This window comes from Crocodylus siamensis, chromosome 10 (assembly GCF_052110815.1).
Source record: "Crocodylus siamensis isolate JL-2025a chromosome 10, ASM5211081v1, whole genome shotgun sequence".
Taxonomy (NCBI): domain Eukaryota; kingdom Metazoa; phylum Chordata; order Crocodylia; family Crocodylidae; genus Crocodylus; species Crocodylus siamensis.
Window position 1 is genome coordinate 60,323,149 of NC_143404.1, and position 121,070 is coordinate 60,444,218.

Sequence of the window (121,070 nt, forward strand, 5' to 3'; positions counted from 1 at the left end):
AGTGCTAGCAGGAATGTTATTTACTGAGTGAGGAGGAGGTCTGACAGAAGAGAGTCTCTCACCCCGTCCTTCCCCATGTATGGATGTGAAGCCAGGGTTACTCAGCAGGATATGGCAGAGACAGAGGAACCATCCTGTCAGGTTCTGTCCATGATCTGTCTCCCCTCAGAGGAAACTGCACAGCTAAGCGCAAATGGCAGTGAATGCAAAGCACATCCCGCAGCCCCCTCCCTACCCCCAGACACCACACACATGAAAGAGCTGGCCAAGAGGACAGTGTGCGAGGGGGAGGCAGGCAGAGAGAAGGAAGTTTGCACTGGTGGGAATACAATGACCGTTCGTGCAGTGAGCTCTGCAAGGTGCAATTTCAATGAACTGAGATTCTGCATGGCAGTAAAACTCACTGGGCCCCCCTGTCTGCAGAGACATTTCCCTCTCCGGGCACCTAGCTGCTCTTGTTTCCTGTGCAATACCCAGAACAGCTTCATACCAGGGCTCTGACTGACTTGTGGGCCTCAGCCAACCTCAAATATATGTCTTAGCTGAAAACAAAGAGGCAGATTGGGGTCCAGACACCAGCCATCCACCCTGGTGTGGATACAGGAAGCTCATCCCTTCTCAGGACAAGTCACGCTGTGCAAAAGGGCTGATTTTTTTAATTTTTTTTTTTGGTTCACTGTCAGAATAAAAAGCTGACCATGGGTGGCCTTAGGTCGAGGACCACATTTTGTTGGATATTCAAAGGGTTTATTTTCTCTTATCTTTTCAAAACAATTTAATTGAGGCGAATTTCAGAAGACATTTCAAAACGGGTTGACCTTTTTAAAGCCTTTTTTTCCATAGATCTGGGAGAGGGGAGGGTGGAACACTTTGCCTGGCCCAGATGTGTGTTTTGGGGGGAAAAAGAGTTGCGCTGGGAAAATCTTGCCCAGCTGCAGTTTCAGGTCAAACCCCAACCATCCCTGCCGACCATTGTGTGTGGTGCTATTGTTATGCTGTGTACCAAGCCACACCTAGAGCTTTTCACTTAAGGTCATAATCTGGAAGAGGTCCTGAGTCACTGCTTTGCAGTAACATCCTGCTGTTCTCACCAAGGACTGAAAAGGGCTTTGCAAACACAACCCATTCAGCTATCACAGCCCTGGCACAGGGACAGAGAAACCATGGCAGAGAGGAGCTGCTGAAGTGTCTTGCTTTGTGGCGCACAGAAAGGTGAGCCAGGAACAGACCCAGGTTCAGTGGTTTATGGCAGGCAGGGGGAGGTGAGTCACCAGCCTGGGGGCAAAAGAGCCAGGCTTCGCTGCCCTGTTAAGTCAACCCCACTGTTTCCTCTCCCCTGCTTATGGGGTTAGACCAGGGGCTAGCAATTATTTTGGCCAGAGGGCCGCTTACTGAGTTTTGGCAAGCCATTGAGGGCCGCATGACAGGCAGCTCAGGGCAGATAAATGTTAATTTTCTAAATTTTTTAGGGTCCCAATGGGCCGGATAGAACGGCCTGGCAGGCCGCATCTGGCCCCCAGGCCACATTTTGCCCACCCCTGGGTTAGACGGTGAGGTGCTCAGGCCAGGGTCTGTTTCTCCACGGGCCTAACCACAATGGTACAAATGGAGTACAAATACCTGTTGTCCATAAGACCATCCCACCATTTAATTTCTTCTGAGCCACAGGAACGGTGGTGCTGGGCTGCACCAGCCCCCGCTGCAAGCATCACCCTGGACAGCTGCCTGCACAATGGAGAAGACCCAATGGATGGCAAAGGCATTGCCAACCAGAACTCGGCAGTGTAAGTTAATGGGTAACTCTGCATTGACATCAGTGGGACCAAGACCAGAATTGCCCCCAAGGAGGAATGCAGTAGAGCAGTTCATGTGGGATTGCTGCTGTCTTGCCAGTTATGTGCAATCAGATCCCTTTTCATGATCCACATAGTGGTAAAATCTGGGTGATCTGTCATCTGCCTCAACCAAACTGCACTGTTTCAGTGTCTCTCGAATGGCTTCATTGTTTCCTCCTCTGACGAGAGTGCACTGTGCATCCAGTGCTCTTGGTCACTCAAGTTTTATCCGAGAGCTTAAAGGCATCAATAAATAAGGTCGCTTGGCTCAGCACAGGGAAGCGCTGGGTGACCCTTTGAGCAGCCAGTGGTTCTTACAAGGGGCTTGAACTAGCCCTGCAGCCCAAATAGGCTATTGCCAGGTCCCACCACAGGAATGAAGGGAGAAGCAGGGAGGATTACTCCTGAGCACCAGGAATTTTCAAAGTGGCTTAGCACATGCAAGTGTATTTTACAGTTCTGACTTGGCTCGGCGGGGGAATTCACAGCATGACTCACGCTCCCTTCTGAAGTTCCTGAATCGACTCACGCTCCCTTCTGAAGTTCCTGAATCGAAGCATTGTGCTGAGAAATTATAACCATGCAGTCACCGTTCAGGGCACAACAACATCCCCTCTCAGTGTGTCATTAAACGTTCCCAGCATTGCAACATCCCCTCCGAGCCCCCCACGGGCTTGGAGCCGCTTCATGCTCTGGAGTGGCAATCTGGAAAAGGCTAGTGTCTGACACGCTGCACCTTCGTGATAGGTTAATGCCTTCCCTTTGAAGACCAGGTCCAATGCGGGGGTATTTATATGCTTGGGCAGATTAGGGGCCTGGAGCTCCTACACATCTCCGTTTAAATGCTTCCCTTTTCCCCTGTGTTTGGGTTAGGGAAGGGCAGAGGGTGGGTGCGCATGGGCGCAGGGGCATGGGTGCGGTTAGTGTAACGGGTGCGCGGGGTTATTGAGGTGGTTTGGAAAGGAAAAGGTGCAATGGAAGCCTATGCTAGAGGATGTATATAAATATATACACCTAAATATATAAATATCTATATGTATATAGATATATTTTAATCACAAAAAATAAATCCCCAGCATCCTGGAATCAAGCGAATTGTGGGCATGTGCATGCTTTTTCTATAGGCAAAAAAAAAAAAAAAATAATAAAAATAAAGAGGAGCTCTTTTCTTTCAGCCCCTCTGGCAACAGCACACCCCTCCCAAAGCGTCTAGTACACAATTTATTTTCCCTTCTATTAAAATCTCCCCACCAGCCTGGCTCTGGGAAGCTCGATTTATGTTCCTCTTGGTATATTATTCCTAACTGGAATAGAAAAGTGCAGTCAGCAAGGAGGCCGTTAGGCTGCAAAACAAGCCTGTCTTTGGTTTCTTGAAGTAAGTCCTAAGCAGGGACAGGAAGTCCCCTTGCAGACAGAAAGTCTGCTGCACCGCAGCGTTTGGCATGCTGCGCCGGCCGGCCCCTGCACAGTGCCACCAAGAAGGAATTCCACAACAAAGAGGGGGAGGGAAAGGAAAGCAGAGCGGGGAGAGGGGGCTGGAAACGGGGGAGCGAGAAGGGGAGCAAGAAAGATAAAGAGGGGAGGGCTTTTGGTGTGAAAGAGAGAGGGAAGAAGGGAGGCTGTGAAGGGGAGGGAGACATATAAAGAGACAGACAGGCGGACAGGGAAGGAAAAGAGAGAGTGGGCGAGCCCGCGAAGTTGGAAAAAAGAGGGAAAATAGCCAGAGCAGACCAGGCAGCCTGTCTCCTCCTGTGAATCTGTCAGTTCAGCACTCAGGGCTTGAGGAGACAAGCGCCTCTTCAGCAAGCTGCTGGGATTCATCTCCAAACGGGCGGTTTGGCCTGGGTAAACAGGAGCGGTGGTGGATGCAGTGGCCTGTGGGACTGGGGTTTGGGGCTCCCCACACCAGCTAGCTTGGCAGTGCTTGAAGCAAAAAAGCACCTGGGGAAAATGCTGTCTGTCATCCCCCTACCCCGCAACTGGCATTTAGACAATTAGCCAGGCTGGATTTATCCTGCTCTGAGTAACACTGATGTAAACCCACAGACGCTATGGGATTACCCCAGAGCTACACAAGCACAACTGAGATCAGAGCCTAGCCCTTAGCCACAGACACCACTACAAGAGGCTGGAGATCAGACAGGCACCTACTGATGCTTTATCTGACGCATGCAGGCCTGCAAAAAGGGGCTGGGCATCACATCAGACTACAGCTCCTTGGGAAACCATGTTGTACGCACAACCTAGGGGCCACCGTGATGAATATTGTACAAGATATGTAGCAGAGATATAAACTGAATGGTTATAGACATGGGTTTTGAAAGTACCAAGGAAGTTTCTATGCCATATCTCTGTCTTCATCAATCCAGGGAGTAACTAGAGGCCAGTTAATTTAGAGTGGCCTCGAAGTTGCGCTAAATTAAGTCAATAGAAATAACCTCCTAAATGCCAGGCTCCTTCTCAGCCTCAGCCAGCTCTTAACAACTCCTTTACAGTGGGACTATGGGGCAGTAGCAGGTGGCCTGAAACCAGGGAGACTGTTATCTCTGCTTGCAGCACCTTGGTGGCAGTGCACTGCAAGCTAGTGCTACTCGCTGGTCTCAGCATGAGGACAGGTTCTGTACTCCAGAATGGATTTTCAGCATTTCATCCCTTGGTCTCTTTGCAGGAGCCTTTCTCACAGTGAGAAAAAATCAGCCTCCTTTGAAAGCAGACTGAAAAGAGGAACAGCAGAGCACACTCACATAGGGAAACCCCAGCCATCCCGTGAGGTAGCTTTCCAGCTGCTATGAGCACAGATAGGTAGGTAGGTAGATCGATACAGTCTATTAGCTGACCCAATGCTGCCTCTAGCAATTATTTTTAATGCCCCACTCTCCTTGCTCCACTCCAGGCTGTCAGGTTCATAGTCTGGCTGCGAGCAAGAAAGCAGGGGGACTTCCATGTGCACAGCAGGCACAGCCTGAATGGTACCCAGCTGCCTTATCTCACTGCTTTAATGAGACTATCTAGGACATTCCCAAACTCCACAGTGTCTGGAGTAAGCAGAGGAAGTTTTGCCCATTCTTGTGACCTATGACTGCCTGGGCTTGGAGGATCTTATGTGGTTCCTTGTCTCCTCACATGCCCAGCTTCTCTCTCAATCCTGCTTCTGTGTCACATCCTGTGTGCCCACTTTGCAGTGACCTTATCTTTCCTTCAGAGCTCCTGATGAAGCCAAGTCCATGCTGCTAAGTCAAAACCTTTCCCCTCTGAGGACATCTTAGTGTGCAGTCTCCTGCAGGGAACAGAGAAGAACCTATTTTATTCAGCACTTGCCAGCCTGCCCCTTCCCTCTGGTACAAGTTAGTCTGGAGAATAAAAAGTGGATTCAGAGTCTGGCACCAGTCAAGCGAGCAACCCCTAATGCAGCAGTTCTCAACTTTTTTGCACCATGACCCACTTGTAAACATGAATGGCCAGTCCGGACCTGGTGCCCCTCACTCCTGACCTGCTGCCCCCTGCCCCCAGCACCCCAGTGTGTGGGTTGGAGGGGGGGCATGGAGGTCCCCAAACAGCCCCTCGCAGGGAGGAACTCTGCCAACCTGCAAGGAAAAAGTCACAGTTTCCCACGTTTTTCTCCTTTAAAAGAGAATCCATTTTTTAAAGTTTGTTGATCCAGTTTCAAAATTTGTTTGCAACCCTTTCCTATGTTCTTGTGACCCACTTTTGGGTCACGATCCATAGGTTGAGAAACGCTGCTCTAAGGGTCTGCAGTCCTGGCTAAAGGACCACCTGTGAAATCCACTGGCAGGTTTTCCTAGGAACTTTTAAGCCCTTTATTCTCCACTTAGCTTCAGTCATTCCCGTCTCCAATGAGGAGCCTTTCCAGCTACTGCCTTTCCGCTGAAGCATGTGGTGGCTCTGTGGGGTACATATATGGAGGGTCACTGACTCCCCAGGGTTGTGGCTGAGCTCAGACATCCCCTTCAGGTTCAAGGAGGGTCTTCTTATTTTATACACACTTTGGCTGGCACCAGGGAAGACTTTGTTCCTTCCCTTGAACTGCAGGAAGAAGCCTGTGAAGAAGTTTTCTCTCTTAGGGAAAGTTTTATGTTACCTTTGCATAGCTAAGATTCTGGGGAACCTGGAGTCAGCACAGCAGTAGGCACCTTATCTTTCCCTAGGGGCTACCACTGACATTGGGTACCACTTACCTTTGGGTACCCAGAACCCAGACTAGTCAAAGCACAAAGCATCTGACCACTCTCCCTCTAGTCCTAATACCCCCTCTTACCATTAACCCCCTCCCTGAGGCTCCTCTAACCTGACAGCTGCATGGCTTAGGTTAGGGCAAACTATGCTGGTCACACACTGCCCTGGTACTGCAGGGATTTCCCAGCTGGCTGGCAAAGCTTTAGCTGAGGGGCCAGAGCTGAGCCCAGAATCAGCTCCTTTTGGTTCTTAGGCACTTAGCACATGGGTGAGGGAGGGAGTGATTTCTGCATACATGAAACACAGGAGCAGTTAGTGAGGTTATGTAAGCCATTCAAGGCAATTATATAACCTGTTGAGAGCTGCCCAGGTACCAGATACCTCAGGCAGCACACACTGAAATGGGACCCAGAGTGTGTTTATCTCAAGGCGATCCTTCCCTCCAGCATCTGTGTTAAGAACAAAACCTATGTCCCGCATCCTTGCATCTGCAGGCATACCTCACCCTTTGCAGCCGGAGAGAGTCTCTGAAGATGTTCCTGGAAGGGGAAAGTGAAAGCCAGCTTTTGTTCATCACTCATACTGTACACTCAGCTATTCTCCCTGTATTATAGAGTTGAACTGAGTGCCAAGCAGTAAAAAGTGATTTAAATGTACTTCATGTTTATTTATTAGGAAACAGCTCTTTGTATGTGTGTGTATGTGTGTGTAAGAAAGAAAGAAAGAAAGACTTCGACTTTTAAGACTTTTTTAACTTTTAGGAGACGTTTATTCTGGGGAGGGTGACAAATGGGGGGCAGTAGAGATCATGTACAGGTTGGCCCGAAGATCTGGGCCTCAAGGACAAGGCCGGGGCTCATGGCCTGCAAGGCCTGCCTGCACACTATGGACAAAAACCAAAAAACACAAAGAACAAAGAGAAGTATGTACATATATACATATATACAGTTCTTGCCAGTGGGGACGCCCAGGGGGGCCTCAGGACATCAAGGGTCGGCCCGTACGGACAAAGCCCGAGGTCTCGGCTTGCTGGGTGCGCCTCTGCCCCCTGAGCAGCACTGCAGGGCAAGGAGCAGGCGTCCCCCCTCGACTTGGCACAGTGCCCCCTCGACATCCCAGCGTTCCTCGAAGTTGCACACCGTCCGCCGGAGGACCGCGTGCTCAAACTCAAGTGAGGGGGGCCCGCACCAGTGGGCGGAAGAGCTGCAGGGCATCATCCATCCCAGTCCCAGTGAGCCAGTTTCGCCAGCTCTTCAGGGTGGCCATCTTGGCCTAGCCCACCAGGAAGTTGGCCAGGCCGACTGCGGCCCGCTCGGCCACCCGGTACAGGAAAGAGTAGATGTAGGTGTCCTCTGAGAAGTCCTGGGACAGTGCCCGAAGCAGCGCCCCAGGGGCGGCAAAGAGTGGCTGCAGCCGGGGGCAGTCGAGGAAGGCATGGTAAACATCTTCCAGCACCCCTGGGCGGAAAGAAAAAGAGTGAGTCAGTCAATTCAACCAGATTTAAGCAGGCTGTTGTGACAAAGTTGCAGCACATACCTTCACCAGCACGCATCTCTGCTGGCTCTGAGCCCACGCAGAGAACACCCAGGCACTTTGCTATATTCAGCGATCCCAGACCTGCACCAGTCATAGCGAAGTGGTAGGAAAGGCTGAGGGCAGACAAACCTTCCTGTCCCAGTCCTAGCTCTGCTACTGATGTGGGTTTGTTCTTTAACCTGTGCCTCAACTAGCCCATTTCAGACAGCCCAACAGGTCTTAACAGCCTGGTGCTTTGAGACTTCAAGCCTAGAGGCCTGCAGCACACTGGGCTCCTCGAAGAAAAGTTGCCACAGAAGCACAAAGTGCTATTGCTGGAACTCAACAGGAGCCCCGTCCCACTGAGATAAGACACGCTAAAGTGAGGGACCCCATGGCAGCTTGGTACTCAAGCTAACTTGTTTCCTAGAGCAGGGGTCTGCTTGCCTGAAATTAGTTTTTTCTGAGTCCTGGATACAGTGGATGCATCTACATGTGCAATTAATGTGACTGAATATACTCCAGCTCAAACTGAGATGGAGTAAACTATTCCCAAAATTACCGTCTCGACATGTGTTTAAGTACAGTAATTTACTGACCTGCTGGATACGCCTTGTATCTGATGGGACTATCCAACAGCACAGTAAATTAGTATACTGCACCCTCATTGCCGTGCACACGTAGATGGTGATGTTTTACTGCACAACAAATTAGTCTGCTGCACAGTAAAGTGTCTTGTGTAGATGTGCCCAGCATGTTTAACATGCACCGAATCAAGACACTCTCAGAATAGGAGACTGCTTCAAGACGCTCCCTCTTGGGACACACTGTTCCAGGATTCATCAGCCAACGGGAACCAGATACCAGATGATGTATGATCTGGGTCTCTGTAATTTAACCAAAGCCTGATGTTCCCAGTGGTTTTAATATATTAAATTCCGCTCTTGAGAGCCACCTGTGCCTCAGGCCTGATCTGTGTGCAAAGTGGTACCATTAATGGAAAGTATGATTTTATACTACTCTATGAAACCGCTGCATATCCATGCTTGGAATCTGTTATACTGGCGCAAACTTGGCTTATGTCAGCTTTGTTTGTGTTTGTAAATGTACAGGTGCAAGTGAATTCGAGATCCCCACTTCTAAACCGAGACCACACACAGAGTTCCATCAGTCTGACTAATTTAAACCAAACTAGTCCAACTTTCCTCTGTAGAAGAGGCCTAAATTGCATGGGTGCCTTTTTCCCGTTGGCTAAACAGACATAATAATAATGTAACTAACTCAGATAGTATATTTATTTAATACTGACCTAAAGACTTTATACTGTCCTTATGCTGAGGCTGCAATACAACCATCGGAGCATGGAACAAGAAGCCAGAAGCTGCTAAATGAAAATCCTCATCTGCTACTGAAGTGTTTTGTTTTAGACAGGACATTAACTTGGTCAACAAAATTGAGCAAGAGGAGGAGCGGTGGGAAGGGTGGTTACCTTGACTTGGAGATGGGGAATGGAGGCGATTTGGAAAGACCCATCGTACTATAAAGTATTAGCTTTCTGGGAACCTCCAGGGCAGTCACTGATCTCTGTAAAGCACCAGGGAGATTTCTGCATGGCATTCTGAACTTGTGCCCATTAATCCAAGTATTTCATTTATTTTCTGGCCGAAGCTTTTCATTAGCATGGAAGGGGGGGTCTATCTTGTTTCCTCCCAGAGATGTCACAGGTCCTGCCTTGATGAATGGAACAAGAAGGAAATAGCCGAGCCCAGCCTCTCTGTTCCTTTTGCCCATAATTTCCTGCCTCTGTTTTGCCAGCAAAGGACATTTCTGGCATAGTGAAGCCGGGCTAAATCTAGGAGAGCTGGCTCTTGTGTCGTCTAATCCCCACCCGGAAGCACAGGACATATCAGGAAGGAAGAGGGCATGTCAGGTGCAGGCAGGGAGGTGAGAGGCTGTAATGGAGGTCTTTTATACCAACCTTTCACATGGCTGAAATTTTACAAGGGCCTTACCCCTACCTTGGGGCCATCCACTCATGGTGCGGACTCAGGGAGGTTCTGCTGGGCCTAGCCATCCTCGTTATCTTCTTCAGGGTTAATCAGAAACTTAAGACCAGCACAAGGCATTGAAGAACAGAATGAAATTCAAGCAATGAGGGTCAAGGCAGGGTCTCCAGACTACCAGGATAGCCAACCCCAAACCTGGACCTTTAAACCTGTCCTTAGGCATGTAAGCCAAGTATTAACCCCTCCAAGGGCAACAAGGGAACCCTCCAATTAAGCCTCCCCTATTTAAAGAATGTGAGGCTGCCTTGTGTTTTCCAGGGAGTGTCAGTGAGGTTAGTCAATGGTCCTTATTCAGATGCTGCTTCCTTGGTTGGCACTTGCTTATTCTGTAGACAAAACTTCAAGGGACGCTGAATGGGTGTAAGCCTTGGAACAGAGCAACACATGCCAGTGTGAGAGTCAGCATGAGCTAATGTCTGCTAGGAAAGACACAACCTAAAGAGTATTAAGTAGGTGTTGAAAATAAGGAGCTGCTTTCAAGAAGCCCTCTGTGTGAGAAGGCGTCACATGGCCCTGCTTTGATTGATAATCACAGCTTAGCCTTCTCTTTCCTTCTTGGCTTTTCCCCTACTGTGAAGTCCTTTGCCCCAGCATTTTCATAATGTGCAGGAGCCTAGAAGGGTGGAAGACTGTTATGTTGATACAACTTCTCTGATATACAGCAGATGCTGGATATTACAATATGCCAGCAGCATTCCTAGACAGGGCAGGTGAAATGGCATAAATGTTCCACTAGGCTCTTAACACCCACACAGACAACAAATGAGGAATTCAGTTTTCAGACTGTTGGTCATTTAGGCAAAAGGTGAATTCAGAAATGTCTATTTGTTCCTCAAGAATGAACCATAAATGCATTAAAGAAACAGTCCTTGGCTTGTCTGTGCACAAGACTCAGCAGTTCATATAAACACTACTCTCATACGTTACATTAAAAACACAGCCTAAAGATCCTAACATAGCCAAAGCATCTTATAATAATAGTTACTTCCCATTAACTTTAAAGCTGTTTCCTTAAAGCAATGCACTCTAACAAAAGGTATCTTTTCCCCTTTTCCTACTGCAGGTGTTAGACAGGGGCTTGATACTAAACTGACCTAGTGGCAATCAGAAATAAATCCACTGAAGTGAGTGGAGTTGATCTCTCACACTGGTGGAAATAACATTAGAATTAGGGCCAGAGTCTGACCTGTGCAAGTAACTCCATCAGTGTGAGGCAGTGCTATTGGTATGTATGTGCAGGATCAGGCTTCAGCAGTCTGCACAATCACACAGGATTGCTTGCCCTTGACATGTCCTGCTTGTGGGAAAACTGGTTACCATTCCCTAAATGCGGCTTGAATTGTCCACATTCCAAGCATTTACAAATGCTTTTATTAAAACTATATTCTGGATATTTTCATTATGATCTTAGCCAACACTAATAAAGAATGCTCTTTAGGTTTATGCTCTCCTAGAAAGAGCCCCAAATATTTTACATACAGCACAGGGATTAGGATTCTCACCAAAGAAAAGCGGCCACCTCTGGGGAGGTCACCCTATAGAGCATCAGCAGCACAACTACACAAATACACTTTTAAAGGAAGAAAGCAAAACAAACTGGATCCCGTTGCAACTGTGAGCAAGCACTCTCCAGATGAGCTTTGGCACTGCATTTTGAACAGGGCTGCAAGGCTAGATAGACTGGATGATACAAACTTATCTTAGAAAGGCAGAAGTATCTCACCACAATATTGAATACCCAGCACGGGAAAAGCTTTCAGTTTATCATGATAAAGTCAGTATCAAGATAACGTGAATGCCACAATGAGGCAAAACCTCCTTTTTCATCTCAATTGCTCTAGCCATCTTTATCTTCAACAGCAGATTAGATCATGTTAGAACAAGTCCTTGAGTAGGCGCATTGACTAACATGATTAAATGTGATTTTGCAGCGGAGAGCCAGCAGTGATCCCTTTGTTTCAGCTGGTTAGAACAATTTACCCCCAAACAGCATACCCAAGCCCCGTCTAGACTGACTGCAACATCATCCCAAGCATTGGGTTAATTAATAAGATATCTCAAGGTCATGTTCAAGCATGACCTCATTTACTCATAAAGGCAAGAGAGAGAATTTGTGGTTAACACTGGTCAGGGAACAGTGCCAGCAGATGGTGATGAAGCTCAGTTGCTCAGGCACTTGATTGTATGTCTCATCCAAGCAAGGCGGAAAGCAAAGGGCAGGAAATGCATGTTGAAATATCCTTAGGAAAGTATCAAACCTTCCCCTGGATATTTTATGTACTGTTATTTCCATGCCAGTGCTTGCTTAACAGAAGGCTGCAGTCTAGTCTTTGGGGAGAAATATTGCTCCTGCCATGTTAGAGGGGGAAAGAGAGTGTTTTCCATATCAGCCAGGAGCAATGCCTCCCCCCCCCGGCTTTGATGAAGGATAGTCCTGTATTCTACAAAGCAGACCCCATTCAGTTTCCTTGTCACTTAGGAATGCTCCCACTACAGCATCTATCTTTGAAGCCTGAGCTACAAGAGTCTTTGCTGACATCTGTGCCTTCATCAAGCTCATTTGCTTAGAAACCATAAATACCAGGAACAAACTTACAGAAAAAACTGCAAGAATTCAGGTTCAGGGTAAAACTGGAAGCTGAACCTGAAAAAAGACGAGTCATTCTATGTGGGCTTTACGGTCTTCAGGATTTTATGGCCTCACGATGCCATCTGAAAAAGCCAAGAGATCTGATTGAAACCCAGGCTGCCTAGTTCTCTGCACAGGCCTAGGACTCTGCTGTGCTTTCTGCAGCTGGAGGTATTTGAGGCCCAAAAGCATTCATCATAATTCCCCATTGAGCTACCACTAAGCTCCAAAATATGTCAATAACAGCCACTTGTGCAAGATGCTGCTTGCATTAGCCTGCTTTGTGATTAAGTAACCCTAACCCCTCCACCTCTCCTATCTCCCAGAGTATGTCAGGCAGGTGTTCAGGTACAGACCTCGCCCTGTAGGCAGGGCTTGGGCTCCACTCTGTGTCCAGAGAGTTCAATAGGCCCAAAGGTTACAGCCGTGAGTCCCTTTCCCCTAAACACAATCACAGGGCCCTACTCAGCTATTCCTAAACACTTACAAGTTTCCCCACAGGATGGGGGATTCACAAGGACAGGACAAGAGCCATTTCCTTTCCACACCCTTGAAAATATTGCCTCTCCTAAACAGTGGTCCGGCTAAAAGATTCGGCAGTGTTTGGATGGGTATTGTTTCTTTTCTAGTTGGATCCAGAACCTGAAGTTTGGAAATACCCCAGGGAAGACCGTAATCATGTGTAACAATTAAGTGTCATTCACTGTGAATTCACTGAGACTCATCCAGCCTCTTGCCATTTTTTCCACTTGGCTATGCGGTTTTTGTAACACGCCAGTCCCGAAAACAAAGGGTGTATTTGTCTCACAGTTTATGCCTCTGAACTGGGAGTGAGGCTGAGTGGATGTAAAGCTACCGGTTAGACATAGTTGAGAATAGGGCACGGTGACAAATTGTCCTGGCTGATGTTGAGTTAATTGCCCTGGACATAGCACCACGTACAGCAGAACAGCTTCCAAGAGCTTGCTTCTGTAGCTGCAAGGCTGTATGGATCCCTAAACTCTTTGGAGCATCTTTGCTGTATTGAAGCATTGGCTTAAGAAAAGCCAAGCAAGCTTTTGCAGTACATGACAAGGTGAGCAAATAGGCATGGCTCCAATTTCTAGCACTGTGTTCCACCTGAGGAGAAAGCTCCTAGTAATAAGGCGATGTAACAGGCCTTTTCACCAACTGTCAGCTCCAATCTGCTCCCATCTGCAATCCCCTCACTCTGCTCCAGGCTTCTTGACCCTGAGCTACTCACAGTCACACAATCTCCTGGTAAATTCACAGATGCGTCACCTTCTGAACCCACCCGGTGTCCTCTGTTACTCACCCTGTTTTGTCCCCACCTGGAGGGTTACGTTTCAAGACGGGATGTTTCACTGTTTTTTCCCAAACCTTCTTTACATATAACTTGAGATTCTTAAGTAGCGCAGGATACTTTTGAGCGAGAAAAATCCCCTTTAAAATGTAACCTTTGTGCTAGTGAAAGATGCCCCATCGTCTGGCCTGGCGACTAACAGTTTCTAGTTATCCCCAGGACAGACTTAGCAGCACAGGTCTCCTGCCAGCAACCTGCAGAACTACCAAAGGAGTTGTATCTCCAGAGCCACCGAAATCAGGCCAACAAAGGGACAGTACAACAGCAGGGGCAGGTTTTGTTCATTGGGCATCTGTGCAGAAGTAACTCGATTGAGACGGCTACAAACAAGGATCTTAGCTCAGAACCCAGGGGACTTGGGACATCTTCAGATCCAGATTTTAAAAAGTTGCAGCTGATCTCTAGTCTAAAGAAGGAGCAAGCTAATTCTGCAAGGGACTTCAGCATGCAGCTTGCTTAGGCATGTGAGTAATCCTAATGACTTCAGTGAAAATTACTCATGAGTTCTCTGGGACTACTCACCCACTTACAGGCAAGCACTTGCGAAACAAGGGCCCAGGAATGCAAAACACCAGTGCGTCCAGACTCAAAGACCCCAAGACACAGACGCAATTTTATGCACGGAAGTCATATAAGTGCACATGCAAACATTACTCCATTTCTTTCTCTTACAGCATCAGAATTATCAAACTGAATGAGCACAGATGACCTTACTACTCCAGAATCTAATCAAGTGGGAAACTTCTTCCAACCTCCAGTCACAGAATGATTAGCTTATGCTCCTAACTTCAAAGGTGACTACAGTTTGAAATCCTATCTAATGTCACCATGTTCATTCTTATTTAGAGAAATGTCTGGTCCTTTTCTTCCCCCCAAATGCTGCTAAATTCCTGGCCTCAGCAATAGCTTGTGGTAGGAAGTTCTTCAGGTTAAATGCATGTGGATGTAAAAGTTTTCCTTTCATCAGTTTCTAGTTAGTTGCCCTGTTCATATATGATGAGATACTGACTAGCTACAGTTTTCTTCTTCTTAGTCTTTTTTTGGGAAGAAATATTTATCCATTAAAACATTGGTTTGTTAGATCAAAAGTGTTATGGATAAGGGTCAATTCTGATGAATTTTGCAACTTGAAAACTTATTTCAGGTTTTCAGATTTCTCAAAACATCTCACTTCCACATTTCTAAAGGAAACAAAAATGCTTTTCCAATTTGAAATAACTTGTTCCACTATATTGCGCTAATCATAGCACAATTAAAACAAACATTTAAAATGGTCACAATCAAAATGAAAGTTTCAGCATGAACCAAATCATTTTTTTTCAGTTGTTTGGAACTGAATTGAGTTTTATTTTGTTTCCAGGTTTCCAATTAGCAAAAGTTATTGAAAGTTTTAGTCCCATTTAGGATGGAAAATATATCTGAGATTCTGGACATTTTTCTCAGGACTTCACCCCCCTCCCCCCCATTTCTTGCCCAGTTCTGTCTGTTCCCTTATCAATTATTAGGTTGTTATTTGGTATACATTTTTATAGACATATGTGTGTTATGTTACATGATAATTTTTACTACTGAGTAAAGATTAAAGAAAAAAGACTTGGTAACCAATGACCTGGTCACTGGAGCCGATGTTTACAATGGGAATGCAATCGGCAAACTATTTCTGCAATGTATTTGTTCACCGCCTGGGTTGCACAGAGAAAAGAAGGAGGGCCGGGATGTGGAATGCTCACCTGCCTATCAGTGACTGAAAGCTATTGCCCTGCAGTGTGTTTGGGATGACACTTAATTGCGCTCAAGCCCAGGCCTGCAGGCTGGTGGTGACTGCCAGCCCAGGGACAGGTAAGGGCATGATGTGGGCATGCGTAGAGCTGGAGTGCATTGTAAATTCCGTATCTCCAGGCTACATTAAAGCCTGATCTGAAAGGAAGAATGCCATTCTCCTAATAGCAGGCAGCAGGCCAGTCGTGTGCTTTAAGCTGATTTCCAAGCTATGTAGGCTGGGCCAGCCTGGGGCTGCACAGAGTGCACCTGCCAGTTCTGTGCTCCAGAGGCTCTGCTGAGAGATACAGTCTCTCTAATTGGCTCTAACCGGTTAAAGTTAAAGGCTTTGATTTGCAGTGAAACAGTCCAGCCAGCTGCAGGATGCTACAGGTACATTCTGTCTCTGAGGGGCCATCGGTGTGCAGCCACAATGCCCCTTGCTCCTGAGCCTATTATTCCTTTCTGATTGGCCTTCTCTGCTTGCCTGCTCCATGGCTGGCTGTGCAGAAGTAGCCCTGCTGCTTTTATAGGGCAGGCGAGGGCTGCTGGGGTTTCGGGATCATTAGCAGGCAATGGTCTGGGATGACAGTTTTTACAGGGCTGGCATCAGTGAAGCAGGATAAAGTCCCCACATGGGGAGAAGGCAGAGTGGGTGGGAAAAGGGGGGATCGGAATAAAGTTTGATTGTCAAGAGGACAATAAAACACTTAGCCAGGAGGAGGAGAGGTTACAGATGAGCTGTGCCCCACAGGCATCAGATCTGCCCTGCCCAAGCAAGTGGCTTTGGATCTGTGATTGCTGCAAGCAGGGACCACCCCACCCCAGCCTCTTGCACCTTTACCTGTCTCTGATTTGGAGAGTGTGACCGGGCAGTGCTAGGAACTACTTGAGCACACAACTGAATGACTATCTCTGCTCCAAAGAGCTTATTACTGTGTGCGCTGCCTGTGCGCACTACCTCTGCCCCACACCCTGCAAACTGTGAAGAGGCAGTACTCCAAGGGGACTGAATACCAGAAATGAGGTGATGTGGGGCGCTAAGTACATGCTGCTAAGTTAAGTACACCCGAGAAGGGAACCCAACAGCAGCTCTGAGTGCAAGCTTGGGGTTGGTCCCAGGCAGCCACATCACATTGCCTCGTTTTCAGGCACTGGCATGCGCACAGCGTTAGCAAGCGGATGCTGTATGTGACATAGTCCAGTCAGTTCTCCATGGCCAGGCCCTAGGAGACAACAGATGGATGGAGGGACACAAGGTGACAGCAGTCAGAGGGACGATCTGGGTCCTAGCACACTAGCTGCCTAACTGAGCGTGTCTATACATGTGCTCCGGGGTGGAAGGGAGTGAGCTTTCATGAGAGTGGCTCTGAGAGCTGCTCTAATTAAAGCACTCGCAGCATCATGTGTATGCAGCATCCCGCACTTCAAAATGGTGGCAGGCGTGCTTTAACTAAAACTTGTTTGAAGAACTTTAAAAGCACCCCTGCCGCCGTTTTGAAACGCCGGGATGCTGATACATGTGATGCAGATGCTGCTGGAGTGTGCTAATAAGCACGGTCTAGCAGAATCATAGCAAGCTAGTCTGCTCTGACACGTGCTAATTGGCATGCGTCCAAGCAGAGCTCTGGCACGTGTATAGGGGCCCTGAGTGTTTTGTAGGCTCAGGGGAATTTGAAGGGGGGATCTGAAAGAGGACAATGACTGATGTTCCTGGGCAGCGCCTCCCGAGCAGGGTGGGAGAATGTATGAAGGTGCTTGCTTGAAAAATAAATGGGCAGGTGATGGAGGTTGACATCAGACTCTGGGAGGAGGGAGAAGCCAGCATTCCTCGGGAGAATGAGAGATGACAGGTAGAGCGGAGTAGGCCGTAGGAGCCATGAAAATAAGAACAAGGAGCTTAGGTTCAGCATGACAGAGAAGTTGGAGCCTGTTAAGCGTTTTCCGCGGGTGGCTAACATGGTCCGTGGGGCAGGAGAGCAACCTCTGCAGCAGCATTCAGAGTGATTCTAAGCAGATCAAGCCTGCGTTTGTCTTTGCCAGGAAAAGGCAATAATCCAGATGAGATGATGAGCGCCTGAGGAGAGTTTAAACGGGGTGGATTAAGGGCAAAGGACAGAGTTTAGAGATACTACGTACAAGTGATCTGCAAGACAGAGAATGGTTTGAGTCAAAGATGACATCCAGGTTACAAGACTAAGCAACAGGCAGCCTAGTACTATGATCAGAAGGGGGGTAGTGGAGTGGGGCAGGGGAAGGGGAGAGTAAGAGCTTTCTTTTAGCCATGCTGAATTTGAGCTGCTGGCTCCCCAAGGAGATGCCAAACTGCAATTTCAGTGTGAGATTTAGAGGAGGGGCGTGAGTGACTATGTTTAAAGTGACTGACAAATCGATGAGGATGAGGATGAGGATGGAGTACTGGCTCTGGGATTTGGTTAGGAAGAGCTCTTTGGAGACAGCAATTTCAGCAGAACCTAACAGCTGGAGGCCGGATTGAGGCACCGGAGGACAAGCTCCAGACAGCAACTATACACAGCATGTTCCAGGAGCGTAGTAATGCAGGGAAGAAGGAAGATGGGTGGTGGTTAAAGAGGCAAATGGGGTTAACAGAGTTTAGCAAGGGAGAGAGATTAAAGCTCGCTTGTTTGTCAAGTGAAGGAGCTGGAAAAGTTTAAGAGGTTACAGAGAAAAAGAGGTGAGAGTGGGCATGCAAGAGTGAACAGGATGGGCAAGTTGTACTTGACCTTTTTAAGTGGCAAACCCAATTTCCACAGGAGAAACCTGCAGCCAGGAGTTACAGGGAACTGTATCCGCCCACACCCAACCTGCCCTGTTCAGATGCCAAATGCTTTTAATCAAACATTCTTGAGGGAGCTATTGAGTGAAAAATAGTCACAGAAATTATTCAGCTACCAATTTCCAATAAAGAAAGAGTGAGAATTCTCCCGTGCTTCTCCCAGGACAATCTGTGAGCAAAGAAGTGCAATGAATCACAGCCAGCCTTTGTAATGGATGCTTCTCCTATTTTTGCTGTACTGGGTGGTCCTGGTAGTGCCAAGGGCCTATTTGTTGCATGATTTGAGGGCACCGCTGGAAAAAAGGGGTTGTGAATGTAGCTCAAATGTGCTGTTGGGACCTAACTACTGCTCCCCACTGCAACAGCTCAGCCCTGTTTCAGGATACTTGTGATAAGGCTGCTCCGAGCTTAGTGCCAAGGAAATGACTGAATACAATTTGTGGCTTCCTTTCATTATCGAGTTAGGAGAATAATTGCATGAGCACAAGCTGCACTTGAAACCCACTGCACATAGCTCTGTTTCTCCAGAACGGTTTAAACTCTTGTGTCCAGGTCAGCAACTACCTGAATCTCAGGGTCTGAATAACTCAGGCAGTAAGCATGTCAGCAGCATGTCTGAGTATTCAGGGCAGGGCTAGTAGCAGGTGTTTCACCAGTCCTGTGCAGGTTTGCTAATCACTCATCTCTGCTCAGGGAAAGAAGGGAAAAAAAACAAACCCGGCAACTTGTCCTGCCAGTTGCTTGCACCTGCCCTGACTACATGCAAATGAGAGTGAGCCTGCTGCCTCATGTCAGGAATGAGTTACACCCCCAAAGCTGAGGCACAAAAATGTGAGGACCATCAGCAACTTGCATTGAAGCCCACGGATAATAGTGGGTAATTAAGGAGCCTCCAGAACAAGACAGCTCTATTATTGCAGCTGACACAGGAGTGTTGTAAAAGAGACCTCAGTGCAAAACATCTTTGATACTGAGTCCATCCAGCCTCAGTGAGCTGAATGTGAGTGCACACTTGGCAATAATCCCAGATGGGGAAGACAAGAAGGTGATGTTGCTTCCTAGCTCTTCTTAAGCAGGGAAGAAAGGAAACAGGGAACATGTGGGGGCAGGTGAGCCTGGTCGAGCCGTCCTATAACAGAGTTTAGAAGAATGCAAAAGGGATCAAATCTGAAGGATTCAGTAGAAATTGCGCAAAAAGCCTGGAGAGTTTCATACTGCTTGAATCTGCGCATTTAGAAGCAACCTGTAGGAGTCTATCACAAGAAGCACAGCCTTTCTCAAATGAATTCAACAAAACTTTCCTATACAAGCTAGGAACAGGGGAGGATACTGCAGTTTCCTGGCCATCATGTCCTGTCATGCTGGAGGGCCCCCAAAGGATGAAGAACCAAGGGAGCCCAATCCTGAGCGGTGAAGCCAGCAGAAGCTAAGGACACTCAGCAGGTCATCGACACCACTCAGGACCCAGCCTGAGAGATCCAAGGAGCAGCAAATTGCTCTAAGGGAAGTTGGAGAACAGCAGTTGGTAAAAAAAAAGTCACAGAAATACAACAGTTTGGGACAGGACAGGAAGTGGAGAATACTGGACCCACCCACTTAAAACAGCAAATGGATGGAGGGATTTAGGGACTCAGAAGATGAGATTTAAGTTGAAATTTGACCAGCACTAACACCCTTTCGCTGTTAAAAGCCAAGTGCTGTGTATCTCTATGGCCCAGGTAGGGTCTGTAGGGTGCACAGCAAACAGTAGAGTGAGTTTTCATCTTCAGCTGGTGCATCAACGTTACAAAGACAGGCAGATCATTTCTTGCATGCTTCATGTAGCTCCACCAGCGAGACAGACATAGCAGAAATTGTTACTGGTTCATGGGCATTGACCAAGTTCTGTTTCCACTGCTCAGATTGAAATGAGACCACCCCAACACGGGAAACGGTGAAGAGGTTCCAACTAAAGCCTCATTGAGAAGTGGAGAGGTGACTTGAAAAACAGGAGAGCTGTTAATCTCAGCACTGCCACCAGTTCCTCTCTCTAGCTTTGGCCTCTCTCCGTGCCTCAGTTTCCCCATTTGTAAAATGAGATGAATGACACTTCCCTTCCTCTGCAGTGTGCTGTAAGGTCAAGGGTGGTCAATAGGCTGTAGGTGCTCAGTATTATTTTGAGCTGATCTCCAACAAATCACTGCTAAGGATTCAAGCAAAAGCAGTAGGTTAATATGCAACTACAAACACTTCACCTACTTTTGGCACAGACACTTTCATACACAGCACCACAGCAAGGGGGGAGAGTGGGGCGACTGCCCCAGGTGCCGAAGTGAAGTGGCGCCAACAAGCACTGCCCAGCCAGGGTGGGGCACAGGATGGAGCCGTGGGGATGGGGGGAAGGCAGCTCCCACCACTGCGTGCAGTCCTGGGCACACATGGAGGGGCATGTGCCCCCTGGAACTGTGCATGGGTGAGGGCGGGCTGCTGCTGTGGGCTTTGCGCTGGGCACCAAACTTCATTGGTATGGCACTGTTCATACAAGCTGTATTTAACAGAGTTAAATAAAGAGCAGCCCTGAAGGAGGGGGGCAGAGAGATTTCCATCTGGGATTTGGACTAAGATGAGAACCAGTTCAATGTGAAGTGACAGAGAAGCCCCAGCTGCAGAGGAGAAGGCTCTTGCACCCTTGACTGGAGAGAGGCAGAGAGAGACAGAGCACAAAGCAGGCCAGGGAAAGAGATAGGTCAAAGTGGAACAAAGCCAAGAAAGGTTTAAACGCAGATGGGCCTCAGTCTCATGCACCATGGCCTTCCAGGCTTCCTTTATTTGTCCCCAAGGCAACAGGCAGGTTCTTCAGTTGCTCCATTCAGTTGCTCAGCCTCCCTCCCTGTGTCCACCATGTTAGTGGCCATCTTGCCGGGACCCCTGCCGGGGGGGAGTAACTGTCTGGGTAGCCTGTGCATGCACTTCACATCACGGGCAACACGGGCAAGAAATGAAAAAGCCTTTCATTTCTGCTGACCTGAGTTCAAATGTGACTTAGGTCAACAGAAATGAGTTTAGCAGTTTCACGCTAGCCACCAGGGGATATTTGTCCACATGTCAAACTCCCTGCACACTTGAGCACAAATTGCAGTTTGTTCTCGGAGGTGTCCTGGCAGGAGCTGAGTGAGGAGTTTCATACTGCCTGTCTGTGCTCCAGCAGGACCATGAGATGCATATTAGCAGAGCTGGCCAGAGAAACTTTGATGGAGCCCGATAATCCTTTGGAATATGCTGTTCTGTCAAAATCAAAGCGTTTCACAGAATTGGGTCAATTCCCCTCACTGGAACTTCATTTAGATAAAAGAGAGAAAAGGTTCCAGCACTGTTTAAACATCCTGGTTCAATATTTTGGACCAAAATATTTTGGTTTTTCAGTTTGAAATGTCTTTTCATTTTACTTTGCTTAATTTTTACCAGTATTATATAGCATTTTTAAATGCTAAACTGGTCAGCAATGAAAGGGCCTGTCTTGGACACCTCAAAAGGTTTTACCCCCACCCCACCCCCCCGCCTGCAAATTGTTCTTTGAGCAAATTTCGTAAATTTGGGATTTCTGTTTCAATTGGGAATGAAGCCAAATTTCACAATCTTTCCCAAAATGGAGCAGCTTTCCTCTCCAGGGCTCTAGTCATTAGCAAAGATGGGCTGGAATAGATGAGAGGAGCCAGACACTTCTTGAGCTCAAAAAGACTTCTGCTTCTGGGTTGATTTTGCTCTAAAATGGGGCACAAAAGCTAGGAATGCTTGTAAATCAAATAATTTGTTTGCAAATATCTAGTTGGTCTAATAAATGATATCCCCTCTTCCACACGTTGTGATTCTTGAGTTCCAGCCCTGCTTTCTTGCATAATCTGCCTCCCTTTCCCCAGATTCATATTACACTGCTCTGCTGGGGGGGGGGGGGTCTAAAATGGAAGATTAAGTGTTTGTATGAAAAGCATTTTGAAATATAAGATGCTAATTTTGCTCACTCAAGGACTTAGTTGGATAGAGGCCAGTGGGACCACTGGCACGACCAGCGACTACTTGAGTGAGTAAAGGTTTCCCAGATCAGACCCAAGCTACTCAATATTAATATAATTAATCCCCAGTTTCACCACCCTAAACCATCTGTGAAGCTGAAAGAAAACTAAACATCCCGTCTTTTAAAAGAAACTTCTTGTTGGCTTCCCCTTGGAATGTGGGAGTGAGTGACAGGTACTCGGCAGAGAAGAAATATGGAGTGTAAGAGTTAGAAACCTGCAGAAGCCCTCCTGTTCCCCAGCCTGCAGCACCACAGATGTTCCTCTCTGTCCACCCAACACTATACCTGCCGTTGCAGTGAAATCAGAATTGGCATCAGATGACAAAAGCACTTTCCAAACCATTTCTTTCGCAGCAGGCTGAAGGAAACCTGCACTTCAGTTTTCCTTTAAAGAGCTTGTGCCTCTTGCCAGTGATTTGAGGACAAAATAAATCCCTCACTTTTTTCCTCTCTAAGCGTTTGCACCCGCACAGTGGGACCTCCACACGCAGCGGGAGAGTGGAGTATTTTGCAGTCAGGATCTACCAAAGCTCTCTTCTCTCTGCCCTCGGGATGATCCTAAGAGGCTCCATGTGCTGAAAGAGCCAGGAGCACAGAGTCCTACTGACTCAGTCTTTTGACCTTGATGCCTTAGTGTTAACGTGCTGTGTTACAGGGAGCAGAGGGGGGGGGGGTGTGAATCAGCATGAAGCACTTAGTCAACACTGAGCCCAGTGTTTAACCTGGTTCTGGGGGCATTCTCCCTGTGGAGTCACTACTGGCCTCAATGGCTCAGCAGGGTGCTGGGTGCGTGTGTTTCTTACTTAGTCAGCCCTGGCTCCAGTGACTCCGTATGATCCTTGAAGGGATCTTGCTCTGGAGTCAGTACTGAGCCCAGTGCCACAGCAGAGCTCTGGGAAGGTTCATTTCCTACTCAGCATGGTCCTCTGTTTGTACTGGGCCCAATGCCCAGTGCTCCAAGGGGTGCTGCCAAACATGCTATTTTTCAAATAACCATTTAAAGCCTAGGCCTCGATGTCACTGATATCTCGACACATGCTGGTGAAAGACAAACCCTGGAGGCAGGTTCCTCTGCCTGTGTTCTTTGATCAGTTGATTTACAAATACTTTGGGCCTGACTCACTACTGGTACGTTAGGGCTGTTCCCAGGTTCACCCAGTGACCAAACCAGTGTCTTAGACTCGAGTCTCCTCCCAAAACTCCAGTGGCCGCTCGATGCCCATAGCTCCAGACCTAGCCCATTCCCGTCTCAATCTTGAGGCTGCCTGTGCTTTGACACACCGGCATGAGTCTCAAATATAACTTAAAAAAAATAAAATACAGTAAATTTTGTTTTCTGAAACCCGGGGAGAGTCAGGAGAGACAGACATAGGAATCAAGCCTTAAAAAAGAGTTTGCAGTCATTAGCCAATTCCTGTTGGGGGACAGCCCTATCTGGAACTTAAGGTGAAGCCTGTCACCCCTCATCCAAGCAAGCATTTCAATAACTAGAAGCTGATGCAATTAACACATCTTCAGGCGGGAGACTTGAGCCTGTCTCCCTAACACCTGATGTGCCACTTCAGGGTCCCTGGAGAAGTGACACCAGCCTGAGAAGGTAGTGGGGTGATAGGAAGCCTTCAGGACCTCTGTATCACCCTCTCCACCAGCTTGTTAATATCCAAAGTGGCTGTGATAAGAAGCAGTTCCCAGGTCCACAGGTGGGAAGGTGTCAAGTCGTACGCTCGGAACTATAAACAGTATGCACTCATAAAAAGATCAAAGCGGAAAGAGTTTATTTTCAATGTCTGTTTCCTCGACGGAGCTGAGAGACAAAGAGCTTTTTAGGGGGCGAGAGGGGGGAGGCGAACCTGAAGGGGTAGGAAGAATTGGTTCTGATGCTTTAATTTCTGTGCATTGGACAAGAGGCGCTTGGAATTGTGCTTGAAGCAGCTACCAGTCTGCAGGACAGGATTTCACCGTGATCAGATATTTTCAGGTTTCGGTGTTCTAGCTGCCAAGCCGAGGTGATATAACTCATTGGTTTTTCCCCAGCTATTTGCCACTACAGATATGAAGTTTGGTATGATGTCCTTTGTTCCTGGAAATGCCCCTCATGCCCCGAACTGGATGGAGCGTTGCCACCCAGTTTATCAGCTGTCCTAACTAAGTATGCTCAGGGACTGGAAGTTTGACTCTCAGAGGGTGTGGCTACATGAGATGGTTAATGCGAAGTAGCCTAATAACACTGTGCAGTAGCATGCCAAACCGAAACTGTGCTAACATGCTACCGCGCAGTAGTATTAGGCTACTGTGCAGTAAGCATGACAAAAAAAAGTGTGCTGGGGCTACTACTTGGTAACTGTAGTTACTGTGCATTTAGTTAGTGCTTCATTAAGCAAATACTAAGCTAAATGTGAAATAACTACCGTGCATTAATGAACATGTAGACACACCCAGAGGGTCTGTAGAACGAGAGTGGAAGCAACAGGACAGGTCTGCTTCTTGCTCGTGACAGTGCCCCTGGCACAAAAAGCACATGAGCATTAGCTTGTAAAACAGAAGTCCTTAAGCAAACTATTGGGAAACCTGGGCTGATTTTAGAGAGAATATGCTTCCACCATACAGACAGGCATGCACACTGCGACAACTGAATCACAACATACACATAGGAATAAGTATTTGAATTTCCAAATAGGCCTAAAACAGAGGCAGCAACATCCCATTCCCACCCATATTCAAAGGAAGCTGAGCACCTAATGATACCAGGTCCCTCTGAAAAATCCCAGTCTGCACTTTTTTCCCCAGTGATCATGTTTGTTACGAGCATGTGACTGGGGATGTCCAAAAGGACCGACTTGGAAGAGCAAATCAGAGCACAAGAGGTCAGAGAGCATATTTCGGTGTTGTAACAGATTCTTCGTGGCAAGTCTGATGAATGTATCTGGCTTTTCAGGGCTCTCGACACTGCTATTATTTTACTTAATCATCCTCACTCCCTGACAACATTTTGATTTAAGAATAATTTAAGTCAGTATATTTTGTTACTTAGCAAACAGGAAGCCACCTCCTGCTACCATCTGACTCAAGGCTCATTCTAGCCTAAAAAATATACCAATCAGCACGTGCAATTTCGAGAGCCATCACCACAGCATATAGAGACTGGAAGCTCTCCCTTTGCTATTTGTTTTACCTTTCTGAGATTATCACTTTGCAGTGCGTTGGTACAGCTCTCTGAGATATTTACTATGATTGGGTCACCGGGTCAAATCCCAAAGACCTTACTCCTCCCTTTCCTCAGGCAAAACTCGCAGGAGTAAGGACTGCTTGATTTGGCTGGTACCCAGAAAGTGCCCGGCCTCAACAATGCATCCTTTCTGCTCCATTGTAGAACAGACCTGAATGATGTAATTCGGTATGAGCTCACTGTCCTTCCCTCCACGTCACATGGGCCACAGCCCTGCACCCGTGTCCCAGGCAGCTGCCTCCTCCCTGACATGAACACACAGAGTGTCAGTGTTAAACATTCGTATGGAAATGTCCTGAGGCAGGAAATAGGTAACATCTGTCCCGGAATTCATAGCACCTGCTTCCTCACACAACGTGTGCTGCTAACCTAAGCAGTTCCCCCTGTAGGAACAGATATTGCGCTGTGTAATGCTGCTCAATGCAGCCCGCAGCGTGGCTGGTTTAGTCAATGGAGAGAAACAAACATTTGTCCCTTAACAATACATTCTTGTTTGAGCATCCACTGACGACCTCTGTTCACGTTTGGAGCAAGATGTGTGCAGCCCGCCCTTGACGTACACAGGGCGTATTAGATTGCACACACATTTCCAGCAAGCAAAAGTAGCGGTGAAAGCTCTCACTTGCACTGGTTGAATCCGCTGACAGTACTGAAGGCGCCTCACAGTGGGAAGGAGAGCAGAAGGTATTTTCTTAATCAACTTTAAAACTAATGAAAGTGGATTTAGAAATGGGGTTGACAAGGGCTTGTGTCTATTAAGGAGGTCATCTGATAACCTGTAGAGGTAGATTTCCTCCCCGGATGGCAATGGAGTTGCCCCAGAGGAACTGGGAATCCATCACATCAGCATGCTTTACCCTGGGGCTCGGAGCGGACAGCCGGTTTACAGTAGTGTAATCAGGAGGGGGTGAGAGGGGTATCAGCTTGGTGCCAACTTAGATGGAGCATCAGAATGACCAACCCCCCTGCTTCACACAGAGTCTTTGCCATGGCAGGAACAGCCGGGCACTGCCCAGCCATAGGAGCTGGGTGCAGGGACACAGCGGCGCCAGTGGGAGTCTTGGAGGCCCTGAGCCAGGTAAAACTGACCACTCTCCTTTGCCCTCCAGGACTGCCCCCTCCCAGGGCACAGAGGGGTTTTGCCAGGATGCAACACTTGGCAGTTAGGTCTCTACCAGCTGAATGCCTGACCCTTAGCCTTACTGGCATGATTGCACTCTGAAGGGCCATGCACCTGCCCCAGGGTGCCTATCACGATTATTTTCCCTTGGGAAAACCATTTCCATTTTTACCTTTAATCAAAGCATTTTCTCTGGAGGAGAAAACAAAACGTCCCTCCCATATCTGCCCTAAAGCACCTGCTGCTGTTCTGGCTAGCACCTTCCCAGTTACTAGGTGGTGTGAGGGAAACATGCTGTGCCTTCTTCAAGAGAGATTTGACCCTATTATTTAAAAAATATTTAGCCCACCTGTTTCCTGCCTGGAACGACTCTCAGCCCTAGAGGACCTTGCTGTGTCCCGGGCAGCCAGGCAGAGGAAGCAGCAGAGGAACCAAAATCTTTTCAACACGAAGTGCTTTCGTCTTTGTCACTGAGTTGTTTCCAGGGGACTAATACTGATGTTCAGTGCTTTGCACTAGAGATTGGGCCATACTGTAAAATCTGGTCTGGACTCCCTTATTTGTAGGGCAGAGGAAAGGTGTGTGTTTGCACCTGGGATTCTGATTCAACCCGTTAGAGAAATAAGTTTTGCCTTTGGATCTGGATGGAAAGATCTTATGGCTGGGATGTTTCCTAGGAGATCCAGCCTAAATTCTGCTTGTCTTCCTCCAAGCTATGAGCTCTTAAACCACCCCGCCAAACTGCTGGCATCTGTTCACTCCAAGTACGTGTTGACTGTTCGAGTTCCCCTTTCACTTAACCAAGATATGGTGCAAGACCTTTACCCAGGGTCCAGATGGTTCAACTTCACAGTCCATCTTGTTTCTCTTCTCTACTCTCCCTCCAGCTTGTCTAACTCCTGCTTGCATTACATCAGACTCTTTATCAAAAATCAAGGTCCTAATCCTTCAGTCACTCACTAACAGGTGCAGCATTTGGCACAAAACCCAGTCCCCCAGAACTGTGCCCCTGCTAAACACTGCACCTGTTAACACATGCTTCCAGGATCAATCCCTAATCATATCATGATATCAAGAAAAAAGCACTCAAGCCTCCCCCTCTTATGCCAGAATCCAGACGCCACTGGGGAACTAGTCCAATTGATTTCAGTGGGCTGCGGCTCAGGTTAAACTCATCAATTTGAATCCAACTGAAATCTGTTAAGTGGCTAACATTTGTTCTCTCCAAAGACTTTGGTGGAATAAATTAGAGGATCCAGTTCCCACCTCGTGACGCCCACTGCAAAAACTAGCCCTGAACTCATTGGCATCCTCAGCAGAGACGCTAGAACCCAATGGCTTACAAAGACTGATGCCACCTTTGATTTCTAGTCCGTGTGCCTTCCAGGAGACTGGCAAGGCCTCCCTCAGGCCTTCTTTGCTGGACTAGTCCTGCGGTTTCGCAGGCTGGCGTGCGTCTGGGTTCTTTTCACATCCTGTCCACCTCCCTCCACTTGGGATTTAGTGTGCTGGAAGCGTACATTCCTGGACAGTCTCCACAATGTTTTTCCCAACCTCTTAATCTCCTCTCCTTCTCAACTGCACACTTTGTGATTCATAAGTACAGCTCATCAGACCCTCTTTATGAAACCCCAAGGGACATAGAGTTCATGGACACATCTGCATATGCAGCACAATTAAGAATGGCAAACTGTGTTTAGGTAATAGTGAACACCTGCATTACCTTCTGCTAACTCAGGCTCTCAGAGACACTATGGGGCCTGTCTGGGAGAAGCATTGTTCTTCTTTCCTGAACAGCCTCCATTGTGCAGTAAAATGCACCAATAAAATAACCATTTTCAAATTAACAGCATGCCAGCGAGAGCTGCAGCTCCGAGCGAGACGTTCACAGGAAGGGCTTGACTCATGGAGAAGTTCATGAAAACAAAACTCAGCAAATAAATAGGATTCCCACCACTTCCTCACCGAGGCTGTGTTCCTGCCTCCTATTAAGTGTCGCTTTTGTGGCCCACAGTTTACTGTTAATGGAAACATCTCCCAGAAAGGATCTGATCCTGCTCCTGGCTGCCTCAACTGCTTGCCAACTTCCTGTTGGTTTCAGTGGATGCAGGATGTGGGTCAAAATGCTTTAATATTCATATTGAGGGAAGGCTATTGTGGGAGCCCTTGCACTGGGTTCATGCCAGCCTCCCAAAGCAGGAAAGCTTGAGCCTTTGAAGATTCATTGCAAATCTGAAACACAAGCTGGTATGGACTTCTGGCAGCTCTTGGCCACCGCTGGAGAAAGCCTGGATCACATTATGAATTCACCTGGCCTGTTTCAAGCGAGTGTGGGGGAGAGACTTATTAAGCAAGCCTGGTTTTCTGTGCAGTTTTTGAGTTTTGATATTTTTAAACCTCGTAGTTTCCAGGCAAACTGAGGCAGTTGTCGGTGGTCTGGCCTAAGCTTCGTTTTGAGTTTGTTCCAACCCCAAAACTCAAAGCAAAACACAAGTGGGCGTGAACCTCCTACACCCAGGAGCTACCACAGACCTTTCTAAATGGAGCCTATGGGCTACTGTGTGGGCCTTTCCGTACAGAGTGAGTAGGAGGTCTTGTGGAGGACAGGATTGAGCATGGCTCATCCTCCCCCTCCCCTACTCTGGAGCCCCCAACTCACTCCAGAGCAAGAAATTCACCACTGAGGCTGTTCTGGACTCATCCCAAGTGCCTGCGTTCAGACCCAGTGGGGACTGAGCACTCAGGACTGGGAGCTGGGGATCAAGTTTACCCTACAGGTAAACTTCCAGCTCTGCAGCACCTCAGCAGACCCAGGTTCCTGGGGTTTAGGCTGAGCCTGTTCAGTCTCACCTTCCCAGAGGCACAGCACTGAACTATACTGCTCTACCCGATGATCTGCAAGGTCCCTGCCAGCCCCTAACCAGCTATGAATCTACCTGTTGTCTCCTACTGACCTTCTCCAGGTTGTAGCTTGGTATTGCTTGGCTACGTGGGATTTGTAAACTCCGTTGAAAGTGCCATGTATGAGCTAAACAGGGGCTAGGGGATGGGACTGGGCCACGAGGACTTCTAGGTTCCAGCCCCAGTTCTGCCCTTTGGTAACTGTGAAGTTGAGGACAAGCCACTCGTGAGCGCTCGGCGGAGGTGCCGGCGTTTGGAGTGCCGGCAAGTGCGAGGAACAACTAAGGGCTAGGCCTCGGGAGTGCTAGAATTTGCATCAGATGGCTCCCAGTGGGATTTGCCACAGTCTGTCTTTGCCCATGCACCAGAAGTAGCTCTTTCATGGCAGGCGCAGAGGCTGGAAATTGGACAGCCTGTGTTCAGGTGTTAACATCTTCCCAGTGCAAGCACAATGGCCCGTAGGCAGAAGGGAGGCCTGAGCTTGAAACCATCACACATTGCCTTCCCTCTGGCCCTGTTTTCGAGTCACCTGTTCATTTGCCATTTCAAATATAGTTAGCATGACCTGGAAGCCAGAAGGAGATGGAGCCTTGCTGTGATTTGGGAGCTAGCGGAACCATCATTCCAGGGGCGAGGCAAAGCCTGCAGGAGCCTTTTTCTTTGTCCCATATGGAAAATGTTAATTAAACGGCTCGCTGTAACAACTGAGGATGCCCCAAAGGGATGGCGGGACATTAATATGTCCCACACCTACTGGGCACAGTCAAAACAGCAGCAGACCATTGCCCTGAGAGCACGTTTATTCCCCTGAATACTGCTAGCTCACTTGGGCTTAGGCAATGTGCAGTGCTTGGGTTTTTTGCCATGTTTCTTGAACTGTGTGCTAATGTTAATTACAAGCTCATTAATTGGGTCCCACCAATGAGATGTTTATTTTTCCCTATTCCTCGAAGCAATTATGTCAGCAATGACCTGCTTAATTACTTTGTTGAAGGAGAACATGGATGCATTACAGATTACAAAAAAACCTCCAGTTTAGATAAACAGCAGACGCGAGCAGGGATTATAAAGCAGGCTCAGACTGTATGCCTCACAAGAGCTGCTACAAATTTTCCTTGGTAAATCAGACCTCTCATTTGCCTTCAGAGAGATAAGGTTTGAAAATAAATACCATCAAACGTGCTAAATCCACTTACCGTTGTGTGCAGGTACTGTATGTCTCTGCAAAGTTTCTGTAGCTGAATCAGGAAGAAAGCTGAAGAATTATTTTGGCCAATTATCTTGGCCAAGAATTATCTTCTCCTCTCCATTTTATGACTGGTTTGTCTCACTTGATTTAACTCCATGCTTTCTTTCTGTCTGGATGCTGTCCGAGGGTCAGATCTGCAAGTGGCTGACCACATTTGATGAAGAGCTGGGCTGTAGCGGTATAGTTGGCATCTCAAATCAACACACCCCAAATCAAAAGCCTCGTCAGGGACCTCATACCAGGGGAAAAAGTTTTTATATTCGTAAAATGAAAAGAAAGAGCATGGCGTGTTTGAAGTTGGAAAAGCTGAGCTTGTGTTGCTAATGTGGCAAAATTTCTACTGGCTTCAAAACCAACAGTTCATTGCACTGAATCTGTTTCTTTGTGCTGGACAACACAGTGCTTTTTTTAAATATCAGGTAGACACTACATTTTTATAGGCCATCAAACATGCAAAGCAGAGCTCACTGAAATTCTTGGAATGACATTAGTTCCTACCATGACAATAGGGAATCAGCAAACATGATTTTTCTTCTTGGTGAGAGAATGATATTTTTACTTAGAAATTGTCCCATTTTTGCATAAGAACTTTCTAAAATGACAACAAGGAAAAATCTTTTGCCTTAAATTGAATGGGTCCTGTGCTTTGAGTTTTTGAAAACCAAAGCAAACTTTAAATTTCAATTTGAATTGAGCCACAGCACTTTGGTTTTAAACACAAGGGAAACCGTAATCATAAAAATATAAAATAGACTGTAGGCTTTGAAAGTTCACATATATACATTGCAAAATGTTCAATGACATTTTTTTTCATTAGCCACTTTTCATGGGAGGGAAAAAAAGCAGGTTTTATTCAGTCCGTTCTCATAGTAACTCCATCACACAATAAGGACTAAATGAATCCCTGATGGAAATCTGTGATAGTCAGTGGAGTTACAGCAAGAATAAATTTGGTCTTCAAGTTTCTAATGTTTTAGGGAGGATGAAGCTGACCAAGTTTTCTTCCCCATTTCCCAATTCCATGGTAATCTAATTCACCAAGAGAACAGATGTTAAAAAAAATCAAACCTCTTTCAACTTCTACAGCCTGAAATGCACAAAACATTTCCTGCTGAAACAGCACATTCGATCGCATCCCAGAGGCTAGCTGGTTTGCCTGCCACTTCCTCTCCTTGCTTTCATTGACATTTTTATCAGCTGCCATGTCTGCCTTCTGTTCCTGTTCAGGGCTAGCAAGGTGTAAACTGCAACCTAGAGTCTGATGCCTGACCTGTTTCTGCACCTCGCCCGGTCTCCTTTGGGAGAGATGTTTCATACATTTCATAGCCATTACTTTTATTTCATTTGTATCACTCTGTTCCAATCTGTGTCTTTGAAACACAAGCACAGACCTATACATATGTGTGTGGGTGATGGGTGTGGGTGGACAAGGCAGGTGGATGGGTGCATGTGTGCAGATACACACACATACCACCCATGGGACGGTATTGACCATCTGTTAAATCCCAGAGCTATGTGATTTATGTTTTGAAGGCAACTTCACAAACTCCCCCTTGTGTCCTCTTGCACATTCACTCTTCTCCTCTCATTTTTCCTGCTTTATACCGGGTGTTTGATTTTGTAATTGGGGCTCTAAGGCATCCAGCCCCTGTGTCGCTGCTCACTGGAAACTTTTACCTGTGGGTACAAGTTAGCTGAGTCTAGTAGTTTGAATAAGCCAAGGAGAGGGGACTCACTGGCTCCTTTCCTGGATCTTCCACAGACTAACTGTGGTTTGGACAAGCTGCTGAACCTAGTATCGCCTCTGTTTACTCATCCGTAAAATGGATCTAGCGCTTCGTAACCTCTCAGAAGATGGGAAGGCTTTCTCAACATTTGCAGCGTGCCACGATGGAGGCACTGTGGAAGCACAGGAGGCTATTGTATTATTGGTCCTTTCACCCCCACCTCAAAACTTTGCTTTCTAAAAAACCTGTTAGAAAGAAATACCCGGGCATGGTTCTCTCTTGTTTGCATGTTTTGTTTCTGAAGCAGGACACCACAGCTCTCTCGAAATAGGTTCAGGAGACAGGAACTCGGGATGGCATTTGTTCCCTAGCTATCCTATCCTGCCGGTTTGGAGGGCAAGCATATCCGTAGCTCTGAAATTACAGGAACATCGGGTGCCTGGAGACCTGTGGCGTCATCCAGATGACGTTTCCTGTTTATATCCTGTCCTGAGGCTTCGTACCAGTCAGAATTCAATTCCTGGCAACAGGAGAGCAGAGATAATTCCTGCAGGAAGCAGGAGCAGTGGGGATAGAGGGAGAGGGGCATCGCCCGGCCTCTTGCTGGGCCAGGATGTGAATGGCTTCCCGTCTTCCTTTGTAAAATAAAGTCCAGTGTTGATATAAATGGAGTCACTTTCCTCGCCCTCCCCCTTCCTTGTCATTAATGAATCGGTTTGGCCTTCTTTATTTAACTATTTGCTTTTCTAACAGGGGAATCTGTGCAGGGCTCTCAGCCTATGCAGTGCAGCCTTGTAGAAGAGGCCTATTCATAACGGTGCCTGAAGAAGAGCCCTGTAAGGCAGCAGGGGTTTCACATGCAATTTCCTCTTTGGAAAGCGACTATAAAAATATCATCCCCTTACTCAGATCTGTCCACTGTCTGCCCTGAGTCAGATCCAGAGGCTTGGTCAGCCTACAGTAGTCAGAGGTTAATGCTGTACAGTGAAGAGTAAGAGCTGCATGGCTGCACCACAAGTGCCTATGAACCACAAGCACTGTACCACAAGCGCCTGTGAACCACAAGGACTCCTACAACAGAAATCTGTAAGCAAAGGGATGGGATGTCTCATTGCTGACTCAGAGCTGTCAGTGTTTGTGCAAGAGCAAATTGGATGCTTATCTTGCTGGGATCCTATGACCCCAGCTGACTTCCTGCCCTTTGGGCAGGGGGCTGGACTCGATGATCTCCTGAGGTCCCTTCCAGCCCTAATGTCTATGAAATCTATGAAATCTAAGCTTAATTTGCATGACACAGACTTTATAGGCTTTGTGCTAATTGATGGGCCAGAGGGCCCAATCTCAATTCAGTGGAATCAGCAGAAAGACTTTGACTTTGGTGGGAGTTGAATGAGGTTTTTCATTATGAGGTTCACTGGTCCAGAGAGACAATTGAATGAAATGGGATGTTTAGACACCACTTAAGTCCCTTTAAGGGGAGGGCTTCAGTGGTAAATAAGCCTTGCATCACAGGTGACTGGGGGGGGGGGGCATGTGTCCCCCCCCCCCCGAGACGGGGCAGTTTTTTTGCTGTGCGGGCTGGCAGCGTGTTGCGGGGGGGCACTAAGCTGCAACACAGAAGTATAGGAGTGGATATGGGGCTTTTGGCCTGTCCCCAGGTCTGCCCACAAATTTTGCCCCCCCAGACTCAGGAGGCACCTGTCTTGCACTGACTCACAGAGCGGAGAGATATTTCATCTAGGTACACTCACTAACTTGCCTGCACAATTAGCACAATTAATACAGGCAAATCTGTCAACTGCACATGCAAATATGGCTAATTGGGCACCCTTGCCAGCTACCAAATTTCCCATGTGATCCCTGTACTTGTTCATGTAAATGATGCTCACGGGACACAGAGATGGAAACTGAATTTCACAGCATGGGACATTCTGCCTATTTCAAGCTGTGGTCTTAGTTCTGAATTAGAGCACAAAGCAACATTTTGAACTGTCCTGCAAAATCCAAATTCAGAAGTATCTTGGTTTGGAACCATCAGATCGTCATTTCAGTAAGTAAAAAAAAGCTCAAAATGAAAAATAAGAAACATGTTCTTTTAATGTAATCATGTTGATTAACAAAAATGTTATACTCTGGTGTTAACTATAATATGGGTCACCCACTGTACCAAATTAATATATTGTGTATTAAATAATATAATTCTTAATATTATAGTTAATATATTATGCAAGTTAAAAAAAAATTAATCAAAAGTCAGAGGAACATTTGTAACTCAGTTAAACTGAAATCTTTGCCATGATCCAAACAAAACAAGAAAAGGCAAAAATGATTCACTTACACTTTTTCCCCCAAGAAAATGTCATTAAACTCCACCTGTCCCCATAGAATACTTTGTGTTTGACAAAGCTGCATTTCTGATGGAAAACTGTCCAAGAACATCCCAACCAGCTCTAGCTGCAGTGGCTTTCTAAATCATCCTAAATATCTCACCCATTTAATATTGTTCAGTGGTTCAGATGGGAAGCACTGTAGCAGAGTGAAGTTTTACTATGAATGCCCACAATTCACTTCTTTTGGATACAATCCCCTTAGGTTTATCAGTGTATTCAACACACCCCAATCTTTTTGTACTGCTTGTTAGGACAAGACTGCATGGTTTAACAACACTTACTGGCCACACAGTAACCTTTCTGCAAGCCATGAAACTGCAGAGCTCTGTCCCTTGCTAACAGTGAGTGTCAGGAAGATTAACTGCTTTGGGTTTTCTGTTGGGTTTTTTAATTTTGTTTTTTGGGGGGGTTTTTGGCTTAAACCTGAATTAGTTCTGAACTCCAAACTGAATGAGCCAAGCTCGAGCTCAGTTGTTCAAGTCTGTGTGGCTTTACCACCAAGCCAGTCTCCTCTCTCCCAGACCCATCAGTCTGGGACTTTGGATACTCCTCAAATCCATGGCAGGACCCAAACTCAAAGGTGTTGGAGTTCAGATGTCCACTAGTCACGCTTGCTCCTAGCCAAAAAAGCGCAAATGCAGTCCCCTATTACCACAAAATGCATTGAGTTTCCCACATTTGTGAAACACGCAGGGGTCAAGTAGATGGTACTATGTGACAAGCAGAAACAGTAATCTCTGAATAAGTAACTAGCAACCATTCCAGGAGAGAGTGACATTATGCACACGGCAAATAATCTAAAAGGATCCCATTCTTGAACTAACCCCACTGCATTGCAGGAAGGCACTGACTAACCCGTCACCTCAAGGCATTCCAGCTGTGTAATTGCTGCATGGAAAGGTTCTGCTGTGCTCTGCTTGCTGCTCACACTGATGGACAAGCATAGCTCAAGATTAACCACATGCTGATCAAGCCCAGCCAATTTATTCTGCAATTACCTCCCCAGGCACGTGGGTCACCAGACTTGACAGGGATGGTGGAGAGATGTGCAGTGGTGAGAGCCTGCTGCACTGATAATCCTGGGGGAGTGGCTAACATTGCCTTTTGTTCTTCTCTGCTACATAAAGGCCTTTGTGCACATTCACCGCCCCCCTCCCAAAGGCATCAGATTCCCTGAAAGGCCACATGACTGCGGGAAGAGGAGAAAGTCTTCACCACAAACTGTACTGACAGCAGAGAGTGATGTGTAAACTCTAGGGAGAGACCAGGGATTCCCCGCTGACCTTGGTACCAGGCACAGAAAATGCAGCTACTGCTGCAATGGAGAGGGAAGTCAGTAGGGTGGAATCCAGCATGAGTGTAACAAACCCTGGGGAAGTTCATGCAAAACTTAGGTCTGCAGAGGTGGAAGGGAAAGTTCCAGGGTGAGTTAGGAAACAATCCCTGAGACTTGTCTGGCTGCTGCTAAGGCAATCGCTCCCTGAGCAGCGCAGGTGTATCTGGGTCTGTGATAGTTGAACACATGGGATAAAGCATAGTACAGAAAAAGCATATGCAGCCTACATACTTTTCATAGGGCTCAAAGGGCCAGGTTATCAAAAAGTGAGCTAGGCACTCATGTCCCACTTAAGATCAATACCTTGCACATTCCCAAATTGCTGATAATCTCATCAAAAGTCTCAGGAATGTCCATTCAATTAAAAAACCAAAAAAACCTAGAAAAGAAAGCCACTGATTTCTGCGTTCCCCAAAGAATGCATTGTCCACAGAAAAGCATTACAGTCGGCTGCTGGTATTTACAATATCTGCAAGTACCGTATTTCACTTCTATTGTGGGTAGATGCTACAGCAGTGTTTATAACCTGTTGTGGGTGTTTATAATCTGCTGAGGGAGTTTATAATGCACTGTGTGTATTTATACTCTGCCGTGGGATTTTATAACCTATTGTATCTGCAGTTCCTGCACCTGGATTTATTAAAGCAAATTGCCAGATTTTTTTTTTATATATATATATATATATATACACACACACACAGACATACACACGTGTGTGTGTGTGTATAAAAATGATACTTTAAGTTTTTAAGTTAGATTTTTCTCTCATGCAACCTCTTGTCTTACTTTCAGTCCCCTGACTGCCAGTCAGGACTGCACATGGATTTCAGGTTAGAGAGGAAACATCTATTTATACACACTGGGCATGTCTACACAAGACGCTTAATGCACAATAGCCTAATAACATTGTGCAGTAGCATGCCAGGTAAAAAACTGTGTTAATACACTACTGCTCAGTAGTATTAGGCTACTGCGCAGTAAGCATCACAAAAAAACTGTGCACTGGCAGTACTGCACAGTGGGTGCATCTACACATGCACATTTACTGCACAGTAACCAAAATTACTGAGCAATAATAAAAAATTGCTGCACAGTATGGGCATGTGTCTAAACATGCATGCCCATACTGCGCAGTAAATATGGCGACTTATGCCAACTTGAGTGGGGTCTATAGAGTCTGGATAAGGTCATGGGCCAACCCCTTAGCTGGTGTAAAGCAGCTTGGATTCAATGAATCATTTGCAGTAGCAGAAGCAGCTGCTCCAGGTAGTTGGATACTTGAATCATGCAGGTATCAAATTTATGCCTGATTAGTTACTCCGCAGTAACGCACGTGTAGATGCCTTACTGCACAGTAATCCTGTATGTGCGGACTGACTGGGGATTAACTTTAGTCCCAAGTCAGTCTACACACAGTGTTACTGTGCTTTAATGGCTGCATGTGTAGACACCAGCCTAAAAACAGCAGTTATTGCACAGTAAGTACACATGTAGACACACCCAGTAACTGTAGTCATTGTGCATTTAGTTAGTACTTCACTAAGCAAGTACTAAACTAAATAAATGCATAGTAACTAATGCGCATTAATGAACATGTAGATGTACCCAGTGCCTCTCTAATGCCAGCCAGGGGAGCAGGGTGAGGGAGAATTAGTTTCCCCTGGACAAGGGCAGGAGATAGGTAAACATGGAAGCTCTACATTGCTTAAGCTGGGGTGGTGCCTTGCACACCCCAGGGCATGCAAGGGCTGCAGGATTTACACCCTTCAAGAGGGTGACTGACTGGAATGACTGAGGTTGGTGGTTCTTATGGGCCAGCATTAGAAATCCTGAGCGTTGTCAGATTTAAGACAAATGCCAGATTCCCAAACAGCCTGACAGACTCCTCCCTAAAGGGGTGTTGCACTTCAGCATGTGGCAGGCAGTGTGGAGTATAGACAAGGCAAGAAGGACATTGCGCTGTTTATCAGCTGCTAGGGAATTGCAGAATTTGAGCCCTAACTATGGGGGGTGTCAAATGCCAGGCGCACCATAAAGGAATTAGCCTGAAGAATTTCCTTAGCCTGGTGACTCGTTTTCAGGACCAGAGTCCTGCTTTTTATTGTACCTGTTAAACTAGGCACACAGGCTGCAAAGAGGGCAAAAGTGAATGTAGGTGAGCTCAGCACAGCATGGGTCTGCTCTGAGAAGGAGCAGAGCTGCTTGCTTGCCATATATCACAATCAGGGCTGTTGACCTGAGCCACAGAAATAAGTGTTCCCTGTTTTAACTCCTTTTAGCCCGGCAGAGAGCACCCAACTTTGGGAGCAGGAACTGGGGGTCTATTCTGATTCACGCCCCATCAACGGCAGTGTCTGCTGTCTTGTGTTCCCCCCCAAGAAAACCTGCTGAAGGCCACAAGACTGCCCAGGTATCACGGAAAGAAGCATTCAAACACAGCAGGGCTGCAGGTTTAGGACTAGTTATAATGCATGAGAAAGAAAGAACCCAGGTTCCATTTGCAAGGCTGGCAGTTACTGTAATAATAACGCTGTGACAGGAATCACCAGGCAGCTCGATCACACATGGGCCCACATGTTCCTCTTTTAATGTGCTGACATGATTTTAGTCTTTGAAGGAGCCTTAGACTGCTGCCCGTTGTGCAATGCAGTCCACCACGGAGAGGATCTGTGGCAAACAGAAGGGAGTTTGTGGTCTGCTTTATTCTCTACATTAGAGACAATTCTTGGGGCACTGTAGCATTGTGGGAACTGAGAACTGGTGGAGGGTTTCCCTAAAAGGGGATTTCCTTCAGCTGTTTGTGGTTCCTATAAGATATGTATAGGTGCCTAGATCAAACATATATCTCCAGCCTCCGTATCACTTTTCCTTCTCTGGTGGGAGCTGACTTGCCAAGCCTCAGAATTCTCCACCACTTAGCAGGGGCGACGGTGGTACCAGTATTAGTCCACGTAAACTGATTGCATCTGATCGGGATTCATTGAGAGACAAATAAGCCTGGGCATGTTTTTACAGAATGCTCTTTTCTTTTTTTTTTTTTCTTTTCTTTTCTTTTTTTTCTTTTCTTTTCTTTTCTTAAGAGCAGGACTGCAATTGTCTGCCATTGCTCTAAAGAGATCAACAATGGTTTATCTACGGGTATCAGTGCTAATGTACATCTTGCACTGAGGGCAAGCCTACACCACCACCGGTCCATGCTAGAGAGCACTCAGTGCAGCCTGGCACCTCAGCTCCACACATATACCCCAGAACAATTGTAATGCAGTGGCTTTCATGTGGCGGTGAGCACATGCCCTTCAATTCACCCTCTCTCGTGTGCTTTTTGATATTAACAAGTCCTGGTGTAAGATGATGACATCACACCTATTTCAGGGTGTCATCACTTCACTGGGACACTTCAGTGCTGCCCAGAACGGGTGTAACTATACCCTTAGTGTCTGGTCTGGAGTCTAAGACTCATTACAGGCTGCAAATGAAAACAGTCAACATAGCCTGATCTATCAACTGGTGATGAGCAAACTTGAGTGGAGTCTGGATAAGGTCATGGGCCAACCCCTTAGCTGGTGTAAAGCAGCTTGGATTCAATGAATCATTTGCAGCAGCAGAAGCAGCTGCTCCAGGTAGTGGGATACAATACCTACATAGGGACTAGAAGTCTGAACACAGAGGGCTCTTTAATCCAGTGGAGAGAAGCACAACAAAATCCAGCGGCAGGAAGTTGAAACCAGACAAGTTTGGACTAGAAATAGGGGGCAAACTTTTTCACAATGAGGGGGATTCATCACTGGAGCCATTTACCAAGGATTCTGGTGGATTCTCCATCACTGGGAATTTTTAAATCAAGCCCAGAAGCTTTTCTGCTCTAGCTCAGATAGGGATTAGCTCAGGAAGTCATATGCCCTGTTTTAGGCATTAGGTCAGACTAGGTATTGAGAAGGATCTAAAAACCAATGAATGTATGAAAACTAATCCCAATGTTTATCAGCTGCTGGGGAATTGCAGTTTCCAACACTGGAGAGGAAAAACTCCCGTGGACAGTCTCTCTGGTGGGTGTTAGCACTTCCCTGTCAGCCCTGGACATGCTCAAGGAATGGAAGGGGGGACAAATGAAAATTAATACTACTACTCGCTGTGTATATTGTATCTTTTATACAACTCCCAGGAGCCCCGTCACATCCATAACAACACAGAACCTCTCAGATCATTGAAGTGGGTCTCCTGCTACCACAAGCAGCTGGGTAGATTGCCCCTACTCACGCTATTTCAAGGCTGTAGCTCAGGAAATAATCTCTCTTTATCACAGATGGAGAATCAGGGGCACAAGGAGTTACCAATGACTCACACAAGGTCAGAGAGGATGCCTGTGCCTGACCCAGAAACAAAACTCAAATTGTTTGGCTCCCACCCCTGTGCCTTAACTCTTTTTCTCTGTTATGGGAATTTGTAGTCATCTGAACTTCAGAAATGCTCAGAAACAGGGCTGCGTTGGTTCTTAGTGACTACAAATTCAGTACTGAGATCAATGAGCAGAGCCAGTCACATGGGGAAGAGACAAAGGTGAGGTCTATTTTCTACCCATTGCAATCAGGACTTGTAGCAGAGATGATATCTTTTAAAAGATATCATCTCTGCTACAAGTCCTGATTGCCTTTTCCTCTCGACCAATACAGCCACAACCTGGATACCTATCCACTGCAGGGCCTCTAACCCTGGTGGCAGGCTGGGGATTCAAGTCTGCTTACCACCAGCTGATCAACATCTCTCTTAAAAGAGTGCTGAAAATGTTAGCAGGCCCTTCAACCCAAATTGCTTCATGTTGAGGGGACAGTTTCAGCTTTGTCTAGTAGGGGTGTCCCTTGGGCTAGAACCAGGCCAATTCTGGCCAGTATTTATGCTCTTCGCTCCAGCAGGTCAAATTGAGAGGGACTGTTGAAAAGAATGACTGCTGGAGAGGTTGCCAGAACAGCCACTGTTATCATGAGGTTTGGAAAGAGAAAAGCAAGTAGCAGAGAGACCTGGAGCAGAGGGAAAGGCCAAACGGATTAGTTATGAAAAATTATGGCCTCAGGAGAAGGCTTTTGAAATGCTCTCATACCGGTGGGCTGGTTCCAAGTAGCCTGGAGCTGTGCGTTCCTCTGCATTAGTCCTTTTCCTCAGGCACTGGAGCACTCGTGGATGCGTCCGTGTGGCAACGTGCAGGCAGAGAGAGACGGAGGATGAAGCGCAGATTGTCTCTGAAAGCCAGGGAGTCACTGCTGGCCAGCGAGAGCAGAGGTTAAGTTCTGGGGACAGATTGTGACTTGGCGAATGAGCCCATGCTGGGAAGAGAAGGGATTTCGAGCTGCAGCCCCGTGTGCTACTTGGGCATTGGGTCTGGGAGCTGTGCACTGCCAAGTAGGTGGCAGGGAACGGTCAAACCTTGGATCCAGCTGTTCCCAGCCCTCTGCAGAGCAGCGCTTGCTCAAGGCTGCTGTGATTTGCTGCCCTTACATCCCTCCCCCTGAAGCAAGATAGAGGCAGGGCAGGAAACGTGCCTCAGAGGCCTGCCAGAGGCACCATGCCACTTGAGTGTGGGCCGCGTTGGCAACACCCTCTGCTCAGGGCTGTGAGCACAATCGAGCGGCACAAGTGAGGAAGAAGAAGGTCACTCGCTAACCTGGGGCTGCAGGCATCTGACTTGAGGACCATGGGGCTGCTGGGAAGTGAGAGGTGCTTCCCCTGCAGCTATCTAATCTGTCTGCCCACACCTTCGCACCTGGCTCAGCATCACTGCGTGGTATCCAAATGCCTTTTACTTGGCAGTTCCTCTTATCTGTTTTCAAGGCAATACCCTTCATCACTCATTGGGCTCTCCAAGAACATGACTGTCACCATTTCCCAGCCAGACCAAATCTCAGGTCCGGAGCAGTATGCCCACTAGAGATGTCCCTGGTGTGGGACTAGGAGTGTAGATATATATAACTGTATGTATATATACAGAGATGTATTTTTATAATAAACTCTACCCCTCTCCCCCCAAAGCCTTTAGGACCACAATGGATTTGCTGTGGGCAGTGCTTTGTTTCAATGGCATGCTGGTGTGTGGAAACACACACACACACACACACACACACACACACACGCCTCACCTTGTAAACAGAGCCACTGTTTGTGCTTGGACAAGCCAGCCTAGATGCCATGTGCTTGGTGATTTAGTCATGATTTGGGGGCATCCCATTTACCATCTTTCTGGTCAATGCAAGGACCTGTGCCTGTGCCTCTCCTCTGGTGTCTGCCAAAAGATGGGAAGCACGGAGGAGTTACATTCCTCCAGCTCCCCCCACCTTACACATCTCCCCAGCCCCGTGGTGCGGGCTGGCCCCTGAGCACAGGATCACTGTCCAGACACCCCCCAACAAGCCACTGAGGTGTTCTGTGCTCCATGTCCGTGGCTGGGGGTTGGGCTTTTCTCTCTCTCTCATTCTCCATATATGCTGCCTCAATGCATGTATCCATACGCCCTACAGTGAACAAAGGAAGCTTTCCTTCTAAGGGACTGAAGCCAAGCTCTGCTTGTCACACCCATGTGTCCATTAAGTTAAGCAAACATGAGAGATGCTCAGCTCCCCTAGCAATTGTGTCCTGAGACACCTCCGCTTGGTTTGTGTGCTCGGACCGGTTCAGCACGGTGGCTAACCAGAACGCGACAGGAAGATTTATGTCAGCCCCGCCAACGGGCTCCGAGGTATGCCCTGAGGTGAATGCCTGCACTGAGTAGGCTCTTGAGCAGGGCTAACGTCTGGAGGCGTTTGTATTGTTCTGGCTATGAATAGATACAGAACGGGAAGGCAGATACTGAGCTGCTGCTTTTTACTGCGGGGGAATGTGTAGAGGGCCTCAGGGCTCAGCCTCGCTTGCCACAGGTTATAATTGGGTCTGACCCCGACCTGGCTTCCAGAAACAGGAAACAGGAGCAGCAGGGGGGCGAGGGGGAGGCTTCTTGCAGTACAGAAGTGCATAAACACACAGTTCGCCCTGCGGAGCCCAGGCCTTCCTGCGCAGGACAGGCTAGGAGCCAGCAGCAGGGGCAGAAGAGTCAGGGACAGAGGACGCTTCCCTTACAAAGAGAGAGGGAGGCAGGTCCAGGGTCGTGGCATGAGCAAGGCATCGGCAGACCTGGATGCAGGTCTGGGATGGTGCCTTATGTGACCACGGGTTAGTCACTTCAGTCCATATCCTCCAAGGGGCTTAAGCATCTAGTTCCCGCTGGTCTAAACAACAGTAAGGTATGTGAATAGCTTTTGGATCTGGGTCCTTGGCCTCCATTCTCCTCACTTGTAAACTGGGTATCTCTACCTCATGGGGGTATTGGGACGATAAATCCATTGCAGAGCTGAGGTGCTGAGGCACCGTGGGGAGAAGGGCCCCAGCGGGACCTTGAGCAAGGTGGACAGGGCAGTATTGAGGCAAAGCAGTCCCAACTCCCCAGCTCCCCTTCCACACTACCTCCAACAGCCTTGCTGTCATCCTCAAGGCTCTGCACCACACCCCACTCTGCTTGCCCTTGTACCCCTTCTCCAGCAGCCTGGGGAGGGAGGGGGGCCATAGCATTTATCTGGTTAGAGCCCTGTCATGCCCACAGTGGTAGGAAACAATAGGGAGAAAGAAAAGCCAGGGCAGGGCATGGTGCGACTAGGAAATTAAAGCAGGGGGCTAAGAGGGATCAATAGTTTCAAAATAGGCCCTGACAAGCCCAAGGCCAGGGTGCTTTCAGGGATTAGGTCCACTGGAGCTTGCGTGAGTCACGTATTTACCTAGCTCTCATTAGAGATCTAGCCAGGCTCATTGCAGAGAAGCTCATCCGTCTAGCAGACATAAACCAGCCAGAATGGAGCAGCTCCTTGAGAAAAAGGATGGGGCAAGAGGGCGTACCACACTCCCACTTGGGAACCTGAGCTGGGCCTCAAACCCCCGCCTGGGCGACTGTAGAGATCCTGCGTGTCCCTTCCTGCACGGTCTCTGTGACCATGCCGAGCAGCAGGTAGTGTTGAAACCACGCGCGGCCTGGAATGGGAGAAGTGAAAATCAGTCACTGGTGTGTGTTAAAACCACAACCTGCCTGCACATTGTCTTCAAGCTGGATGCCCATCACCAGTGCACCGTGCACAGGCTCCTTTCCCAGAGAGAAGGGAGAGGGAGAGCTGGACCAGCCCGGCTGGGAGAGTCAGTTCTCCAAATGTACACAGCTCGCTGAATCCAGCTTCATGGCCACACTGTTTAATTTGACCCGAACCCTGGGCTTGGCTTAGAAATCACTGTTTGTTAGGAGTGCCTTATTGGGAAACTACCATTGCACGGGTCTCCCTTTGAGAATCAGATCCCGACAGTAATCCCCCATGCAGGAATGTGCACGTCCGATTTGCTGTCATGCTAACTCCAACTGCGTGAACAAACAGGGTGATTGCCCCCGTAAGCTGGATGCTTAGCCCCAGCCCAGGAACCCTTCAGCTTCATGGATGGCTGCCTGGTTTGCGTGTGCTGTCTCTAAAACCGTCCACCAAGGCACGCATTTTTTGCACTTACTTAACAAGGCAGGTGCAGTTATTAATGAACTGAAAAAGGAATACATTTGCAGATAGACAGGTGGGAAAGAGGGAAGAGCTGGAAGAAAGCTGGACACAAGGGGCCTGACTCCTGAATCGGGGCATGGCTTTGTGCAGGGGTTGGCTGGCAAGAAAAGACGGCTCTGAGTAGGAGCAAGCAGAGTCCTCCAGTCTCACTGCCGCACGGGAGGTAGGTAAGTGGCATAAAGCCAGCTCTGCTGCTGACTTTTCATCTCCAGAGGATTCCCCTCTATCAGGAGGAATCCCCGATAGCTGCCAGAGCAGGGCAAAGTTGACAGGGAGGGGCCAAGTGCTGGCTCCTTTACTGGAGTTAGACACACATGGGCTCCGCAGGCTTTCCTATGCAGTGCAGGAGAAGGGAACCAACAACCTGAATCCACAGAGCAGTCAGAGCAGCCTGTGTTTTACCAAACTACTTCTGCCTTACCCAGACACTCCCACCCACTGGCTCTGCAAAGAGAAAATACAGAGCCCCGGGGCTTGCATGCCACGTGAGGAACTTGCAAACACTGCAGATATGCCAGTCCGTGTTGCAACTCCAGACCAAAGGCCGCTGGTTGCAAAACAAACCGCGCTTGACGTCACCACACAGCTGTGAACAGTGCAAGGATTCCCGCCCCCCAAATCACAGCAGCTCTCCACCGAGATCTGCAAAGCCACGGTGTTGGCAGCCCCTCGGGTAGTTACGAAACTGAGCTAGGGACAGCCAGTGCCTGTGAAACATGATGAAAGCTGAGCACAGTCCTCGGGATGAGGCAGAAAATTGCTAGCATCATAGGATGAATACTAAGGAAGTGGAAAACGGAGAGGACAAGAGCTGTCAAGCCGGGGGCACTCGGCATCACACGGGACCAGGCACAAGTGTCATGGGCTCTGTTTGGATGTGTCCCATCCAAACTCTGGACTCCATTGTACACAGGGCAGTGATTTCCCAGGCAAGCACCCAAAACACTCACTCCCCCAAAGTGTCACCAAGGTCCTGAGCTTCACAGGATTCAAGGATTAGCCGATGTCACGGCTGTTTCATTAGTAGGATTAAGCAGCTATTATTAAGGACCTGAATCCTGAGGCTGCAATGACACCAGCCAGGCACAATGTGTCTGGGTCTAGACAGAAAGTTCCCTACAACCTGGTTAGTGTTTATGGTCCATGATGGGGTTTCTTGTACCTTGATTGTGAAGCATTTGGCAGAGGCCTTGGACTGAGATAAGATACTAAAGTAGATGGACACTGCTTTAATTCATATGACATATCCCATATTTCTACATAACTATTACCAGAGCTTCCAGTAGACCTGCTGCATTTGGATGATGATCTGTAGTCTGGCATCGCATACTACCATTCATTTAGGATGGCCCCATTTCCCTAGCACTGCAGCTCCTCAGAGCCTATTTATCCTCATAGCCCCTTGTAATGGAAGGAGAGCTGTTATCCCCACATTACAGCCAGGAATAAAGGCACAAACAGAGGCTAAGTGACCTTCCCAGGAACACACAGGAAGTCAGTGGCAGAGTGGGGGGGGGGCAGGGGGGCTCCAGTCTATCTTTCATATTGCAAGCTAGTGCCCCAGTCCCAGGATGATAGTCGATTACCCACTTATAGCATCAGTGAACAGGACCAAATCCCACAGCTTTCTAAGGTGATGTTCTTCCAAGAGGTCCCTGGGCAAAAGCCAGACCATGGCAGTAACTGATTTCCCCTTCTTGCACTGAAGAGGTTTTTTTGAAAACATGATTTTAACTGCTCTTATAGCTTCCAGGGAAGAAGAGCTTCCCCAGAGGCCTTTACAGGTGCTTCATCTGCACTGCAATTCCTTCTGGGGCTCTGGAGCTAATTCACAAGGAAAGCCCAGGCCAAGAACTGTTTGAAAATCAATCGGCTGCTCATGGTGAGCCATGGTCCCTGCCAGCTCCCAGCCCTAGCTGCGTTACCACCTCCCCCGGCCTCACCCAGCCTCTGCCTCTCGGCACTGGGGAGCACATGCGGCAGGGCGAGACGACAGTGTGCAAATCAGATCCAAAAGTCCCTCTCAGAGCGGCTGCCAATGCTCTCCTGGCTCTGGGGCTGTACATTAGATCACTGCCTGGCGAGCTGAGAACTCGGCTGCACGCTGCGGACCCTGTCCCTCAAGGTGCGTGGCTCCCCTGTTCCCATTGCATTAACCACCCGACACCTCACAGGACCAGCCCCGAGAAGGAATCAAAGGCCGCATGGCGCAGCGTTAGAGTCCCATTTTTGCCCTGTGCTGAGGCCTGCCTTTCTTCCACTCCTCCCACCCCCTTTAATTTTGGCAGATATTTAGCCACTTGCAAAGGAAAAGGAGGTTGATTTGAATTTTCCATGGATGGCTCCGAGTCATGGCTAATTCATTAGTCACACCCCTTTAATTAAAATGCTGCCAGTCAGCTCACTAGGGCAGCAATTAGCCACATGTCCCCCCTCTGGCCAGGCTGGGTCAGGAAGGTCCAACATGGCTTGAATTTTGGACTCTGCTTCACGTACCCTTGCCCCAGTCAGGACGCAGGGCAGTGGTCAGGGAGACCTGTCAGGACACGGCCGGTCTTGAAGCCCAGAAGAGAGGTGGTGTGTGGTCAGTCCCAAAGGAATCCTACAAATTAAGAGCCCAACCCAAAGCGCAGCCCAATCAATGAAGCTTTTCCACATCCAGGGGAGCAGACACTAAATGCTGCTCCAAGTGACTTGGCTTCCTGCAATATATTTATCTAAATACAAGTATGCAGAAAAAGGGGACTGGAGCCAGGTTTCAGGGCACCAGTGCTACAGTAGCTCTTTCTGTTTTAAGCGTGTGGGTCCAGATCCTCAGTTATTTAGGTACCTGACTCCCCCTGACAACTGTCTGCTATTTTCCTTTTTATCTGGGCTTGCTACAGAAATAGAGGGTGCCAGCCAGCTCACTAGGGCAGCAGTTAGCCAACTGGGGTGATTAGCCCATGTGACCATTTAAGCTGGGGCAGAGAGACACCAGCCAGACAGAGCATGGAGGTGCATGGAGATACCGCATAGCTTTCTGAGCAGACAGAGGATTACAGTTTAACAAAATTAGCCAGAGAGGCCTAGAATTCAGGTTCCCAAAAATAAACACTGACCAGGGCACTGAGCAGGGGAGGGATACTGGAGAGGTTGTTTTGTGAAAGGCCCCTCTGGAAAGAGCTCAGGAGAGAAATCTCAAAAACTAATTTGAGGCTTTGATCATGCAGTTGCCATTTCTGTGCACACAAATTAGGCACACAAGTGAGCATATGTTTTGCACATGTAGGTGTGTCAGATCTGGCCCTCACCCCCACTTGAAGGAGAGGCCTGGGCTCACTGACCCCACTAAAGCGTGGCATTTTTGTGGCCAACTGAAATACGAAGTAGTTTTATGTCCGTTTAGGAAATACCATAATTGCAAAAATGCCCATCTCCACCTACCTGCATGGGCACACGTGTACTACTTCACTCTGTTATGTGCATGCCACCGTGATCACGCACACGTACAAGTATACAAACTGACATGCAGAAGTATATATAAATACCCCACAAACCCAGCAACGTGCATGCTCATCACACAGTGCTGTGCGCACATTCACACACATGCACTTCAATACATTAGCAGTCACACATGTTCGCTATTCTCTCTCTCTCTCATACACACACACGTTAATGATCTAATACATCATTCACGTGCGTATGGCACATCACACACTCTCTCACACACAAAGTACATCACTCATTCTCTCTCGCTCTCTCACAGACACACATACATCATTCTCGCTCTCCACCTCTGTCATATACACATGATACATCGTTCTCTCTCTCTCTTTCTCTCTCATATGCACACACAGAGTACATTGTTCATTCTCTTTCTCCAAAACACACACACGCCCACATGCACGCGCGCGTGCGGTACATCATTCTCCAGCTCTTTCTCTGTTTGTCTCATGCACAGTCTCTCGCTTCTGTGAACAGTTATTCAGAACCGGCCAACATTTCTGTGTGCTGAGAAAGCTGCTCCCACGTTGGAGCCGACTATATTTCCCATTGGCGTGCTGCTGCCACCGCTGTCCCCTTTCAGAAAGTGCTCTTGCCTTTTTTACATTTCCAGTGGGAAGGTTTTCGCCTTGGAATTCTTTTTCCTTTTTGGTATTTCTTCTAAAAAGCTGCATTTTGCTTGAGGACTAAGGCAAACAGACAATCAGGGGGAGGTGGGGGTCTTTCAGGAGAGCTGGTTACATTTCCAGCTTTGCTAATGAGAACTCCAAATGTCCTCGGTGGGCTGCTCTCAGCATGGAGCTCTCAGCAGTGAAGACAGCCAGGGCCATTTTAATCATTTCCAGATTTGTGTGGGAGGTCAGGGCCCTGGGGTGCCGCTCCATGTCAGTTTTATAAACACTGCAGTTTTTCCAGATGGTCTCTGGCTCCAGCCTGGCTAGCAGGTTGATTGGGCCAGACCAAAATAACAACAGGTGGAGAACAGGCCAGGACTGCCTGACGCTATCTCCGTTTTCCATCTATTCCCCAAATGATTTTTTTTTCCTTTGCAGAAAACAGTTAACTTCTTGCTGGGGCAGCGCATTGGGTGCAGCAGTGGGGCGGCTGGTGCAGGGGCCCACACCTCTGCACCACCTGCAAGGGCAGCTCGGTGCGCCGGGTCCAGGCCAGAACCGGGCGAGATTTGGATTTCAACGGTGCTCCTGATGTCATGTGCTCCATTGCCTTTGCCTTTCTTTCTTCACTTGGTGTTTCATGTTACCCAGCATGAGCCCTCAGACTACACAGATGCTTGCAACATGGCTTGGGAGGGAGCGGATGTTATGCACAGTATTGGGGGAAACTGAGGCATGGGGCTAACAAGGGCAAGAGGTGGGGGTTTTGCAATGGCAATGTCATTGTGTGAACAAACCATATCTAATTGGGTGCATAATTAGCATGCACAAAGACTACAGTTGCATATGCAAGTTGGAAGGGGATGGCATTTGTTTCACCCAATTGGGTGGTTATGCAGCTGGATGTGCAGTTGCCCAAATCAGCATCTGCCATCTCAGCAACTGCGTGTGCACAGATGGGCGCTGCAGCTGAGTCTGAGCTCATATTTCCCTGCCTGAACGGTAATCTGGCTCTCGAGTCTCACCAGAGGCAAGTTACCAACGCTCCCAAGGCTGGGTCAGAACACGGAGCCTGCACCTCCCCGGGGCTGTGCTGCTTGTTCAGGAGTTGGGCACCATCAGGCTGAGCCGAACTAGGGGCATCTGCATGTGCTGTTAGCACAGAGCAATAAAATCCAGTGCGTATCTCACCAGAGTTTATTGCTTCCAGGAGCCATATTTGAATGCGTGCCCAGGACCGCTGGGTTGAAGCAGCCCTGGAGAACCTGGCTCGATGTGCTGTGGAGAGGCAGACTGAGGCATGAGGATGCTCCAGTGCGGGGCTAGCTGGCAGGCAGACCCCACACTGAAGCACCCTCGTGCCCCGGCTAGTCCCGTCAAAGTCTACATGTGTTGCAGTGCGCTAAATAACACTGCCCCAGGATAATACTGGTATTTACAAGTACTAACCTGTAGTGGAGTTAATTCGCTTCCTGTGACCTAATAGGGCCACACGTGTAGACACTGAGACTTTACTGTAGAGCTAGTTAGGCAGCTCTGCAGTAAATGTCTTGTGTACATGCGCCCACTGTCATCTACCTACTGTCACCTGCCCCGCTCCCACGTTTGCAGAAGCAATCAGGGAACCCGGACTAGCTCCAGCGCACTGTGCAGCTGCGTCCCTGAGCACAGCCTGCAAAGCACCAGCCCAATGGCTCTGGAAAGCCACTCACCAGTTTCTCTTGGTTTTACTGGTGTTAACGCAGAGCAGTTCCAATTAGACACGTGGCACTGGGGCCTGCGTTTGGGGAGGCAGAAGCCCTCCCCGCCCCTCCTTATCTGAAGGATTTTCTGGTGTCTTCCTGGAATGGGAGCTGACTCAGCAGACTGATTGCAGCGATTGAAGCTGCTGGGCTTCGGTCCAGGCCTGGCTCACTGTCTGCGTTCTCATGCTCATGATGGGGACATTCATTTTTCATCTTTTTCATTAGTGCTGAGAGGATGTCATGCCAAGCTGGCAGCCCTGGAGCGGGAGGTCTGCAACACACGTTTCCCAGACTGAGGGCGGGAACACAGCCTGCGTGGCACATCCAGCCCCTGGCTCCCAAGCTTATATGGGTGCTCCATTTGTGCCATAGTCCTGGGAGGTCTTGTGAGGAGAGGACTAGGTTGCAAGGAGCTGCCCAGAGACTCACTGGCTCAAAATTGTGCCCATGAGCCAGCAGAGAGCAGGGCTTTTGCATGGCTCCTCAGTGGGACCAAGCTGGCTGTAAACCCTTTAGATCTTGCAGACGCTGCATTTGCAGTGTCTTGTCTGAATGTTGATCCTTTTGTCTTCTGTTTTCCAGCCTGGACTTACAGCTGACAGCTCAGGGGCCCATGAAAGATCAAACCTGCATCGGCCAGGTGCTGGCTGGGAGAGCGCGAGCGTTCGAACTCGCGCCTTAATGCCGGTGGTGAGTGCCATCCCAGGGTGGGCAGGCTTTAGGCAGTGTAAGTACTACCTTTAAACTGGGACTTGGCTCTACTACTTGATGGCTGTAGTCCTGATCCCTGCAACCAGATGCCCTAGCAGGTAACGAGGGGCCCTATAGTGTGCAGCCTCAAGGATTGCAATCACAGGGTCTAGGGAATATCTTCAAAAACTGGGTCACTTATAAAGCCATGGGAACTTCCCCTGTAAGTTATGAGATGGCACAACCTAGTCTTGAGTGAGCAGAGAGGTCGGCTAGTCGGGGTTATGCTGTACTGCCCTTGATCCCCAGCAGAAATCCCGTGGATCTCACAGGAACAAAGCAGGCAGCTATGCACATAACAGGCCAGCCCCTCCATGGTGAGGGGCAGCACGGCACCGCTGAAGTCAGTGGAGTTAAATCGATGTGCATCAGCTGCAGACTGGCCTTCCGCATTCTGACTTGACGGCAGTTCCTTGCAGGAGTGGAGCAATCTTTTGACAGACATGGAGGGAGGGGAGGAGGTGGAAAAAAAAATCCCTGTTCTCCACTCAAGCAGAATTCCACTTTGTAGACAGGGCAATTTCACGTTTGCCTTAGTCTCCCCGGGGCCAAAGCCTCAGATGCAGCAGATGAAATTTTTGGCCACAGATTCTAAAATGCCGGTGGACATCAATAAGAAACTGTATGCAAGGCACTGGTCTGTGCCGGTGAGGCTCAAGACAGCCACTGAAGTGCAGAGAGTCACTCAAGCAAACTTCCCTGTACACATGTATGTGGCCAGATTTCAAAACCAGCAACCCCTCAGCCTTGCTCTTGTTCCTTCGACGCCAAGCTGGTCTCCCACCTGTGGGCATGTGCTCGCTAGCGATGGTGTGTAATTAGCCAGCCATATCTTCCAGGGCCACAACTGTCATCAGGTGCGATGCCAACCCAGAAGACACCTGGGTGCGATAGGACTCTCCATGCTCAGTATCCTGGCCACACTCTTTGGTGGCTGCCAAACTCCGAAGTAGCACTTGCTAGGGCTCAGAGACTGAGATTTTTAAAACACGAGAGGGGTTTGGCTCCAGGGGCCACGCAAGTGCTGGGTATCCTTCAGTGCTTCTGAAAATGCCACACCTCATTGGGCTGCACAGCCTTTTCGTTTCCCAGACCAGGCCAAAGCTTCATTCTCAGCCCGAACCCTAACATCCTTCTGCAGACCACCGAGAATCCTGCCACTTAGGCCTCAAATGCGCACACGCTCCCTAAGGAGCACATCCCCCACACCTAATTACACAACCCCATGTAAATATATCTCTGTCCCTTCCCTGTAATTTGTATAAATTGCTCACAACATCGCAATTGAACATTTAAGTCCAATTTATTTTGTGTTGATTAATGGAAAAGAGGCTTCCTCCTGTGACCAATAAAAAGCCCTGGCAAGCAAAGAGCCCCATATAAGGAGCCTGCGCAGGGGCTCTGCTCTGTCAAGCTGTACACAATACCACAAGCACTTCCTTCGAGGGGCTGCCAGCTATCCCCAGGGGACAGACAATTTAACCAGTGGTTTGTGTGAAAGAAATATTTCCTTGCTTGTTATCAGATGGAAACCTCCCTGGGTGCAATGGGACAGGGGCATCTATTGACACGTAACTTGTCTACGTGGCAGGTAAGTGAAGACACCTCTCACTTGCATATGTAACTAGCATCATGCACATGCAAAGCAAGTATTTGGGTGGGTTTGTACATGGAGTATACACATGCACATGTGTGCAAGCAAGAATGAAACCACACAAAGGAGATTAAGGAGCTCTGCTTCTACTGCAGCTGCATCAATGCATGCAGAAAAATGAAACACCAAACAAGCCAAAAGCCCCGCCACAAGGACAACCAGTGGACTTCAGCAGATCTATCTTGCGTGATCCATTAAGGACTCCAGAAGGTGCAGAACCCCAGAACTTGTGTTTTTTACTGTCTGCGCTTCTGGGCCTGAAGAGCTTTACTTTGGAGGACTGCAGAAGAGGAAATCCAGAAACTTTCTCAATGGTGGGACGCTATGGGTTCATCTCTCTGCTTTTCTAGTGTCAGTATTGGTTTAGGATCTCCCAGTATGCCCCACATAAATAGACCTTGGTCCTGCAGCCACTAACTCACATGCCTTATTGTGCTTACATAAGCACTCATTTAAATCAGTGCCTGCATATAAGTGCTTGCTGGCTTTGGCTGCTAGCTCACCAGAGCAGGGGGCAGGCACTATTCACACAAGCAAATCCTACAAATAATACATTTTTCCCTCACAGTGAGCATCTTCTTCTCAGAACTTAGTGTGCATGACCAGTGTGGCAGTAATATCAGCCCATTTTACAGGTGGGGACACTGAGCACAGATCACTCAATAATTCAGTGACAGTCAGGAAGAGTGCCAAGCCTTTCTTTGTCCCACCTCCAACCTCTAAAGCAGGGATTCTTAACCTGGGGTCCACGGACCCTCCAAGGGGTCTGTGGCTAGATTTCAGGGGGTCCGTGAACTTGGATGGGGAAAAAAATTACATCTTTATTTTCACTAATCTCTAACTGAAATTTAGCATTTCCTTCAATTATGAATGTAGGCAAAATGAATGTATTTTGATAACTATTTCAATATAATTGGTTTCCTTTGTAATCCTATGTATTTTATTTTATGCATTTAAAAACATTATTCTGAGAAGGGGTCCATAGGCTTCACCAGACTGCCAAAGGGGTCCATGGCACAAAAAAGGTTAAGAACCCCTGCTCTAAAGAGTTAAGAGGATCAATCAATAGGATCAGTGGATGATTGGAGCTAAAGGGTCCCTGTGTGGGTCACTTTTCTGACCTCCACTTATCCATGATCAATAGAGATGAACCCTTGGCCTCTCTCCAGCAGTGACAATCCCACATCTCCTTAGGCCGCTTGTTCCATTGCCCAGACTTTACTGTGGAGTTACATGTTGTTACTGAAGATGTCACCGATGTGTTCCCTGCTGCAGCTAACACCCTTGTTCCTTTCGTAGGGCCAAAGTCTGGTCCGACTAAATCCAATGGCAAATTTGTCCCTGAACTTAAAGAGAAGCAGGACTTGGCTCTGTGACTAGTGAGAATAAAGGCTGTTCCCTGGCCTTTCTGCAACTGCAGACAGACTGAGCTATAACGTATGTGTCCGTGTAGTCAACACCTCTGAAGTGCAAAGAGCACTTACCCCAAATCCCGCAACAGAAGCCTGTGATGATTTCTTTTGTTATTGGCAGTAATAGCTCTCTGGGCCTTAATACCCCATGAACACTGGGAAATGCTGAGTTCAGGCATAAAGGAATTGTTCAAATAAAACCAGGGAGTTTGGTCTGAAGGCTCAGACGTTCTATAAATCAAACACGCAAGCTGCCCACAGCCAGCACCACAAGGAGCTCTTACGGGAAGTGACGTGCTATAGGTCTCTTTCCCAAGCAACACTGCGGGGAATTGCGTCACCTGTGCAGACAAGATAGGAAAGGGGGCTCTTATTTTTATGGAGATGCTGAATTAAAAAGAACCAATTTCACCCAAAAGAAATGTGCTTCAGTGAAAATGGTTTTCAGCATCCACTGAGTAGTCAGAAGCACATCTGCTCTGAGCCACCCCCGCAGCCATTAGTACAGCAAAACTCAGAACATGAAATTCATCTCAAAACTACCTGTGATTTCACCCAGTACAGTATTTCATCCCAGCTCTCCAGAAAAGCAACCGTCACCTCTTTCTAAATGAGGAACTGTCAGGAAGGTCCTGTGGAAACCTTACATCTAAGCCAGCCAGGTGTAAATGGCTGCAGTAACTTATGCCTCTCTGAAAATTAGGCCTTTCTAAAGTGTCTCCAGCTGAGTACAGACAAACCAAATCACTCCAAATGTCTAATAACCTTTGAAAATCTTGGTCACCAGGGCCCACCGGCCTGGGAGATGAAGCTATCTAGGTACTTTCCATGGCACCTGCACAGTGGTAGGATTTAACACCTGTATTAACACTTGGGGTATATAGGATGGACAGTATTGGGGTATGTATACCAATATTGGGGTATATAGGATGGACATTGCTGCTAAAGGGGAGGGCCCAACCCTGGAAACAGCTGTAGGAGGGGTGGGAATGAAGCCAGCTGTGCTCAGTTTCAGCATTTTCCTTCTCAGCTGGAATACAGCCCAGGCCCCAGCGCGGTGAGGAACACTTCGGTAAAGCTGAGATCCCAACCCTCCCCACGCCGCACACTCACAGGCCCTGATTCAGGAAAGCACTAAGCACATCCTTCACTGTAAGCATGTATTTAAATCTCATTATTAGCACCAGTGGTATTTAAGCATATGCTTCAGTGCTTTCTTGAACTGATGCCTTAAAGAGCTCTTACGTTCCACTCCAAAGGTGCAATACCTATAAATAGACGGTATTTGAGGGTCATTACAGTACCTTTTTACTATAAAACCAATACACTTGAAAATGCATACCTGCACCTCTCCATACAGAGATATGTATGTGCCGGTGTGCGTCTCTAACGTTATAGTGTGCGTGTGTATATCCACACTGCCGATTTCTCTTGCTATAACACAGGCAAGGACAGGGAAGCTGGAATTGTTGTAGACACACACACACAAAATAATAAAGGAAGGACCCAGGCAGCCCACACAGTAAGCTCCCCTCTTGGAATATCTTACCAAGCTGTGTTCCCATGCTGTTTCCAGAGGACCGGCTAGCATCCCTTATTGGTTGCACCTGGCGGCTATTAAGTATTCAATCAAAAAGGGATCACATGCCAGATATAACTAATTCAGAGGAACTTTTTTCACACAACAAACTCCCCTCAGTTTTATTATTTTGTTTTGCTTTGGAGGTTTTGGGGTTTTTTAAAAGCTAACGCTGACGGTTGTAAAACGGAGCCAAATTGCTTTCTGCTCCAGAAATCAGACCCATTCCGAAAACAGACTGGGATGAGTAACTGGTTGTATGAATTTCCTTCAGCTTCATGAAAACTGACAGTAGCCACAGGGACTCCTTGCTGTCCACTGAAAAGATCAGGAGAGTTGGTGGGAACAGTCAGGCTGACTCCAGCAATGCCCCCTGGCTGGAGCCTGGCTGGAGCCTTCACCTGAATCTCAAGCCAATCTTCAACTCAGCATCTAAAAAGTTGTGTTATTTCCTCCCCTCCAAACCCCGCATTTCATTATTTTTCATTTTCTTGAGTTTAGCCGTTCTGGTTCTGGAAGTGATGACTGAGAATGAGAATGCAATCTCAGGCTCCGGGGTAGCCATGGAAGGGTCAGAGAGCTTAAAGAAAGTACCCAGTTCTTCGGGTGCTTATCTCCAGTGCTGAAGTTTTTTAGGCTTAACCACAATCAAGCATTACCTCATCCCAGATGCAAGAAACCCCTGTGCAAAGTACAGGCCAGTCCCCAAACTTCCCCTCAAGGTGCTTTCACTTCATCCTACCAGAGGTTCTTCCCAGCCATGGAAAGATTGCAAAGGAAGTTCAACCCGGCCTAAACCAATGCCTTTCAACCTGTTTCATTTGTAGACCCCTAAACAACTTTGAATGGAGGTGTGGACCCCAATGAATTGTAAGTGTGGGTATTGATATACTTTTGATTGATCATTGCAGACCCCCTAGACATAGTCTGTGGATCCCCAAGGGTCCACGGACCACAGGTTGAAAACCCATAGATTTCTCAAGATTTGTGGGTCTGTTGGAAGGTCTGCTATAAGCATACAGCCCCTCCTGCATGGCTTCCTGTCCTTCTGCCCCCACATTAGCCCCAGTTATTATTATTTTCTTATCTTTCATATTGGAATGGTACTGGGGCCTCAATGTGCACAGCAAATCTCAGCATAACACTACTTCAGAAGTACATATTTTGAACAACAAGGGCCTACTACCTCAGCAATACCCTTTCACCAAGTGCTAGCATAAAAAAAAAAGATTATCCTCTTTTTTGGCCCCAAAAAGATTTATTAGCAGGGCATAGGGTTTGGGGCAGGACCATCCCTAGGGTACGGCAAATTGGGGCAACCGTCTCAGGCCCCACGTTTCGACAGGGGCTGGCAGCGCCCTGCAGGGCAGGTTGGCAGCAGGAGAGTCCTGCTCCCAGCTGTGAGGGCTATGGCAGAGGTGCTGCCTAGAGCCCGCCCCGCAGCACAGCCTGGTCCAGCTGCTGGGCACTGCGGCTCGGCTCGGGACCCCTGCCCCGAGGGTGTCCCTGACCCAGCCCAGCCTGCCTGGTGCAGCCCTCACCTTGACTGCCCCGCTCTGCCGGCGGCCCCCTGGGGCAGGCTGCACCAGCAGCAGCATCCTTAGCGCCAGGACTAGGGCTGCCACCTCCATCCCACTCTGCAGCCCGCATAGCCCAGCTCTCCTGAACTTCTTTTTAATTATATAGAAATGTTACTGGGGCCCCGCACAGGCTGATCTGCCCCAGGCCCTGCGCCTCCCCCTAGGGTCAGCCCTGGCTGGGGGTATTGCAGCACAGCCCAAACCAGGTTCAGCACAAAGCTGAGACCACAGTTCAAAATGGCAGACTGTGGGTGTCATAGACGGTAAGAGGTTTAGAAGACTGTAGTGAGTAAGACCAAGCAGGCAGACTACGTCCATGGGAAAGTAAGGTGCCCACCTAAGCCTAAACAGCAGCAACTGTGGACTGTTCTCCAGAGCAGCTGCAAGGCACCGTAAGCCCTCTGCCACTCCGCCGCTGGATACATAAGAAAAACTACACTGACTTCACAGATTTGCTTGGCTTGTAAGTGATTTGAGGCAGAGAGCACCCTTTTCTGAATGTTGCCCCTCTCCCCCTCTGTATGGAAAGTAAGTAGCATTGGTCTCATTTCCAGACTGGGGAGCCAAAGTGCAGAGATATGACATGACTGTCCAAGGCCAACCATCAAGGCAATGACAAAACTGAGGTAAGAACACAAAGGCTAGGGACAGATGTTATACATACACTGGTTTAAGTCATCAGAAACTGGTTTAAACCTGTAACAGAACAGAAGCTCAGTGCACATAAACCAGTTTCAAACTGGCTGAAATGGTTTAAGGTAAATCCGATTGAATGTAGTATTAGACTTAACTGATTTGGGTCAAACCAGTTTATGAAACTTCTGTCCCAGACCCCTTCCTGGTTCAAGTTAAATCACAGTATCCCAGCATGCTTTCTATCCCTGGGCTGTGCTGGGCTGTGCTGTGCTGTCTGCTCCAGCAGAGAAGGGGGGGAGGGGGGAGGTAGGGACTGACCCTCCCCTCCAGGCAAACTCTGGCTGGGGGCTGGGGCCAGGGTGGGGGTTTAAACTTCCTTTCCCCCAAGTACAGAGCTTCCCTACCCTGCTAAAAACTTATTGCTGGCTGCTACTGTGAACTAAAATCCCAGAAGTACCTGGAAGCAGGAAAAGGAAGAGATGAGCGACCCTGAAGAGTCCTGCTGCTGTGATTCTGGACTACAAATCCCAGAGACCTCAGAGGCAGCAGGAAGAGAAAGTGAATACACAGCCCATGCTGCCTACATGCCAGAGAGCCATGCTCGAGTGCCCCCTGGCTTCTGGTCTGAGCATATCAGACCATATGGCTGCATTTCCTGAATCAAAAGTGAATGTCTGTTCAGTTGTTTCTCAGTTTAATCTCCACAGCTTAGACTAACCTGAAACGACTGAAGCAATTCAGCCTCGGGCATTGTAACTGTCTGTACTTAGCCAAAAGCTCTGACTTCCACTCACCTATTGATTATTGGAGGATACTTGAACTCCTCCAAATGAGCTAGTCACTTGGGACCCTCCATACGGCAGGAGGGCTAGTTCATCCTGCTCAACCACGCTGAGATAAAAGAATTGACAGGGTGTCTGCAAATTGCAGATCAGTTCCTGTGACCAGCTTTATTTCATGCCATCTGAGTGCATCCGATAGCCAGTTTTCTCCTCTTTTCCCCTAGAATACAACAGTGTGAGAAACCCACTGAGCAGAGGAGCGTCCTTGGATATATGCGAACACTAGGCAGAAACCAAAGCATTTTCACAGATTAGATGCTTCCCACCCCATCCATCCTGAGGAAATCTTTTACCTCCTCCTTTATAAGGACCATACGCAACACATTCCTGAACATTTTCCTCCACGCATAGCCACTTTCAGATGTCTGTTGAGTTATGCTTGCTTTTAAGAAGGCTTCAAGGAGGTTTTGATTTAATACTGGTGATTAGCCTGGGAAGAATTTCCATGCTAGTTTGAAAATAGTGATCTTAATCAGTTTGGGGCAAATCGGCAGTAAAGATGAACCCGCCAACCGTCCATCTACTATTGCTTGTTTTGTTGATATTTCTTGGATATTTCCTTCACAGTTGTTGCCTTTTTTATGGAAGAGGAGTTTTAGCCTTTTTAAAAATTCAGCTAGAGTTTTTATTTTATCGACAGTAACTTTTTAGATGCCATCCTACCCGGTTCATCACTGATAACAAGACTCTAAACTCCTTCATGATGGAATGCAAAGTTTTATCTTCACTGCTTGGGTGTGAGGCCTCAAAGTTTTATTCAGCCTCCCAACAGAAGGCTTCATCCCATGCCCCCAGAAATCAATAGAAAGAAGTTTCCACTGACATCAGTGGGCTTTGAATCAGGGCCAGAAATTACATGAGAACCCTACTAGAAAGACTTCAGAAACTGTGGACTTGTTTTCTCTAGAGAATTAACTCGCTCTTTAACTTAACGGTTCCTGTTAACTCAATCCCCAGTCAGACTGAAACTCTCCCTGAATTATGGCCTGCTTATGTGTCAGAGGATGGGTACCTCATCTGGGCAGGATTTGGATTATGGGTAACTCAAGGTATCCACAAGAGAAAATGTTGGTCCAACACCTGCCCCACAAAATAAATTGATGCTGGTCCCCACTCCTTTCCAACAGCCCTCAAGAGTTTGTATCTCACCCGGTGCCCTCGTGCCCTACCTTGCCCTCCGTCCATTCTCTGTTCTTTGACCTGGAAGTCCCCTGTTTTATGTGGTATTAGTCACATGCTGCTTTGCTCGGCCCAGGAGTTCTTCTTAGCACTTCCATTTAACAGTTAAAATGAAGTGGATGGAAATATTGCAGTACAAGTCCATGAATGGATACTCTTAGACTGATTTGTACTTGGCTCGTATTGCTGTACTTTCACCAAGACAACTTCTAGACCAGCCTGGAGAAATCCACTCTTCCTTGGCCTCAGAAGTAGTGACCTGTCACCTCATCCTACCGTTTCCACCCTTCTCCTGCCCTAATATCTAATGGCTGATCATGTAAGAACAGCCAGTTCTTCTGGAAACAAATCCTCAAGCCCATTTGACTATGGGAAACCTTCCCAAGGGAAATGGGAAAGGGTAATGCAGAACTGACCCACCCACCACACTGGGGAACTCAGACTAACCAGGAAATAACCCTGTATGTCAGAGGTGGTTCATTACAGCAGCTAAGGGGTTTCTTTACCCTTTCCCATTTCATTGATTTCAAAGGCTCTTAATGATAGCTTTAGTTTTGCAATGTTTTTGTTCAAGCCATTACTTGGGCTGAGCAAACTGACCGCCTTTCCTAGCCAAATGTTGTATTCTTTGGTAGATAAGATAAGCTCTCTAGAAAAAAAAAAAAGGATTTCAGAGTCCCTGACTCACTATAGAAGCTTTTCCTATGTCTCAGTTATGGAGGCCAATGGTACACTTAACTATTTGGTGGGGTTAATGATGAAATTCAAATGCCCATCTTTTTCCTCTGCAAAGGACACTCTTATCTGGAAGTAAGGTCATCCCAAACAGGTGCCTTAGTATCTAGCAATCTTTTGCCTTCATTACATATGCCATCCTGGCAGTTGTCCAGCCTGGGTCAGTGAGATTTCTTTCTCTCTGGCCATAACAATTTCTCATGTAACAGGTTTTCATATAGGACCAGAGGATGGTAGTGATATACCAACCAAGACTGGCTCTTCTGCTAACCTGCTCCTTCTCAATCTGTTGTGCAGCTCTTTCTGCTGTCATCTAAGTAACTATTAACGATAAGGCATGACTGCATTTTTTTTCTTTACTTTGTGGTAATCTCACCTTCTGAGCATCTGGTAGAGAGCCCATTTCTCCAGCCAGTTGGCACATGGAGCTCCTATTGATTTCCAGGACCTTGCCACTTAGTTCAGAGGGCATGGCATGAAGACACCACTGAAAAGGATGACTCCTTTTCCCAGCAGGTTAATACTGTACCAGCTTGTCTGCTGTGCTCTGGGCCTTTCAGGGAAGGGAACACTACTGACACAAAGCTGGTGTAGGCAGCTCCCGTACTAACTGCCCTACCTTCCCTAGCAAATAACTGCTTCAGAATGGAAGAAAAAACCTTCCAACCCTTCCATGAAAGGAAACCCTACTACCTCCTGCAGCCACCTCGGGGCAGGCCACTGCCCTAACTCATTCAAAACTACTCTAACGACCCTAGGACCGAACCACAAACTAGGCCGGGTGCTGAACTCTGTTATCGCCTAGCACTGACTACAAAGTCGACAAAGCTACAGAGATCATCAGGATGAGCCCATCTCATTCCCTTTCTATTTTTCCCTTTAATAAGCAGAAAACAGAAGCAAGCATTTGGACACCACTGCAGATCCCTGGCTGCAGGTTTGGTTGTGGTGCACTGCTGATATGTTCATGGAATTAATCCCAGATTTGGATGACTGCAAGCAAGAGCAGCATCTAGCTCATGAAGGGTTTTCCTCTGACTCTGTCCGTGAAGCAAAAGATGATGATCATCACCACCCCCATTGTACCCCTGGGAAAAAGGATATGTGCCAGGACCACGCTGGAGGTCAGTAGCAACCCTGGAGTCCTCTCCAGTGGTTCATCCAGGGAAATGCACTGCCTCACACTGACCGGCATGCGGCCACTTGTGGGATAAGGCTTAGAGGGTCTGGCAGAGCTAGGGTGGAATAGGTACTGCACTTTATTTTCACCCCCTAGTCTATGTGGCAATAGCTGCTCTATGTCGACACACCCTGAGAAGTCTCCTAGCCCTAAGAGGGCTTGTGCTTCGAGGGCGCAGGCTGAGTGCTTGATTCTCCCAGGCCTGTCACTCAGGTCAAGGCAGCAGCACCCCTCAACCTCCTGCTCCAGAGATGTGATCAGAAAAGCTTCCTGCTCGTTAGAATGTCATTTCTCCCGTATGTTTCCTGTTAGACTCACTTTCCCAGTATGGCTGATGCTGGAATATCCTGTTCAGCTCGGGGTCTGAATGGAGTGTTAAATGCATGCAGGTGGGCAGCCAGTGAGACCCCTTCCTCCCTGCCTTGCTGTGTGTGAGGTGCAGCAATAAGGAAAGGATTAGAGCCAGGAAGGGAAGGCAGGGGTCGCCTCCTCCCCGGGGAGACAGGTAGGATCAATCATTGTGGTACCTGCTGCTGCAGTCGCAGCCCTGCACAAAGCAGCTACAGAGAGAAGCAGACCGACGACAGAAGAAACATCAAGGGTCAGGCCTGTGCAGCTCAGGGCTCTTGCTGACACCAAGACAATTTTGCTCGAGAAAGAACTAGTGCCCAGATCCTCAAATTATCCAGGCCCTGACGCCCATCACTTTCCGAGGGCACTAGGCACCAAAACACCTCTGAGGGCTGGGTCTAAGAGACCAGGTCTGCCCCAGTGACGCTGGTGTGAATTGCAGTGAAGCCCGGGGAGCACCCCTGGTTTCTACTTGTGTTAGAGGTAACAGACTGTAGCCCGGTATCCAGGTTTTAGCCATATTGGTCTAGAGGAAAAGGCAATTGGGACTCGTATAGAGGTGATATCTTTTATTAGACCAACAAGATTTTTGCAAAAAAAAAATTCTTTAATTGCACGCTTTCCGGCACAAACACTCTTCATCAGGCATTGGAGAAAAGACTGTAAAAGTTCTCCTGGGTAGAAATGAAAATTCATATTTCATAGGATTTCACAATCAGTTCATAGATCAGCCCAAACTTCAAGAGCCTAATTCTCCTGAAGCTACCACTGGGCCCAGCTAAGTCCCTTTGCTTCAGTGAAGTCATCCCAAATTCACCTATGAGAAAGCAAATCCAGTTCCCTGATCTGGCTTCATCACCAAGGGACTATTGACTCCAGAGGAGCTGAACCAGGCCCCTGGGGCTTGGCTTGTTTTGATGGTGTGAAAATTAACCACCTAACCCTCAAATCTGTGTTTTTCTTTTCCAGACATCCTATTAAAGTCTCCCCTGACTGATTCAGGATATGAGCGCACTCACAGCCTGTATCAACAGACTTGCATTTGTGGCTGGCATCAGGGACTGGGGAAAATGGTGCTCCACTGGCAGTAAACAAATGTCAAGCTCAAAGCAGCTGTTATCAGCACATAGCTCTCACCTAGATCTGCTGCCTTGATCGGCCCTCTATGCCTCCCTCTCCTTACTTAAGTTGAGACAGGAATGGGTAGGAGATGAATGCAAAAGTCTCAGCCTCCCAAGAACATCTGAATCTTTAAGCTGCAAAGGGGATGAAGTCAGCTTCGACAAGAGATCTGTTTATCTGCTTAATTTATTTCTGGCCACACAGCATCAGGCTCTGTAGGTGGTAGCAGTGCTCATCATGCCCTGAATTTATGCCATTAACTTATGCCAAAGAGGATTTGTTGTTTCCTTACAGCCTAAAAGGTGCCTTCACAAAATCCTAAGAGAAAATGGCACAGCCGTGCAGGAGAGACCTTAACCCCAGTGGGGAGTATAAAAGGAGAGGAGATTGCTCCCCAAAAAAGAAAAGCATAGGAAGAAGCTGCCATCTTGATATTTTTTAGGGAAGAAGGTCTTGTCCTCAGGGCAGTATCGTGGGCTGCCATTAGTTCAGTTCTCTGCTCTGCCATGGATCGTTCACGTGACCTTGAACAGCTCATTTAATCTTCCCATGCCCTGGCATCACTGGGCCTGCAGCATTACCCTCTGAGCCTTGTGCAGAGGACAAGGTTGTTTTCTCCATTTTTGATGAGATACAGAGGGGGGGCTGCTGCAGTGATGCATGAGCACGAGGCCCTTCTCTGCAGACCAGGCGGTGGGGAAGTAGGGGTGACATATCACACATAAGGGCGTGAATACCATGGCCGCAGAATCCGCTGCGCAGCTCCGAGGTGACTCCAGGCCTGTGCTGCGTAAATAGAAACATTGGGAAGGGAAATGCTTGAATCTAGTGGCCTGGAGCCCCTGCACTGGGTGAACTTAGCAGTTAAAAATAAAACTGGCAAAAGTGTACATCACCCCTCTCCATGCCATAGCCAATATTTGATGGAGGCCATTTACTGGTACTTTCTGATGTCACTCAGCACGAGCACAGGATTTGCCTAAGGTTACCCAGCAAACCTCTGGAAGAGCAAGAGCCAAAACCTAGCCCTACCCTTTAATCGCCGCTCATACTTGCATCATACTCCCTACACCAACAGCCATATCAGGCGCTTAGGAGGGAGCCTTCTGGGCACCGACCTTTCTGAGCTCCCACCTCAGCCCACGCGCACACGCGCACGCAGCTCTCAGAACACAACAGGTTAATCGGCTGGGTAAAACGCGTGTGGGACGACTGCACTTGATCAAATCCTGCCTGAGTTTTTCTTCAGCTCTGGAGTCAATTGTCAGGCCTGTTTTTAAAGACACTCTTGTAGGCAGCCCTGGCTATGCTTTTTTGCTTTAGAGGAATTCCTCTAAAACAATAATAGTGACATTGTTCCTCACTTTGCTGGCGGTTTTATAGGGCTTGCTTTGCAGAAAGGTGACCATGGATGCCTTTTGGCCACATGTGTTTACATAAGGAAATGCATGTGGGTTTTGGGGTGGCGCCGGGTGTCAGCAGCCGCTCTCTGTACTCCTGACCCTTACAGAGCTGCTTTCTTGCTTCTGGGTACGTTTACTGCACTCCAGATGTGTGCTGGCTCCAGCATGGCTGCTGAGCGTCGGGGATCTGGCATCCCCAGGCTCATCAGTCCGTGGGGTAGAATGCCATGGTGGTTGTTTTAAAAGCTGTAAGGCTTCTTGGTAACACATCATGATTTATTCAGCCCTTGTTTGACAGAGTTCCTTTATCAAAAGCTCATGCAAAGGGCTTTCCAGCGAGAGAAGCTGGCTGCACTGAACGTACCCTCTGTTGTACAGCTTGCACTGTGCTGTCTGCTAGAGAGAGGTTTGAACAGGTTCTTTCCTAAGAGCTGCACTTTCTCTAAGCCCTTCTTTGTGTGGCTGCTACCAGACCTTGTATCTGGCAGGTCTCAAGGAGTTAGGCGCCACTCCCAGCGCTAGGCTGCATTGCCATGGTTCCTGGGTATAGGGTGTATTACACTTGTGAAGGCACTACAAAAATGTAAGCTATTATGAATCATACTTATTCATGGATATTGGGAGATGATAAATTCTAAGGACGCTTTGCACTTCTAGGCTCCGTTGTAGTGAGGAGAGCAAGCATGTGCTTCGTGCTCTCCAGGTGCAGGAGCAGGGATCATTTGAAAACCCAGCCCTATTGCTTGTTCCCCTGAGCTTTCCACTGAGTCACAGTTAAAAGCGCAAAGCCTGATGATGACAAAGGGTTATCACGCTGGGCCATACACCACAGCACCAGCTGGGACCTGAGATCACAGCCACCAAACTCCCTTCTCAGACCTCCCGGTCAGCAATGGCCAACTCAAGCATTTCATTCACAGGAGAGATTTGGTAAAAGGAGTGGGGAGAATGAAGTGTTTGCTTGGGAAAAAAATGGGTAATTGAAAGTGGGGGAGAGTGAAAAGCCACTGGGAAGGGAGGAAGACTGGAAGGGGAACACAGAGGGTAGAAATAGAAGTTAAGTCTTGGTGCCTAAGAGATCGGTGCCAGGTTCTCTGCTCACCACCTGGCCCAGGGTGCTCCTTAGCTACAACAGGGTATGGTTTTGATTAAACTGTCCTTAAAATAAAAGTGAAATAGCAGGGAAAATGGTTGGAAAGCTCAAACTAGTTTTGCAAACCAAAAATATAGGGGGAAGCCTCAGAGTAGCCAACATCTGCTCATCCTGAGCGCTGGTGGCTGAGGTGAAGACCAACAAGATTGTCCTTAGGCAAAAAAGACTGGAGCAAGAGCAGGGGGGACAACTTACAATGAGGGTTTTCGATCTTCTCAGTATCTGTGTTGGTAAAGTCCCATTTTAGTCTGCCCAGCTGAGACAGGTGGAAGTGGAGTCTGGTTTCTAAGCTGTCCCCACCAGATACTCAAGCAGAGTTCAGAGCTACCAGTGTCAACAGATGGGTCAAAAAGACCAAAAGAAAGATCACATACTGTTGGGAAAACTCTAGGAAATCTTTTCACCAGGGACTGGTTGAGCTACTGGCCCGATTCCTCCCTTTGCCACAGTCCAGTCTGCACTACTACCCTACTCTGCACTCTGAGTCCAGGTCTTTGAGTGCAGTGGAGGGCTTTTTTATGCTGCCAGCCCTGTAGCTAGCTTGGGTACATCTACACAGCGCTTCAGTCATAGCAGTGTTTACAGTGTAGACAAACCTTCGAGTTACACTGGTGCAAATCCAGAGTAATTCCACTGGAGCCATTGGCCTCGCAGAGCCTCTGTGATTGGAATCTGAACCTGTGCCTCCTCCTCGGAGCCGATTAGCTCTGTTATACAGCCATATTCAGCATTTGCCTTCCTGAGATTATTTTCATTAGGACTTTCATGTGCTATTCTCTGGGGTGCGAATGGAAGCAGAACTCTGTAAGCCAGGATTAGAAAAGAGCCTTCTGTGCCATATATCACATATACATATATACTTGCCTTTTATCACAATGGAAAAAAGTTAAATAGCAGATACAAGAGGAAGAAAACTCCTATCTGGGTCAGGATCTCATGCTGGCTAGTTCACTTCACAGTTTAAATAAATAGTTCTCATCCCCAAAGCCTTCAGGGTCACATAAATGTGCCTCTTCGCATGGACAGGACTATTTTGATAGTAGCTGGGTGCCTGATGAATTTGCAACTTTCCCAAACTGTGGGTGTCGAGAATGTGCCTTGGTTTTTCAGCGAGATATAAAACCCTATCAATTAATCTAACTTTTATTACCCCTCTGGGGCAGGAGCATGATGTTATTTAAACAAATGGTTCCCATTACCTTCAATTATTTTATAAATGTTTTTCACTGATTTATAGGCTTCTATTAAATGGACAATATACTTCTGTGCTCCTCGCAGGGGTAAACAATAATCTCCGGGCTTGATTTTTTTTCCTTTTCCACATGCGTAAGTGACTTTGCCATTTAATTAAAAGGAACGGGGTAGGGTAAGGGCAGCCAGATACTCCAGCTAAGGTCTTGCTCCAAGCTGGAGGTTGACCTGACTAAATGAATCTGCAGAGACAGATCCTCCAAATCCCCTTGTGTAGCCCACTCCGATCCTTAGCTACTGGGTCCACAAAGGGTACTCTCCCCACACAAGCTGTGCCTACAGCAGCTTTGCCCCAGCACAGCCTGTGGACTGAGTTTCCAATACAGGGAGCCTACCCTCCTCACTTGGCTTGGATGGGGGCAGGATGCAGTTTATTGTTTCTAAAACACTGAAGCAACGAGACAGTATTAAGCAGGGCTTTAATTTGTCTTGGTTTCATAATCTAATCCCACATCCTGGCTCCTAACGTACTGAATTTACAAGCATTCAAAGCAATCACTCCATTTTTTTGGGGGGCTATTCATTTGCCCAGGATTACCTGAGCTTTATGGGATTATTCTATAATACACTAAATATATAGCCCTGTTTTTATTTTAAGGGAGATGTTTCTTTTCCTTGCTCTCAAGCATAAGCTAAATGCAGCTCCTGGGCACAAGGACTGCTTACTGAGCTGGAAAGGGGTGATCATGCTCAGCAGGAATTGGAGGCCAAGTGCTCAAATCTGGATGTGGCCAAAGGCCCTGCTGTCGGACAGGACCTGGTAGCAGTTTTTCACCTTTTTCAAGGAGTGGCTTGCCAGAGGCACTAGCCACAGGGATGGGTTAGATGGTTTCATGACTGTTGTAGTACAGATACCAGTGACGAACACTGTGACAGATGGAATAAACCCAGTTCTGCGAGGGATTTTGCCTCTCGTGGAGCTCACTTGAAATTGAATCTCAGCACCTTGCAATAGGACCCCAATTGCACCACTCAAACCTGGGCAACCAGTGCATTAACTGGTTGAATAGACCCGCCACATCCTTACCTGAGGTCCCAGGACAGTATGCCTGGTTGAACACGTGATCGGGGCATTTCTCATTCAGTACTGGCTGCGGTCCAAATCTGACACAGGGCACTGACCTGTAGAGGGACCTGTGGCTTGGATGTCCTGACACAGCCACTCGTATGTTCTAGCCTGTTTGGCATTTGTCTCCTGGTGGATTAAAAGACAGTGCCTCTGCTCATCTGTTGGTAGTGTTACCCCAAGTCCAACCAATGCTAAGCTCATTGACCTCATTCATCTGCGCTGACTGAGTAAATACGAATTTTCCTGCTAACTTCAGCAAGAGAAGAGGGGCTGAGCGTCCTCAAGGCCCATAATTCAGGATCAGGCCACTAACAATGGAGAGAGGATTAGCACTCAAGACATCGAGGACACCAACCCCATGCAAGCACCGCCAGCTTCCAATTCAACTGATACAAGAGACTGGGCTGTACTCTACACAGCTTTTGGCCATGACCGCTTGGTTTTACTTAACCACTAAATACATCCCAGTGGGCAGTAGTGACAGACAGCCTCCTGGCTGTGACACACTGTGGACCTGCCATAGTCTAGCCTGGGCTTTGGGGAGTGAAAGATTTCACCAGTCGTTTTTGCAAAGAGGGAAAAGACCGCACTCCTTCTCCCTCCACCAGACCCATTTCATTCCCAGCTCAATGCCCAGCTCCTGCTGGACATGGGGGAGGTCAGGGAGTGTAACAGAAGGTCAGAGCACTAAAAAGAGACAGCGATGTGGCCTGACCAGAAAACACTTATCTTACCAAGGGTCACGCAGGGACTTGGCTGCTAGAGCAGTGACCTCTAGTTGCCATCCCATCACAGGACCTCATCCATCTCCAGTGCCACAGCCCTAGCCTGTTAACCCTCAGTGCTACACATGTTGACAGACAGGACAGCAATTAAGTACTTGCTGAACTAATTCACTTGAGCCTGTCTACATTTCCAATGGCTTTGGAGAGAGACTTCTGTTTACAGAGCCTGCTACAGTTTATTATTTCTGGGGAAATGTTGCAAGGTGATTTTCACTTCAACCTGAGGGTTAAAAAAGTCATAAGACACTCCCCCCCACCAAAAAAAAAAAAAAAAAGGCTTGTGTCTGTACACACGTGCGTGCATGTGTGTATGGGTTTAATATATGCCCACATTACTCCTAGAGACACATGCACGTGCCCAGTACACCCCCTGCCTGTATACAACCTGCCCACTCACAGGACACTCCAGAATAGCAAAGCCCCAAGAATCGGGGGAAAGGAATGCAGCTTAACAATACTTAGCACTTTCCATCTGCAAAGCTCGACCCAAGCCCCAGGGTAATCCTCCCCGGCCCCTCTGGGAGGCGCACAGGTCAGAATCATCATCCTTATGGCACAGAGGGGGGAAAGTGAGGCACAAGGTGGCGTGACTCAGCCATGGGTCACAGGGGGGTGTGGTTCAATGTCCCTCTGGATTCCTGCCTCTGAACCCTGTATTCGGGCCATATTACCCTCCCATACTCTCTGGTTTGTAATTAATGTTTCTATTTGTATACTAGCACGGACTAGAAAGAAGGGGAGGTAGAGATGCACCTTATAGACTAAGTAAGTCAGAGAGGCATAAGCTCCTGTGAGCCCAGAGCTCCCTTCATCTGATGTTAGTCGATAAGGTGCATCTGCGTGTGACTTCAGACCAGCACAGTTAACAGCCGCTCTCTGCTCATGGACTAGAGAGACAACATTTGCGTGAGATCCCCCGGGAGCACGCAAGAGCAGCAGGATCGATGGCATCAAAACCCTGCACCTGAGGCCACGTGCAGATTTCTGACAGCGGGCAGGGAGGGAGATAGCAGGGATCCGGTGCAGATTGCATATCAGGTCCATCCCGCAGAAGCAGGTGCAGGGCTGTTCCCTGCCGTGCCTCTTGTGCAGCTTGGCTTAGGCCACTGCAAAATCCGTGTGTGAACTTGTATTAGCAATAAGAGGTGGACTGGAGCCATGGTGCTTGGATCGGCGCTCAGACTGGGAATACTTCCCAGCCCGGAGGCGTCTGGATTGGGTCCATCTCTATTAATAATGATGATGATGATGATTTACAGCCAATCTTCTGGTTGCAATTTGCGTCCAACCCTGGCACCACAGGGATCCAGAAGCTCATTCCCACCATTTCCTTCCTTTCACAGTCAAAGGGAGGGTTTTTGCAGCTGGGAAGCCTCCCCAACCCAGTGAGGCACCCATTTACCAGAGGCAGGAAGCTGCGAGGAAAGTCCTTTGCCAGAGGCTGGGGAAGCAACCTGCCCCATGGGGCTGTTTTCAGTGGAAACTGGCCTGGTTTGGGGCTGAGGTTCCGGCACATGAATCTCCCCCAGTTGCACAGGAACTGGTGCCGTTACCACGCACTCTCGCTAGCATCAAAGCTGGCTCCCGACAAAGGAAGCGGCATGGAGGGTTGTGTCTGCCACAGGAGGGAGGGACTGTGGGAGCTCTGTGTGTTTGGCTCTGGCCGCGTCCTGTCCGGCTCTGACCTTAGGCCCTGTCACAGGGCACAGCAGGCTCTGCTTGCTTTGCTCCTTTTTTTTTCTTTTTTTAAAGAAAATGTTCTGTGCATGATTAAAGGAGCTCTGTCTAATCCTGACCAGGCTCCCAGCTCCAGGGTCAGCCCAGGCCTATGTTCCACTAGCATGCTCCAGTCCCTAGGCCACACTCCCTGCCTGTTCTTGATGCACTCAGTCCTAAGGCTAAGGATGCTTTGGGCTCGCTAAGATAAGATAGTCCCCGCTCCACTTGGAGAATAGAAATGGAGGTTTGAGAGCGACCTCCAGAGCTCACAGCCTTGTGAGATGGGTAGAGGGACAGTGGTGCCGACGTTCCTTCAGCTTGATCCTGAGCAGGACTGCAACAGGTGCTGCAGAAGACATTGCTTAGCCTTTCCCACCACACAGTTACTGAGAAAGACTGAACTCCCTCTTGCCCCAGACTACAGAGAGGACGTTTGCGTGAGATCCCCTAGTGATCCTCAGCCTTCCCCACCTGCTTCAGGTACATCTGCCTGGCTGTCACTGTAGATTTTTTTTTAATGTATTTGTATCCAAGGCCAAACTAGCCTAAACTAATTCCAAATCCAAGTGCCCAGAGCCATAAGTGGCTCTACCACTGGCAAACATCCTCCACCCGCACCTGGGACTTCAGATGTTCCCAAAACCTTTGGCGGGCATCCTGCTTGCAGGCCCAAGCTTGGGGCTGGGGCTCAGATGCCCCCAAGTTTTGCTTGCCCTCAGCCATGTGGCCCTCGGAGCATGCAAGGGGCTTCGGTCACTGTAGATCAGGGGTGGGCAATTGTTTTGGGCAGAGAGCTGCTTACTGAGTTTTGGCAAGCCATCGAGGGCCTCACGATAGGCAGCTGGGGCAGATGAATATTAATTTTCTAAATTTTTTAGGGGCCCTGCGGGCTGGATAGAATGGCCTGGCTGACCGCATCCAGCCCCTGGGCCGCGTTTCACCCACCCCTGCTGTAGATACACTAGCAATGCAACCAAAGCAACAAGCTCAGTGAGGATTTAACCATCTGATTGCCACCTTCTCGGGCAGCCCACCCCGAGTGCTGGGCTACTGCAGACTTGCCCCTAAATCCCCCGCCTTTAAGGTTGCTCAGTTTGAGTGCCCCAAAACAGAACCAAGAAACCATAATCACGTCTGAAAATGCTACCCCTCATTTGGTTAATCAAGTACCTTCCAACACTGTAATGCCTTGGGGAAAAGGGGAGGAGGGTGTTATTCAAAGTATGGTTATATAAACTAGTAAGACTAATCAGAGAAAATTACAATGGAACCATAATCCATCAGGATCAAAGCCTTTGTGAAATCAGATCAATTTAATGGGAATTTTACGTAGGAAGGCAAATGAGGAACAAAACTTAAGAATATTGAAGTATTTAGATGTTGTTGTTTCGAAAGGCCTTTTTCTTTTTTTTTCTTTTTCAAACTTCTGTCCTCTGGTTTGTTACAAGGAAATACAAAATGAGAAGTCCAGCCCTCTAGCTTAAATACCAGAGGCTGCAAGACAGAGAAACAGTGGGAAAGGCCCCTGGTCATACCCCGCTCACCCTCTCTTCCAGCATCCACTCCGCCGCCGCCGGAAACTGGGCAGGATGGACCTATGGGCTGATCAGCAAATGGCAATTCTTAGGCTTTTAAGTTCTTATTAAGTCAATGTTGAAGCAATTTTGAACATTTTAAGGAACCCCAAACTATTTTCCCCATGGAGAACTTTGACATTTGTGAGTTTTACTTCAGTTTAACACGAGGCCAGACCCTTCAGGTTGATATACTTATTCAGGATCCATAAACCCTCCACAAAACAGAATTTCTGTTGTTCAGACAGCTCAAAAATCCCAACATTTACGTACAGCAAAACCAAAGTCACACTTTCGGCTTAGACCAAGATGCAGTTCGAAGGAGTGAGTCTGTTGTGACCCTTTCCCCAAAGGGCTGGTTTTACACAGAAACATGAAATCAAGAACATTACATGCCAGCGCAGCATAATATCTTCAGGAGAAGAAAACACTGGCATTTGAGATGCTGAAGATGTTTCACCATTTTTTCCTCAACGTCCTGCTGAGTGAAAACAGCCTATTTTCAAATAAAACCCTCCTCATTTTCAATATTGAAAATTCAGCACTTAGCATTTGCTTTCACTCAGATTGAAAGGGAGGGAAACATTAAATGAATATGCTTGCTAATTATGCTGGAGTCTCGTGGTGGTCTCTGCTAAAGGGCCAAGCAAAGCAGAAGCTCATTGTTCTAGATACGCAGAAAATCAAAAGTCCACCTCTGCCCCAACGGGCTTATAACCGAAATAATGAAACGTCTTCTACCCTGACCTCCTTGGATTCTGCTGCAACAATTTCACACAACCTGCATTCAAACTATTCTTATCAGAAAAGCACATGGCTGCCAACTCCACAGGAATTCATCTCATAAACTGCTGAATCACTACCAGCATGAATATCAAATAACCCACCCGATCACATCAGCCTCCTGGGTTCCCTGGTATAACTTCGCTGACACTGTTACTCCTAGGAAGATGGGCCACATGTGGCTGATCCCACCAGAGCTGGTACTTGGCCCCATGTCCTTCCAGATGCCGCATCAGCTCTGGTTTATTGGAATATGACTGCTGCTTATTTCCTGGCTGCAAATAAAGAGTTTAAGGATTTTGCAGTGACGTAAGCCAAGCTCGCTCATGAGTCAACTGAAGCTGCCCCTTGATGCACCAGGTCCATTGCCATGATGGGAGGGGTGGGGGCTCTGCATTTTGATTCTCAGCAGAAATATCCTGCACTAGATGCCTCCCCCAGCTGCACTGGTATGAATCCTACTTAATTCCAGCTGTATTATTTAAGTTGCTCTCGATTCAGACCTTTATAATAGCCTTGATCTGTTTTCCCAGCATCTTTCTAGAGAACAAGTCTCTGCTGGTACCACCAAGTTTCCTCCTTGCTTTGGATTGGTGGATGTTCTGGTATATTAAGGTATCCAGAATGGGGGTGGGGGTGTCCCAGAGATGTCACACTTGCCCACACACTGCTGAAAGCCACAGAGCCCCCTCAGCTGCGCCTCAGCCTGCGCCTGTCCCCACTGTGGTCTTTCAGCATCATGCAAGGACCTCCCTGCAGCTCACGCTACCAGGCCCTTTCCTTGCATTCAGTAGCAAGGATGCTTTGGGTGCTCTTATCTTCTACCCAAATCAGTCTTCACCCTAATCAGAAGCAGCTGGAAATACATCACAAAAGACTGCTTGGAAAGAAACATTTGCTTGGATGTTACATTTACTGCCGACCCCACAGCTGTCGGCCGTGCGGAGCACAAGATGACAGGGTCTAGTAGCTACTCTCCACACGCGTGTCGGAGAGCCGTTCTGCCGGGCAGTGCCTATCTGGACACTTGACCACCGACTCTGCCTCAGTAAATTAGGGCGCAAGCTGCCGTGCGCAATATTGATGGAATGCCAGAGCTAATAGAGAGATCGTTTTACACAGACTAAGCGGCTGCAGGACGTTTGCAGGTTGCAATGGGACATTCGCTCTTTTTTTTTTTTTTACAGGCTACATTCCTGACAGCACTCAAAAATTATTCTCTTTGGGCCCTTTTCAAAGAGCTGCTACTAGTCTGGGGGTCTTGATAAAAGGCATTTTGTCCTTTAATTCACTGGAAGGTCCGTGACCCTTACACCAGCACAGTGGGAAAGCAGGAGCCCGGCTCCTGCTGACCAGACCTTTCACACTGTTTAACTCAGCTTGTGAAATCGGTCACACAGCGGGGAGCTAATCCATTCAGCATTGGGGAGGGAATGCGCGGGGCTGGAGGGCACAGGAATCAGCTCAGCTGCTGGCTCGCTCCTCCCCGGCCCCCAACGACAGTTCTTAAAACTGATGGTTCCATTTCCATATTTTGTAACCCAGATGCGGACCTCTGTTAAGCGGGAGCTGAGGCTGCAAGTCCCTCTCTGGGAAGCCAGTGCATGGGAGCTTCCAAGAACGAGCGAGTTACAATAGCGCCAGCAACAGCCAAAGCTTGAGGATGCCAACAAGTGAGGATGGCTCAGATGGGGTGCAGGTGCCAACTTAAATGACAACTGCAATCTCAGCTCTGCCCGGCAGAGACTAGACCTGGGCACTCGGAGAGGACTGGCAGACCTCCAGCCATGCTGCTCCTGAGTAGAGCCCATGGACAACGCCAGCTCTCCATTGGCACGCCTTTTGTGATTACAGAAAAACAACAGAAAAGTTGGCAACTCTTCTGTTGCAAAAAAACTCAGAAAGATCACAGCGGGCAGAAGTCTCTGAGATCTCTGCAACAGAAAACCTGCCCTTTTCTTTTTCCGTAGTCAAGAGATGAGTGAAAGCTCAGCGCAGATCAGAATATTTTAACACTCTGGTTTCCTGTTGGAAATCTCTGGGTTTGTTTTATGAATTATGCTTGCATACCTAACAGTGCTAACATTGCCTGGCACCCCATGGCACTCTTGAAAAGATCTCAAGGCACCCCAGGCTGCCATGGCACCCTGGTTGAGAATCGCTGGCCTAGGAGGTAAAATGGTGGCCCACTGCTGTTACAGAGCCACTGGCATACGTGTCAGTCTGCTGGGCTTTACTGCAGGGAAGCAAGTCCTGCCTCAGCCTCTTTGAAGTGACATGGTGGGAGGAACTGGAGATTCAGTCCCCAGTGTCTCACTTTGGTTTTAACGGAGAGGAGGAAACCTGGTCTGTGGGTACGACCCGGCTCTCATGCACGTGGGGGGAACAGGTTTTCCATGGGTGCTTGTGAGAGGCTGGTGTAAGTGGTGAGGAAAGCAAGTGCAGAAATGGCAGGGTGAGGCCATATGTGTGTGTGTGTGGGTGTGAGTGTGTCTGTCCAGGGGAGCTAAGCAGCCTCCAGAGACACAAACGTGTTATTCAATCTGACATGTGCACTGTTGCCAACACCCTGCGGTCCAAATTCATTCCTGAAGCCAGTGACATCTGCTTCACTCTGGTCCGTAGCATATGTTGCATCCATGACCTGACAGATCCTTGCTACCTACGCTGCCTTGCCACCTGCCACTGATCTCAGGGCCTCACCCATAATGTCACCGCCCAGGCTCGAGCAGGCCCAAGATTTACTTCACTGCGTTTTTTACACTGGGCTCACAAGACAACAGTATCGGAGTACCTGGCTGCCGTTTGGCCACGGCAGGTTTATCTGGTCTGTGGATACCCGTTGCCAACTTCCGCTGTCATTGTAACTCTAGTTGCTTTCCTGGGTAATATTTTTCAGGGAACCTCTCTTGAATCAAAGCCATGTGCTTGCTTAGGGTGCTCAGAGGCCTGCCCGACCCCTTTCTTTGGCAAACAATGAAGCTCCCAGGCTTGTTAAACTGTTGAAAATAGGCAGTAATGATTTACATAGCTGAGTACAGTAGGCTGGATGAGTCCAGACAGGCTTTCTCAGCTCTGCTGTCCCAGACTGCAGGATCCCAGCTAGAGATTAACCCACCTCCTGCTCAGATTCTGCTGCTCTCTGCAGGCGTTTCACTAGGACCAAAGCAGCTGTGAAGCCCCCTTTCTGCCCCCAGTGTGATCTTAGGGCCAAATTCAGAGTTAACATTAGCAGTTGCAAGTCCAGGAGCCTCCTTCCCATTTCACAGGAAATCAATGTATTATATTGGCAGCATCCCCTTGTTACAGAGGAGGAAATGCAACAGAGCCTGTGAATCAAGGCTCTCCTAACCCCACGCCCTGCAGCCCACCAAGCCATCTGCTCTGCACAGGAGTGGCTGGCAAGGTGGTGGAAACGCACGTGCTTTTTTTCCACTAGGACTCCCACCATTGCTAGCTGTACCAGTCTGAGGTTTTCTATGTAACATCACCAGCATAGCCATAAACTATAGGTCCCAACTCAATACCAGCACATACCCAAACAACTCTGCATATGACCTGCCCTTTAACACTTGCTCTTTTCTGCACCATTTTAAGCGTTTTGCCTATTTAAACCAATAATATTATGTCTTCATCTATCACCTTGTCCTTTGTTTGGTTAAATCAGGTTACAACTGGAAGACAAAAGCACTGTAACATGGAAATCAGAGTTGTGTGCGATACAAAGGGGGGTCTTGTCTGAAAAGGTTGGCCAGGAGTCAAAGCAATGAAATGCTAGCTATCTCAGGCTGTATTTTCACAGCAGCAATTCTGAAATCATATTTCAGTGCAGCAGGAGATAGTCTTCATCGTGTTTCACCAGATTTAGAAGGATTTGTTCTATTTTTTGCTGCAAGGCTATTAAAAACACTTGAACCTGAAACACTTTCATTGTGTCCACGTGCTTGCTGTTTATTATTATAAACAAGGGTGTCAGGGCCATTAAAAATGAATTGCAAGGGCTAAAAAGCGAACAAGAGGTGCAAGGAAACTGGATGATTGGAAACATACAGCCCAGCTTCTAGCCCCAAATTTTCCACTTAGGAGTAATGCCTTTGCTATGGTATGCAGAGAAAAAGACATTACATTTTTCTTTTCAATTAACCCGCATCCTTTTCCCACCAAGAACTTCTCAAAGTATAAAACGCCTGGATGCCACCATGACTTTGAAAGGCAGCCAAGTGTCATCCCAGATCTGAGCAACCCCTTTGATTTGGAAGAGATTCAATTGCCAATCATAATTTTGCAATGTAACCCCATTGCTGAGAACAAAGATACTGGTTCAGATTGGAGGGGGGAGCTATGGAGCCCTCCACCTGCCGCCAACCCACCTAGGCTGGCCATAACCAGAAGCCATTAACCTTCTCCAAGCCTTTGGTGGCTGGTGTGAAGTGAGTTTGGGAGTCTCCAGCTGGCACGCCGGGAAAAGCCCACCCCTGCATCGGCAATGGCAGTCCTCCAGCACAGAGCGGAGGCAGAAGGGAAGAGAGGAGCAACCTTGCGCTTTGACTCTCGGCGCTGTACCTGTTCTAAGGGGAAGCAGCTTTTTTCAGTTTCCAAGGGCATCGATCCAGCAAGTCGCATGAACCAGAGGTCGAACGGGGCAGCCTCTCTCGCAGGCGCTTCAAATCGCTGATTTCCCTCTCCCTCCGGAAATAAAAAGCAGCAAGCGGTGGTTTAATACACTGAGTGACAGCAGTCGAGGAGCTCTGCGGTGGAGAGTTGGCTTAGTGACAAACAACGTGTAAAAACACCATTGTGAAAAATCAGCTGTCATATTTAACAGGGTTATTGACACAGCATCTCCACAGCTCTCAAGTAATCAATGGGATTAAAAGGAACCCCAGGAACAAGTTCCAAGACTCTGTTTTCTCTTTCCCTCCCGGCGGGAGGCAGCTCCAAGATGCACAAAGGCTAATCAGCACAGGGGGACGCGGGATTACTGAGACTGTTTGGGGAATGATTGTAAAGAACAAGGGTCCAGAAATTCCTGCACGGGGCTGTAATCAATTATGGAGAATGTAACCAGGGGAGCTGCAGAAACCAACATGGCTCTGCTTAGCCAGCAGCATGCAGACCCCAGGATGAAAATGGTTGGGAGCGCACCACGTTATTAGATCACTCGCAGTTAATAAAGTCTCAGTGGTTTGTTTCTCCCTCTCTTTTTTTATTTTTAAACTTCTATACAAGTATACAGTATATACAGGCATGTGCTGTATAAAAGCCACCTTTCTCTCCCGGTCTCATTTACATGCAGTGATGGTAACAAAAACGCTGGGAGCAGAATCTAGCCCACAAATTTGCCATGTAAAATTGGAGGAGTTCCTAAAACCCAAGACAGCTGAGGATTTGACATTTAAAAAGGCAGTAAGCAAGACCATCAACAATGGCTGAGTGCGCTCATAAAACACGTGCATGTGAGTCTACATCTCTAGGCGTGTTTTTATATACTTAACTTTTCACACAAGATCCCACCGTTAAAAAGTAACGAGTTCTGCTTGCACCGGTACTGCTGAGACGTGACAATGACACCCAGGCTTCTCAGAACTAAAAGAAGGATCCAGTTCCTCTTGCGTTACTCAAACCTGTAAGAAGTAAGGAAGGGTCTGTGTGTGCTACGGAAGCCTTTGCAGCCCTTCTGCAAACAGAGCCCCATCACGGTGGCCACGGTGCACAGCCAGCCTCTGCCCCAAATCGCTCACAGTGTGAATAGGTCCAAGACACGGAGGGCAGGAGGGGAAACTGGAACACAGAGCCAACATCACACAGCAGGTGATGGTGGAGCCAGGAATGGGACCAACTCCTGGCTTTGTGTCCAATCTACTAGACCAGTGCTTTTCCACCAGGGTGGCATGGCAAACACCTGATAGGTAAGTGAACACCTACACATGATTCACAAGAGAAAGCCAGAGATTTTGGATGGGAATCTGAACTGTCAAAGCCTTTCTGACCTGCCATGGTCTTCTCTGAAACAGAGAATTTGCTCTATTATTTCTTTGTTGTCAGAAAATGAGTGAAAGCTAGTTGCAAGGGGGAGCCTTAGTTTAAAAGGGTTAAGAACCACTGTACTAGACTGTGTTACTTTCCTACTGAAACCAGCAGTGAGAATTCATCCCTGGTGCAACCTTCCTGAAAGTAAAGGAGTCACAGCATGTATGAATTTGGTTCACCGTGCCTCAGGGGAGCAAAGGGAACAAGACTCATGATATTTTTGGATGATGCCTTAGTGAAGACCTCAGCAAGGTACCTGGAAGGGGTCTTGCAATGATGAGAGGTTTTTCTCTGAATCTTTGCTGTTCATCACAGTGAGATTTGTACAATGCTAAATGCAGCATTTACAGTGCCAAGTATTTGGTAGCCCTGAAAAACACTGCAAGGACCTGATGTCCAGCCACAGAACCCCCTTTCCTCCAGCGCTGGTGTGTGCTTTGGGACAGAAAAGGTGAAGGTGACTTTCACAGAGTATAAAACTACTCTGGTGTCTTGCAGAAGACAGGTCACAGCCCATCCTAGGATTAAGTCCTGTTTCACCTACAGCAGTGCTTTCAGAAAAACATCCAGTCTCATTTTATACACTCCAGGACGAAAGCCTCCACAGCAACCATTGCTAAGTTGTGTTCATGTTCATTTCTGCACACTCTTAAGAATTTGCAATTTGCTTCTAGCCTGAATTCATCTAGCTTCAATTTCCAACCATTACACAGCCTTCGACTTTGGCCAACTTGTCGGCAGAGCCCTCTACTACCAAATGGCTATTCCTCCTACACATTCACAAACTGTGCTCAAATCTGCCTGCCCCCTTCTCTTTGCTCAGATAAACAGACCAGTGAAAAATGGAAGGAGCTTATTCTCCAGTTGTCTCTGCCTACTCCTGGATTTTCTCCAAACCATCCCAAGTTTCTGAACACTTGTCTTGAACTCGGGACACCAAAAGAACCAATATTCTAGCAACACTGACACCAGAGCCAAGGGCTGTGATAAGATATCTTTTCTAGCACTGCTGGATACTCCCCAGAGTGTGCGCTAGCCTTTTAGCCATCTTATGCTGGAAGCTCATTTTCAGCTAATTATCCATCAGGCTTCCCCTGGTGCTTTTTGGAGTGATGGCATCCCAGGACAGCACCCAGTACAGTAAGAGATACAAAAAATTAGAACTCTTGTTTCTAAAATGATATTTTTTATTAAACCAACTGGGAAATCACAAGAAAAACGTCCTTTTCTGCAAGCTTTTGAGATCAAAGCCCCTTCGTCAGGTGTACCAAGTACACCCCCATACAATAAGTATCTCCTATACTCTTTGTTCCTGAGCATTGTTTGCTTGTACCAAGCTCACCAAGCCATCCATTCGCTCTGGATTTGTGTCATGTACCCTTCATTAGTTATTTCCTCTACTATCTTTGTGTCATCCACAAATATTACCATCAGCGACAACTTAACATTTCCTGAAACAGTGTGAGCTGCAGAACTGGTCCTTACAGCATGTGATGAGAAGCATATTGGCTTGAGGAAGATACATACACAGCTGACTGGGACGTTTAGGTCTGATCAGTTAGCCAGTTTTTAATCTGTTGATTTAGTGTCATTCTGATTTCCTAATCAAAAGATTGGGCAGGAACTAGTCAAAACCTTCCAGAAATCTAAGTGTCACCACTAACACCGTCTATCAACCAGCTTTGTAATATCCTTAAAGCAATATCAGATTAGTTTGACAAGATTAATTGTTGAGCAGCATTGATTATAATAATATAAAATAATGATTAATTCCCTTCCTTTCTTTATTAATCAAGTCATATATCAGCTGCAAAGTCCTGACCCAAACCTAATCTTGCTATGGAATATGCAAGCTTCAGCTGTGCATTCAGTGGGAAACTGCTAATTGGTGGCCTATCAACTGTGACATAGAGGGTGGGTCTACATGAGACATTTACTCTGGAATTGCCAAATTAGCTCCACAATAAAGTCACTGTGTCTACACAGTGCAATATGCTCCGGAGCGTATTGCTCCATACTAATAATGTGTAGCTTTACCCAGGGAGATCTGAGTCCATTTTTTAATTGGCTTGAAGAAAAATGATTTATATTTGAGCACTTAATCTGCAGCACAAGACAGTGCAGAGAACCGACTGCAGGAGTGACCCATGCTCTGTCGACTGTCACTGATATCCACTGCCCAAATGAATTTTAATGAAAAGCCATCCTTCTTACCTGAACCATCTGCTTTTCAGACCAGTGTCTCAACTTCTCTCCAGAGATCATCTAAGTAATGAAGGATAGACAAACAGCGAGACTTCCCGTGAGCCCAGATTCCAGGTCAAGATTTAAAACCATTCAAACATTGAGGCTCTTCAGGAAGAGAAAGCCTTCTGGATCTGCTGACCTTCCAACCTAGGCCATAAATGGAGTCCTTGCTTCATGAGAATTTGTATCACCAAAGTTGTTGTTTCACAACTATTTTGCGAGTTAGATCCGAGGTGAAGTGATGCCCTTCTCACTCCTCCAAAGATTTGTATTTCTCTTTCTGGATGAAAGAGAATTACAAAATAAACCCTGGATTTCAGTGACGTATAACAGCATAGCTTCCCTTAGCCCACAAGTGCCAAGGAAACTGCTTAGGAGCATACGGATCTCTCCATTCAGAAAGCATCAGCTACCACAGCAAACTTAACATCGGACAATTTCATAGCCCGTTTGGAAACCCATCTCCCCCAACAAGCAAAAAAAAAAAGAATTAAACAGGAAGGATAATTAATGCCAAAAAAAGAACCGTGAGCACAATACAGGAAGGCTACAGACAGACAGTCAAAAAGCCTGAGGCAGAATCCACCTAAGTTACGTGGTTGTCTGTAAGCGGTGTAGTTTAGATCATACATTCATCCTTTGTTGGTGGTAGGAGGCACATGGTAGACGGCCTCTGCCATTTTCAAATCAGCCCGTGTGCTCCAAACTTCTGTTCTGTTATGGGGTTAGACCGGTTTCCAATCGCCGATACCAGTAAAAGTGTAACATCTGTTCCTGGCCGAAACGACTGGCCAGGTCTGCTCACAGGAGGCACCGGGGGTCAAAAAAGATGTGCCAGGGGATGAGGATTAGAAAAGCAGCGGGCAATTCAGGATGCATTGCATTGCCAGAAGCTGGTGAGGACCAACGGTTGGCGTTACAGGGGGGAGCATAGGTCAGGATCATGAAACACTGGGAGCTGTTGTGCAGGGAAGCTTACACACAACACCTCCCTGCACCACAATGTCTCAGACCTACACTATTAATCCTTCATTGTCACGAACACTACGTTCACTCACATATTTTCAGAGAGATAAAATCTCCGGGCCTGATCCAAAGCCCACTGCAGTCAATGGTAGCCTTTCTATTGACTCCAGTGAGCTCTGATTGAGATGTTCTGTTAAAGGAGAAAAGGAAAACAGTGATATACCCAGCTCAGATGTGTTAAAAAGTGGAGGAGAGAACCCACAGCAAATACACTCGCCCCCCTGCATCCCAAGCAGGACCAAGGGGGTGCAATCATCTTTCAAGGTGGTGTCAGGTTGGTGCATGCATACAAGCCCCTGCAGTACCCACCCCCTCCCGCCCCGCTGCAGGCAATGGCTGATGCTGACTTGTCTTTTATTCCAGCTTTCTAATTTTAACACACTGTAAAGTGAATTAGCTGGTAGGATACATTATGAACCAAAGGGAAAGCTGAGTAAGAGCTATGGAAAACAGAGAGCTATGGAAAACACCCTGTATCTTTAGACTTTAAGTTGTAACCTGCCAGAGGGACAATTGTCAACTGTGGATTATATAATATAAAAAAAGAAGGAAGACAATTTCTCATGATATTTACTCCCTCTCAGTGGCTGAAAACTTCAGAAAGGTTATTAGGCACATTTCTGAGCTGAGGGTAAATAAATCCCTCATTTGTAATTGGAGCCGATTGATTCAAACAACAGCATTTAAAGGGATTGGACTACAGTGCCACTTTGAAAAGTCAGTTTAAAAATCCTTACGTCTTGAGCTCGCTTTCTTTATTAAGGTAATTATGGTTTAACAGGAAATGTTCACCCATGTAAAAATGTCACAAGGCTATCAACATGATGGATTCAATCTGTGGATCAAGCGCGCACTATGTAAACAACCTAAAATCTCATAGCAACATGCAAAATTATACCCTTTCCCAAAGAAGGGAATAATAAAAGCAGAGGCCACTTAATAGAAAAAACTAATTGAAGGGACGCCTTCCTAAAGGAAACACGGTTCATTCATTAAAACCCTCTTCCCTCACACAGTGCTGTGTAGCAACAGTAACGTTTTGAATGAGGATCTTGAGTCAAAGCTAAGGCTTGCATGCTTGCGGGGGGAGGGCTCTTTGGTCTTTAGTAAATTAAATGATGGATTTAAATTGGAGTAGCTCCCGTTTGATGTGCAGCGAGACAAACTTTTGTGCCAGTATTTTAGATTTTTGTGGCACCAGAAACAGAGGTGACAGGCAACACAGAAAGAAAACTCAATTCCGCAGCGAAGGTGGCAGCTGCCGAACGCACAGAATGAAGACGTCTCAAATGGACGCTGCCCATTCCTAATTCTTTTTCATTTGGCCATGTTGATCTTCGTACCAGTGACCTAGCACAGCGGCTTTCAAATAGTCCAGGGCAGGAACGCATTTTAATTGAGGACCCAATCTCTAACCCTTTGACAAGCAGATTAATCTACCGAGCAGGGCAGCTACTTAGTGCAAGTGAAGGTACCAGAATCAGGCTCAGAGAAACCCTCTTGGGGGTACCTCCCCGCATACTTCTGATCATGTAACACCCCTATGACCGCTAGCCATTGCTTACATGGAGAAATAACGTTAAGTAAATGTATACCTGCTTAGTGCGATGTGGCAGCTTAAAATGAGACCAACATTGTATCCTCCATTGTACACCACACACTGAGATAAGAAGTCAGAGGCACAAGCTCCTTTCTTACATCCATCCTAGAATGCATTTACCCCACCTTGACTAGTATTTTATGCTACAAGTTAGAATCCCATCAACTTTAATGGGACTGCTTGTGGTACAAGGTACTATTCAGTGCAAGAGTAACACAAAACATTAAAATCTTGCTAAAAGGGTTTATAACGCTCACAGTTATTACATAGTTATTTAAAGGTTCTGACTTTCATTTCATTCCAACAGAACGGGGGCAACGGGCGAACGGCTCCTTGTGCCCTACCTGCTGTGTGCAAATGTGTGCAGCTCATAACACTTCAGGGAAATATTTGCTTTTATTTTTCATTTTCCTGGATTTTAAAAAAAAATAATTAAGCTTTTTTCCACCTTAGATTTGGCAAATTCTTCCCTTCAGGCGGTGTTTCCACAAAACCTGAACAACAGGCTGAAAACTAGTTGACAGTGACTCTTTCAAGGAGCAAAGTTGAAAGCGGTTTTGCTGTATTTGGTGGGGGGAGGAAGCGACACAGGACCTGGGATTGTTTTTTGCTGGGAAGCATGACGACATCCAGAGAATGAAGGGAGCGCTCTAAGCCTTCTGGCCTAAATTATCTGCTAACACAAATAATCAAATTCCAGGGACCGCACGGCTCTGGCGCCACGAGAACAAGGGGGAGGCCGGGCCCAAACACCGCATTAGCAGGTGGCAGCCCAAGTCTGACCCACGCAGGATATTCAAGTGCGATATACAAAATACTGATGCTCTCCAAGGAAGCCAGCATCACTCATAGGATCGTGGGAAGTTTTTAATGGCTTGCTCAAGGCTAGGCCTCTACAATGTTTATATTAATACTTACATGTTGGATAGCCGCTCATTTGGTCTCAGCTGGAAATCAGTCCAACAGCTGAGAAACATCTGGCTGCTAACCTTGGACAACATCTAATCTGGTAGCCCAGGGATTTAAGAAGTCTCTTTGGAGGGAATGAAGTTTGGCAAATGTCATACTGAGATCCTTGCTCTACCACAGTTGTTTCTCAAGCCCCAGTAACTGCTTCAGTATTACACGTTCAGCCCTTCGGTATCAGAGGTGTAACTAAAGCCCTGTTTATCTTAGCAGCCATCCTTCGTTAGCGATTACGCAAGGCTTTAATTAATTCTACACGACACCCTCCATTTTCCAGGAATGTTTCTGAAGCGCACTTCGGTCTGCCCAGCTTATAAAAACACGAGCAGCAGACACGCACGCACTGCAGGAGACCGCTAGGCACGGGAGCAGGGGGGAAACTTTGTCTCCCAGGAAATGCAGACAGCTATGCGTGGCACCCAGGGAAACTACTCCAGTTTGCATAGACCCAGCTGCAGTCACTTTCTTTCTACCCTCTTCCCAACATATGCAGCATCACAAACCTACTAGCGCTTTACACTGCTAAATGAAAAGCACTCCTACCCCAGAAAACCACACTAAGGCAACACCATGCACCCAAGGCAACAGCACTATGGTAGTAGAGACTGGTGCAGTTTGGTAAGAGAGACCTCCAAAACAGAGGGAAGGACAGAAAAAGTGTTTGCTCTTTAAAGTCTTTTGCCCAATAGATTGTTTGTCTTCCCACCTCAAAAACTCTTGCTTGGGTTTTTGCAGGAGAAAACCAGGTTTCATTAACCCTGAAGCACATTTTGGCTTCAGCCACATTAGCAAAATACATCACAAGAGAGTAAATGCTGAGCAAGGTGGAGGGGAAGGAAAGTTTCAAATGGTCCATCTAATCTTATTTTCCCCTTTAGTTGTCACCTATTCCACTTCAATGCCTAGCATCATCTGGGAGAAAATTTTATTGAAATTTAAAAATGTAGTTAATGTGCAGGTCATTGGAATATGCTGCAGAGCAAAGCCAGAAGAGCCAGACTTGGAGGCTAGGAAATTTGGACAATTCTCTGCTTTGGTGGGGACTGGAGGGAGAGAGAGTATTCCTTTGAAGGACACACGTGAAAAGCATGGAGGATGGGGACAAAGCAGTAATCAGGCAAGGGACTGAATTTCCATGTGCTTCCATTCTCTTGCCTTTTCATCTCTTTTTACTGTGTTTTCTTGTTCCGTACATAGAGGGCAGTGGGAAAGTGCAGGGCAAGAACAGGAGATGATGAAAGAGAGCAGCAAGAAGAGGATTAGGAGGAGCACAGGGAATACAGGCTCTCCGCTACAAGCTCCACGACTCTGGCCCTTATCCAACAAAGCACTTAAGCATGCACCTATCTTTAATTTGACTTCAGTGGGACTCTTCACAGGCTTAAAGTTAAGCACATGCTTCAGTGCTTTTCTGAAGCCAAGCCAGAGCCCACAAAAGGGGAGCATTGAAGTGACCTGTACCTCAGGTTGTGCAAAGGTGATATCCTGTTGGAAACCATTTTGACCAAAGACTGATATGACAAGCTCCACTAAAGAGAGAACTCTTAAGTTGCCAGAAAATCTTTGTTCATTTATTAAACGAGGTTTGGGCTTTGGAGCAGAAGCCAGCGTGTCTATAGCACTCTCATTTCAGCAAGCACTGCATTTATGCGCATCAGTCCTTCTCAAACATAGAAAACATGGTTCTGTAGTAAAACGCTGAACTCCAGCAAGCAAAGCTCAGCTCCTAGCCAGACACAGATTTCTGGGACTGTGGACAAGTCATTCAGGTTGGCATTTTCAGAAGGCCTTGACAGTTTAAGAGTACAAGTTTCAATTCCTATAGCACGTAGGCACCCTTAAAAATTCCATCCTTGGTGCCTCCTCTCTCCATATTACTTGGGGATAAATGATATATCCCCTTCCTTCTAGCCTGCCTAGATCCACAACAGGGACACAGCATGAGAGCTTTTATTTCTGTTAGAGTGGCACATAATAACTCTGCTCAGTGAGCCATGCAATAAAGCTGATCATGCGTTTCCACGCGTCTCCTCAGTATTACAGGAAAACACACTATTAAAAAGGCATGGATTAATGGGTTACTCTGCCACTGCCTCACTGTATAGCCCTGTTCAAGTTACTTGAGCACTTCTTGTATCTTAGCTTGCTCACCTATACAAAATGGGTGTAATTCTGACCTCTCATTGCAGAGCTGACTATCTATGCCTAGTTTAAAAGCTATTTGTTTCAGTAGTGATCGAAATGACTTAAGTTTAATAATGAAAAGACTACACCAGCACCAAGAGATACAGAACTATTAAACTCCCCCTAGCCCCTAAAATCTTTAATTGTATCCTGACAGGAAGCAAAAGATTATTAGTTTTACTTAATAACAACAAATCTTATTGCAGCGCTAATCCCCCAACCCCCAGGAAGTGACTCGCATTATGAATGCATACACCCCAACCCATGTCTGAATGATGTGGAAATCATGTTAACAGTCCTTTAAAGTTTGAAATTGATATGCCATGAGAAATGGCTCTTACAAAAGGACTCAGCATTTGATTTGAACAGCATTTTAACCTAACTCAGGCTATAAAGCTTGTTAGCTCCCTCTACTGTTTAATGAGTATAGTAACGTCACCTGCTACTATCCACTCAAGGGGTAGGAAGCTGAGATTTTAGGTATGTCTTGCTAAATTGAAATACTAAATATATACAATGTTTGATAGCCGCTCAAGTGCGACTAAAAACTCAGGAGCAGCAGCAGTGCCTCAACACAAAGATAAGTCTTCCAGAAAAGAGTGAAGTCACTGGTGAGTCTGCATGACTGAAGAGGCCCATCAGAGATCCACATGTCTGACCGTTGACATGACAGAGTTCCAAGAACTAGAAATTATAGGCCAGCCCATTGAAGAATGAGTAAAAAAATGCAACTCTCATTTTTGCCAGCTGCTCCCACTTCAGTCAAACTTGGTGCACATTTGAGACAGACTCGATCTTTGGACAGTATTCTTACTCCACCTCTTTGCTCTTCAGATAGTCCATTCAGAAGCATCCTGGAATATAAGGAGATTGCCAGCAGGGGTTAAGCAGAAACTGTGCTTTCCCCCTCCAATGGCACATTATTAAACAGCAAGCTACATGAAATATGGGGTTCTTTCCTCTCCTGTCTTCAGAAGCCTCAGGAAGAAGCTGATGTCACAAAGCAGTCAACAAGCCACTGGAATTTGTAAAAATATCAACAAGTGCTGAAAAATCAGAAACTTTGCTCACATTTATTATTTTCACATCCCAATTTTATTTGGCTTAGATTACCGTAATGGTAGGGTGTCGTGCAAACATGTCCGAAAAATGTCAACTCATTATTATGCATAGATATTACATATCTTCAAGTATGCACCAAAACCTTTCCAGGCAACGCCCATCTCCAGGATGAAAATGATATTCATGTTACACCATGGCTGTTGCTAGCCCATTTCCAAGAGTGGTATATAGACCAGCATCGTGGAAATGGAATACCCACACCATTTAATCTTACCCCCTATCAGATAAGCTTGAATAAGTTAATTGCTTGAGGAAACTCCAGATCACCAATACATTGAAGTGAAAAGCCAGAAGCAGCATCTTCTAATACTTCCTCTACTGGGAGACACTCAATAGCAGAAAGACTAAAACTTCTCATCCCCCATTTTCATCCAGCTTGAGAGGTCTTCAAGTTTGCACACTGTGCTACTTGACAACACTCATGTTGGGAATGCGTTTCTCTTGACTGGTCAGACAGTATATAGAAGACATTGCCGCACCTGAATTAGGTTCTCTCAGAGGGACTGCTGTAAGACCACTGTACTAGACACTACAGTAGAGCAGCTCCCGGAGACAAACATCTCTACAGATTTTGTTCTAGCAATTTAAGATCATTGAAAACATTTCCAATTATTATTCTGAGCTTAGACACTAGTGAGAGGCATGTAAAAAGGGAAAGAAAAAAAACCAAACAACTCTTTAGAGTATGCTGAAAGAGGCACAGCAGCAGAACGTGTATAAGGACACTTATTTCACCACTGTCTTTTTTCCTTCACCATATAATATTAACTATGTCCAGAAATTCTCACATTTTACTGTTGTTAAAAACACACACAACCATATTATCTATCACTTGTAGCAAAATACTGCCAAACAATTCAGTGATTTACGGGATCAACATTCTAAACATAAATACAATTAAAGCCTTATAATATTAATGCACACTTTTTATTATATTAAAATCAGGCAATGGTCTGATACAATAAAAAGGCTGCTTATGGAATACTGTTATGTTAAACTTTAATTACAGAGGATGTTAAATCCTTACAACTAATATTTTCCTCAAAAGAGTTAATGGAAACATCAATTATTCATTGACTTGATAGTTGCTGCTTTAAAATGTGTTTATTTAATTTTTTTATTTTTTTATTTTTATTTTTTACACAAACACTGATTTTTTTTCATAAAACTTAGGACACACTAGGTTGTTTGTATTTAAGCTTGCATCCACATTTCAGCAGTTAGTGGTCCAAAATAGTAATCAGAAAAGACAGTGATTTGCCAGGACGCAATGCCAATAAAGGAGGTCCTTAATCTGCTGTGCACACCATTCCCCTCCAATTCTTCATGGCAGAGTTTTTCCTCCTGAGACCTGAAGTGTCAGAACAAAGTCTACAGTATGTTGATTTGTCTCTAGTTGTCAGGTCTTTAGAAGAGCCAAAAGGTAAGTGCATTGTTTATTAGTTAACATTCTCAGGTCAATTGTAAAGCACCAAAATTCAAGTTGGTTTAACTGGAGTGTGTGTTTAGAATTTCTATATGCGGAGTTTCCCTATTACGGTTTGGCAGCTAGCAGATCCAAGCAATCCTGGTAAATTACTGCTCTTTTCACCATGTCAAAAAGCCTATCTAATATCAGCCGTGGCCAGCTTGGCGGTGTGGCAGCAGTGCTAAGGGGGCAGGGGAGATCCAAGTTTGCGAGCAGAATAGATACTCTTGTTTCCCAGGCTGGTGAAGACTAAATTCATTGCAAAAACAAAATGACAAGCACGAGGGGACACATCAGATGACTGCCCCAACACTCACCCCATTGCTGGCCACTGGCACGAAGAAGAGTCATAGGAGGGGACAAAAAAATAAAGCAGCACCCCCACTAGGACAATGGGGGAGAGGAGAGAGATCGAAGAACCCTGAATCCCTCACCCAAGGCCCACATAACTGGGAAAGGGGACCGGGAGGAGAAATACAATCTATGCCTTGGCCAAAGGGAAGAAGAAAAGCCTACCCCTGATTATCAGGGCAATAAAAGGAAAAAAAAAGAAAAGAAAGGAAAAGAAAGAAAACCCAGAAAGAACAACCACAGTCACATTCAGCTTTTACTAGAGACAGCACAAAGGGAGGGATGATTGAGGTTAGCACACATCCCCATTAGTAGTCCATAAAGCCCAGTGTAGTACTGGAAGCTAAAACCTTTGTGTCTCCTCTAATAAATAGCCCTGAGCTTCGACTCTATTGCAAAAGACAGAAAAAGGTGGGGGAAGGGGAATAGCCCAGGCCAAACACACAGCAAGGTGATTGTGTGATGTATGCTTTCACAGTTGAGTTAGATGTGCCACACTGGTCTTGACAGTAATAAATTTAAATAGACTTTTCTTGATACCAGAAGTTCAACTATGTGGACAGTGGTTACACATGACAGGATTATTTGTTATAGCACAACTTATATTTCAAATGGAAAATTAGTATCATTTACAGTATTCAAGATAAACTTCCTTTGAATGGGAACTTCCTTTCCAGTATTTTGAGGTCTACAAGATGCATCTAGAAAATTTACTACTGTGGAAAATGAAGACAGCTTAAATTGAGTAGGGGGGCATCATTTTTTTTAATTAATTGCTGTAACATTGTCCTTCAGGTGGCTGAGGAAGTTTCATATTTTCTTTAGACATCATTAGACGCCGAAGTTCTTGCAGAACAACTTTGATACTATAAGAATTCTGCCATTTTGCTAGGACTGATATGGCTCTGGGATCCACCTAAAATAGACAAAAAAACACCAAACCCGTCAGTCCTCAGACTGTTAACATATAGCTCCTTACTAGATGCTGTTTTTAAAGGGTTTTTCAGACTTAAACAGAAATGTAGTTTCCTTTCAAGTTTAATAAGTATTCCTGTTGTTTAACATTCATGCTATCAGGGCAAAGGATGGGGATGAAATCAACTACACACAGTTCAAGCGTGGGAAAGTATTTGATGCATTATAGTTATGTCTCCACTGTAAATTTACCATGCCAGGCAAGGGCACCCTCAAGCATGCCACACTGCTCCATGTAGGGTACCTCCCAACCGCATTCATATGGTGCTGCAAGTGGATTAAAGACAAAGAATCAGCATGCAGCTACACTGCTCCGATTCAGAAAGCAGCCTGGGCCGAGTGGCATGGTGTGTTTGAGGGCCTTACTGACTGGCATGGTAAGTTTATATATAGTGTAAATGCCATTTTCCTATCCCGCCCTCTTCCAATTCTCAAAGCAAAACCTGAAGGCATTCAGTTAAGTAACATGGGAGTTCAGAAAACACACCGATTTAAAATGTGTACATTTAAACTAGGTTAATAGAAACAGAAAAAAACTTACCACTCCATTAGAACTATTTACTCCATTCATATTAATTTTTGTTACAAATCTTACAAATGGAGGTGCTTCTGGATATTTAGGCCCACATTCTATTTTAAGGCTGTATATTCTGTTTTCATAAATTGTCTGGAAAAAAAAGAACATTGTGTCAGGTGGTACACGAATCACTTGGCAAAGACGGTCACTGATATTCGTGAAGTTCGAATTTTGCATGCTATTTCTCAAAGGGCAATCATTACTACTGCACTCTCACCTTTGAGAAATTTGCTAAATGCACTGAACACCTCCAACAGACATTTATGACACAGCAATCTTATATTTAAAATATTATCTGTGCTTAAGGTTAAAGAACAAAACCGACATCATTTCTGGGGTACTAATTAGAATAAAGCGGTCTAGCTTTTTCACTAAATAGTTCAGATACATACAAAGAAATATGAAGGCAAGTAGAGTTTTGCACTGTTTGCCTTACAGTTAACTATCTTGGAATGGAAGCCACTACTTTAGAGAAACCAGCGATTTAAGCTCAACCTACCAGAGAAGTCTACAATTTTTAATTCCTCTGAGTTTAAGACATAAACGAACCTTGAGGTTTTTCTTGTTTTCGTAACTCAGAAGTGCGGTAAGTAGGATGGACAGTGGAATGCTCCAAATACAATACATTTAATAATTTACTTGCCATCAGGATTATTTCTTATATAGCAACAACATTGGTTGGTGCTTTAGACCTAAGAGACGCTAAACAGCATGGAGGTATAGGGGAAGGAAGCAAAAAGTAGCGAGGGGGTTGGTTGTAGCTGTGTTGGTCCAAGTATGTAGGCCAGGGGTGGGCAAATATTTTGAGCAGGGGGCCACTGACAGAGTTTCGGAAAGCCATCGAGGGCTGAATGACAGGCAGCGCAGGGCAGATTAATATTAATTTTCTACATTTTTTAGGGGCCCCATGGGCCAGATAGAATGGCCTGGTAGGCCGCATCTGGCCCCTAAGCCACATTTTGCCTGGTGTAGGCAGGGAAGGGGTAAATCTGATATCTTTTATTAGACCAACTAAAATAGTTGGCAAAATTCTTCTTTGCAAGCTTTCAGGTACAAACACCCTTCTTCAGGCAGAGGAAGTGCCTGCAGTAGTGTGTGCATTGATTCTGCAATTCTTAAAGACAGTATAAGGAAACGGGAAGAAAGTGGAGGTCAACTTACAGTGTGCAGCACTACACAAAAACCACAGAATTTTTGAACATGGAGTTCTGGCATTCTGGGTGAAGAGTGCCCCAGCTATAATAGTAATAATGAAAGTAGAATGACAGATCTGCCTAAGAGGAGTGTGATTTTCAGCATTTGGCAGTTTGGGCACATTTTCCTGCAGAGTCAAAACTGCACTGAAAGCTTACAAAAAAAGCCAACCCGGGCAGGTGGGGGGAGGAAAAAAAAAATCAATCACAAGTTAAGAGTTCTCTTGCCATTCTAGTAGGCAGGGTTGCAGGGGCCTAAAGAGAAGCGTCTTTTGTTAGTGTAGCGTAATGTATTTTATATTTCCATAGCTCATCCAGTTAGAGTGTGGTGCCAATAACACCAAAGTTGCTAGTTTGATTTTCCATTGGACCCAATGATTTCCTGAGGTCCTTTTTAGCTTTACTTCTCTACAAAATCTATGTAAACTCCCAGCAAAAATAAAGCATTGGTAATTCTTAATCCATGCCAAGACTGCCAGGATTTTATATAGCAAGAGCTCCCTCAACATAAACACAATGGTTTTCCCCAGTGAATACCCAGCTTGACCATCCTTTTAACATCTTTCCTGATATGAACCGTTATAAAACACAGGAGTCAGGGGTCAAGTGCACCTGAATATACATTTGTGTACCTGCCTATAAACACACAGCAAGTCTTATGCAGAGCTCCAAAAGTAGCAGGCTCTGGTTTACTAGGAAAAAAATATGCATAGGCAGCAGCTTTTCTGTGCAACAGTGACATCCAGTGGTCAGTTATTCAGAATAGTTTTCCAATTCCTTTGGCTGGAGATAGTCAGAAGGCGACAGATGGGAAAGGTGAACAAACAGAAGGTTGTTACAAGAATTTGAGCAAACTTTGTCTGTCACCTCTAGATAGATTCAGCAATCATCCACAATTCAAGTGTCAAAACTACTCAGGTGCATTTTGCTAGCATGACAACACACAAGCACATGCAAACTTGCAGGCTTCTTTGAAATAGCTGTTTAATACAAGTGCTGCAAGTGACAGACATTACAAGCTGGATTACTTGGCGCCTACAGACAATATGAAACATTTACAGCCAAGGCTGAGGTCTTGCAGATGGAGTAAATATACAGCAAAGCTATCTGCATAGAGCTATATGGGAGGGAAAGCCTGCTTCCATGTATGGAAGTAAGGACTATCAGAAGCAGCAGCATGTACTAGTTCTACATAGGAGATTAATTTGTCTTCTGCCATCACCAAGACTCCCCTGTCAATACCCCTACCTACAGGGGGAGACGAGCAGCTTTTTGGGGCTCATGTGTTATACATTTCATTGAAACAAAGGAAACAAAACTAAGTATGAAACCATACATGGTAAACAAAAAAGTCTATACTTCAATATAGTATGATGCTTTCAAGCAAAAACAAATAAATAAAAATCAGTTTGAAAAAACCCAATACCTGGAAAAAATTTCATCTATAAATATAAATGGGTAAGAGAAAGGAAAGAGAAAGAAAAGAAGCACACTAGAAGAATCTGCCTATGTTACTTTATGAGCTTGTTCTACAGTATGAGCTATATTACTGGTTATGCATCAGCAAATAAACACCTATTAGTATGTGCAAGTTTCCAGTTAAATCTACAATTTAGATTAAAACTTTCATTCTGCCTGAATGTTATGCGAGGCGTATATATGCTGATAATTTTTAACACCTCTGCATACCAAACTCCTCATTAAAGCAAACTCCTTTCCACAATTTAGTTTCTAATATCAAACAAAGACTCTCAGAAGAACAACCTAAGGCTCACTATGAATATATGAATGAGTGGATAAGGGGAGTGGTCCCCAACCCAGGGCTCGCAAACAACATGGTGCCCACCAGACCTCTTGCTGCCAGCTGACACACACACATCCTTGCTTCCCACAGACATAGGTCTATTTAATTTGATTTGCTCCGAATTTTTGCCTGCAAGCTGACAAAGGTCAGATACCACTGGATCCAGGGATATGCTTACAGCAGCCGTCAAAGAAAATGTTTGGATGAATAAATAGTGACACAGAAAAAGTGGTATTAATGGTACAGCCTCAGCTGCCATGGTCAACCCGACCTCTCTTCAATCCTGGTCAACCTCTCTCATAGAAGACTAGAAAAAGGGGTGCAGAGATAGGCAGCTATAGTGCTTAAAGGGCTCCATCTAACAGGGTGAAAAAACTGAGACAGACGACACAGAGACCTACATAATCCAACGGTACAGCAAAGGTAACTTGGGTACTTCCATTATCCTTTTGGAGTAAGAGTCAATGAAGCTGGAATGGCGCACCCCAATCCTGACCTCCCCTATCCAGCACAAATGAAGAGTACATAATCAGTCTTTGGAATTCACTACTGTGAAGTAGAGACCCATAGCTATTATCAATAAGCTATGTGTCTCTAGTTCATGAAAACATAGTCTCACTATCCCATCGATCATATTTTTAACACACAGAATAAATCCTCAAAGGCCAAACCACTAAATTAGTAAGGGGTCTCTTACAGACATTCTTCAAAGGCGTTATTTTTATTGTGAGGTACCCAGCCCGCCAGCAATCAGCAAGAAAGTTCTTATTTGAAACATTTTTTTCAGTTTGTCTACTAAAATGTTTTTTTTGCTTCCTTCCCTATCCAAAAACAGAAAGTAGAGTGAACTAAACAGCCAACAGACCTAAGCTGCTTCTCAGCTATGCAATGGCAAGCTTGTCACTATCTTCACTGTTAAGACTGTAATACAATAAGTAGAGAGACAAAGATAGTGGAAATACTAAGCATGATAATTTATGTTCCACTCACTGTGATAACATGGGTGTATTGCAGGCTTTTTTCATGACTTTTCTAAACAGGAGAACACAGACATTACCCAGACTCAAAACAATTATAAAAAAAAAAAAAAAATACAGGGGAAATATGACAAAGGCAGAAGTACTGCTGAGTTAAAGTTTGAGGTTCTAAACATTAGCATTTTCTGACTTATCTAAAACTTTTAGGTAAGCAAGTTTCGCTGTAACAGAAAACCCCCCAAAAGTCCTCAAGAATTTCCCAAAAATGATGAATGAAACTGAAGTGAACTCACACAGAATATAGTGAAAATAGAGTAGCTAGCGAGAATTTTACCTGCATTTTCTCTAAATATAATTTAAAGATTTTTAAACTTTGCTGTATTCAGCAGTACCCTGGGAATCAGAAGTGACATTCTAAGAGTACGTGTATAAGGCACAAAAAACATTGTTATACAGCAATGCTGTTAGCCCTGCATATGCTGCCTCCAGAAGTAGAAGCAGTATAGCTGTATTAGCCCTCTCATGCATCCAGTCTAGGTCACACAGATTAATCTCTGCTGGTATGCAAAAGCCAATTTAGCTTGGGGTATTCTCTGCACACACACAATCTAGAGTGAATGCGTAAGGACGAAAGTTTTGTCAAAGAATTAACTAGAGAATGGTTACCCAGTATTATTCAAACTTTATATTATACACTGGCATATAAAATCCAGTTTTACATGCCAAGCAAACCAGGTTGCAAGCGCATACTTGGTCAGATACACACCAGTGTTTAGGCTGGGGCAGTGGGAACAGAAAAAAAGCAGAGATTAGTGACAGTGGCATTTTTATCTTTAAGTTGATGCTTACTCTTGGAGGCCCAATAATCATTCCTGTCCATCTTGTAAGTGTCATATCTTCATCATCTTCAAGACCCCAGCTAACTGTCCCATCTCCTACTCCTTTCTGACCTTCTTCAAGTTCTTCCAACAGACGAAAATTACGAGGAACTTTTACTCCTAAAAACAATCAGAAAGAAACTTTGAGAGCTGAGAACATCTGACAGTGAGATTAAACTAAGCAACTAGAGCAGTGCTTTTAGTAATCCTACATGTCAAACAGTTAAACCAAAACATTGAGAAAGAGCAACATCTGCGTGAGGGTACGTTACCAGCATGAAGATGCCTTCATGTTTAAGTTCTGGTCCTTATGTGAGAAAAGAGCTCATCTTGCACTTAAGAAATTATGCTATTGGGCCAAGACAGTGTATGCAGTGAGAAAAGGGGGGACTTCTTATCTCTTCAGAAGAATAAACAGCATAATAGTCTTACTTCCTGTCCACACGATGCAGCAGATCCTACATCAGCATTTTGTTAGAAGCTCTTAACATCACTGAACCTTCTCTGAACATTTCAAAACAGCATTCAAAACAAGACAACCAGTTTTGTAATAAAAGCAGGCGAATCTGAAGTCAATTCATATTGCCTTCATCACCTCCCATCACTGCAGCATCTGAACACCTCACAAACTTTCGTATGCATAGCCACACAAAAGCTGCAGGAGAGACAGACGTTTTAATTTGCATTTTCCAGACAGGGAACTGAGGCACAGAGAGGCTAAGTGACTTGCCCAAAGTCATCCTGAATGTCTTTGGTGGGGGGAGGACTTGAACCTAAGTTTCCTAGGACTTGGCCACTGGAACATCATTTGTTTCAAGATGCTCAAGCTGCAGCCATTAAAGACCCCAAATGAGTCCACCACTGAATTCCAGAATTTACAGTACATGTTTATGAATGGGCCTAAAGGAAACAAAACTATTGATATGATGTAGAAGTTAACAGTTATTTTCCACTTCAAAAAAAACCAAAACAAAACAGAACTTTTTAAAGTGTACCACAAGCTTAATTATTCAATAGTTGCACAGTCCTTAGTACAGTACAGCTGAAAAGAATAGCTGGTTCCCTTCTCTGTTCGCATCTGCAGCATAGCACAGAAAAAACAGACTGGAAAATTATTTTTTATGGGACAATATTTTCAGTGAAAAGCCCTTCCAGTTCTTCAAAAAATATCCTCAAGTCAATGGCACCAGAAAGAAGCAAGGAGAAAGCCTTGAAGATGATCCCTTTGACTGCTTGAAGATATGGAAATATAAAAGATCTGTGGATGTACACAATGTGACAGTCCTTAGATTGTGACAACTTTAGTAGCTTTAAAGTCTCCTTCAAATGTCTTGAGAGATATGAGAGAGACAAAATATTAATTCTGATTTTACTGTGAAACAGAGTTCTGCTAAAGCCTCAGCCACACACACATACACACACACACACAAAAAAAAAAATCACAACCACATATACAAATCAGAAGCATCTCCACTAGTGAAATTAGCTTGCTGGTCAATTTGGAAAGAAAAAATATTATATATCGTATTCAAGAGAGATCTGAAAATACAAGATCAGAAATACATGTCAGCTCCAGTACCGCAGTTCTGAACAAATGCAATACTAACAGAATTTTTCAGAACCAACAAAAATAAGCTAAAAAAGTACCAACATTGAGAACAACAAGACTATATACCCTATGTTCTCAAAGCATCCACAGGAGAGCCCAGGCAGTGTGAAGAAAGAAGTCTTTCAAATCTTAGCACTTCAGCACAGTGCACTGAAGAGTGGAGAGGAAACAAGGGAACTGGCAGAAGCATGAAATGATAGACGTATAGAGGGCCGGGATAGGATTTTGAATAATTTCGTGATTGCATGCCACTTTTTTCAGGCAGTGCTCAGAAAGTGATTCAAGACTATACAGTAAATGAAGCTGTTGTCTACAGAATTCTAGTCTTATTTTCTGCAGAAGCTGGTAGTTGTACAGTGAATGAGAAAGGGGACTATAGAAAAAGACCCACACAGCTTAAGATCAACACATCTGAATGCCATCCCAAAAATCCTAATCCTGCCTCCATCGTGTAAATCCTGCACAATACCAGCCAGTCATCTGATCCACACTTTTTACACAGGTAGCTACTACTTAGGGATGCAAAACTAGAGACCCTCAAATCTGATTTACAGAAGTGCTGAGTACTCGTAACTAACTGAAGCCAAAGAAGCTGTGTTTGAATACGCAAGGCTCTGAGAATGCTCAGTAATCTGAAAAATAAAATCAGGCCTCTTAAATTAGAGGCTGGAAATGACAACAGTTAGTTTGATCTTAGTTTTCTTTTGCTTTAAATCCTCATTTGTAACATGGAGATAATATCAGTTCATGTCTGTAGGTGCTGTGAAGATAAGATTTATACGCCAGGAAATCATTTTTTTGACATTCAGAGCAAGGATTGGGCAGTCTGTGGGAAGACATGGGGCCATGTGATGAAGGTAAGAGGAAATACTAGCCATTCATTCAATGAGTAACATCCTTTCTGTGTTGTCAGTGAGGTAATGATCTTGTATGACAAAAATAATTGCACAATTCAACACCATACTATATAATAAATGTACCAGGAGCCCAATTCAAGCTGAAATTCTCAACTTTGGCATTTCTTAATGTAAATGTTGCAAACGTTAAACTTTCTAACCTTAACATTACACCCCAAGAAGGCTGGGGGGGAGGGATAAATCTGATATCGGGGGGAAGAGAAGGCAACATTGTTTCAGATCTATTCCAAAATAAATCACTCTGATCAGATACAAGTCAGAACCATAAAATAATTAAGGATTAGAGAGCAGTAGCTCTCAAACCAGTCTGAGAACTAATTTGTGGTAGTTGATCACATGTTGTATTATAGAGAGAAAACAGACCCGTAGTACTTTGACACAAATAGTTTGCTTACAAGCTTTAAGGGGACTTCAGGCAAGTTATAGGAGTGGGGGATCCATGAGACACTTTACATTTGGATTTCAGGCTAGATGGGAAAACCTGCAAACCCTTGTTACTGTGAGAACTGAATAGTTGCTGTATGATCCTACATCTGCCTATACAATGGCCGCAGCACTCTCCAAGAATGCATTTTTCAGCTGAATTGGAAAGCCCAGAGCCAAGATCTGGCACATCAGGCCACATCCCCTGGCCCATGGGACTCAACACAGCCCTGGAAATTTGGCAGCAAAGGAGCAGTGGCAGCATCAATTGCTGCAGCTCTGGGAGCTGTTCATCCCACGGTCAGATTTCCAGGCTGGAAGACGTGCCCCATGCACCAGATGCAGGTCTGCAGACTGGCCCCATGCCACTCACCTGGCCCCTGGGACCAGATGCATTGGTCCCCACTGGCTTAGAGCAGTGGTTCCCAAACTCTGACAGATTGCACACCACCAATTTAAAACAATAAAACCATCAGTACAACCAGTGAATTTCAGTTAAACCTTAAGTACCACCAGAAATTGTGTGTCATATAAAGTAATTATAGTAAACCTGTTAACACGTACCACTGACAGGTTGTCTGTGTACCACTGGTGGTACCCATACCACAGATAGGGAACCGCTAGCTTAGGGCATCATGACACCTTGCTGCCTTACCATCCTACAAGAGTCAAGTTCAGAGACTACAGACAGGATGTCCTGTGCTCGTTCAATATTTGCTAAATTACTTCTGGAACCCAGGACCAAAGCAAGTTCTGAAACTCAACACATTTCTAGAACAGCTGACTCAAGCATGAGTCAACTGCATTTTCCACATATGGCAGATACTTTGCATAACCCTTTCCATGTCGTTATGGAGACTGCCAAGTCAGTAACCAAACAAGCTTGTTAGCTTCATGAGTCCTTGAATAGACACACACACACACACACACACACACAGAAGAGATAAGTAATTAAACTGCCAAAACAGGCTTTAGATTATGTTTTATTTTAGTGAATCATAGAATCAGAGACACAGGGCTGGAAGGGACCTCCAGAGGTCATCTAGTCCAGCCCCCTGCCTGAAGAAGGATCATCCTTATCCAAACCATCCCATATAATCCATAATCTAAACTCTACATAAGACTACCATCAACCATGACAACACAGACCTAGTGCCCTAACCTGCCACAGGTCAAGAGGGGAGACTACAACAGACAACTTCTATGAGATCCCAGGCAGAGGGCCACACCACCCACTACAGAAGAAGGCAAACCCCACAGGCCATACCAGCCTGACCCTGGGATACAAATTCTTTCCTGACCCCAAATATGGTGATATGTCTGATTCTGGGAAAGAGAGGCAAGACCCTCCAGCCAAGAACCTCTGGTTTTGATCCCAGCAGGAGCACTGGCAAACCCCAGCCAAAACCCCTAGCTTTGGCTGTAGCCAACACTCAATGCCTCTAAAAAGGCTTAAAAAACACCCTGACGTAGCACAAGAGAGGCAGGGCAACCAGCAAAGCCCACAAGCATGGGAAATACCTCTAGTGGAACACAGGCATAGCTACATCTAGATCAGTCATGACCCAAAAGTGGTTGCAAAAATATATGAAAGGGTCATGAACAAACTTTAAAAATGGATCAAAGTTTAAAAATGGATTCTCCTTTAAAAGGAGAAAAAATGTGGGAAACCGTGGCTTTCCCCTTGTAGGCTGGCAGAGTTCCAGCTTGCAAGAGACTCCTTGGAGGCCGCCCCCCCCCACACACTTCCACTCCCTTCCCCTGTGGGAGGGGCTGGGGGCAGAGGGCAGCAGGTCAGGAGTGAGGGGTAGTGGGTCAGTACTGGCCATCAATGTTTACAAATGGGTATTGGTACAAAAGATGTAGATGATCTAGGTCAGCGGTTTTCAACAAGTGGCTGTCCAGTCTCTTCTTGAACATCTCCAGCGGTGCAGAGTCCACAACTTCCGTAGGCAGTCTATTCCACTAATAATAATTCCAGAACAGTATTAAAATCAACTTCACATTTAATTTGACTCCTGATACAAAAGGTGCAAGACAAAGCCAAACAACTGTTGGCAGACCTCATGGAAATCTTCCAAAAAGAGATAAAATACATGTGAATTAAAGAGCAAAAACAAAATAAAGCAAAAGGACTTAGTAGTTACAACCACTAGCTCAGACAATGAAACCCCATGAAACATTTAATTTTTACCACAGGCCTGGAAAACAAAACCAGGTAGCAACCATAAGCTTCCCTGACAAGTGATAGTTAGTGATAGACTGGTATTGTAGCTATGATGGCTCAGGAATTATTTGAGAGGCAAGGATTTCTTAGGGTGAAAACTTTTATTGGACCAACTGCATAACTGGGATTGAGTTGAGTTAGACAAGCTTTCAAATGCAAGATATGATCTGAAGAAGAACGTCTTGCATTCAAAAGCTTATCTAACTCTATCCCGACTGTGCAGTTGGTCTAATAAAAAAAAAAATATATCACTAAGAAATCCTTACCTCCCTGACAAGTGGGGAAGAATTTAAGCTTCCTGGTGGAGAGGTGGTAGACTTTATAGATGTGAAGATAGCATTCCAATTGCTAACTGACAGCGATGCTGGATTAAACAGAGCCAAGTCTGGTTCTGATGCAGACTGAAATTGAATATTGCTAGTCAGTGTTTGTGATCAAACCACTTTAAACACTTAACATAAAACAATTTGCAAGACCCTGGCACAAAACGTTAAAATAAAACGATGAAGATAAAGTTGGCATAAATAAAAAAAAAATAGAACAAATAACCAACCACATTCAGTCAAAATCAGAAATCAGAATTTGTGCATCAAGTTGATGAACACTGCAAGCAAGTTTACAGAAGCGGAAACTTCTCAAAAATAGATCCATTCTGGAACAGACACCTGCCTCAACAGCACTAACAGACCACACTGCAACAAAGTGGACAAACATACCTTCAGGGGCAGATCCTGTACCAGCTGAGTCAAGCTAAGTTTTGCCACTGATGGCAATATACACAGGATCAAGCAGTAAGTGCGCAAGGTGTTGTATCTTCATAATTCTGAAAGGTTACATTCGTAACTTTTCTTTCCAGGTAAGAATCAAGTCACAAGTCAAGTCGTTTGATAAATTTATCTCAAACTGTAAGGCATAAGGTGGAAGTGATGCAGAATATGCAGGAGAGCTTATGGATAACTTATTTCAGCAATTAGGAACTTTACATAAAAGAGTCTCCTTTTTCTAATGTTATTCTCAGCAGAATAATGTAGAGAATTTCAGATGCTGACCCGAACCAAAGCCAATTTCAACTTTGGCATGGAGCATCTATCAACCACATCAGGCTGGTTTCCAGTACAGTCAATTTTCTTTATATCCGGTGCCAATGTGATATTGGACCAATGTATCAGTGCAACTCTAGCAGGAAGCAGTGGGTTTGAACCTTGTTTAACTCGACAGTTTGTCTACAACACCACAACTCAAAGTGCTAAATTTAAGTGTTGAAGTCTGACCTCAAAATACATTAAAATTTTCATTCTTTGTCAAAACTCTGTCAAGTCTTTAAAGTGACCAAACATTAAATGTTGAATAAGAGGCTTTTGGTTATGACAAACTGTCAGCAGATAAGAACTTAATGGTTCATATGCGGACCCCATAATTATGCCCCTGAATTCAAAGATTTCCACTCTTGATTCATGTTTTGATATTAAAATACAATCTTGATAAAGAAACCATGGTAAAATGGCCAAGGCAAACCTACATTACCATAAAGGGGTCTCAACTCAAACAAAGTGTTGCCAACCTCCATCTTGCTGGGGTCATCTGATCCCAGCAGTCTTTCCTGCCCAAGTGCAGGGGGGTGGACCCGATGACCTGTAAGGTCCCTTCCAGTCCCTAACAACTCAGGAGGCATGTCAGTGAGGCCCTAAAGGGCCACAGCCCAAAAGGGGAGGGAAGCACAGGATGAGTGGTTGCTCTTCAAAGGAACAATCCTGGATGCACAAGCTAAGTCTATTCCATCTCGAAGGAAAGGCAGCAAAAGGGCACAGCAGCCCCCTTGGCTATGGGCGGACAAGAACCTGATGGTATTTAACACTGAAAAATGCAAGGTTCTCCACCTTGGGAAGAAAAACCTACAGCATCCTTACAGCATCCGGCAGTGCCACACTGACTAGCGCTACGGGCAAAAGGGACTTGGGGGTCATGATGGACCACAAGATGAACATGAGCCTTTAATGTGATGCTGCAGCTAGTAAAGTGAGCAAAACACTGGCTTGCATCCACAGATGCTTCTCAAGCAAATCCCAGGATGTCATTCTCCCATTGTACTCGGCCTTGGTGAGGCTGTAGCTGGAGTACTGTGTTCTTTTTTAATTGTGGAGCCCAAAACTGAATGTGGAGAAGCTTGAGATAGTGCAGAGGAGAGCCACGCACATGATCAGGTCAGGAAAACAGACCTTACGACAACAGGCTGAGAGCCATGGGGCTCTTTAGCCTGGAAAAGCGCAGGCTCAGGGGTGATCTGATGGCCACCTATAAATTTATTGGGGTGCTCACCAGGATCTGGGGGAACCTCTGTTCATCAGAGTGCTCCAAGGGATGACAAGGTTGAACATCCCGAAAGGGATGACCATTCTGGGCTGGACATAAGGAAGAACTTCTTTACTGTCCGAGCCCCCAAGGTTTGGAATAGACTGCCACCAGAGGTGGTTTAAGCACCTACTTCGAACATCTTCAAGAGACTTTTGGATGCTTATCTTGCTGGGATCCTATGATCCCTGCTGACTTCCTGCCCCTGGGGCAGGGGGCTGGACTTGATGATCCTCTGGGGTCCCTTCCAGCCCTAATGTCTATGAAATTTATGAAGTCCAAACTTGAAGGACCGGGGGGGGGGGGGCGGGAATAATTTTTGCTACTCATCTTTCAGTTGCAAGACAAACCAGAAACTACAACATCAACTAGAATTTATTTTACTAAGGACAGCATCTCAAGCTAATATTTGGGGGGTAAAAGAAATCAAAACTGGAAGTTTGATGTGAGAAGCATCTCATTCCTCTTTACACTGCCTCTCCCAACCACGCCCAAAACATGGTTATTGTTGACTTAAGTATTATTAGATATTCTGAAGTTAGTCTTCTTGATTAACAAGAATCATAATACTGAGCAGAGACAAGGTCCATCTAGTACAGTAACTGTCTCTTTCTGCATCTAACACGGGGAGTTTCAGAAGAAGGTGTAGAAACCTCAGTCAGCAGCTGTGGGATAATCTGCCCATTCATAAGGTTTCATCTTGAACCTTGGAGATTAGAGACTGGCTACATCCCTGGAATATTAATAAACCTACAATTTGTCACTATTAACTGTAACTACTCTTTGCTACACATACACATGGTTACAGTTAATCCTTTTTCAGATCTTGCTAAAAAGTAACACCCTGTGCCAGCAAGTCCAGGTTTTTGTGTAAGAAAAAAAAAACCCTACCTGGTCTCTATCAGTTCTGTATCAGTTGTCCTTTTCCTTTTAATTTACTTCAATGTATCCCTCCTTCTTGTGTCGAGACAGAAGGAAGTTTCCATCTACCTTCTCCACAGCATTCATTATTTTATGTCCTCTTATATCCTCTCCTGTTTTAAGGTAAAACAGGCCAACCTGTTTGATCTCTCCTTGTTATATCCTGAATTAGGTCACCTTTTTCCAACCCCCACTTGTTCATCTCTTCTGAGATGGGAATCCCATACCATAACATTGCAAATGAAACAGCATCACTGATTTATGCAATGGCAACATATTTTCAGCATTATTCTCTGACCCAGTCCCTATACATTCTAATGTCTTGTTTGCTCTTCTTGATCACAGCTGCATATTGAGAGGTTTCAACCAAGTTACCTATAACGATGCCCAATTCTTTCATTGTCAGAAAAATAATTTTACAACTTAACTCATACCTTCAAAGGTTCTAAAACTTGTCTCTCCAGGCACATTACTTTGCATTAAGCAATACAAAGCTCTATACGTTATCATGGTGCCCAGTTAAGTCCCTTAGAAATTCTTCACAGTCCCCTTCTGTTCAGCTGACTAAAGCAACGTTCTGTCATCAGCAATTATCTTGCTGCTCACCCCACTTTTCAAATCAGAAACTGTATAAACATTAAGAAATGTAGTACACAGCATTGGATCTCATGGATACCAAGCTGCTTGATTTTTATTGAAGAAATTTACTATTTAATTCTACTTTGCTCTATATTTCTCTCTCAGCCAGTTCTTAAACCAGAATATCATCAGGCCCTTCCGCACGTGACTTAGGGCAGTGGTCTCCAACCTTTAAGTAGGAGATCGCCTTTCGCATTTAAAAGCAACCCAAGATCTACAATCTGCCACCACCACCCCGTTCCCCCCTCCCATCCAGCAGATAAGTCTGTGAGGAGGGAAAGGGGGGGTGCACATTGAGGCAGAGGGAGAAAAAATTATTTGGGGGCGTGCCTCCCCAACAGGCAAGTCCCATCTGGCTGGGGCCCCACTCAACTTACCCCTGCTCCTGCCTCTGCAGCACTGTCCCTCACTGTGGGGGCCTTGATCTAGCCCCTGCCACTTACCCCCACCATGAACTGACCTGCTGGGCTGGGGCACGCATGTGCATGCACGCGGGCACTCAGCCCCCAATCCCAGGCTCAGACTGACTTCAAGAGGCTCCGAGATCTACCGGTGGATCAAAATTCACTGGATGCTGATCACTGACTTAGGGCCTTTGATGGCAATACTATGACAGGGAACAGTGGTGGCAATTCGGTGGCAGAGGGAGCAGCTGGAGGGCTCAGAGCACAGCTGATAGTTTGGGAGCACAGCACTGGAAAGTAGGGCAGCACCTCACTTGCGGTGAGCTGCACTAACTTGGACCATTAACCCTATAAGGTTGCTGACACCTGTCTTAGGGTCGTCTGCACTGAAGACAATACCCAAGCCAGCTACCTACCCTGGAAATCTTCAAAAGGAGACTGGACAGTCACCTTGCTGGGGAAACTTGACCCCAGTTGTCATTTCCTGCCTAGTGCAGGGGGACTGGACCCGATGATCTACAAGGTCCCTTCCAGCCCCTAACAATCTATGAATCCATGAAACTATAGCTGGGGCAGCCTGGAGCTCTGTACAGGCTAATTTTCTCACTGAGCAACAAAGTACATTAGCTGACATGGCAGCATGAAGCTCTGCCAGGCTAGTGTACCTTGCTGTTTAACAGGAATATTAACCCATGCAGAGCTACCTGCTGCCACAACCATACTACTTCCAATACCCAAGCTAGCTTAAGAATCCCTATACCGTGCGGTCTATAGCACAGACACAGCTTTCACCCCTCAAGAAACCCAGTCATGGCCTTTTGAGAGTCTTAAAGTCAACTGGTTCTCCTTTATTTGTATGTTCTAAGAATTCCCAGAGTAGTACACAATTTTCCTTTCCAGAAGTCATACCTTTAGACTCTCCTATAATTTCCTTCCAGGTGTTTTATTATTCTAATTTTTAAGCATTTCAACCCATTTGTTAGATGGTGTATGGCCTTCTTGTTCAATTCCAAAATCACCCCTGCAGCCTTTTATAGAAATACAGGGCTAACGCATGCTACCTTTTCATTTATTCTACATCTAGACATTTTTAATGAGACTGGACATACATCTTTGGAATTCAGCTACTTTCAAGAGAAGCAAACAGATCCACATGTTTTACAAACAAATATGCACACATTTAAAGGTTTTTGTAAAACAAGTATTTGTAAAACCTGTTTATAAATAAGTAAGATCATTACACTCCTTGCCCAAAGCCCACCATGAATTGGTGACCATAAATAAATATCAAGGGATTGATCTTTCCCCTGTCCTTGTATCCAGTAGACAACACCACATCCAAAACTTTTAGCATCAAAAAAGTACAATACAAACTGCACTGGTGTGCCGCTGTAATATTACTAAAAGGGAGTGGACATACCTGTTCCTTATAGCAGAAAAGGACAGTCTAATAACCTAATCAGTAGCCACAGGGTGGACTCTATCACCAAGAATAAAGAGCCACATCAGTTATCAGCAGGACCAGCTCACAGTTGCATTTAAATGGAGTTGCTCACTTGGATTTTTCAAATCCAAATTCAGGGCTGCCTACAAAGGCTCAGTGTTCACGTACCTGTGTTGAAAAGTTATACGCTGATTTTCAGAGCTTTTGCCAAAAGGAAAGGTACAAACAAAACCCTACCAGCAGCAGGTTAAATACATCTGTCATCAAATGCCTTAATAAGTATGTATATTGCCACACCTATTTATTCTTCCCTAGCTGTACCTTACCTGAAGTACAAACTTCCCACTTCCAATTCTGCAGACCCAATAAAGCAGCAGAACTTCTAGAATGGTATGAAAAAGATGGGACGTGACGCAAAAGGGGCTGCCCAGCTGATCCTCTGCACTTAACTACACTCTCACAACATCTCTCAATGGGAAGTTGAGACAGATCAAGTCACATCTACCAGGGCTGCAGTTGAAATACCTTATGGAAGCCCTGTATCAACGTGAGGTTTAAAATGTCTCAATAATCTTACATGACCTCTCCATCCACACCCAAACAACCAATTCATGGAGCTGCACTGACTTAACAAGAAAGACACGTGCCTTGTTCTTCCATTTACATTTGGCTGGAAAAGAAAGTCAGAAGCTGCAAAAGATTATTGGGAAAATATGGCTGCCTGCTAGAGTGACACAAGAAGCTGATAAGGCCCTGGCACAATTTCACATCCTGTGCTGGGCATTTCAACATGGGTCCCCTAGAATACAAACCAAACTGCAGAAAAACCAGAGGTATCGGGATTATGAAGACTTTTAAATATAGCTCTGCAAAACGCAGGCCTCGTGACAACTGCTACTGCACTGCTCACACTTTTTTAAAATCCTGAGTATAACAAACTCTCTTCTGAGTAATCACTCTTGTTAGAAGACCATCTACGGAAATAGCTACGGCCTCAAGAGAAAAATGAATATCCTCTTTGTTTCCTTGGTAAAGGCAAGGGATTCCCCTTGAAGGACCTGCTTAATTTTAAATTTCAGTGGGAACCGCTCGAAACAAATCCTCGAAGCCATAACTGCAACCCAGACATGGCAGAAATTATCACCCAAAAGTGAAACCAATTTGAGTCCGTTTCAATTCTATCTGTTACTCTGCTTAAATGTGAGGCGGGCGGCACTGGGCAAGGGGGCAAATCTCTCCCGTGGCCATCGCTGGCTGACACCACGCCGGGGCTTCAGTGGCACCAGGACCCCGGCACCGGCGGGGCCCAGCCAGGCAAGGAGCGGGATGGGGGGGGGGGACAAACCCCTAGCCGGCAAACCCCAGCTCAACGCCCTCGGGCGGGCCGGCTCCAGGCGCAGCAGTGCCGGCCCAGGGCAGCGAGCGGGCCCGGGCCCGCGGGACGCAGCAGCGGGCGGGAGAGGTGGGCCGGGCCCAGCCGGCGGGTACTGAGGCCCCACACCCCCCGCACGGGCGGGACACGGGCCCGGGCTGCGCTGCCCCGCCAGGGCCCCGCGGGCCGGGCCAAGGACAGGGGCAGGGAGCGCGGCCCGAGCCCGCGGCCCCGCCCGCCCCGGCCCCAGCCCCAGCCCTAGCCCAGGCCCCGGCCCCGGCGGGCTACCCGGCCCCGCTCACCCGAGCCCGTGGTGGCCGCCATCTTGCGCCGCTACCGCTCCGAGCCCGCCCCTTCCGCCGCGTCACCGCCACGCGCGAACTACAGCCGGACCGGACGAGACGGGATGCGCCGCGGGCGGGCGCAGGAAGCCGCGGGGCTGGGCAGTTGGTTCCGGGAGGGGCGTCTTTATGTTGCACGGAGACTGGGGAGGGGGAATAAGTCGTGCGGGCGGGCCAGGGAGCGGCGTCCTTAGGTTTGTCAGGTGCGCGATCATTGCAACCCTTGTGTGAGCAACGGGGAGCCTGGTTTTGTGATACAAAGGATCCCCAATTTTCGGATTAAAAAACGAACCCCAAATCCAAATTTTTCCGTGATTAAAATGAAATGCTACTTTGAAAAAAACAAACAAAAAACTCCTCTTTTTTCCTTATTTTTTTATTTTCCTTTTTTTGACTTTTTGCTTTATCTGTTTTTACTCTTTTCCGTTTCCTTTTTTACTCTCTCTTTTTCCTTTTTTTTACTTTATATAAAATGAAACACCTAGATAGATAGATAGGAATTTCATTTTAATCACGGGAAAATGTGGATTTTGGGTTACATTTTTTAAATTTGAAAATTGGTTTGGTTTTGTTTTTTTAACCAGGATCCCTGATGATCAATAATAGTAGAAGCATTCAAAGCGTGGATAGTTTTTGGGGCTGCTAATTGATGCAGTGTATGCAAAACCCAAGTCACTCTCAGGGAGTCTTATCTAACTCCTGGGTTTGCTGTCAGCGCTTTCTCATGACTGCTTGAAGCCTTTCTTTAGTTTGCGGCAACTTGGACCCAGTTCTCGCTCACTTGTGACTTACAGTGAGCAATACAAGGTAAAGAAGAAGACTTGTTTGCATAGTTTTTCAGTGTACGACAGTTTTCTAGCAAACACTATCATTTTGAGCTTCCAATATGATAATTTCATGTTTAAGGACCTGGCCACACTGGGCATCCTTCACGTTTGGCTGGTGGCTGCTGGCAGAGGATACCCGAGCGGCAGCAGCGACTCCTGCAGGCAGGGGCTGGACGGAGGCAGTGGCAAAGCGCTCCGTGGGGGGATGTGCTCCAGCTACAGAGGGGCAAAACAACCTGAATGTGGGGTCAGAGCCATGCTGCAGGAGCTGTTTCCATGCGCCACAGCTGCGGGGAGGGTGCCTGTAGGCAGCAGGGGAAGTACAGCAGCACAGCCCACCATGATGTGCTGAATCACGCTGGCTGCTGACAGGCCTATTTGATGTGCCAAAAAAAGGATCATGGGACTGGGCCCATCACGGGGCACTACAAGTCTCCCTTGAGAAGGAGGCCACTGGGGACACATCAACTAAGGTCTTGGGACAACAAGAGCGAAAACAGGAACAGGAGGAAGGTCATTAATAACTAGGGCATTGGAAGTGGACGCCGAACAGAGCACACTGGCCAGTGCCCACTCCCCACTGAAGGAGTCGAGGGAGCCTGTGGGTGCCAACCAGTGAAACTCTGTCTGAAGACGCGGGCAGACTCGCTGCTGACAGGGAGCGGGACGGATAGACGCAACGGTTTCAGTATCACACTGGGCTCAGATGCTTCTTGCAGAAGCAGGGCTGCTATCAGTGCTCAAATAAGAGTTCTCTGGAGGATGGAGAGACCTTTGCCCCCTGCCAGTACCTGTGGGGAGCATGGGAGAGAGGAAGCACAGCAGTCCTGGAGGGCAGTGATTGCTGATTCATAGGGGAATGGAGAGGGAACAGCTAATAACATCACTAGTGAATGCACCATGTATGTATAACAGCATGAAGCTCCTGCTTAAGGTTGCAGTTTCCATTAGAGACTCTGCTTCCTTATGCAGTGCTGCAGTACTTGGCCTTCTCCAGCTGATATTTCTCCATGGCCAGAGGACGGTTTTGGTAAAATGTGCTGTGCACTCAAATGCACTCACGGGGAGCTCCGCTTCTGCTGTACAGAGATGCGTCTCCCAGGAGGGACCCCCACACACTGAAGGAAACACACAGGTCCAGTATGTCTGAAGGATTCGGAAAGAGGTAGTTAGTGGAGTTAATCTGAAGTCAGGCAGAAGACAGGATAGAGTTGCACTGTATAGATTGACTTAATCAGACATGTACAGTGTGAATTTTCATGAGCCCAAGGTCACTTTAGCAGCAAGGGACAGATGTAAAAACATACAGGCTGTAAGCCAGAGAGTCCTGTAAACTGGGTCTGAAGCCTTTACCTGAACTGGCCTGTGCCTATTCCTGCTCTTTGGGCACATCTACACAAAATGTTAAATGCACAGTAGCCTAATAGTAATGTGCAGTAGTGTGTGACAGCAGAAACAGTGTTAATATGCCACTGCTCAGTACTATTAGGCTACTGCACAGTAGGGGCATTAAAAAGGCATGTGCCGGTGCTACTGCGCATTAAATTAGTACTTGGTTGTACAAGTACTAAACTTAATGCACAGTAACTACAGCACATTAATGAACATGTAGACACACCCTTTATGGTCCTTTGCCTTGCACTGTGGAAAGCAGCTTGAAGGCTACTTCAACTTATACTTAGCTGCAAGAGTCCCAACAAAGTGAAACCAGCCAAGGGTCAGCAGGGGTATGGGAGTCCTTGCTACACTTGAGACTCATGCTGAGGCAGCAGTTGTCACTTCTAGAGAAGCTGCTTTCATCCTGTGGCAGTGGTTGGGCAGGGCCTGAAGAACTGTTCTCCATCTTCTTACTTCCAGTATTAAGCATAAAAGTGCACTTGGGATCTCTCTCACCTCCCCCAACACCACAGCAGAGGCCTTGGATGACCTCAGGGCCCTGCTTTTCCTCTTCACTCTTTAACAGCCTTCCTTATCCTGTGTAGAGCTGCTGGGTCCTACTTATCTTCCTGTCCCAGTATCTTGCTGGCAATGAAATGAGGAGGGAAGATGCCAGGAGAGACTAATAAGCTGGCCTGGGCTGGGCAGGCCAGACTGAGGGGGGAAAAAAGTCTTGAAAGATTCAAGGGGGGAAATGGAGCTGATGGGGACAGATGTTCCCCAGGAGGCTGAAAAGGTAAGTTGGGAGGGAAGGAGGCCTGAATGGAGCTGCTCTAAAACTGCAAGGTTCCAGCTAATAACATCACTAGTGAATGCACCATGTATGTATAACAGCATGAAGCTCCTGTGCAACCACCACCCTGCATTAGCCTGGGCCCCAGCTTATTCCTTTTACTTGCAGTGTGACAGGATGATCATTTATTTCTTCAAATGCTTTAGTAGTCTAGCATTTCATTAGAAGCCCCTAAACTTGGATACTACGCCTCTGGTACAAAGGTAGGAAGGACCTGAAATACTTTCCTTTGGTAAAAGTAAGGATGCTGGTAAAAACACACACATGGTACAGATCAGCCAGATAAGTGATTGCCGAACAATAAGAATCATCTTCTCTAGACGAGTTCAGCCATTTTTGCACCTTGACTACACACCCTTTAGCACAAGGAAGCCACATACAATGGAAGATGTTGCTTTTAGTTACCAGGAGATTTGAATGCAAAAAACTGTCTCTAACTTACAAGACTTTTCCAGTAAACCAAGTTCAGATGAAAGCAAACCTTTCCTTTCTCCCCACATCCAATAAAGTGCATAGTGCAATCATACCATCACTAAAACCACAACTGTAAGTAAGAGTCAGTGAAAAGTGTTAAGAACAGACTATATAGCTGCCAGAACAATCTCTCCCCCTTACTGACATGACTGATCATCTGAATTATTTTAATATCCAATTCACTCTATTCTTGGGGATGGTAGTCACAAATTCTATGCATACTGGCATATGTGAATGTAAGAGTTAGGCTGCATGAATCCAGGATTTTAATCAAAATCAGAATTTCCACAGCTGAAGTCCATTTAACATGTAGCCTGGATTCACTGTTCGGCATCATTCTTTGATTCTTTCCCCCCTCCCCAAAGTGCCATTAACACCTGTGAACATAGTAAATTTTAGGCAGTGGAGGACAGTGATATGCAAGCTAAAACACTACAGTATAAGCAAAAACTAAAACAGGCTTAAATTCTTAAGTTGCTTCACCATGGTCTAATTTCTTAAAATAAGTTGTATTGAGCCTGTGTATTTTCTTGTACAAAAAAGGCCCACGTCAGCAATGCAATTTAGAGACCGATACAAGTTACTGCACTCCCGGGTTCTGTTCCTAACCCTCCTGGTCTCAGTGAGCACATCTACATGAGACGCTATGTCCCGTAGCAATGCACTACGGTGACGTAGCATCGCCGGGCACAAACTGTGACGCTGCAGCTATGTTGCCGTAGTGATGTGCTCCCTCGCTATAATGCGTTGCTATAGCAATATAGCGGCTAAAAATAACCGTGTGCCACCAGCGCAATACAGTAATGGCTGTTACTAAGCCGTCACTTAGTATTTCTTTAGGAAGTACTAAATGACGGTGCAGTAACAATAGTGCCATAGGGGCATGTGTAGACGCACTCCGTGAATCACTTTCTGTAAGTCTCTTAACATCTGAGGCCCTGCAGGTTCATTTGTGAATGCACGCCCCCCGCCCCTTCTCATAGCAGTGGTGAGAAGCTTAATTATCATTACCATCGTTAAGACAGAAATGTAAATAAATATATCCAGATGCCTCAGGTTTTGTTGCTGCCACTGCACTGCACTGCACATCACCCACTTGCAACGTCACAGCATCCAAGAAGCTGCAACAAAGACCTAGCATTTCAGAGTCAGGATCTATTTGCACTTTATAGACTAAATCAGAGATGTAATAGTATAAGCTTTCACGACCCTGAGTTTACAGTATCTGATGCTGTGAGGCCAGGCTCACAAAAGCTCATGCTATATTTCTCATATAGTTAGCCTATAAGGTACAAATCTACCCTGCCTTCTGCCTAACTTGAGACTACCGTTGATAGCTAACTGTCTCTCTCTAGCATGTAAACCAATAATGAAGCACTTCTGATTTCAGGCAGGAGAGGGCAGTGTTTGATACACTTTAGCCAGTTCCTTACAAAAATAAAACAACTGATATTCCACACTAACTTAAAGGCCAGGAGGGGTGCATGGATATGTGCGTTCACTGTTGAATTGGCAAGCTAAAAACATTGTTTTAACTAAACTCCTGTTAGGCCAATCAAATTCAAACTGCTGAAGATGTTACCATCTCTGCCACCTGTGGACATGGAGAAGCTTGAGAGAGAGTCCAGAGACGAGCCACGCGCATGATCAGAGGTCAGGAAAACAGACCTTATGACGACAGGCTGAGAGCCATGGGGCTCTTTAGCCTGGAAAAGCGCAGGCTCAGGGGTGATCTGATGGCCACCTATAAGTTTATCAGGGGTGACCACCAGGATCTGGGGGAACATTTGTTTACCACAGTGCCCCATGGGATGACGAGGTCGAACGGTTATAAATGCCTGCGAGACCATTTCAGGCTGGACATAAGGATGAATATCTTTACTGTCCGAGCCCCCAAGGTCTGGAACAGCCTGCCAGCAGAGGTGGTCCAAGCACCTACATTGAACACCTTCAAGAGTAAATTGGATGCTTATCTTGCTGGGATCCTATGTCCCCAGCTGACTTCCTGCCCTTTGGGCGGGGGGCTGGACTCAATGATCTTCTGAGGTCCCTTCCAGCCCTAATGTCTATGAAATCTATGAACCTATTTTCTTTGTATTAAATCAGAGACGCTGTCTTTGGTTTTTCAGTTCTATTTAGTTATCAGGAAGCTCTCACTTCCTATTTACATTGCATTTCAGGCAGCTGTTTTAGATCAAATAATTTCTTCTGAAATATCTAACCCCAGGGAATTCTGAATCTCCAAGATGCTTTCTAACATCCTATAACACTCAAATGAAATTAATAAGAATAATTGGCAAACTCCAAAGACTTAAGTTCAGAACAAGGACAGCATTAGCTCTTGTAAGGCTTTTGAAATATTCATAGACATGCACCCTGTACTTTGTAATACTCTTTATATATTTACTTCTAAAATCACTTTCCATTATATTTTCAGCTCAGGATTCATTGGAACTTCCTGCTTTATACAACATGGAACAATTCAGTCCACTACCCTATCAATTTTTGCCTCTATTTTTATTCCAAGTGATACTAGCAGACCACATTTAAAATTATTTTAATCCCAATGGTGCACAAAGACACAGATAAGCAGATCCTGCCCCAGAAAGCTTCCATTTTAAGGCATGGTAGCAGATGTAATAAAGAAAGGAGGAAAAACAACACATCAATAGGACACTTGGGTCAAGATTATACCCACCCAGCTTGGAAGTGTTCTAAGGCCACTCCAGTCATTGCTTATTGATCGAACGCTTGCTGTTCTGCAAGTATACTGCAACTTAGGTGGAAAGACAAAGAATTAATTCCTGGGCCTGTCAAACCTGATGCAGCAAATTGAATTGTTTCCTTCAGTACAGGATGCTGCATTGGCTCTATGAACACCAACTCACTTGATAAGCTGAAATTTTGCTTCCAGCTGAAGGCCAAGTTACTATTGCTTTATTTCGAAACCCAGTTAAAATTACTGGAGCCCGTCAGTCCTTGAAATATACCTGTTGGTACATTTTCATCAAGGATAAAGCTGCCATGGCTTCAAAGGAGCTCTGATAATTCCCGCAGGAGATGCCCCTATATTTCAGCGGTTCAATAAAATCAGCATTAGGCTTTTGCTGCTGTTGCTGTCTCAAATGCTAGTAGTAAACTTGATGTTAAAGAGGCAAAAACTGCTTCTGAATGAGAATTTCAAATAGCAAAAATGACTGGTAAAAATGCAGAATAAATCCTAACATATTCTAACTTGTATCAGCGCCTCAGCCTGGTACCAAGTCTCCCAGGGTCCCAATTCCATGTCAAATCCAAAAAGGGGAGGGTTTTTTTTGATTGTTTGCTTGTTTACTTTATAATGACTGAACCTAAACACAATCTGCAAGTCATATCCAGGTAGATTTCTAGCTAAGATGGCTCACATTGCCACTTATAAACTGAAATTGCTCACTCTTTAGCCAAACTTCATATGGATCCAGTTCCAAATATTTTCCTCAGCCCCTTCTAGTAATAGAGGACTTACAATTAGAAAGCAGCAAAACCAGCACATGGATGCAAAATTGATTGTGATAAAACCAAGACTTGTTCATAAAAACAATGCTCAGTCCAGTGTCATCTAACTCTGAAGCAATTGGATTTTTTCCAATATATCAGTGTCATCTAACTCTGAAGCAAGCAACCAAGCCCAGCACAGAGCCTAGGTAAATAGGTGTCAAAGGCTTTCTTCTCACTTAGACTGAACAACATGAGTGGGTTTGACCATCATTTAATCATTAGAATGAGCAACCAGGTCTCCTAAACTATTATCCAACCCAGGTGAAAGACAAAAAAGGGTCTGCTTCAGTCCTGTAGTAGCCCAGACATTGGATGACCCATAGGCATATTAGGTCTCAAGTTTTCATGGAAGAATTAATCTTTAACTGAACGAACATTCAAATGCATCAGTGAAGAAGGGAAAACAAATAAACAAAACCAGCTGTTGACTGACAATCTGACTGGCTGCAAGACTTTCATCTGTCATAACCACGAAGTATTTCTGCCCTAAAGCTAAAGAAGCATTACTGGCATCTTGCAGCTTCAGTCAACGCCGTCTCCAAGGCTATATTTCATCACACTGGTTTGCTCTAAGTGCTATAATCTAGCTATAGCAAATCCAAATGCACCCACACCATTTTATTATAATGGCATAAGGTACTCTCTTGGTTAATTACTGCATCCACCCGGTTCTGACCTTGCTCAAACCACACTTAATATTCTAGACAGATAGCACTGGATTCAACATACTGACATCAATAAAACGAAGAGGATGATGTGCTGCATTTGAAGTTTCATATGCCTTAGGATCACAGGCAAGCAGGGCTGCAAGGGACCTCATGCAGTCCAGTCCAGCCCCCTGCTCAAGACAGGAACATCCCTGACTAAACCAACTCAGCCAAGCCAAGCATCTGCCCAATCTGCTCTTGAAAATGTCTGGGGGATACAGATTCCACTCTATCCCTGGACAATGGGTAGTAGCCTGCTCCCCTGCCTGACCACCCTCAGCCAGAAAGTTCCTCCTAATCTCCAACCTAAATTTCCCCCTATGCATATTGAGTTCATTGCTCCTGGCCCGGTCTGCTACAGCCAGAAAAAAAGCCTCTCTCCAGCCTCCATAATCACCCTTAAAGTATTTGAAGACTATTATCAAATATCCTCTGTTCTTCTTTTCTCCAGACTAAATATCCCTAGTTCTTTCAGCCTTTCGTCATAAGTCTTGTCACCCAGGCCCCTGATCATTTTTGCTACTCCACTGGATTTTTTTCCAATATATCAGTATCCTTATTGAGGCCACAAGACACAGCTAACTCAGAGAAGAAAAACTGACAAGTTAGTTCTGCAGAGCATTTAGTTGGAGCAGCTTTATTCTATGAAGCATCATTCTGGGCTTCATAGTATCATAGTGCTTAAGGTTGGAAGGGACCTAAACAAATCATCAAGTCCGACCCCCTGCCCCAGGCAGGAATGGGTGCTGGGGTCATATCACCCCAGCCAAATATCTGTCCAGCGTCCTAGTGAAGACCCCCAAGGTAGAAGAGTGCCGTCTCCCTTGGGAGTCCATTCCAGAGCCTGGCAGCCCTAACTGTAAAGTAATGTCTCCTGATGTCCAGCTTGAACCTTCTCTCCAACAATTTGTGGCCATTATTCCTAGTAACCCTTGGTGGTGCCCAGGAGAACACAGCCTCACCCCATTCCCACCGGTCCCCCTGGTGAGTTTGTAAACAGCCACCAGATCCCCCCTCAGCCTTCTCTTGTGGAGGCTGAATAGATTCAGGCCCTTTAGTCTCTCTTCGTAGGGCCTGCCCCACTGCTCCCCTGACCATGTGTAGTGGCCCTCCTCTGGACCCTCTCCATGCTAGCCACATTGCTCTTGAAGTGCAGCACCCAGAACTGGATGCAGTACTCCAACTGTGGCCTGACCAGTGCCGCATAGAAGGGAAGGATCACCTCCCTGGACCTGCTTGTGATACATCTGTAGATGCTCAAGGTGCAACTAGCCTTACGGATCGCTTCCTCGCATTGGCGGCTCATGTTCACCCTGGAGTCAACAATAACTCCAAGATCCCTTTCTGCCACAGTGTTGACACTTGGCTCTTTGCAGTTAAAGGAGGAAGCAGTCCTCTCCCTATTGATTTCTCTGACCCTGTATCCACATCCAAAATAAACATGCTTGCCTTGCAGGATGGGAGTTTTTAGAAACCCCCTGGCAAGAGGTAGAGGGAGGAGATACAGAGGCATCAAGTGCTGACCTCTCCAGGAAAGATGGCACCTTAAGTATGGTGGGGGCAAGGAGGTGAAGTACTAAGCAGGCAGCAAAAGCCTCCTAAATTCTAGCCAGCAAGGCTAAAGTGGGGAAGCAGGGGTATGTTTTACCTATAACACAACAGCTTCTGTTCCAGAAGAAGTCATTCCAGTTTCAGTAGTTTTCAAACTGAACACAGATTTCCTGAAAGGCAGTGCCACCAGTTCTCACAATAAAATGCATCAATAAAAATTGAAGCCAGAAGTCTAAACACCAATGCCACAAATGTGTAAATTGCTGAAGAGAAGACACACCTGTCTTGGGCAATTTAGATCCAAAGTTTGCAATATCAGCATTTTAAAACAGACTTTGTTTCATAGAATCAATGAGTCAGAAGGGACCTAGACAGATCATCTAGTCCGACCCCCTGCCATGGGCAGGAAGGAGCACTGGGGGTGGGAGGGGTCATAGGACCCCAGCCAGGTGCCCATCCAGTCTCCTCTTGAAGATTTCCAGGGAAGGTGAGAGCACCACCTCTCTGGGGAGCCTATTCCAGGCCCGGGCCACCCTTACAGTGAAGTAGTTCTTCCTAATATCTAACCTAAACCTGTCCTCCCTCAGTGTGTGGCCATTGTTCCTGGTGACTCCAAGGGGGCCCTGGTGAACAGACTCCTCCCCCCCCCCCCCCAGTCCCTGCTGGTGGCCCCTGATAAAGTTGTAGGCAGCCACAAGATCTCCCCTCAGTCTCCTCTTGTGGAGACTAAAGAGATTCAGGTCCCTCGGCCTCTCTTCATCGGGCTGGCCACGGAGCCCCTCAACCATATGAGTGGCCTCCTCTGGACCCTCTCCAGGTTCTCCACGTCCCTCTTGAAGTGCGGCGCCCAGAACTGGACACGGTACTCCAGCTGCAGCCTGACCAGCACTGCATAGAGGGGGAGCAAGACCTCTCTGGACCTGTTAGTGATGCCCCTGTTGATGCAGGACAGGGTGCGGTTGGCTCTGCCTATTGCTTCGTCACATTGGTGACTCATATCCATCCCGGAGTCAATCCTGACTCCAAGATTCCTCTCTGCCTCTGGGCTGCTGAGAGGGGCAGCCCCTAACCTATACCCATAATGCTGGTTCCCTCTCCCCAGGTGCAGCACCCTGCACTTGTCCTTGTTGAACCACATCCTGTTCAGATCCACCCACTTCTCCAACCTATCCAGGTCTGCCTGGATGCGGTCCCTGCCTGCCGGTGTATTCGCTTTACCCCAAAGCTTGGTGTCATCAGCAAACTTGAACACAGTGCTCTCCACACCCTTATCCAGGTCGCTAATGAAGATGTTGAACAGCACCAGCCCAAGGACCGAGCCCTGGGGGACTCCATTGCCTATACCCTCCCAGGCCGACATCTACCCATCCACCACCACCCTCCGGGTGTGCCCTTGGAGCCAGTTTGCCACCCGTGTGACTGTGCATTTCTCAATGCCGCAGTCCCTCAGCTTGCAGAATTGGCTGGGACACTGTTGAAGGCTTTCTGGAAGTCCAAGAAGATGACATCGACTTCCTCCTTCCCATCTAAGCTCTTTGTTACTGGGTCACAGAAACAGACCAGGGCTAGTCAGGCAGGATTGGCCTTGCACGAACCCATGCCAGTTACCCCTCAACATCACTTCCCCTGCAGGGCTCTCACAAATGTGGCCCTTGATAATTTTTTTAAAGACCTCCCCCAGGACAGAAGTGAGGCTGACTGGTCTGTAGTTGCCAGGCTCTTCCTTCCTCCCCTTCCTGAAAATAGGGACCACATTGGCCCTTTTCCAGTCCTCAGAGACTTGGCCTGAGCACCAGGAGTCCTCAAACAGCCATGCCAATGGCTCCACAATGACATCAGCCAATTCCCTCAGCACCCACAGATGAAGGTCATCCAGGCTTGCTGACTTAGACGCATCCAAGCCCTCCAGGTAGTCCTAAAGATGTGTCATTAAGGCATCTTTACTGTAGTAATTGAGGGGCACCTAAAAAGGTCATTGGCTTGTATAATTTCCAAACAGAACTTTAGAAGAGTAGCATTTACACAAAGTCAAGCTTCAAATGCAACAGCAAACCAAGACCTTGTTCTGAGCCTCTTAAGTGCAAACAGTTCCGTAGCTTTATGTCTCTTTAATCCATCATGGTTCTTGACAGAACTAAAGGCCTTCAGGTCTGGTGGCGAGTCTTAAGATAGCCCAAGTTATAAGCAGTCTTGTTTGGTGCACTAGTGACTACAGAACTGCTCAGCATCTCTGAAGTGCCAAAGCTATACTCCAATAAGTCATCCTGTCCTCATCTCTGCCCTTTCTATGCCAGACTTGTAGGGAAGGCAGATACCGTTACAGTGGCTAAAT

At 46.5% G+C, this 121,070-nt stretch overlaps 1 protein-coding gene and 1 long non-coding RNA gene across 3 annotated transcripts; both read right to left on the bottom strand.

Moving 5' to 3' along the window:
* Window positions 1-6,806: 6,806 nt before the first annotated feature.
* On the bottom strand, window positions 6,807-78,462 carry LOC149856683 (uncharacterized). 2 transcript variants are annotated; one of them, XR_016444501.1, is made up of 2 exons: window positions 77,932-78,462; window positions 6,807-7,486 (listed from the first exon to the last, which is right to left on the bottom strand). It is a non-coding gene; the product is annotated as an uncharacterized LOC149856683 (long non-coding RNA). The 2 variants fall into 2 exon arrangements; XR_016444500.1 differs by lacking the exon at window positions 77,932-78,462 and adding an exon at window positions 41,253-41,466.
* A 12,641-nt stretch (window positions 78,463-91,103) lies between these two features.
* On the bottom strand, window positions 91,104-109,482 carry UBE2V1 (ubiquitin conjugating enzyme E2 V1). Its single transcript, XM_090020669.1, has 4 exons — window positions 109,374-109,482; window positions 96,738-96,886; window positions 91,879-92,004; window positions 91,104-91,278 (listed from the first exon to the last, which is right to left on the bottom strand). Exons 1-4 carry the CDS (start codon window positions 109,393-109,395, stop codon window positions 91,132-91,134), a joined length of 444 nt encoding a protein of 147 aa, XP_089876795.1. The 5' UTR covers window positions 109,396-109,482; the 3' UTR covers window positions 91,104-91,131.
* Window positions 109,483-121,070: the final 11,588 nt, after the last annotated feature.

Coding starts and splice junctions, on each gene's coding strand:
- UBE2V1 (XM_090020669.1), bottom strand. CDS start 109,395: ATGGCGGCCACCACGGGCTCGG. Junction 92,005..96,737: donor TGATTATTGGGCCTCCAAGA/GTAAGCATCAAC, acceptor TTTTTTTTCCAG/ACAATTTATGAAAACAGAAT. Junction 91,279..91,878: donor TAAATAGTTCTAATGGAGTG/GTAAGTTTTTTT, acceptor TGTCTATTTTAG/GTGGATCCCAGAGCCATATC.